This window comes from Neoarius graeffei, chromosome 14, assembly GCF_027579695.1.
Source record: "Neoarius graeffei isolate fNeoGra1 chromosome 14, fNeoGra1.pri, whole genome shotgun sequence".
Lineage (NCBI taxonomy): Eukaryota > Metazoa > Chordata > Actinopteri > Siluriformes > Ariidae > Neoarius > Neoarius graeffei.
The window spans coordinates 12,882,593-13,026,771 of record NC_083582.1 but is presented as its reverse complement, the minus strand read 5'-3'; the positions used below and the strand labels follow the sequence as shown (position 1 = coordinate 13,026,771).

Below are 144,179 nucleotides of genomic sequence, written 5' to 3'. Positions count from 1 at the left end.
ATGGTGAATGAGGTTGTCTTTTATGTTGGAGGTTTTGGTGTGATATTGAACATGAGGTTGTCCTTTCTATTGGAGGTTTTGGTGTGATGATGAATATGAGGTTGTCCTTTATGTTTGAGGTTTTGGTGTGTTGGTGAATGAGGTTATCCTTTATGTTCGAGGTTTTGGTGTGAAATTGAATGAGGTTGTACTTTGGTGTGAGATTGAATGAGGTTGTTAGAGTGTTGTTTTAAGAAGTTCAACAACGGGAAGTGCCAGGGTATGGATGGCATCTGCTGAGCAGTTAAAGTACTCCCAATTCATGTAGCTCCTTCACTATTTAGTGGTCCTCTTAGGCCTGGTATGGACATGTCTTAAGGTCCCAAGCGCAAGCTGAGAAAACAGCTACATGAAAACACTTTGCTATGTTCTCTTGTAGCCTTCTCCTGCTTTGTGAGCATCAATTTTGTGATTCAGAATGCAACGGAGTAGCTTAGAGGAGCCCATGGCTGCTGATTTTAGGGACAAGTTTGAGGAGTCAGAGAATTTATACAGCTTTGAAATCTGCATCATCTGACCTTTCCTAATGAAGAATTTGAACAAGCCACAGCTCAATAAGCTAATTAAGGTCTGGAACCTTGGTAAAAGTTACCAGAGAACTCAAATGTATTGGGGTACCCAAACATTCACATGGTGTTCCTTTTCTTTTTTCACTCTCCAATTGTACAAAACAATACACAAATCTTGCAGAAAATGCTGAAAAGGAATGTCATCTTTACCTTTCTGCCTTTTGGTGATCAGTTCATCTTCTGCTCACTTAACTATTCACAGTAACGGACATTTTAAGTAAGGGTGCCCAAACTTTTACATGCCACTGTATGTACAGCAAAATAAAAATGAGATATTTGATTTTAATCCTGCCGCGATTCTTTATAACTCCGTGTTGTCAGTTAAGTAAAGAAGCTGTGTGGATGGGATTAAACTTGCGGCAAGTGTGTGTCTTGCATTTGCACAGAATCAGCTATAATTGTGAGGACAAGCCCAGCTGTTCAGCAGTAATGGTCGAGCAGGCCACTTAAATGATCGACTTTATTTATACCTACCGTTCAAATAACATTAAGCATTAAGGCCTTGGCAAGGTGATCATCTCTACTTAAAATGGGGCAGGATACACCATGAAAAAATTGCCAGCAATAATGCTTACAGACCGACGCTAGCCACATGCTGACCGAAGGTTTGGTAGGGCCTAGCTAACGTTACAGATTTGGCGCTAGTAAGTTGTTAGCTTAAGTCGTGTAACTTAATTCCTTTATAAAGCTCTTAACACACTACGGTAACTTCAGTTAACACAAAAAGCATCTGATTAATTCTGGTTTTCGACAACAATAAGCAAAAAAGAAAGAAACATTATTCTTACCTTACTGACATTTAATGTTAAGTGTCGAAGGCGCTCAGCTCAGACCTGGTTCAGACTGGTTTGGACCAGACTTGTTGCTGCAAAATGTTCCCACAATGCACTTGGGGTGCATATACCTCATAGTGTTTGGTGTTAAATGGAAAAGAGTAAAGATAACAAGGTTTGTTTTGTTGAGATTGTGAACATAAGAAGATTGGCTTGCATTATTTAATTCTTTTTGAGGAAAAAAATGTTTGTTTCTAACAAACACAAACTGATTCAAAACTAGATACATTTGTGTAAACATACAAATTTGAATTTTTGTTTATCTCAAATTCAAATTATGTTAAATTTACTTCTCAGATTTATTTTTTTCAGTGAAAACAAGTACTTGTACTCTGATCACATGCAGTTTGAAGCAAGTTTTCTGATTACAGAGCAACTCTGGATGGCCTTTGTTCCTTCACGTTCAGCAGTAAAAGACCTTGGGTGATTAGTGACTCCAGTTTTTCATTTGAAACTCATGGAGAGGATTTTACGAGGATGGTCTTCTGTCATCTCAGAAATATTGCTATGATGAGAAATATAATGTCACTACATGACGCAGAAAAACTAGTTCATGCCTTTGTTACCTCTAGGTGGGATTATTGTAATCCATTACTGTCTGGATGTTCCAATAAGTGCATAAACAAACTCCAGTTTGTCCAGAATGCAGCAGCAAGATTTCTTACTAGAACCAGAAGGCATGACCACATCACCCCTGTCTTATCCACACTGCACTGGCTTCTGGTCAATTTTCACATTGATTGATTATAAAATATTACTATTGACCTTTAAAGCACCGAATGGTCTCATGCCACAGTACCTGAGCAAACTTCTGGTATTTTCTGACCCACCATGCCTACTTGGCTCAAAGGGTGCAGGCTATTTGCTGGTACCTCCAATAGGGAAGAACTGCGAGTTGGCCTAGTGGTTAGCGTGTCTGCCTCTCGATCGGGAGATTGTGAGTTCTACTTGCGGTTGGGTCATACCAAAGACCATCATAAAATTGGTACCTACTGCTGTCTGGCAAAGCATGCTGCAATACAGATGCGAGTGGTTAGTCAAACTCTCGTGGTTACTAGAGGACTAGCCCTCCACTGTAACCCTAGCTATGTAAAAGGAGAGAGGCAGAGGGCTACAGAAATGGAGACTGGCACCACCATATAGCGTGAGAAGAATTTGACTTCGACTTCCACTTGGGAAGATTGTATCAGGGGGCAGAGCCTTCTCTTACAGAGCCCCACAGTTATGGAACAGCCTTCCAAGTAGTGTTTGGGACTCGGACACAGTTTCAGTGTTTAAGTCTCAACTGAAAACATATTTGTTAGTTAAGCATTTTGTTAATAGCTTTTTATTAAGTAAAGGAGTAGCTCTGGAGGGTCCTCAGGCTTAGGGTGTTTTGGTAAACTGGGATATATGAATGCTGTCACCCCCCTCCCCCCACTCTCATGCATTCACTCAGGTTTGTTGATGGTGGAGTGGCTGCTGCTTTATGTCCCAGGGCTCCCTCATGTCTGTGTGACCTTCTGACTCTCCTTTTTACTTATGCTGTCATAGTTAGTCTTGCCGGAGTCCCTGCTGGCACTCTGCACACAATGTACGCTGTTCTTAACCATTAGGTGACAAGAGGCATACCTAACAACCAGTGGTTCTCTCTCTCATTACATGTCAATCCTGAGACACCAGTGATGTTGGCCTCACATGCTCTTTGGACCTGCCTGATCCATCCTGATGTCCTACTTCTGCCTGGAGTTCTCATCATGTTGCTCCTGTGGAGGATGGCCCCACATAGGTAGCCTAAAGATACACTTAGATGATTCTGGACACTAACAGTTTTGCTATGATGGTTTAGGACTACAATTGCCCTGATTAAATTTTAGGGCTACAGTTATCATAAACAGTCTTGCACTCAAGTCTCCATCAGTGAACAGTTGATAACTTCAACAAAGTAGACTTCATGTTCAAACTAATAATGAATTTCTCAGTTACACAATTGCATTTTTTTGACCATATTGGGCACAGTTATGGTAGCAAGTTATTTATAATTATGCTGTTATATCACCCAAATGAGGATGGTTCCTCTCAAGGTTTCATCCTCATGTCATCTGAGTTTTTCCCTTACCACTGTTGCCTCGGCCTTGCTCATTAGGGATAAATTTATTAGTTCATATGTTTAAAGTCTTTATTTTTCTGGAAAGCTGCTTTGCAACAATGTCTATTGTTAAAAGTGCTATACAGATAAATTGACTAGACTTTAGTCTTTCATTAAAGCATGAATTTTCATCTAGGTTTAATAAAGGGAATGTAGCACCTTGGGAACATGGGGCCCTTGGGGAAACTGTATCCTGGGAAGGTAGACTCCTAGGAACATAGAGCCCTTGAAAAACTGTGTTGAGAATATTTGATCCTGGGTATATAGGGTTCTTGGAAAACCATACCATGGGAATGTAAGACCCTGGGAACATTCACCCTCTGGGAGTATTTACTCCCAACCCAAGTAGCTATTATGCTATCTCCTGTATTTATCTAGATAATAAGGAAGACAATTTTAGTCTGTACAATGTACATATAGGAAGTACATTATACATGTTGAAGCACATACCATCAAATTTATCATTTCTGCTGCCTAGGTCAAGCGTGTGATTTATTTGGTGCACACTTCTGAGGGATTAGGGCAAATGAGCTAGGGTGGATTGGAACGTAGGAATAGTGAAACAAAATTAGAATGCAACAGGAGTCAAAACAGGGTGGAAATTATTCAGAGTTGGGCAGATGGTGCATGCTAAATTTAACAAGAATGTAAATTTGGTGAAAAATTTTGCATATGCGAGAAACAGCGATGATAACTGCTCAGGTCTTATATGGGGAGAGAAGTGTCTGCCTGTCATTATTACACACACAAGCACATCTTGCTATAAAATGAGCATCTGGTTTGTTTTGTACTACACTTTGGCTTGTCCCCATCATACACACCCACACACACACTTCCGTTAAATGTCTGAAATCGCTGTGCCGACTTCAAAGCGGGTTGCCAAGGTAACCAGGTAAGTGGTAGTTGATTAGGGCGCCAGTCTTTTGCCAGGTTAGTAATGTAAGAGAGATGGAATGAGAATGAAACCCAGCCATAGTGTAGATGCAAATGATGGCACTTCACAGAAGCATTGTGTTCAGTTTTCTTGATATAAAATATAAAGTTTGCAAGCAAATTGTAGGATGGGCAATGGTTTAAATGTGTGTTAATTTTTTCAATTCCTTTGAAATTGTCTCTGAAAACTGCAGTTTATACAGGGTGACAGAGCCTGGAAACAGAATTAGGATACAGTCAGCCTATGCACACCCTCCCTAATGAGTTTGAACCCTTCCTTCTTGGACATTTCTCCCCTACATTTTCACAGTCGTTAAAAATAACGATCACACACTTCACTCGCAAACCCCCCCCCCCCCAAATATTTGTTTACACCTCCTCCCCTGAAGGGGGCCACCACTAAGTGGGTTATGTCTCATTTTACATCACCCCACTAACCCTGTCTCCTTGCCAGCTATATCCATTGTGTATTTTGAGTTATTTTTAGTCCACCTAAAATATTAAGACTGGATAGATTTCAAAAAGCATCTCACAGCTGTGGAGTGTGCGCTTCGTGGCTTCATCCCAAACCACACACTGCTGTAAATAAATAGCATGCCCCCTTGGGTGACATTTACAATGATATTCTGTGACATGGCTATCATTTTAGTACAATAAAAGGGACTGAATCACAAATCTCATTACTGTGCTAAATAGCATATTAGCTCGACATTTTATGTTTAGTTCCACTTATTACATTTATTTCTACTGGGCTGCATCCCAATCATCATGCCTAGGCCACACTACAATCAGTTTCAAATGATTCACACTAGGGTTGATGCTCAAAACATGGAATCCCATCAAATTTATTTTCTTTCCAAACAATCTGAGGTTTGTCATGTTAGGTATGCATGAATTTTACTGCAGAAAATCAAAAAACAATGAATATTGACGTCATGGCTAATAAGATGCCTCGGTCAACTTGATTTGTTCACAGGGGCATCACTGGAGATTTATAGATAGGTGGTAAAGACATTACTAGCGGTGTGATCATGTGACCAGTCATATGATCCATATGTCTGTTTAAAGTCACCAAGCTGCTTATTCGTTTCACCTGTTCAGACACATTCATATAAATAACCCTGTACTTTCACTCAGTTATTGTGAACTTTCACTTCTGGTTTTTACTAGTGACATCACTGAGCTTTTTGATCTGTCTATCCGATATTCTGGTTTTGAGTCTTTGTTGTAACCTGTACTTCTCTGCCCAAGATCTCACCACATAAGATCACTCAATTGAGTATCTACTATTTATCTCACTGCTCATAGGCAAAATGTTACCTTGGCTCTGGAGGTGTGGCTAAATATACAGTATATCCAGTCATGTGATTGATTCGTCTGCCTGTTCTGCAACATTTTCAGTTACGCTGCTGAACATAAGGAAGCAGGAGAATGTCTCTTTACCCTAAAACAAGGGACCAGTCGTGCAACCAGCCCTCGCTATTGCTTTCTCCTGTTGGTTTTGACTTTGGTGATTTGTCTACATAAACTACTTTAAAGCACATACGCAGAGCCATGGCCTCACTTTCGTTTATAAATGCCTTGAGACCTCAAGAATGGCACAAGAATAGTTTTAAGCATTAACAATAAATCTAATATAGTAATTTTTATGATTAAAGTGATTTATATAGGTAGCGGTCTGAGTGAATGACCTTGACGTCCGTAGCGTCACAACAGGAAGTCTGTCGGTCTCATCACCATTTCCGAAGAATGTTCAAACTGCAAAGACTTGGACGCGTTTTGTGAGTAGTTCACAGGCACATTGGGTGCCTATGAAGTGGTCTCTCCTCTGCTCTACACATTTTACTGAAGACTCGTACGAGACTTCTGATCTGTTGAGGAGCGTTGGCTATAAGCCCGTATTGAAAGAGGGTGCAGTATCAACAATTAAAGAAAAATAAAACTACAAGAAAAGGCAAGTATTTTATTTTTAAAGGAAAGTGAGTTCAGTTGCACCAGTCATTCTGGAGTGAGCCAAGGGTTGTTGCTAAAACCTGGGACGGAACGGGACGTGATTTATCGCTCGGGCAGTGACCTCCCCGCAGTTGTTGCTAAAACTGATGACCTCCCATTCCGTCCTGGGTTTTAGTAATTGCCTGAGCCCAGCAGTAATGGCGAAATACACAGTATGAAGAAAAGTGAATGAGTGGAGCTGCCATCTCTCCCTTACGTGGAAGAAGTGAATGAACAGAGAACTGAACGAACACCTGAAAGTCAGATTGTTTCAAAAACAATCGGCCACAAGACCGGCCTTCAAGAAGCGAGAACACAGACGGGTAAGCTCCGACTCTCATTTGGATAAAAAAACAAAAACGCATTGTTTACCTGCATTTAGATGAATACATGTAACTTGTATTGTGTTTGTGTTACCAGTATAAGATTATTTAATTTTCTTCATAATTTGATCGTCTCTGTTCATCTGATTATTTAATTAGCCATTTACGTTTATCAGTGAAAAATGCATGCATGTACATGTATGTTGCATAAGTTATAACACCTATCCTGTTTTAATGAGAGTCAACCCACAATCAATGAAGTCAAATCAGTCTTAGTTGAGCAAGTTGGCAACGGCATTTCTTACTTTCACCATAAATTATCTATATGACTTTGGTCTATAGCTGTAAAAGGCCTTGGCCTTAAAACCAGTTCCTGCTGTGACATCACGCACTCAGGGCTGGCTGGCTCAGCGGGGCAGCTTGAATGCCAACTTTGCGGTCGATTTTAATTCTCAAAAAATATATTTTTTTATTCCCATTTATGCATACAAGAGTCAAGGATGGAGATACTATCCACTCAAATTTATTTAAAAATAAAGGCTCTGTGTATCTCCTTTAAGGACAGAGGATAGGGGGCTACCTACCTACAGACACACTGGATTGACCTTCACTGAACATGTACCGTATATGGTGTAGAGATTAGGGTTTGTGGACTCTGGAGAATCATACAGTGTCCAATATGTCCTCCAAAGCAAGAAGTTCTTGAAAGTGATGGGCACATGGTGGAACCACCACATCCATCATGTGGTGAAGTTTTCATGTCATGGATGGCAGTTGAAGAGGGCATCGTAACACATTATACCCCTCTAATGTGCCTGAAGACAAGAACATCTCATTCCTGGTCTCACCTAACCATCCTACTGGTCAAGGACTCCCATGGATCCAGATACAAAAGCCTCAAATCTCCTGTTCCAATAAAGGCATCCTTGTCAGGTCTTCATAATGTTTCCATTGGTGCATCACACTTCCCTGCATCACCATAGCATCAACTATAATGAAGAACCCAAGAAATTCACTCATTATGTTTTTAGCAATGTTTGGGCATGTCATATATCACTCTGATACACATTTTTTCTCTCCCATGGAGTTATAAATGCAGGTTTTCATGTCCCTGAGAAATGTCAAAGAACAAACTCTGATTTTTCTTGGGGGGGAAGCAAATGCACTCATTTAACCACCCTAACATTGCTGACAGTCAAATCAATTCACACTAACCTAGATCTTTATAAGCTAGCTAACTGGCTAAAATATACTAATGTTAGTTAGGATCAACAGCTCAGTTTGGGTAGAGTGACATAATTAAATGTGACCTATGTGACTGTCCTGTGAGACCGAAGACCTAAGCAGGGAGAATTTTATACAAACTGGATGTTGTTCTGCCTTTGAACATATAATTTTGGGCTGCATTCCAAATCACACGCAATCACACTAACCAGAATAACCGTCTAATAGTTGCTTAACATAAATATTCTTTGTTTATACTGTAATAAATACTCTATCATGCTGCCCTAGGCTAAATTTATTATGAGATTTAAATATATTGGAACCCAGTAGGTGATATTTACCATGACATTTTTTATATGCCTTGAACTACTCAAACTATAGTAGTATGGTTCGGGACAGAGCCATCATTGTGAGACACACCGGAGTGCATCTTTGATGGCAGCCAAAATATTTTTAATGAGCCTGCCAACAAGTTTTTTTTTTTTTTTAACTTAACGTGCGTGTGTTTGTCTCCTTTTACGTATGCAAGTTTAATTGAAACATCCAGCTCCCTCATCCATCACTATTTGCAACCTTTATTTATTTACCTGGAACATGTTAGCTACAGACTTTCACACATACAGGTTTGGCTTGCTATGTCAGATTTAATAGCCAGGATGACCCCTGATTTGACTTAACTAAAATGCAACGCTTGGATTTCTGTGCCCTACACTGAGGTGCTTCATTGACTGATGAGTGCTGCTGTATTTTGGTAATGAATAAAGCAAACCTATTTCACGATCCATACCACCAAACAAACCACTTCAATCTTTAATATATGCTGTACATAGCATCACTACATGTCATTTATAAATCATACATTAGTTACATTCTTATACACCCACCAGCCTGCTGTTTTCTGCAGTTCTCTAATCAGCCAATCCCTTGACAGCAGCACAATGCATAAAATCATGCAGATACAAATCAAGAACTTCAGTTAATGTTCAAACATCAGCATGGGAAAAATTGTGATCTCATAGTGTGACTTTCACTGTGGCATGGGTGTTGGTTTGAGCCAGATGGACTGGTTTGAGTATTTCAGAAACTGGTGATCTCCTGGGGTTTTCACACACAACAGTCTCTAGAGTTTACACAGAATGGTGTGAAAAAAAAACTGAGTGAGTGAGCGACAGTTATGTGGGTGGAAACAAACACTTTGTTGATGAGGGGTCAGAGGAAAATTGACATATTGGTTCAAGGTTTTTTTTTTTTGCCAGGAAGGCTATAGTAACTCATATAATCACTCTTTACAACCGTGGTGAGCAGAAAAGCATCTCAGCATGCAACAGCAGAACACCACATTGGGTTCCACTCCTGCAGCCAAGAACAAGAATCTTAGAATCAAGAACAAGTTCCTATTAAAGTGGCCAATGAGTGTATTTCTTCTTAACATTATCAGTGATCTGGAGTCGCTAGCTACAAGTCCTGATGCTACCTCCAATAACTGTAACTACATATTTTAGCAACTGAGGTATTTAGAAATGAATATAGCTTTTCCAGTAATGAGCAATTTTTTTCACCAACATTTTCATAAAAAACACTAAACCACATTTCAACTTTTCACATTTCTAGTTCAGCATTATTTTATAATTAAACCCATTGCAGTGTATCCATCTGGAAACAAGTTTGATGCTTCTAATTAGTGCAGAATGCACATACAGTAGGTGTGCCTCAGCTGGCTAGCCGTGTTCTCAAAATGGTAGTCTGGCTGTAGCTTAACTACTAAATCATAGGAAGTTTGTAGCTTCCCCAACAGTAGAGATGAGAACCAAAATTTAGTTACAGTTTAGAACTGAATCCAAAATGCCAAGTACTGGGTATGTGTGAAAAAAAAAAGGATTTCAGTTCTGCTTATCGGTACTGTGATAACTTATTATTGCAAACAAAATATCTGCAAGGACATAGGTAGCAATCAGCCAGGACCTGTCTATGTAACCGTCATGCATCAACACAACACCATGTCCATTTGTTTAGAAATGAGCTAGCATGCAAGGCTAACGTCACAACAGTGTGAAACATGGACCATGATAAATAAACAGTCAAAACATTTGACTTAAAAAAAAAATCATTTTGGAATTAAAATCAGAGAGGATTGAGGCAGAGTGAGAGCCACACACATAAGACCACTTCTGTATTCGGCTTTTGAAATGAGGAGGGTGGAATAAACCCCCTTTATGCAGACCAAAACGACCCAGTGCTCCATTCAAGTGAATGAGGAGTCAAACTTTTGATCAGACTCTTTGTCTTTTTTCAGCTGCTCCCATTAGGGGTCAACATAGTGGATCTGTTCTGCATACGTATTTGATTTAGCATAGGTTTTACACCAGATGTCCTTCCTGACGCAACCCTTCCCAATCTATCCAGGCTTGGGACCAGCACTAAGTTTGCACTGGCTTGTGCAACCCCAGTGGCTGGGTATTTTACCTAATTTGCATGTCTTTGAACATGCAGATTCATGGGGAAACTCCACACAGAAAGGCCCCCGTCGGCTGTGAGGTTCGAACCCGGAACCTTCTTGCTGTGAGGCAACAGTGATAACCACTGCTCTACCCTGCCACCCCCAAGCTTTTCACCAAACTTTGGCCATTATTTCTCTCTGTGATAGTTAGCGGGTATTTGGAGGAATTTACAGCATATTCCCAGGTACCTATGTGTTTCTGCAGGAAGCTGTTTCTATATGGCTTCTCAGTTTCGTCAGCAAAATTTTGTTTGTGAGGTAAGGCCATTTATGAGACTGGTAAACCCGTTTATGAGACTGGTACTGTTCCACTTTTGCTCCCATAGAGATGAATTGTGTTTTTCTATATTGGGATATTCTAAGGTATTTGTTGAAACAGAAAATTTACAATATTGGTCTGTGTGCATACGTGCCAACCCCTGAGAACAAAAAGCGGTAGATCAGATTGCGCAATGCAATCGGGTCCTTCTAGGAGGGTCTGGAAAATTTTGAAATTAAAAAAAAGGTGTAAAATGCCACATTCTCCTGCATTCTGAGTGCCATATTTGAAGAAAATTGGTAGAGAAATCGGACTGACATACTTCTCAAAATGCTGCTTCTCACCCCGCCTCAATGTTTTGATGCTGGATGATCCAACAACCAGGTCACTTTGAATTTGTTGTCATAGTGAATCTTTTTTCTTTGGCGTTTTCATTGTTTGTGATCACCAGAGCGTGTTTGGTTTTTACAAATACTGATGTGATTTGTTGTACGATAATATGTGACCTCATTGTCGATTGGCTAGAACCATAACGAGAACCAATGGAATGGCGCGATAAAGTGATACAATTTAGATTCAACATCCTTATGTTGTCGTTCCATTGGTTCCCAGCTTCAATTAATATTTTGGGGGAACCCCCCCCCCGCTATATTTGACACTATATACTTGTATCCCCTGTGCCAAATACTGTGCAGTATTCCCCTGTCAAAATTGGTAGGTGACCACATGAATCAGTAGAATTGGCGAAAGTATGTACATGTAACTATGCTTTTACATAACCGAGCTGTTACAGGCATTCAGCAGATGCTCTTACCCAGAATGATGTACCACACACTCAGAGCAGCCTGGGGAGCAGTTGGGGCTTAGGTGCCTTGCTCAAGAGCACGTTAGTCATTCTGCTGGTCCATGGAATCAAACCAACAACCTTTTGGTCCCAAAGCTGCTTCGCTAAGCATTAGACCAGGACTTCCCCCTATTGGTGCTACTGGACATTAGCATACGTTAGCCAGTCAGCTAGTTTATAAATGGCTACATTATTGATAACTGAGTTGATCATTGGCAGTGTTGGAGGTTCACTGGGTGAATTTGCTTTTTTTTCTGTCACTGCAGGAGACGTCTTCAGAACAGAGAAGTCTGCGCTTTGTAACATGACAGACAATCTGTGTTTATAACTTAAAGAAAGGGAGCGTGATCATGTCAGGGTCCTGTGGACCACAGGTTCTTACAGCATCTCAGAAAGCTCTGAAGATGCGAAACATCATTTGTCACGTGACCGTGAGCCCTTAGTGCAGGCGGGAATTCCAGAGAGCGCGCGAGCTCATTTTCACAGGATCACCGGTTGGGACAGGACGGACTTTTCACGGCGACACACACACACACACACACACGGTTTTGTCTGAATGGTGTGCGGTTAAATAATCTAAAATGTCCTGCCCGGAAGAGAAAACGAAGTGCTCGAGCCAACCCGGTAAGAGAACTCGCCTGATTTCACACTTGTGTCCTTCAGTCAGAGATTTAGTGTTCGGATTTCTGACTAAACTGAGGGCTGAATCTAAAACTGCGTTGTCCTCCCTACATTCACGCACTTCGTTGATTCAATATTCAGCGGAGTTCTACAGACTCCGTAGTGTACTTTATATCTAGCAGGGATTCATTTGGGACTGGCCCGCTGTCAGAAAGAAGTTGATTTGGCTAAACGTTGAATATGCAAATTTATTTTCCTCAAATGACAACGAGCTTTAATGAGGTAAAGTGAAGGTATAATAATAATAATAATAATAATAATAATAATAATCTAAAACTTATTATTATTATTACTAAATACGAAATTGTGTCGTTGTATTTTTCCTCATATTGATTAGCAACATGCTAACTAAACCGTAAAACTGGCAGAATTTTTTTTAAATTATTTTCTTATGAACAGAAACAGTACAGTACTATTATTACAAATATAATGTCTACTTCATTACTAATTAATCCTGATATAAATTATAACAACAATAATAATGTGAAGGTTTGGTGCAGAATTGACCTCGGTGTGTACATGAGGAAATAGGAATTTATCATCATCATCATCATTACACCCAGTTTATTCTGATAAATAAATAATTGCTCTGATTAAATTGTATGAGGATTTTTAAAATAATTTCTTAGGTTATTAAACAGTCGGCTGAGACATGTTTACTGTAATGAAGGTCTGTCCAACGCTCCCAAATTTTTATATACCTGCGCCTACATAATTTAACTTTATTTTTAAATCACAGGTTTATTTTAATGCACCTGTTCTAATAATTTATCATTTCTATAGAAACGGCTCATTCACAGGGACTTGCACAGCAAAGGGTCCACATAATCCAAGGATAATAATAAAAGCATTAAAAGTTATTTAAAGGTACAATAGTCTATTTTTTTTTTTAATAATTTACTTGTACAAATAAGACATGGAGAACACGATAAACTACAATGGGTTAAGCCGTGGCCTTAGCAAAAGATTATTGTTGCTGAGAAAACCTGGACTTCTGGTCCAGAATGCTTGTTCGTGTTTGGATGCACCTCCTGTTATTAACACTATACTGTAGATCCTGGGGGTGGAGCCTCATGAACATGGGCGAGAATCATTCAAATATAAAACCCACCTACCTCTTAGAGACCTAATCTTGGTGGTGGGGGTGGGGTAATATTAGCTAATACACATTTAACAAAGAAAAACTTACATCACTGATATTTTTGAAGTGAAGTTTTCTGTAAAAAAGATATTTATTAAACATTTATGGAAAGAGTCTCCAGTGTTCGCACTTTGTAACAGTCAATTTTCTGCCATGGGAATATGACAGGCTTTGTTTATTGTCTTAGTGTTATCAGGAGAGAAGGAAAAAGATGGCTGGTGAGAGAACAATTGTTTTATACCTGCTATAATGTAAGTGTAATGCAAGCAAGCCTAGTGGTTAGCGTTTTCGCCTGTCAACCGGGAGATTGCGAGTTCTACTTCTGGTCGGGTCATACCAAAGCCCGTTATCAAAATGGTATGTACTGCCATCTGGCCCCCCCACTGTAACCCCCAGCTATGTAATAGGCAAGAGGCCAAGGGCTATAGAAACGGAGATCGATGCCACCCAATGCGCCTTAAGAGCCTGGTTAGTACTGGGACCGGAGACTGCCTGGGAAGACCAGGTCCTGGCACAGGAAGGACTTTGATAACATAATATCAATGATGTAAGGTAACTTGTTTTGTGGATGCTCTACAGCATTAAATGTAACTCTAAATGGATAAAAAGTGTGACATTCTTGAATCAGTTAAAAATTGTGTTCCTTGGGGTGTTTTTGTTATAGGACAGTTATCCATTTTGGGGCAGTAACACTAAGGCCCAATCCCAATTCTAATTTCTACCCCTCCCCCTCCCCCTTCCCCTTGGCCCTTCCCCTTGAAACTGAGCTACAAGGGATAGGGCTTGAAATTCAACCCCTACGTATTGGGATAGCCCTTCAACGATCGCATACGTCATCGCGTACCTCCGTCAGCGTTTACGTTAGCAAAACGCGACCAAATGCATCATTGGCTGCGACCAGCCGCTACAGTCAGAGGCAGAACCAGAAATCTCTGCTGAAATGCCGTCTCCCACTTTTTCGATGCTTGCTGGGAGGTCACCTTTCCCTCCAGGCCAAGCTCCTTGATCAGCGTCCTGTATCATAAATATGAGGAGTGATGCAAACACTGTGAAGAGCAAGCTAATGTAGGGTGTGATTTGTTAACTAACACCACTGAATGGGATATCTTTGGCGCTTCGTGCACCACATCCAACAGAATGAGGTGTCAGAACACTCATGTAAACAATAAAAGCGAGAATAACAGAACAAAATGTACGCAGTCAAGCAACCGAAAACAATACTCACTCCCAAAGCTTTTTAGCAGCAGCTTTGGATTTCAGAAATCGCTGCTCATTCTCAGCTCGAAAGCGAATCAAGCGGCGTGTTTCCTCTGGATTCCCTAGTTCAAGTACACAGTGATGGGAAGCTGGTTAACGTAACGACACAACAGAAAAGCAGATCCTCTGTTGTTTGTAATTACTTGAGCTAACTGCTAAATAACAACTTTGTTCACAATTTTCATTGCATCAACCGATCACACAACGTTAATGTTATAGTACGTTAACGTTAATAGGCTAGTTAACACTATTGACGTAGTTATAGAACGGTTTTAACAACTTACGTAAATAATGGAGAAAATACTTACATTTATGACAATCTTTCGCCGCGGGAACCGCCATCTTTCTGAAATCCGCATGAAATCTCGCTGAAATCCGCATGGCATTGTGGGAAATCACTCAAACCCCTTCGTTCGGAGTCAGCTCCAGGAAAATCTCCGTTTGGAGGGGTACAGAAGCCCTACCCCTTCCCCTACCCCTCCGCATTAACTGGGATTGGGATACCCCTACCCCTTCACGTGAACGCGCAAAATGGAGGGGAAGGGCCAAGGGGTAGGTCCAAGGGGTGAAATGGGATTCGGCCTAACTCAGTTTTGCACTAGGCCACATCACACTGTCCCATCCTTGATTATTTTCCCATAATCGCATGCCATGTTGCGTTTTATTGCTGATATTTATCAAACTGAAGATTCACACTACAAAAAATGTAGTTTTATACTAGCACCACCTCTTTTAAGCTTCCTTTGAGTTCATTCCAATCTCCATAGATAGCTGTAGGTTAAAAAGCCATACAAGTGTACACTAGAAAAGAAACTGATGGACAAGATTTATATTAATACTGACTTTTCTTGGTCCATTTCCAAATATATGTTAAAGTGTCTCAGCTCTGTAGGGAACAGCACAAGTGAAGAAAGTGTGGAAACTACTGTATCTGACAAGCTCTGTCCCAAAGCTCATTATACCTTCATCCTGTTCTTCTTCCCTCCCTCAACAATTAACCCTTGTTTAGTTCTTTTGCCCTTTTACACACACGCGCGCGCGCGCGCGCACACACACACACACACACACACACACACACACACACACACACACACACACACACACACACAAACAGAGTCTAATTTGAAGTCCAGTTTTAGAAGAGAGGAAGTGACCAATGGCAAGGTGAGCTCACGTTATACTTTTTTAGAAAACACACACACACGGTCTACACACACAGCTGTATCTTGAACCAATTAAAACTTTATCTACACTAAAATTGCATTTATGGAACATCAAGACTGGAAACATCACATCTTGGTATCTGTTTGTTTACCTGTCTTATTACTCTATTTAACACTACCAAAATACTATATCTGTTTAGGTCACCCTCTAACCGTCTACATAACCATAATCATATTTTACTGTAAACCAGGGGTGTCCAAACTTTTTTCAAAGGGGATCAGATTAGAGCACATTAGACACTAACCCTAGATCAAACCCTTACCTTAACCTTGGTCACCAAATATTATTCATGAATTATGCAAAATACTTTCAGCTTTAATATGAGTATTTACATCCAAACTGAGTCAACACTGTAGGAATTCCAGCACATTGTATGTGTAGTCCCCCATTTAAAGAACCAAAAGTAATTGGACAAACTATCAGTCATAAATTAAACTGTCATTTTTAATACTTGATTTAAAATCTGCATTAGTTAAGGACTATTTCAAGAATTAACAAAAGGTTTTCCATGCTTAGTGGTTGGAAGCATTGCCATTTATAACCGTAATGTTATAAACACTGTAGTTGGGCTTTGGCTCCCTATCATACACACTAAAGGCAAGTTTATACTTCTGCATCAAATCTACGTCATCGGGTTCACAGTGACTGTGACTGGTCTGCTTGGGAGCATCACATTTCCTCCTATGCGTTTCCAGCTGCTTCTTCTTCTCTGCAAAAATCAGAAATCCATTATCACAATATCATGCTAATATAAATATAGAAAGTGTGAGGCTCTATATCAGCTGTAGTTAATTATAACTGGCAGTTTAATCTCACATCTTGATCCTGTGGATTTAAACACTGGCGTTATTTTTGTACCTTATTCCTGAGCGCGCATTGGGACTTTCACTTCTAGCAGTTCATACAGCTAAAGACAGATGAGTTAAAACACTTCAGAAATGCGTTCAGTGAGAATTCACTTGGTTTATAATTAATCACGTGAAGTTTCTTTTTCCTCCAGTAAATTTTTTTTCAAAATTTTGGCCATGTTATTTTCCGTATATTATTCCTACAGTGAAACAGAACTTGTATTCTGCTCTTCTTCTGTGTGTAAAAGCAGTAAATTCTGGTGTGTTTCATGCGACAGCACCTTCTGGAGGAGACACGCACCTTACATGCAAGTACAAGTGCTTCACTCTGCATGACCGTCAATGCCGTATCTATGACATAGGTTCTACATAGAAGTATAAATTGACCTTTAGGGAGAAGCTGCTGGCCAATTAACATCTGTCCATGGGCTGCATTTGGCCCTCAGGCTGGACTTTGTACCCCTAACCTAAACCATCTGCCTTTGTACTAAACCATGAAGCTACCTTTTTATTCAACTACACAACATTTTCTCCAACTGTCCATTCATCATTTTATTATTTTTCCAAACAAATGTTTAGCTAGCTATACATCTGTGAGTTCAACTATCTAACTATCCGTACAGTGGATAAAAAGTCTACACACCCCTGTTAAAATGGCAGGTTTTTTTGTGAAGTTAAAATATGAAACTAGAGCTGAAAAAGATAAGTCATGTTAGAACTTTTTCCATCTTCAACATGAAATTAGTGTATAAAAATTAAGTGAAAAATTATCTGAACCATTTAGGGAAAAATAAAAAAATTCAAAAATAATTATTATACTACTGGTTTTCAATGAATTTATTCTGATTAACCTCAAACAAAGACTAGCTGTTTCTGTAGGATTCTATTGATGTCTTCTTGGTTTCATCTGGCTGCTGAAGCTATGGTCTGCAAAGAGCTTACAAAGCCTGTATGATATCTCACTTGTCAAAAGATATCAACCAGGAGAGGGGTATAAAAGAATTTCCAAAACATCAGCTGTACCATGGAACACTGAAGGCCATCGTCAACAAGTGGAGAAAATGGAGTATCACAGTGACATCACCAAGAACAGGACGTTACTCCAAAATTTACAAAAGGACATGATAAAACCTTGCTATGGTAGCTGCTGAGAGACCTACAGCAACCTTGAAAGAACTGCAGGAATATCTGACAAGTACTGATTACCCTCTGCATGTGACTCCAATCTCTTGTATTCTTTATATGTGTGGGATATGAGGTAGGGTGGCTCGACAGAAGCACTTTCTCACAAAAAACTTCCAAGCCCAACTAAATGACCCCAAACCATGTGGCAAAATGTGTTATGATCTGATGAGAACAATTCCAAAAGTTATAGTAATTCCATCATTCCAAAAGATGAGTTTGGCACAAAACAGCACATCACCAAAAGCCCACCATACCCAAGTTGAAACATGGAAGTAGCAGCATTATGCTTCATGGCTGCTTTTCTTCAGCCAGAATTGGGGCTTTTATCAAGGTGGAAGGAATCATGAATAACTACAAATACCAGTCAATTTTAGTGCAAAACATACTAGTAAACTGAAGATGAGAAGGAATTTCACCTTTCAGCATGACAATGACCCAAAGCATATATCCAACTCAACAAAGGAATAGCTTAACCAAAAGAAGATCAATGTTTTTGAATAGCCTAGTCAGAGCCCAAACCTGAATCCAACTATAAAGCTGTGCACAGGAGCTGTCCTCACTATTTAACAGCTCTAGAATGTTTTTGGAACAAAGAGCGGAAGATTGTCAAGTCAAGATGTACCGCACTAAGTGGTATAATAAAATAAAAAAGTACTTCAACAGAATATTAGTTTAGGGGTGTGCACACTTATGGAACTAGGTTATTTTTTTGTTTGTCATTGTAAGTTTTTTTTTTCCTTTTTCCATAAAAATATTTCTGGTCATGTTTCACTTTGTATACTTTGCAAATTCACATGAACAGTGGCAAAAGTTCAAACATAATTTATCTTATTTACAAAAGCATGCCATTTGAACAGGAGTGTGTCAACTTTTTATGTCCACTGAATGTCTATCAACTGTCTCGCTGTTTTCTACCTCTTCCGTAACACTTCCTGTCAGTGGAGTCTTGGTGGAATTATTGCCCTTCCACCATGAATGAGTGAAGCACAATTGTTGTGGTTGTAATTCTGTGCTATGTATTGACTTAGTCACTGGCCATGGTGCTGAACCAGTGCTCTTGATTGGTGGTACCATTGAAAAAGAACATCCCAGTTCTGGGGTGTCATGGCACAATTTACTTCAGGAATACAGATATAATGGAGAAATGGCAGCTGTTTTGAAGGTGAAGAAGGGCAAGGAACCAATTGGTGACTCAGAGGATTGTTAAATATGTTGAAAGATTGTTGGACATGTTGAAAGGGAGCATAGTCTCTGATGAGCATGAAGGGCAATATGGTGAATATCTCAGTTCTATTTCTTCCCATGTTACAGCAAGTTCCTCCAACTCCACTGCCCTGGTTCCTCCAACTCCACTCAACACTGGTGAGAGTAATGGGGTGCTCTACACCACCATCTGTTGGGAAAGGACTACTACCAGCCCCTTCTCTGATACAAGCTCCTTCAGGGCCCCACATGATCTTTTCTGGTAGCACTTTTTTGCTATCTTATTTTGATTTATTGGTGGGTTGGGGAAATCACTTCATGGTCTCCAGCTTGTTCTCTTGAGGCCTTAGAAGATTGCCATTGATTCTTTAGCTCGGGGACCTATGCGTTGGTTGAGCCCTGCCTTGTTAAATGCCATTAGCTCCTTCTGTAGGTGCACAAAAGCTTTTGGTAAAATCCAACTCTGAGAAAATGATACTCTGAGATCAATATGGGTTCCTGCAATATGGCTCCATGTGCTGTTGCATCCTCTGTACTTAATCTAGTAGTAGGAGGTCAGTTGCTCCCAGACTTCTGTGGATACATCCAGCCATCTACAAGGCTTGTGACCAAAATAATACAAATTCACTCAGTTTGTATGGGTAAGTGTAAATATCTACCTTCCATCAACACCTGATGACTGAACAGGTGGTCATCCTACTTATGTTTTGCTGGATCAAGAAAGGTTCATAGCTACCCCCTGAGCCAACTGCCTTGGGTAAGTTGTTGTTGTTATCTACTGTTACATTGGTCACATGCTTGCATTGCCCACCATAGTTCTTGTGCTTTCTCCTGTTTTAGGTTGTCCTCCATGTGTGTTTTAATACAGACTGCCAACTCGAGTGACCTGCTGTTGTTGAACAAAGGTCTCTAACAGATGCATTCTGTTGGCATAAACACAGAACTACACAATCTCCGATTACTTACTTTTTTTAGCCACAGCTTCCTCTTTGGTCTTCATACGGTCTGCTTTCTCCACTAGTGTTATATACAGTAAGGCCCTAAATAACATTCCACAAGCACAAATTACATAAGGATGGTTAACCCCTCACTATTCTCCAATAAGCAATATTTTTGTGCCTCCAGGTTGAGCAGCATTTCCCACAGGTCTGAAATATACTTGTGGTAGTACGGTAGGTGGCAGAAAAGGCCAATATTACCTGCTCGCACAAAAATGGTCTACTGCATTTAATTTAATACACTTCGTATTTAATTCTGTGCTGAGCCAAATTGCAACGAAATTTCGTTCGATGTACACTTGTTGCATATTGAATGACAATAAAGGATGTCTAAGTCTAATGTGCTGCCCTTTCAGTCTGTTTCTCAGGTCAGTTTTGACTTGAAAAGCAGATGAAAAACAGACAATTGGCTTTAAATTACCTATACAGAAATTAGATACACAATATATTTAGTGCTGGAAGAAAGATAAACTTCAGTTACCTGGTTCATGGTTGAAAAATCTGTCTTGAAGTTTACACTGGAGACAGGGATGACCAGCCCTGCTGCAACTAGAAGGCAGAGGTTTGTATATATATTTCTGCCCATTCATCATTTTCACTGGCCAGCAGCTGCATGATCTGAGCTTGAGTCTTGTCCTTCAGATATTGGCCAAGACAGGGCAAAAGATCATACAGTGTAATTGAAACATTACATTAATGGCATTTAGTAGGCACTCTTATCCAGAACAATGTACCACATACCCAGAGCAGCCTGGGGAGCAGTTGGGGATTAGGTGCCTTGCTCAAATGCACTTCAGTCATTCCTGCTGGCCTAGGGAATCAAACCAGCAACCTTTTGGTTCCAAAACTGCTTCTCTAACCTTTAGGCCATGACATCCCCCAAGCATTTACAGATGTCAAAACAAGCAATTCTAACCACCAGGACAGATGAAACAGAAATCAATTTTGTTCATATTAATTCAGGTAATTTTCCAACCCTAAATGATTCGGATAGTACATGCTGCATGTAAGAGGTCCACTCATGCAGAACTGTGGCTTCCTGTCCTGGAATGAACTTCTTTGTATGCTTAAGGTGTTCAACATGGAAATATTGGTCATTTCATCTGAAGTAACTGCCTTTGGATGCAGGACGCTGAGGGCCCCTAACACTTCAGTGTGCTGGAACCTGTACTCAAGATTGCTCTCCAGGCTGAAGGTTTGAGGACCTGGAATGATATACATTTTTCAGTTCAAGGAAAATAGAATCTTACAATTTTAAAGAAGAAGGGATATATTTACATGTCTGATGCATTTGGCCCATGGTTCTTCCAGGGGTGCTCCTGGTTTCTGTGTTCCCTCCTGCTCCTCTCCTCCTCACTGCCAGTGCTGAATTCCAATTCTTTCTGGATCATCCAGGTCTTGCTGAAGGTGAGCAAGGCATGATTTGGAGAGTGAAGTCTCACCTGCTTCAAGAATGTTCCTCAGAGTAGCAAGTGTGGCTGGAATTGAAATGTGGAAGAAGGCAACCATATTATAAATCACATTAGGCAAATATCTGGGAGCATCATGCTTTATCAAGTGCATCCCTTTGAAATTGACCTGACGCAAGTGAGGACTGATTCTTTATACTATATTGATGAGGCTCTGAAAACATGTGGCACTTCTTGCAAAATACTAGAGCCCTAAATTCTATGAATAACCATTTTAAGTGGCCTTTCTTTACTGGAGGCTTGTGTTGCCTGCACACATGGCAAAACACTCCTGAAAAAAACCCCAACATATTAATTCTGACAAAAATAAGTTTTGTTACAAATACAGTGTCTTGCAAAAGTATTCATCCCTCTTGATGTTTGTCCTGTTTTGTCGCATTACAAGCTGGAATTAAAATGGATTTTTGGGGGGGTTAGCACCATTTGATTTACACAACATGCCTACAACTTTAAATATGCAAATTGTTGTTTTATTGTGACACAAACAATAATTAAGATGAAAAAACCCCAGAAATCTGGAGTGTGCATAGGTATTCACCCCCCAAAGTCAATACTTTGTCAAGCCAGCTTTTGCTGCAATTACAGCTGCCAACCTCTTGGGGTATGTCTCTATTAGCTTAGCACATCTAGTCACTGGAATTTTTGCTCATTCCTCAAGGCAAAACGGCTCCAACTCCTTCAAATTAGATGGGTTGTGTTGGGGTACAGCAAGCTTCAAGTTATGCCACAGATTCTCAATTGGATTGAGGTCAGGGCATTGACTCAGCCATTCCAAGACATTTAAATGTTTCCCTTTAAACCACTCCAGTGCAGTTTGGGCAGTATGTTTAGGGTCATTGTCCTGCTGGAACGTGAACCTTCATCCCAGTCTCAAATCTCTGGCTGACTCAAACAGGTTTTCCTCCAGAATTGCCCTGTATTTAGTGCCATGATCCATCTTTCCTTCAATTCTGACCAGTTTTCCTGTCCCTGCAGATGAAAAATATCCTTACAGCATGAGGCTGCCACCACCATGCTTCACTGTAGGAATGGTATTCTTAGGGTGATGGGAAGTGTTGGGTTTGCGCCACACATGCGTTTCCCATGATGGCCAATAAGTTCAATTTTAGTTTCATCTGACCAGAAAATCTTCTTCCATGTGTTTGGGGAGTCTGTCACATGCTGTTGGGCAAACTCCAAATGTGTTTTCTTTCTTTTTTTTCTTTAAGCAATGACTTTTTTCTGGCCACTCTTCCATAAAGCCCCGCTCTGTGGAGTGTACGGCTTAAATTGGTCCTATGGACGAATACTCCCATTTCCGCTGTGGATCTTTGCAGTTCCTTCAATGTTATCTTTGGTGTCTTTGTTGCATCTCTGATTAATGCCCTCCTTGCCTGATCAGTGAGTTTTGGTGGGCAGCCTTCTCTTGTCACGGTTGTGGTGGTGCCATATTCTTTCCATTTTGCTATAATAGATTTAATGGGGCTCCGTGGGATATTCAAAGTTTGGGATATTTTTAGAACCCAACTCTGATGTATACTTCTCCACAACTTTGTCTCTGACCTGTTTGGAGTGCTCCTTGGTTTTTATGTTGTTTACTTAGTAGTGTTGCAGAGTCCAGGTCGTTCCAGAACAGGTTGATTTATACAGACATCATGTGACAGATCATGCGACACCTTGATTACACACAGGTGGATCTTAGTCAACTAATTACGTGAGTTATGAAGTGAATTGGTTGGACCAGCTTTTATTTAGGGGTTTCATACGAAAGGGGTTGAATACCTATGCACACTCCAGATTTCTGTTTTTTCATCTTAATTATTGTTTGTGTCACAATAAAACAACAGTTTTCACCTTTAAAGTCGTATGCATGTTGTGTATATCAAATGATGCTAACCCTCCAAAAGTCCATTTTAATTCCAGCTTGTAATGTGACAAAACAGGACAAATACCAAGGGGAATGAATACTTTTGCAAGACACTGTAGATTGTCTACTACTTACTCGATAGTGGATGGCATCATTCTTTTGGACTGATTAAAAAAAACAAAATTTAAAAATGCTAAATTGAGTCACGTAATATACTTTGGTGGCGGGTATAACTGGGAGGCCAGTCCAAGTAAAGTCTATGTGTGGGGAAATGCTGTTGATCTTTAGCTACTATTGGGTGTCAGTTTATATCACAGCATTGTTGGATTCCTGAATCTGATTGTCAACGTGTGTTGATGAATTTTCTCTTACAGCTTGGACAGTAGTTCCAGCTGCAAGGTAAATCACAGGTCGATATTAAGGCACTTGTTCTGACATGTCATCATTTCTATAGTAACAGCTAATTCACAGGGACATGCCTTCACCGAGATGCTCCACCTAAATGGATAAAAAATGTATAATTACTGCTATGGTGACTTTTTCTGTAAGGAGATGTTTATTTAGCATTTATGGAAGTGTCAGTGCTTTGTAACAGTCATGGGTAAAGCTTATGACATCTTCAAGACAGAGAAGTTGTGATTTCTCAGTAACATAAGCAGTGCCTTTTTTATTTTTTTAACTTCAGTAGAGAAAATGGAGATGCTGGTGAGGGAATGACAGTTTATAGCTGCTATACCATCGGTGATAACAGGAACCTTCACAGAGGTTCCACAACAGTAAATGTAATTGCACATGGATAAAAAGTACAACAACTTGCTCTTTAATATAAAAAAATGTTGACAAATTGCAGTGGTTTAATAGGAGTAAAAACATGTGGGACGTACTGTTATAGGAATATACCCAAATTCAGTGAGGTACCCATAACTCTGCTTCATGTTGTTATGTCACACCCCATCACTACTTATTTTCCTATAACAGCATGCCTTGAGTGTTTTATTACTTACATACCCAACTGTTTAACTAGCAAGTGTATCAGTCTAGTCAACTGTCTAATTATCCATGTAGTGTATATGTTTATATATTAGTATTTCAGTCTAACCAACTGTCTAATACAGGGCTCTACAGTGCGCACATTTCACTCGCACTTGCGAGCGAATTTTTCGGCATGCGAACGACGAAAAAAAAAAACCACGCGCATTCGTGCGAGGGCTTCTTGCAGCCGACAATTTAGGAAAGCACTGAGCACAGACGCGACGAGTTTAACATTCTAAAATGTATCAAACGTTAAACTGCAAAGTATGTACATCCAGCGCTGGATAGCCTACCTAATATAGTGTAACGAGTAACGGCCTGTGTGTTCAGTGTTGTGTACGTGCGTGCGTGTGTGTGTGTGCTGCCTGCGCCTTGCTCCCTGTCTGTAGTTGCGTGCATTGCCTGTCTTGCACTGCGGTGGTTCCCACGGTAGCGGGGGGGGGGGGGGGGGGGGGGGGGGAGTGAAAAAGTTAAATTTTTTTTGCCGTTCTGCCATGTTAATGCGCTCAATGTGAAAGAATTTTGTGAATATCTCCTTCCGTTTTCATGTAAATCCCCGTTGTTTGGAGGGAGCACTCTAAGAAAATCCTTCACTTTCTGTGTGCCACTCTGTGTGCCTCTCTGTGTCTCTGCTCGCAGCGCGCGGGTGGGGGAGGGGCTGCTCGCTCTCATACACACACACACACACACACACACGAGGGAGGAGCTGCTCCCTCTCAGAGAGAAGCAGGCTTGTAGCATCATGGCAAGTCACACATTCACACAGTTCAGTGCAGCTCCTGCAATTGCGACTGCTACTCGCACTGCATCACTCTCACAATTTCCCCTTTTTACTAATTGATATGCTAATTTTCCCCACATGAGTGGCTAAGGGCCCCTTCCCCTTTTCTTGAAAAAAAACCCCTGATGAGTTTAGGTTTAACCCTTTGGTGACTGACCCCTTGAAAATGGTTCCTCCAGGAACCATGACGTTTCAGTTGTCAAGACAACGGAAAAACTAAAATACAAATACAAATACAAGAGCATTTTGTTTTGTGCACAAGAGCATTGTGATGTATCTTTCTGTTTTTGTATTTTAGTTTTTCTGTTGTCTTGACAACTGAAACGTCATCGTTCCTGGAGGAACCATTTTCAAGGGGTCAGTCACCAATTAACTTCCAGATCGGATGTCAGAACAAATGTAGTAAAGCAACCAGGATGTTTTTCTTGGGATCATCCCCTTGTTTGCATCTTTCCCTTTCCTGTTTGAAAGATGCATTTAACTATTAAGTGTATAGTGGTCAGAGTTTGGTTGGATACAGGGAAAGGTGTCAAATGTAAAAAAAAAACAAAACAGCATCGTGAAACAGCCGGGAAAGGGTTTATCCCTTGTAATTGTCAATATAACTAATGGGGTATTGGGTATAAATAATTTTCCCATAGATTGAAATCACTATATGGGTGTGCTTTTACTACCTTTAACATGAATAGGCAGTCAAAACAACAGTTGACCTACTTTCCGGACTTAGGATTTTTCAGAAAATATGCAAAAATAGTACCATATACAAATGCTTAGTTTATATTGAAGGAGTTGGATAATCAAAGTTTTTATTGGCTTAAAAGTTTGATAAAAGGTGCCTGTTGATAGGGTTAAAGGTTCATTCCAGTCATCATGTGCCCACGTGGCCAACTAATGGCCTGAAGTAGGGCGTACCAAATGGTAATTTTGTCCTGAAGCCATATTTGGGGCCCTCCTGTACCCCCACCAAACCATGGAGTGCCCTGAAACTCTCTAAGTACACAGTAGAGTTCCCAAATATGATGATAAATCAGTTGAAACCCCATCAACATAAAAACTTTCCAAGATATGGACCCCCAAAATGTCAAAACAATTATTGTGTCATTAAAAAATCCACTTTTAAGGGGTTAATACTCGTATCTATAAAGTTAGTAAACCTGTGCTATTTTTAGGTGCAGAATCTGATAGACAGGGCCAGAATACATAGATATAGCAATTTACAGGTCTATATCCCCCTTAGAACAAAAAATATGGGCCTCCAAAAATGCTTGCAAATTAAGTGCGCAATTCCCGGACCCCAAAAGTGGGCGTGGCACCCAAACTTTGAAGGGCCATAACTCAAAAAACGTTCGAGCTAGGAAGCTAAAATTTTGGATTCTTTCATTTGACATCATAAGGCACTAAGAAAATAAAAATAAGGCAAATTGAAGAGGTGTCACTGGGGAGGTTTTGGGCATTTGTGTGAATTGACATGGAATGACCCCTTTCCAAAACAAGGCAGATAGGTGACTGGAATGGTCGCTAACAATGCGTAATGATAAACAACAATGCACAATATTATTATCAATCTTATCTGTGAATGACACAGTTTTGTTAACATATGTTGCCGCCGTATACCTCTTCTTCCATTCAAAAGGCTGAAAACGGATATGAGTTCCCCTGCAAGTGACATAATGTGAAAAAGGCTAATTGTTCAAGGTGGTTATGGCCTGTGGGAAAAAACTGTTTTTGAGTCTGTTGGTCCTTGCTTTGATGCACCTGTAACGCCTGCCTGAGGGCAGCAAGTCAAAGAACTCAGAGCCAGGGTGGGAGCTGTCCTTGATGATGTTGTTAGCTCTGCTGAGCTCTGCTCTCTGTTTAGCTACTGTTTGTTCATTCATTCAGTTGTTCGTTATTCATTTGTTTGTTCATTCATTCATTCATTCATTCATTCTCAATTGAATTTTGCGTTTTATGTGTTGGTGTGTCTAAGGTTTGCACTGCAATAAACCTTTAAAATGAAAACCTACTTGTGCTTGTGCCCCCATTTTTTTTCCCTGTGCTCCTAAAATTTTTAACTTAGGAGCACGTGTGCTCCTGAAAAAAAAAATGTTAGTGTAGAGCCCTGGTCTAATATTTTTATGTCTACATAAATTTTGTTTTATACAGTTAATAATGATGACTATTTTTAGAAGGTTAATAACCAGTTTAGCTCACACTGATCTCACAGTGGGCCTTCTGTCCAGGCTTGGGGCCAGTGCTAAGCATGCACTGTCTTATACAAACCCAGTGGCTCTGGGCATTGTACCTAATCTGCATGTCTTTGAACTGTGGGGAAAACCGGAGGAAACCCACACAGACAGAACATGCAACTCCACACAGAAAGGCCCCTATCGGCCATGAGGTTCAAACCCAGAACCTTTTTGCTGTGAGGTGGCAGTACTAACCACTGCACCACCGTGCGACCCAAATATAGTTAAAAAAGTAAGCTAGCTTTAGCTTTTTAAAAATTGACAAAAAAATGTAGCATTCAGTCTTTCCATGTATTTCTTTGGTATGAGGCACCTTACAGCAGTTACTGTGACACACACACAGACACAGAGTTCAAAACAGTCAATTACACCTGTCACACACAGGATTATAGCTAATTACATGCAAATCCACTTCTGAGGAAGCTGATGATGAGAGAGAGAGAGATAAGTGGATAAATGTAGATGGGGAGTGTCACATGTCAGAAGGTTAAGATGTGTTACCATGGTTACAGATGGCTTTCAGTGTAGTACCGTCATGACATTTTGAAATTTCAATGTCATATTTAGCAAGGGAATAAAAATCTGGACATGAATATTAATATAAACAATTAAAAAATGTTTTACGATAGCAATAAGATTAATTATGTTACTCCCAGATTTCCAATGTGTAGATTTTATATACCTGTATTAATGATCTCATGATCTTCTGTCCCATTACACAATCTCATCTCATACACATTACACATTAAAAAAAAAACACCCAAAAACTTTGTTGTGGGTGGAAACCTAAAATTACAGCTTTATGTCTGACTGCTTATGTCCACTTGCACTGGAGACTCCTTCCATAAATGTTCCTATACTATGTTACTGATAAGATAGCCTTTTATTATTCCACAAGGGGAAATTTACATTTTTACAGCAGCAAAATATATAAAGAGAAAAAGATAAGGCAATGAAGGAGTAGTGCAAAAGAATCAGAATCACTTTTATTGCCAGGTATGTGGACACACATGAGGAATTTGACTCCGGTTTCACTTAGCTCTCATAGTACAAAACAGATAAAAAGCGTATACACAAAACAAACAAACAAACAGAAAGAAAAAAAATGGTGTAATAGGTGCATAGTGCAAAGTAATCCAAGTAAGTCAAGTATGGAATAGATAAATATAAAGTATACAGTGTGCGCAGAATTATGGTATGAGTGTGCAGATATTTTACAAGTGATATTACTGATATATGAATCTGGATTTTAGCTGTTCATCACAGAAAGGATTTTCCCTTTTGGTGCAATATGGCGCATAGTACAAAGATGAAATAGTAAATATAAATAAGTATAAATATAAATATGAGTAACAGTGAGCACAGAATGACAGTACGAGTGTGCAGATATATTGCAAGTGATATTACTGATATATGAATCTGGATTTTAGCTGTTCATCACAGAGACAGCCTGAGGTAAAAAACTATTCTTGTGTCTGGTTGTTTTTTGCGTACAGTGATCTATATTGCCTCCCTGAGGGGAGAAGATTAAACAGATTGTGACCAGGGTGTGATGGGTCCGCAGAGATGTTACCTGCCCATTTCCTGACTCTGGACAGGTATAGGTCTTGGATGGAGGGCAGGTTGACACCAATAATTTTCTCTGCAGACCTTATTGTCCGTTGCAGTCTGTTCTTCTCCTGTTTGGTGACCGATCCAAACCAAACAGTGATGGAAGAGCAAAGAACAGACTGAATGATGGCAGAGTAGAATTGTGTCAGCAGCTCCTTAGGCAGGTTGAGCTTCCTGAGCTGGCGCAGAAAGTGCAACCTCTGCTGAGCCTTTTTGATGATAGTGACTGTGTTGGTCTCCCACTTCAAGTCCCGAGAGATTGTGGAACCCAGAAACCTAAAGGTTTCAACAGCAGTCACATTGTTCTTGGTGATGGTGATGGGCAGCAGGGGGCTCCTCCTAAAGTCCACTGTCATCTCCACAGTTTTGAGTGTGTTCAGTTCCAGATTGTTCTGACCGCACCACCAGACCAGCCGTTCAACCTCCCGTCTGTATGCAGACTCGTCACCATCTCGGATGAGGCTGATGACCGTTGTATCGTCCGCAAATTTCAGGAGTTTAACAGACGGGTCTCTTGAGGTGCAGTCGTTGGTATAAAGGGAGAAGAGCAGTTGGGAGAGCACACACCCTTGGGGGGCGCCAGTGCTGATAGACCGAGTGCTGGATAAAATGCTCCCCATCCTCACCTGCTGCTTCCTGTCAGTCAGGAAGCTTGTAATCCACTGACAGGTGGAGGAGGGCACAGTGAGCTGGGTGAGCTTGGTGTGGAGGATGTCTGGAACAATGGTGTTGAATGCCGAACTGAAGTCCACGAACAGGATCCTGGCATATGTCCCTGCAGTGTCAAGGTTTTGCAGGATGTAGTGTAGACCCATATTTATTGCATCATCCACTGACCTGTTTGCCCAGTAGGCAAACTGCAGGGGGTCCAGCAGGGGGTCTGTGATGTCCTTCAGTTTTGAGCGTGTTCAGTTCCAGATTAGTACTAAGTATACAAAAGTACTAAGTATACAAAAAAGGATATATATATATATATATATATATATATATATATATATATATATATATATATATAACAAATATGCATAAATTAACATGTTTGCAGATATATAGTTAACATAAGTGTATTACAAAGGTGGTATTGCATGTGTAAGTATTGCACAGGTATTACCAGTATTACCCAGATAGTATTGCACAAGTAAGTCGGTATATTGCACAAGAGCCATTTTAACCATGCTTAGCTAGCAGTTTGTTGTAAAGTACTGATGCTGATAGTGCACACAGTATACGTTCAGAGGGGTTTCTATGGATGTAGAAGTGATCTGGACAGTATTGTTCATTATTGTGAGGAGTGTCTGGTACTGTGCTTGGTGAGATGCCGGTTGTACAGTCTCACAGCAGTTGGGAGGAAGGAGCTGCTGTATCTCTCCTTAACACACCGCAGATGGAGGAGCCGGTCATTGAAGGAGCTGCCCAGTGCCGCTACTGTCTCCTGCAGTGGATAGGAGGTGTTTGCCATTAAGGGTGACAACTTGGCCAACATCCTCCTCTCCCCCACTACATCCACTGAGTCCAGTGCACAGCCCAGGACAGATCCTGCCTTCCAAATCAGTTTGTTCAGTTTTTTCCTCTCTGCTGTTGTGATACTGCTTCCCCAACAGACAACTCCATAGAATATGGCTGATGCCACCACAGAGTCATAAAAAGAGTCCAGAAGTGGACCCTGTACTCCAAAGGCCCTGAGCCTCCTTAGCAGGTGGAGTCTGCTCTGGCCTTTCTTGTATAGGGTGTGTGTGTGATCAGTCCAGTCCAGTTTATTGTTCAGATGAACACCCAGGTACTTGTAGCTCCTAACGATCTCAATGTTCTTTCCCTGAATGTTCACTGGGCTAGGTAAAGAGAACCTCATCCTGAGGAAATCCACCACCAGTTCCTTGGTTTTACTTGTATTGATCTGGAGGGAGTTCCATTGGCACCAGTCCACAAAGTTCCTTGTCAGTTCTCTGTACTCGCCATCATTGCCATCTAGGATATAGCCCACAATAGCGGAGTCATCAGAGAACTTTTCTAGATGGCAGGTAGTTGTATCTAAAGTCCGCAGTGTAAAGTGTGAACAGAAATGGGGCCAGGGCTGTCCCTTGTGGAGCCCCCATGCTGCAAAGAATGGTGTCTGACACACAGTCCTTTAGTCTCACATACTGTGGTCTGTGATGGTCCACATCTCACATACGAGGCAAGATGATGGTCCACCCCAGCACTCTCCATCTTACTCTTCAGAAGAGTCGGCTGGATGGTGTTGAAGGCACTGGATATATCAAAGAACATGATTCTAACAGTGCTTCCAGCCTTTTCAAGATGAGAGAGAGAGATCTATGAAGCAGGTAGATGACTGCATCTTCCACCCCGATGCCTGGCTGGTAGGCAAACTGCAGGGGATCCATAGCTGGCCCCACCAGTGTGCGGAGATGTGCCAGAACAAGTCTTTCCAGAGCCTTCATCAGGTGAGAGGTCAGCGCCACTGGTCTATATCCATTTAACTCAGTGGGGTGTGCAGTTTTTGGTATCGGAACTACACACGATGTCTTCCAAAGGACCGGCACTCTTTCCTGTTCCAGGCTCAAGTTGAAAATGTCCCACACTATTCCATACAGCTGGTCAGCACAATGCCTCAGGAGCCCAGGGTTGATGCCATCAGGACCTGCAGCCTTTCTTGCCTTCATCTTACTCAGTACCCTCTTGACTTGTCCTCTGTCGAAAGACAAAGAAGAGCACAGCTGAGTGCTCGTTGTTATGCATGGAGGTGTGAAGCACTGGGCTGGAGGTATGATGGTTGAGGGGTGCTGAGAGGGTGAGAAGGAGGTCTGTGGGCTGGGTGACGATGACCGACAGACAGTAGCAGTAACAGTGGGCTGATCTGGGGGGAGGACCGGTGCCTGATCAAATCTTTTAAAGAAGTTGTTCAGGTCGTTTGCCCATTGCAACTCACCTCCAAGCTGCCTAATGGACTCCTTAAGCCCTGAGATAGTTTTAAGGCCCCTCCAGACTCCACACACGTTGCTCTGCTGCAGCTGGTCCTCCATCCTCTCCCTGTAGCGGTCTTTGCCTTCCCTGATCTTTCTTCTCAGCTCCTTCTGTACCCTCCTCAATTCCTCTCTGTTTCCTGATCTAAATACCCTTAATATAGTAACTATGTTACAATAGAAACCATGTTCAAATGAGTGTATTAACATAAACCTGTGAAATAAACAAATTGCTGCAGTACCACTTGGTCAGTGATGTCATCGGCATTGTACTCTTCTGGCAGCAACCACCGTAGGCAGGTGTCTCAGAGCTATTTGGCAAAGGAGAATGGGTGGCCTATCTCATTGTATACCAGCATGTGGAAGCACTGGTGATGTTGTTCTGGGATGCGGCTGACCTGCTGCAGAATAGCCCACTTCAGGTCCAAATACTCTAGCAGGTTGGCAGCTGTTGAGCTGCGAGCTGGGCTTCCCCTGGCTGGACTGGCAATAGTCAGACTGCCCACTGCAAGGTTGGCCATGAGCTTGCTTTGGCGACATTCTAAAACAGTTTCACAAAGACCTCTGGGTTGTCCTGTGGATCCATCCTTAGCAGCAGAATGTGGGGGTTTGGCCACAGAATCCATGGGAGTGGCTACTGGAGTACCCACTAGTGGAACCAGGCTCCGGATCACCTGTTGATCTTCTGCCTGGGCTTGGAGCAGAGCCCGGAAGCACTGCTCCTGCTCTGCACAGTGCAAAGAAGACTTGATGTTGGGTTTGATAGTTGCTGATGAGGGTCTGGAGGATCTCAGTGAATAGTGTGGACTCCAGGATGGTGTTTTCTCCTCATTTTCCTGGTTTCAGCTCCAGTTTAACAGTCTTGAAGGCTCTTGGAAAATGAGGAAATGGCAAACAGGCTTGAGAACGCAAGGTGTGTTTTATTTTCCTTCAGCTTCACTTCACACATGTGCGCGCGCGCGCACACACACACACACACACACACACACACACACACACACACCGTTAGATTGCTCAGTTCTTTCTCTGGTTATTGGCTTCTCTCTGAAAGAACACAAAAGACACATACATGAAATACCAGTAATCAGACACAGGTTAAACTCACCACATATTACTTCCTGTTTCTACCTGACCCCTTGCCCCCACAACCAACACTCAATCACGCCCCTGCTGCCACAGTGGGGTTTCTTGTAGGACTCTCTTAATGGTGGGTGTACGTACATTGGTACCTGATACCTCCAACTCCTTCACCAGTTCCTTTGTTGTTGTCTTGGAGTTCAGTTGAACCTTTCAGACCAAAGTTTGTGGTTTCAAGGATTTTTATATTTGCATACAGTTGCGTGTATTGATGCTTTGGATACCTTTAGTTGTTTGGAAATTCTCTTAAGGAGGAACTGGATTTGTGTGAGTGTGCAGTTTTTTTTCTGAGGTCTTGGCTGAGTTGCTTGGACTCCTGTGGTATCAAGGGCAAAAAGCCATTGGCACTAAAGGCACGCCCTTTTACAGCCACAGATGCAGTCCTAGTTAACTCCTAATTATGACAATTTGCAAATCAAAAGCTTAGAAGTAATTACATCAATGTCCGGAATCTTCAGACTGTTTAAAGAGACAGTCAACTTGGTGTTTGCCAGCCTTTGATCCACTGGAATTATGACATAGTGAATGAAATTTTAATCATCCATCCATCCATTATCTGTGACCACTTATCCTGTACAGGGTCGCGGGCAAGCTGGAGCCTATCCCAGCTGACTATGGGCGAGAGGCGGGGTACACCCTGGACAAGTCACCAGGTTATCGCAGGGCTGACACATAAACACAAACAATCATTCACGCTCACATTCACACCTACTATCAATTTAGAGCCACCAGTTAGTCTAACCTGCATGTCTTTTGGACTGTGGGGGAAACCAGAGCACCCGGAGGAAACCCACGCAGACATGGGGAGAACATGCAAACTCCACACCGAAAGGCCCTCGTCAACCACTGGGCTTGAACCCAGAACCTTCTTGCTGTGAGGCAACAGTACTAACCACTACACCACTGTGCCGCCCGAAATTGGAATAATTTTTTATTAAAAAATGGCCTTCGATGTAAAACATTGTAGATACCCTAATTGACTTGGCAGAAGAAAGTTCTGGTAACATAAAATATGTAGAGTTGTGAAAATATGTCTTTAGCCGAGTTGGATGTAAACCTTTGGCCTCAACTGTATGATTGTTTAGCTAACTACTATTTTCAGTGGTTATCCAACAATAGGCATCTCAGATGCTCGCTAGTCATGCTGTGAAAATTGTGCATGTAGACACTCATCTAAGTTTCCAAATCTATCATTGCTTAACTCTTGAATATTTTTATCATGAATACTATCATTAAAAAGTTTATAATCTCTGCTTTCCAAAGAAATTTATCTTGTTAAAATCTGTTCAGTACTTTGGGAGCAACGGCAAGTTGAAGTTGGTACAACAGAGTACACTCTCTGCTCGCGTGACGTTGGGAAACTGCTGGTGCTTTTTGAGTCACGGGAAAGTGGTCAGGCTCTCTTCTGATCGGTTTCTGACTGGATTATTCATGAATATCAATCAGATAACTTTTATAGGGATGTCCTCTCGCTCTCACTGTTTCTGATGAGGTATTCAACAAAATTTTCCATCTGCTAGTTTTGATGTTATGCTTCTCGGGAGACTTTGAAGTGAGTTTTCATAGCTTTACCTACTTATTTTTTCAAATCAAACTGATGCATGTAAATAAGTAAGTTTAGAATTTAATGTTGGTTGATTTGATGAAAAATATTGAGATCTTAGTGGTCAGAATGATATTTAAAAAAAAACGAAGTCAGAAACGCGAGTGTCAATTTCAGTAAATTGTTTATTGGATGTGGCTCACACAGTTTTTTGAGGTTAGCCTTCAAAGTTGTGAAAATTATCATTTATATTCTTTAATATAAACACTAGTAGGCCCTACTCTTGAGAAATACAAAGGCCTACAGAGCACAAAGAGGGTATTAGAAATAATCTTTGATTATTTTTTGAGTGTACTGATTTAACGGTTGTACCTAATTAGCATAATTAATACTAATTAAAAGCTAATTTGCATAATTTGTTTTTACTAATTTTTCAAACTTTGTATTCAGTATACAACCATCTTGTTGCCTGCCAATTTCCATGCAAATATATTGAAAATAGAAAAGTTATTAAGAAAAAAAAAATTTATCTCATTGGTTAATGAGGCCCATTTTGGACCATGTGATCCTCATACAGAATATTACGGCAGTTTTCTAAGAATTAAGCCATTTCTTCAATCTTTGATTTGTAATATCTTAAGAATGGATAAACATTTTAATTCTGTAAAAAGAATGTCGTTCTGCATTCAATTCTGAATTCAGTGAGAGCAGCTTCAAGCAATTTGGATTGACTTTGAATTTTCACCTGACATGCCTACCAATAGATCACAAAATCTGATCCTTGATTATGAGAATAATACCATAACATCACTGTTTGTAGAGAAGCACATAGAAGTGAATTGATGCACACTGACATAAATGATGAGTCATCACATCTACATCCAGCAATTACCATCATCTAATATATGGCTGTTATGTTTATTTCTGAGTACAGAAGAAGGAGAGATTAAACACAGGAGCAGACTGATGACAAATATGGTGAATTAAAAAAAGGCAAAGGAGAAAAGACTTAGGGAGTCATGGAGGGAAGTATTGGAATGAATTGAAAAAGAAGAAATGGCAGGATGTTTGGAAAAGGAGAAGAATAGATTAAAAACATACCCTAAAATGATACTGGTGTTGATGGTCTTGAAGAAAATCAATCTGCTTGTCTTGTAGTAGTATACCTTGGTACTGAAACTTTTGAGAAAGAAACTCATCAAGAGCAGTGTTTATCTGACTCCCACCATCACTGGAACACAAGTTAATCAAAACACCACACCACTGGGCTGAAAATGTTTCCAGTCCAACAGCAAGGAGTGAAAACCTCGGAGAAAAGATTTACATAAAATTTACACGAGCTACGCAGCATACATGTTTGAGTAAAGTGGGATTTAGACTGTGCCATTTCAGCACTCTTTTAAGAACAGTCTTAGAACTGCTCAGACTATACAAGAGCCAAGTAAATCCTCAGCTGAATACTAAAAGAGAGTGTGTGATAATGTGGGTTCTCCACCAGATTATATGATGAAGATCCTCTAACGATAGACCTGTGATGAAACAATATTACTACATTCTGTTTACATCAATTAGCTTGATCCGGAATTCAGCTCTTGCACAAAATGGGCTCTTTTTTTCAATGTGAACTTGAGATAATCAGGATATTTCTTTTTCTGTCCATTTCATCTATGTTTCATCATCACCATTACTGTATTTGTAGCTGTCCCATGAGTTTGCCATCCTCCTAGATTTCAGACAAGTGTTGTAGCAGTGCTCACACTGAGATTTTAGTGAAAAAATTCTCACGCTGTATGTAACGGCCAAAGTAGAGTTCATATAGATGTGAATTACAATTTATGTTACATGGTATATATAATTTCATTTGAGTGTGTAATTTCATATAAGTAGTTTATGTCATGATTAAGATGATGAATAATATGTGACAAGGTTAAAAGAATTAGAATCAGAATTCATATGTTAAGAATTAGAACTGTCTCACGCTTCTTAAGAATTCATATGTGAAGAATTAGAACAAGAATTAGAACTGTCTCACACTTCTCAAGAATTAGAATTAGAAGTCATTCAGCTATATAAGAACGGTCTCGCGCTTCTCAGGGTAGATCTCGAGAAGCCGTGGAAGCGAACAGTTTTTCTTACCTGACACTCTGACACTCTGACTCTCTGATATTGACTCACCGACTCTCTGTATCTTAGAACCTTTGTAATAGTTAAACGAGGATTAAAGTTCAACTTTCAAGACGTTTCAAGTGGATTTATTGCAAGGCACAGAGACACTGAGAGTGGAAACAGTTACTTTGGGACAGAGACTTCGTCAGCGTAAGCTATAGCACTTTTCTCAAGGTCTCACTACGAACGAGCCTCTACATTAGTAAGAAAAACTCGCTTGACATCGGATTACAAAACGCTGGAGAGGTTCGCTGAAACTGGAAAGAAGATTCATCGAGGGATTTACCGAGGGACTTCTGAACTTTCGCGATCGCGCGCTACACTCGTGGCTGGTGATTGACAAGTGGACGTGGCTGCAACGTGACTGTCGCAAGTGGAATCGGAACGAAAAACCGGACCGACGTTCAAAGCAACCATGACGGATGAAGAAGAAAAGACGGTAAGCCTTCCAAGGGAAAAACGTCAGCGTAAACCAACACAACGGTCATTGGAAAATAGTCTGCAGACAAGAATTGACTCCAGAAGAGCAAAGCTAAAGAAACTGACTGAGAAAAAAAATGAATTGCGTGAGTTAATGTATGATGATGCAAACGTGGAAAATATAACAAAGGAATTGTTAACCGAGTATGAAGAGCTGATAGAAGAATTCAGTAAGATAAATGCTGATGTCAAAGACCTGTACAGTCAACTTGGATACATAGAGAATATGAATACAGATCAAAGTGATTGGTTTCAGCCAAGATATGATAAGCAATGCAATTTTGTGCAAGAGGTTAGATCATGGATACAGGATGCAACGCATCGCATAGAAGAGTCTGAAAGAGTGAACAATGAGGTAAATCCTGAAGATAGCATTTCAGTTACATCCAGAAAGAGTAAAAAGACCAAGTCTGTCTCTTCTGCTTCTGTAGCATCATCGGTTCGCTCGGAGCGCTTAAAAGTTGAAATGGAGAAAGCTGCTTTGTTAACCAAGACAGCCACATTGAAACAGAAAAGGGCTTTGGAAGAGCAGGAGCTACGGCTCAAAGCTGAAAAGGAAAAACAGAAAAGGGCTTTGGAAGAGCAGGAGCTACGGCTCAAAGCTAAAAAAGAATAGTTGGAGTTACAAGCAGAGCTCGCTGCATCAGATGCAAGATTAGCAGTGTTAAGAAAATATGAAGGCTCAGATGTGTCAAGCGGCTCTAAAGGCAGTAGAGTGGATTCACTGACGGCTACACGGAGACAACATGTCAGCTGCAATAGGAACAGTGGGGCTAGTAATGTATCTCAGCATAGCCATAGTAGTGGAATAGCTGCCGATGCAACGCCTGTTGTGCGACAAGAGCCTGTTACTTCAAAGGGCAATTCTGCAAACACAGACAACCTGGCTTCTGTCATGCAACGCCAAAATGAGATAACTGAGAGTCTAATAAAGCAACAAAAGCTATCTACATTGCCATCGCCGAATATTCCAGTTTTTAAAGGAGATCCAATGGAATACCATCTATTCATGAGAGCTTTCGAGCATTGCATAGAAAACAAGACTGAAAACAGCAAAGACCGGCTTTATTATTTGGAACAGCACACATGTGGTCAGCCTAATGACTTAGTGCGCAGCTGTCTTCATATGGACCCTGAACGGGGCTACCCTCAAGCCAAGAAATTATTAAAGGAGCGCTTTGGTGACAAATATAAGATCTCGATGGCATACCTGGACAAGGCTTTAAATTGGCCTACTATCAAGTCGGACGACGCTAAGGCACTTGAAGCATATGCTCTGTTTCTGATCAACTGTAACAATGCAATGTCGGATCTAGAGTACTTGGATGAGATGGAGAATGCTGCGAACATGCGCACAGTCATCTCCAAGCTCCCATACAGGCTGAGGGAGAAATTCAGGAGTGTCGCCATTGACATTCAGAAGAAAGATCGGCGAACAAAGTTTCAAGACGTGGTGTCATTTGTAACCAAACAGGCTGAAATGGCAGCACACCCTGTGTTTGGTGAAATCTCAGGTCAAACAAAGCGCCAACCTGAAAAATCAGCTGGCAAGAAAACCATCATAACGCTAGCCACTGAAGCTAAAGAGCAGAAAGTAGTGAAAGATGTTGCTGGTGCCGAGAACAAGAAAGCTAAAGAGAAGAAACCAAACATGAACATGGCTTTCGTGAAACCGTGCATCTTCTGTCAGGGAGAGCATACCATGGAACAGTGCAAGAAACTTCAAAAAAAGCTGCACAAAGAAAAATTGGAATTCCTTAAAAGTAAAGAACTCTGCTTCAGCTGTCTTATAGGAGGACACATGAGCAGTGCCTGTGAAGAAAAGAAGAGCTGTGAGATGTGTTCAGCTAAACACCCTACACTGTTACACATAAAGCAGAAACCTAAAGACATAACAAAAGAAGACACTTCAAGGGAGGAACCAAAAAAGGAGTCTTTACAGGAAGAACAAACTGTGGTCAGTGGATTCGTGGATGCAGGGGAAACTTGCTCTCAGATGGGTGCCGGGGGTGCAGGAACTGTCCTCGCCATTGTTCCGGTGAGAGTGAAGGCAAAGAAAGGCAACAAGGTGCTGACCTGTTATGCGTTCCTGGATCCAGGGAGCAATGCCTCCTTTTGCACTAACAAGCTAGCCAACAACCTTAACCTGCAAGGAAAAAATGTGAACATCCTACTTACTACTATGGGAGACCAAAAGACCGTCTCGTGCAAGGTGTTGCCAGACCTAGAAGTCAGCAGTCTGGAGGGGGATGACTTTGTCGGGCTCACTGGTGTGTTTACACAAAGGGCCATACCTGCTAGTCAGGAGAATATCCCAACCCAAGAGGACGTGGATAGGTGGCCACACTTACGAGGTGTACGAATTCCATTGATCAAGGCAGATATCGATCTTCTTATTGGGACTGATGTCGCAAAGGCTTTAGAGCCAAAAGAGGTAATCTGCAGCATGAAAGATGGACCGTATGCAGTACGTACAGTCTTGGGATGGACAGTGAATGGGCCGCTGCGTGAGAACATCGGAAGCTGGTCAAAGAACGGATACCCACAGATCCAAATGAATCGGATATCGGTGGCTCGACTTGAAGAATTGTGGACCCAGCAATTCAAATATGATTTTCCCGAGAATGCTCAAGGAGAGCAGCTTGAGATGTCAAAGGAAGATCAACTGTTTATGGACAGAGTCACCACATCCACAAAACTGGTTGACGGTCACTACTCTATCGGATTGCCATTGAAGAACAAAGATGTGAAAATGCCTAACAATAGAGCAATGACAGAGCAACGAGCGCTCAACATGAAAAAGAAGCTTCAGAGAAACCAGACGTTCCGAGAGGAATACGTCAGCTTCATGAACCAGGTCATAACCAAGGGATACGCTGTCAAGGTCCCAGACGAAGAGCTTAACAGGAGTGATGGAAAGGTGTGGTTTATTCTACATCATGCTGTCTACCACCCCAAGAAGCATAAACTTCGAGTGGTATTCGACTGCGGTGCTTCATATCAGGGAACCACACTTAACGAGCAACTACTGCAAGGGCCTGACATGACAAGCAGTCTGGTTGGAGTCTTAACACGATTTCGTCAGGAGCCAATCGCAGTTATGGCAGATGTGGAGGCCATGTTCCACCAGGTCAAGGTCCCATCTGAAGACGCAGACCTTCTCAGGTTTTTATGGTGGCCTGACGGGGATATCTCAAAGGAGCTGCAGGAGTACAGAATGGAGGTACACTTGTTCGGCGCCACCTCTTCACCCAGCTGTGCGAACTATGCGCTGAGAAGATGTGCCGAGGACAACAGGAGTACTTTTGACGCAGCAGCTGTGGAGACAGTGTTGAACAATTTTTACGTCGATGATTGTCTAAAATCAGTTAACTCAGAACAGGAAGCGATCAAGCTACTCCACGACTTGACGGCCATTTGTCAAACAGGAGGCTTTAGACTGACAAAATGGACGACCAACAGTCGAAACGTGCTGTTAACCATTCCGCTTGAGGACCGAGCAACAGAAGTCAAAGATCTTGATCTCGACCAGGACTCACTCGCCATCAAGAGAGCCTTGGGAGTACAATGGTGCATCCGGTCAGATCATTTCAAGTTTCAGGTGAACATCGAGCAGAAGCCTTTTACCAGGAGAGGAATCCTGTCTACAATGAGCTCTGTCTATGATCCACTAGGAATGTTGTCACCAGTCATACTACCTCCTAGAAACATCTTGCAAGAATTGTGTAGACTAAGAACAGCCTGGGATGACACTGTGCCAGAACACCTCGCACAACAATGGACCAAGTGGACTGAAGAACTCCAACAGCTCACTGACTTTCGAGTAACACGATGCTTTAAGCCACCTGGATTTGGCAAAACTGTGCAAGCTCAACTGCATCATTTTTGTGACGCATGTGAAATAGGCTATGGTACTGTCACGTACTTAGTCCAGAAGAATAGCAGCAACCAAGTACACTGTTCATTCGTCTTGGGGAAGGCGAGGGTCGCCCCTCTGAAACCAACTACCATCCCGCGGTTGGAGCTGATGGCGGCTGCCTTAGCTGTGAAGGTGGATGTCATGCTGAAGAAAGAGCTTCAGTTGCCGCTATCAGATTCCAAGTTTTGGACAGACAGTACTGCCGTACTCAAGTACATAGCCAATGAGAACATCAGATTTAAAACATTTGTGGCAAACAGGATCGCCACAATTCTGCAAGCATCAAAGGTGCATCAATGGAGCTATGTCAACACTCAGTTGAATCCTGCCGATTATGCCTCGAGGGGTCAAAGGGTGAACGCCTTCATGAGGAATGACGTCTGGATTGCTGGTCCCAGCTTCCTCAGTAAACCAGAAAGGGAGTGGCCAGACGAACCCAATCACCTAGAAGAGCTCACGGCTGAGGACCCTGAGGTGAAGAAAGGCGTGCTGGTTAACGCTACCACAGTAGAAAGCACTGATGCAATGCAGCAGCTAATCCAATACTACTCTTCATGGGTACGTCTCAAGAAGGCTGTGGCGTGGTTCACGCAACTCAAGCGAACCCTGGTGAACCTGTCTAGGAAGAGAAAAGAGTTGAAAGGATTGTACAGGGACGAACAACAGCTGAACAAAGAGATGTTGAGCTACAAAAAGGGTCTCAAACATACATACTTGACTGTGGATGACCTGCAAAAAGCAGAGATCGCTATTATTAGCCATTGTCAAAACGATAACTTCCAAGAGGAAATATCTGCTCTTCGGAGAAAGGACTCCATTAAGAAGAGTAGTCGAATCTTCAGACTCAATCCGCAACTGGAAGAGGGAATCCTTCGCGTTGGAGGGAGGCTCAGTCGAGCATCCATGCCAGCAGAAGCCAAGCATCCAATGATCATCCCTAAGAACCATCACATGGCGGACTTGATTCTCCAGGATGCGCACGAGCGTTTAGGACACAGTGGACGTAATCATGTCTTGTCTCACACACACCAAAGGTACTGGATCATTGACGCTCCCTCATCAATCAGAAGAATGCTGTCTCGGTGTATTACCTGTCAAAAACAACATGGTGCATCAGGCACACAAATGATGGCAGACCTACCAAGAAACAGAGTTCTACCAAATTAACCACCCTTTACCAGAACTGGTGTGGATCTATTCGGGCCATTCAGCGTCAAGCGGGGAAGAGTGTCTGTAAAAAGATATGGGGTGATATTCACCTGCCTTGCATGTCGTGCGGTCCACATAGAAATGGCAACATCATTGGAAACCGACTCCTTTATTCAAGCTCTGCGGCGCTTCATTGCGAGAAGGGGTCAAGTGAAGGAAATGAGATCCGACAAAGGGACCAACTTCGTTGGAGCCGACCACGAGCTGAGAAAGGCAATAAAGGCATGGAATACTTCACAAATCGAGAACAGCTTGCTCCAACGTGACATCACTTGGTTATTCAATCCACCATCTGGATCCCACCACGGAGGGGTGTGGGAAAGAATCATCCGCTCCATCAGGAAGATCATGGATGCCACTTTGAGAGAACAAAGCTTGGACGAGGAAGGTCTTCAAACGTTCTTCTGTGAATGTGAAGCCATCTTGAATAGTAGGCCTATCACTACGCCTTCTAATGACATTAATGACTTGGAAGCCCTTACCCCACAGCACTTACTCTTGCTCAAGACTAACCCCAACCTACCACCGGGTGTCTTTGATAAGGATGATACTTACGCACGCAAGAGATGGAGGCAAGTCCAATACATGAGTGATCTGTTCTGGAAACGCTGGACCAAAGAATATCTGCCTCAACTCCAGAAAAGACAGAAATGGAACAGTCCAGCGCGCAACTTCATCCCGGGAGATATAGTCTTGATCGTCGATGAATCAGCCCCTAGAGGATCATGGCTAATGGGAAGAATCGTGAAGACTGTGGAGGACGAACATGGAGTCGTCCGCAAGGTTCGAGTCAAGACGAAGATGAATGAACTTGAGCGGCCGATCACCAAACTCTGCCTGCTTCAAGAAGCAGAATGAAAAGGACTGTTAAGTACATTCAATGTTGTAATTGTTTCTAGGATAGAAAGCATTTAGGGGCCGGGTATGTAACGGCCAAAGTAGAGTTCATATAGATGTGAATTACAATTTATGTTACATGGTATATATAATTTCATTTGAGTGTGTAATTTCATATAAGTAGTTTATGTCATGATTAAGATGATGAATAATATGTGACAAGGTTAAAAGAATTAGAATCAGAATTCATATGTTAAGAATTAGAACTGTCTCACGCTTCTTAAGAATTCATATGTGAAGAATTAGAACAAGAATTAGAACTGTCTCACACTTCTCAAGAATTAGAATTAGAAGTCATTCAGCTATATAAGAACGGTCTCGCGCTTCTCAGGGTAGATCTCGAGAAGCCGTGGAAGCGAACAGTTTTTCTTACCTGACACTCTGACTCTCTGATATTGACTCACCGACTCTCTGTATCTTAGAACCTTTGTAATAGTTAAACGAGGATTAAAGTTCAACTTTCAAGACGTTTCAAGTGGATTTATTGCAAGGCACAGAGACACTGAGAGTGGAAACAGTTACTTTGGGACAGAGACTTCGTCAGCGTAAGCTATAGCACTTTTCTCAAGGTCTCACTACAAACGAGCCTCTACACTATCAGAACATTGTTGTCAGATGTGTTTGGTCTCAATGGTAATAAATTGGCTGCCGGTCAGTATATCACTAAGACACCAGTGTCATCTCATGCCTGATGAATATTTTTTATGCATTTTGCTGCTTTTAGTTGCCTTTATTCTTGAGTTTCAGTTTCACACTTTGAGTTCTGATCGTGCAGTGGTTAAGAAGATTAATTAGAACATTACAAACTCTTATTTCAATCACCCACAACATGCAAATTAGTACTCAGTATCTGGTTTCTTAGTAAATCAGAGCCAGATTGTTGAAATAGCACCACGGACTCATTACTATACTATCTTTATTTAGAACATCACTCTCAAACACACAGGCTTGGGCTCTGTCCCAGTCTTGAACCACTTGTAGTGTATGCTATTTAGCAAGCAGTGTCAGTGCATAGCAGCTCAATCAGAGCTTTCCCAGTTTCAATGACTGGCTGTGTCCCAAACCAACAAGCCTCCATACGACCATGCTAAATAGTATGACTGAACAGTACATCATTAGTGACTGTAGATAGCAATCTATTTTGTTGTGCTTTGGGACACAGTCGTGGAGAAAGGAAACACTTTGGGGTGTAATTATAAACAGACTCAAACAGGCATATGGAAAAATACACACTATTTTTATGGAGTGATGCCCTGGAGTATTTCCATGAACGCTGTTCACAGAATTCTTACACATGCACAGGACCATAGTTTAGAATGAGTGATGAGGTGATTGTAGCAGATCCCTTGTCATTTGCAGTTTACAGCTGCTTAGATTTTCAAGGACACACACACACACACAGAGTTGTTAGTTTGCTGTTCTCAGTCAATCAAAGTTACTCGCTTTAGAGAACACAGTATACACACACACTGCTGCACACACAAATGATGTGATAAAGGCCAATGAAAATGGATTCAATATAAATAGTGAGTGTATGTTGTGGTGCTGCTTCCCATACATCTACAGGTGTGCTTCCACTGAGGTTCTGGAAAAAGCTCTGGAGCTTTCCTGAGCAACAACTACACAGTAGACACTGGGACACTAGTATCGGGAATTGCTAATAAAGCCCATCACTCATCGATGATGGCTGTCAAGTTGGATGGTTTAGATCAGTGTTTCTCAACCACTGGGCCGCGACCCATTTGTGGGCCACAAAATTTTTCAAGTTTGAAGCCAAATAATAAATAGTTCAGGATGATGTAGTGTCCCAAATCCGGTAGCTGGTTTGCCGTATACTTTTCAAGTGGAGTAAATACATTTGTGGGTAAATTAAGAAGAACAAGGCTTTATTTTGTCACATTTAACCTGTGTGCATGCGCGCGCGCGCGCACACACACACACACACACACACACACACACACACACACACACATAGAGCGAGAGCAGCAGGCTGAATAAATAAATACACTTGGTAAATTATATGGATCTGTGATGCCTGCTGGAAGAGAAAAGCAGAGAGGATTGAGAATCGAGCAGCTGTGGTTTGTTTACACCTTATACTAAAGCTTGTAGCATCCTAGCAACCTTCTCAAAAACATGTACAAAAAGTGCAGAAACTCCTATTTACCTGGGCAAAAATGATACAGGATTTATCTTGTAGTGTCCTGATCCCCAGATCTTTAACCCAACCACATATAAAAAGTTATACGCCTCCATGCTCTTCCAGGTTTTCATCTGTGTGTCCATGTAGAGCAATGTCTGTAGCACCAGGTAGTTTGAGATGGGAACTCAACGGATGAATAATTTTCCAACTCATAATGAATGAATTAATAACTTTATTTAAACATGATAAGTTGGTCAGCAGAGATGGTGGGGTTGTGCATGTACAGATACAAATAATTACAAATACAAAACAATAAAAATATACACAATCTTTAAAAAATCCCTTAACTCTGTTAATTACCTGTTAATTATCTTCATATTAAGTTAATTAATAGTATGTATAACTATTGTCTTTGTATTTAGTTACGGCTACAATAGGATCAAAATTTATTCTACTAATGTCAAATTTAGCTAGTAAATTTTTCTTTCATAGGAAAAATCCTTCTTTGTTAGCGTGTAAAGATCTATCCCTTTAAGTGGTTTCTGTATCCACTTCTTTTGAGTGTACTTCTTGGTTTTAATAACTTGCTTGTTTGATATACACAAACATGGTGATAAGTTCTTGTGTTAATGGGTCAGACTCCACTTTTGGATCATTAATCCCTTTTGACTGAGAATGCCCTGCGTGCCTGGTTTTATGCTGGCTTCTGACACATCCATACAGTTTTAAATACAATACCTACAATTCAAAACAGTTTGTTTCTATTGCATTTATTTAATTCCTGGACTCCCATCTGTAACAGGGAGTGATGTTGCCTCCCATTAACAGACATTTCAATAGGTTATTAGATTCTAATAGAATAAATGAGCCAAAATAATTGGGGATCTTTTTTAATGGGCCCCGACTCGTTACAAGTATGAATAGGTGGGCTTCAAAGCAGAAAACGTTGAGAACCTCTGTGTGGCAGCGGGGGCATGGCCAAGCAGCAGTCTGTGAATGGAGGGCAGGGTCGGGGAAGGTAAGTGGCTAAGTCATTCCACCTGCTGTCAATTGGTGTGTGTGTGTGTGTGTGTGTGTGTGTGTGTGTGTGTGTGTGTGTGTGTGTGTGTGTGTGTGTGTTTGTTACAGGGATGGAGCATAAAAGGAGAGAGAGAGAGCGTGTGTGTGTGTGTGTGTTTGTTACAGGGATGGAGCATAAAAGGAGAGAGAGAGAGCAGAAAAAAGGAGCTCTCTCCCTGACCACAACACGTGTGTGAGTGAGTGTGTGAGTAAGTGAAAGCAGGAAAGCTGAATAAAGTGCTTGGCTTTAAACTTCAACTCTCGCCTGCTGTGCTTCTGTGCTCCACCCACATCAGGAAGTGCTACAGTGGTGCTGAAACCTGGGAGCACAGAAGGGAACCACCCCATGGAGTCCCTGCCATTCGAAGAGCTCATCCTTGCCCTCGCTACCGCCCAGCAAAACCAACATCAAGCTCTGATCACCCTCCGAAAGGAGCAGGAACAACTCTTCGAAGCCTTGATGCTGGCCCAGCAGGAAGATCGCCAGGCATTCCGGCACCTGCTTGCGTCAGCAGGGGCGTCGACCACCACTGCCACCACCCTCACGAAGATGGGACCGCAGGACAATCCAGAAACGTTCCTCACTCTCTTCAAGCAAGCAGCCGAGGCGTGGGGGTGGCCACTGGAGCAGCGCGTGGCGCGCCTCCTCCTGCTCCTGACTGGTGAGGCGCAGCTCGCAGCACAGCAGCTCCCTGCTGACAGCCGGCTGGTCTACGCTGTCCTAAGGAAAGCCATCCTGCAGCAGCTTGGCCGCTCACTGGAGCAACATCACCAGCTCTTCCAGATGCCGGCATTGGAGGAGGTTGGCCGGCCTAAATTGGTCTTTATATTGGTCTCTTCTCTCTCTCTCTTTTCTCCCCCTGTCTCTCGTCCCCTTCTCCACCCCGTTCCCCTGCCACGGAAGCGGCTGCTGGCTCCTCCCCAGCCGGCCCGTCGCACCCGTGTCCTCCCCTCTCCCTCGTCTATGTTGTCTCCCCCTCAGGTGAGTGACACCCATAACACCAGTGCAGAGGGAAAGCGAGGGCTGGTTTGCCGGTGTGGCGGGGAATCGGAGCATCTCCAGGGTCAGAGCTCTGCAAGGGAGGTGGATGCTGTAATCCGGATCCCCGACGCGCCAGAAACCGCCCCCGATCGGGCCGGAGTGTATCGCATACCGGTGAGTATTCAAGGGGATACACATCACGCTTTGGTGGATTCCGGTTGTAATCAGACCTCAATTCACCAACGTCTGGTGCAAGGTGAGGCATTGGGGGGAGCACAAGCGGTGAAAGTGTTGTGTGTGCACGGGGATGTTCACCATTACCCTCTAGTGTCTGTCCATATTCTATTCCAGGGCCATAAGCATAGAGTAAAGGCAGCAGTTAGTCCTCATCTCACCCACTTGTTGATTTTGGGTACTGATTGGCCAGGGTTTAAAAAACTAATCGAATATTTAACACATAGTGGGTCCTGCACTAGTAGGTCATGGGAAGATCCTGGTGTGGCAATGGCTGGAGAAGCTGTCACAGAGCCGTCTACATCAACACCGCGTCAGAGCGGGGAGCAGCCCACTCCTCCTCCCACTCTCAGCGATTCCCTTGGGGATTTCCCATTAGAGCAGTCGCGAGACGAGACTGTGGCATGTGTTTGACCAAGTGAGAGTAATCAATGGTCAAACTCTTCAGCCAAGCACGGCACCGACCTTCCCGTATTTTGCTATTATTAAAGATAGATTATACCAAGTGACGCAGGACACTCAAACTAATGAACGAGTAACCCAGTTGTTAATCCCAAAGAGCCGTAGGGAACTCGTATTCCATGCAGCTCACTTTAATCCTATGGCTGGACACTTGGGGCAAGATAAAACACTAGCCCGAATAATGGCCCGGTTCTATTGGCCAGGGATTCGTGGGGATGTCCGTCGGTGGTGTGCACCATGCCATGAATGCCAATTAATAAATCCCACGGCCACTCCAAAAGCGCCTTTGCTCCCTCTTCCTCTAATCGAGACCCCATTTGAGCAAATTGGGATGGATCTCATTGGGCCATTAGATCAGTCAGCACGGGGATATCGCTTTATTTTAGTTCTAGTGGACTGTGGAACGTGATATCTGGAAGCAGTGCCTCTCTGCAATATCTCAGCACGCAGTATTGCGGAAGCGCTCTTCCGCTTTATCTCCCGGGTCGGGATTCCGAAAGAAATCCTGACAGACCAAGACATTACGTTTATGTCACACACACTGCACGAGCTGTATGGGTTACTGGGGATTAAGTCTATCCACACCAGTGCCTATCACCCACAAACGGATAGCTTAGTAGAGCGATTTAACCAAACACTCAAAAACATAATCTGTAAATTCATAAGTGAAGATGCACGTAATTGGGATAAGTGGCTCGAGCCCCTGTTATTCGCAGTACGAGAGGTCCCACAAGCCTCCATGGGGTTTTCTCCCTTTGAATTATTATATGGGTGTAAGCCGCATGGCATTCTGGACGTGCTACGGGAAAACTGGGGGGAGGGACTTTCACCGAGTAAAAATGAAATCCAGTACGTTCTTGACCTGCGCGCAAAACTCCACGCCCTCACGCACCTAACCCAGGAGAATTTGCGGCAGGCACAAGAACGTCAAAGCCGGCTGTATGACAGGGGCACACGCCTTAGAGAGTTCACGCCGGGAGACAAAGTGCTCATATTATTGCCCACGTAGAGTTCTAAATTAGTCGCCAAGTGGCAAGAGCCCTTTGAGGTCACACGGTGAGTCGGGGACGTCGACTATGAGGTGAAGTGAACGGATAGGGGCGGGGCACTGCAAATCTGCCACCTCAACCTTTTAAAACGCTGGAATGAGGGGGTCCCCGTAGCGTTGGCATCGGTAGTCCCAGAGAAGGCGGAGCTGGGGCCGGAGGTGAAAAAACATCTCAGACCACTCCGGTTCCTTGTGGAGACCACCTCTCACCGGCCCAACTCACAGACGTAGCCAAGTTGCAGAAGGAATTTTCCAATGTGTTCTCGCCTCTTCCTGGTCGTACCCACCTCATAGAACACCACATCGAAACGACCCCGGGGGTGGTAGTGCGTAGCCGCCCTTACCGATTGCCTGAACACAAGAAAAAGGTGGTTCGGGATGAACTCAAGGCCATGCTCAAAATGGGCATAATCGAGGAGTCCCACAGTGACTGAAGCAGTCCAGTGGTCCTGGTTCCCAAGACCGACGGGTCGGTCTGGTTCAGTGTGGACTATAGGAAGGTCAACACGGTGTCTAAATTTGACACATACCCAATGCCTCGCATTGATGAGTTGCTTGATTGGTTAGGTGCTGCTCGCTTTTATTCGACACTGGATCTAACAAAGGGATATTGGCAGATCCCCTTGACTCCTCTATCCTGAGAGAAAATGGCCTTTTCCACACCGTTTGGATTACACCAATTTGTCACACTCCCTTTTGGGTTGTTTGGGGTGCCCGCTACGTTCCAGCGGCTTATGGACAGGGTCCTCCGCCCTCACACTGCCTACGTGGCTGCCTATCTAGACGACATTATAATTTACAGTAATGATTGGCCGCAGCACCTGGAACACCTGAGGGCCGTTCTAAAGTCGCTGAGGCGAGCGGGCCTCACAGCTAACCCAAAAAAGTGTGCAATTGGGCGGGTGGAAGTACGGTATCTGGGGTTCCACTTGGGCCATGGGCAGGTGCGTCCCCAAATTAACAAGACCACAGCGATTGCAGCCTGCCCAAGGCCCAAGACCAAAATGGAGGTGAGACGGTTCTTGGGCTGGCTGGCTATTATCATAGGTTTCTACCTAATTATTCGGATGTCACCAGCCCGCTAACTGATATTACTAAAAAGGGGGCTCCAGATCCGGTCCAGTGGACAGAGCAGTGCCAACAGGCCTTCTCTGAGGTAAAAGCTGCACTGTGTGGGGGGCCACTTTTACACTCCCCTGACTTCTCTCTCCCCTTTATTTTGCAGACTGATGCATCGAACAGAGGGCTGGGGGCCGTTTTGTCCCAGAAGGTGGAGGGCGAGGAGCACTGCGTGCTGTACATCGGCCAGAAACTCTCGATGTGTGAAAGCAGGTACAGCACAATTGAGAAGGAGTGTCTCACCATCAAGTGGGCAGTCCTCGCCCTCCGATACTACCTGCTGGGGCGCCCTTTCACTCTCTGTTCGGACCACACGCCCCTCCAGTGGCTCCACCTCATGAAGGATGCCAATGAGTGGATCACCCGTTGGTATCTCACCCTCCAGCCATTTAAGTTCGAGGTGATCCACAGGCCGGGGGCGCAGATGGTGGTGGCGGACTTTCTGTCCCATCGGGGGGGGACTCAGCTTCAGGCCGGACGGCTCCCCGGCCTGAGTCAGGCAGTGGGGGTATGTGGCAGCTGAGGCGTGGCCAAGCAGCAGTCTGTGAATGGAGGGTGGGGTCGGGGAAGGTAAGTGGCTAAGTCATTCCACCTGCTGTCATTTAATGTGTATGTGTTTGTTACAGGGATGGAACATAAAAGGAGAGAGAGAGAGAGCAGAGAAAAGGAGCTCTCTCCCCGATCACAACGCGTGTGTGAGTGAGTGTGTGAGTAAGTGAAAGCAGGAAAGCTGAGTAAAGTGCTTGGCTTTAAACTTCAACTCTCGCCTGCTGTGTTTCTGTGCTCCACCCACATCAAGAAGTGCTACACCCTGGTTTAGATGTCAGAAAATGTTTTGCCTGCAGTTTGAAAACTGACAAGAATAAAAATATATTATGTAAAAGTATGTATTTCATTTTAGCTCCAATTTTACATTTGTGGTATTTGGAAGACACCATTATCTAGAGCAACTTGTATATTTTTTTTTTATCTTATTTATTCAGCTAAGCAGTTGAGGGCCCTTCTCCAGGGCCGAGCAGTGGCAGTTTGGCATGCTGGGATTTGATCTCACACCCCTCTGAACAGTTTTCCAACATCTTAACCAATGAGCTTGTCCACTGAACTTCCATTTTCCATACTTGCTAGGCAGATAAAGCCTTACATGAAGGAATGTTTTCACTTGCAAAACATAGTAAAGTTTAAGTTAAGTAAATAAAACAACATGTTTTTCAGGGCTACTTTATTACACAAGAATTAAGTTAGTCTGGGGTGGCACGGTGGTGTAGTGGTTAGCACTGTCACCTCCCAGCAAGAAGGTCCTGGGTTCAAGCCCAGCAGCCGGTGAGGGCCTTTCTGTGTGGAGTTTGCATGTTGTCTGCGTGGGTTTCCTCGGGGTGCTCCGTTGTCCCCCAGAGTCCAAAGACATGCAGGTTAGGTTAATTGGTGGCTCTAAATTGACCATCTGTGTGAATGTGAGTGTGAATGGTTTGCCCTGTGATGACCTGGCAACTTGTCCAGGGTGTACCCTGCCTCTCGCCCATAGTCAGCTGGGATAGGCTCCAGCTTGCCTGCGACCCTGTAGAACAGGATAAGTGGCTACAGATAATAGATGGATGGATAAGTTAGTTCGTTGCTGTTAAAAAAAGGACTAAATGCTAACGTTAGTGACTAGCAGCTGCAGATGACTTCTAAGCAGCTTCTGTAATGTCTCCTTGCTCTAATGACTCATTGTGTACACAAGACATGTTACGCCACATCCCCTTCTTTTCCCCGAGTAAAGTGACTAAAGCTCCTGAGCTGCTGAAAAGTGCCTAATGATAATTCAGTTGTCTGATAATATGGTGGATTAGGACACAAACAACTGTCCCTGGTGCTTCTAAAAAGTACAGCTTTTCTAGCTAAATAGTATTCATTACAGATGAAGTAATACTTTTCACAGTATTTAGTGCACTAGTATGTTGTATGTGTGTGTGGATACAATGAATATTATGTGATAGATGATACCATAGCTACCGTATATCCATGGCTGTGTCCAAAAATACCAAAATAATATGCACTGCTCAGGGTTCTAACTAGGCCTTTTCAGTGTATCGGGCCAGTATGCAGTGTTTCCTTACCGCTATGTCCACAATATTGCCAACACACGTGTAAAAGTTGCCACTACACCAATAAAAAGACTTGTCAAGCTTGAAAATGTGGTCTTTAATTTTCTCGTTATCCTCACGTGGCGGTGACGGCGTGCCACCATGTGAATGTTCTACATTCAGACATACTCCACTCCCTGTCCACGTAAGCGTCCAGTGCATAGCTGCCCGAGTAGTTCCGTGTGAAGATTGTCACTGATCATGCTCGTCTGGTTTACCTGCTTCCTTACGCTGTATTTGCGGTAAAGTGCCAGCCATGTTAAGAGGCACTTACCGGTACACGCCATGCACGTAATACGGGCCGGTTCCCCGGTAATTTTTTTATGATGCAACATGGTGCATTGAAAATGTCGGAGTAACAGTCAGTAGGGGAAGGTATGATAGATCTGGATAGTCATACAGTGGTGCTTGAAAGTTTGTGAACCCTTTAGAATTTTCTATATTTCTGCATAAATATGACCTAAAACATCATCAGATTTTCACACAAGTCCTAAAAGTAGATAAAGAGAACCCAGTTAAACAAATGAGACAAAAATATCATACTTGGTCATTTATTTATCAAGGAAAATGATCCAATATTACATATCTGTGAATGGCAAAAGTATGTGAACCTCTAGGATTAGCAGTTAATTTGAAAGTGAAATTAGAGTCAGGTGTTTTCAATCAGTGGGATGACAATCAGGTGTGAGTGGGCATCCTGTTTTATTTAAAGAACAGGGATCTATCAAAGTCTGATCTTCACAACACATGTTTGTGGAAGTGTATCATGGCATGAACAAAGGAGATTTCTGAGGACCTCAGAAAAAGCGTTGTTGATGCGCATCAGGCTGGAAAAGGTTACAAAACCATCACTAAAGAGTTTGGACTCCACCAATCCACAGTCAGATAGACTGTGTACAAATGGAGGAAATTTAAGACCATTGTTGCCCTCCCCAGGAGTGGTCGACCAACAAAGATCACTCCAAGAGCAAGGTGTGTAATAGTCAGCAAGGTCACAAAGGACCCCAGGGTAACTTCTGAGCAACTGAAAGCCTCTCTCACACTGGCTAATGTTAATGTTCATGAGTCCACCTTCAGGAGAACATTGAACAACAATGGTGTGCATGGCAGGGTTGCAAGGAGAAAGCCACTGCTCTCCAAAAAGAACATTGCTGCTTGTCTGCAGTTTGCTAAAGATCACGTGGACAAGCCAGAAGGCTGTTGGAAAAATGTTTTGTGGACAAATGAGACCAAAATAGAATTTTTGGTTTAAATGAGAAGCATTCTGTTTGGAGAAAGGAAAACACTGCATCTCAGCATAAGAACCTTATCCCATCTGTGAAACATGCTGGTGGTAGTATCATGGTTTGGGCCTATTTTGCTGCATCCGGGCCAGGACGGCTTGTCATCATTGATGGAACAATGAATTCTGAATTATACCAGCGAATTCTAAAGGAAAATGTCAGGACATCTGTCCATAAACTGAATCTCAAGAGAAGGTGGGTCATTTGAACAGTTGAAGCTGTTCTGTATGGAGGAATGGGCTAAAATTCCTCCAAGCCGGTGTGCAGGACTGGTCAACAGTTACCGGAAATGTTTAGTTGCAGCCATTGCTGCACAAGGGGGTCACACCAGATACTGAAAGCAAAGGTTCACATACTTTTGCCACTCACAGATATGTAATATTGGATCATTTTCCTCAATAAATAAATGACCAAGTATAATATTTTTGTCTCATTTGTTTAACTGGGTTCTCTTTATCTACTTTTAGGACTTGTGTGAAACTCTGATGTTTTAGGTCATATTTATGCAGAAATATAGAAAATTCTAAAGAAAATTCTAAAGAGTTCACAAACTTTCAAGCACCACTGTGCATGTGTATATACCGTGTGTGTGTGTGTGTGTGTGTGTGTGTGTGTATGTATATATATATGTATGTATATATATATATATATATATATATGGTATAAGGATGAACATCATATCATATATATACACATTTTATATATATATATATATATATATATATATATATATATATATATATATATATATATATATATATATGATGTTCATCCTTTGGTTTCGAAGATGACCATGATTCTTCATCGTTGGTGTGTGTGAAGGTGGCTTATGAGGCCAATCTTTGCACGGAATGTGCGATGACAGTGAGGGCATGTTAATGAGGTGAGGAGTGGAGGGTGAAAATGAAGTGGGGCTTCGTGTGCGGCTCTTTCTCTGATGGTGCTTGGCTTGCGCTCCTAGGATGCGCTGTTGCTCAAAGTGCTTGACCCCATTGGTGATGGCAGCATGCCAATAGCTTCGGTTGGCGGCCACACTTTCCCAGGTCTCTAGGCAGACTTTACAGCACTTATTTTCCTCAATAAATAAATGACCAAGTATAATATTTTTGTCTCATTTGTTTAACTGGGTTCTGTTTATCTACTTTTAGGACTTGTGTGAAAATCTGATAATGTTTTAGGTCATATTTATGCAGAAATATAGAAAATTCTAAAGGGTTCACAAACTTTCAAGCACCACTGTATATTGTATTGAATGGCTGAAGCTGAAAATAAAGCTGACACTTGGTGAACATCAACTGTTTGTTTTATTCTTATTCCATAAATATGTCACTAATAGTTGAATATTAATTATAATAAGTCTTCAATCAAAAACAATCACAGTGACTTTTGGCAAAAAATCTCATTATTACCAAAAAAGAGTGACTTTCAGGGAGGCCTGCAAGTGCCAGGAAATGCATTAGAATGCATATCCAAGCATGAAGAATCTGTGAGGTTTCTGTTATGACTGGTGCCACTACGCTGATATTTTGGTCTAGTTACAGTGTCTTGCAAAAGTATTCATCCCCCTTGGTGTTTGTCCTGTTATGTCACATTACAAACTGGAATTAAAATGGATGTTTGGGGGGTTAGCACCATTTGATTTACACAACATGCCTACCACTTTAAAGGTGAAAATTGTTGTTTTATTGTGACACAAACAATAAGATGAAAAAACAAATCTGGAGTGTACATAGGTATTCACCCCCTTTCATATGGAACCCCTAAATAAGAGCTGGTCCAACCAGTTCACTTCACAAGTCACATAATTATTTCATTAAGATCCACTTGTGTGCAATCAAAGTGTCGCATGATCTGTCACATGATGTCTGTATCAATCAACCTGTTCTGGAAGGACCCTGACTCTGCAACACTACTAAGAAAGCAACATGAGACCCAAGGAGCACTCCAAACAGGTCAGAGACAAATTTGTGAAGAAGTATAGATCAGGGTTGGATTATAAAAAATATGAGATCCCAAACTTTGACTATACCAAGGAGCAACATTAAATCCATTATAACAAAATGGAAATAATATGTCACCACTACAAACCTGATGCCACACTCACAACCCGCCGTAAGTGTTTTGGACATGCACAGGTCACAGGATTTGGTAGCTCACAGCCATGCCGCAGGGTCGCGGTGAACCCAGGAGAAAGTTTGGGGGAGGAGTACGGGCAAAGTACTTGTCAAGTACAGGTTGCATGCTTAACTTCTTCGAGGCATGGGAAAAATTGCTCCTTGAGCCCGTGGAAAGCATATGTCTGATGCACATGATCAGTGCGTGTTCAGTGAGTGTGGAGTGTGTGTGACTTGCATTTTACCAGTTTCCTGCGCTAGAAGTACAGGCTGCACTTGTGAAGTAGTATGTGTGATGCACGTGATTAGCACGTGACAATCACTCATGACTTGCATGTGACGCAAGCCAGTAGTGGGTATAAAAGCGTGTCTGCAACATTCTGCATCTGTTTTTTGACTGAAGAGCATTGGATATTTTATGGGAAAAATTTGAAAAATTTCAGTTTAAAGTTGAGAAAATGGGACCCAAGAAGAAGCGAGCAAAAGTGAAGTAACCCAGCCTGAAACAGCAGAGGGGGAGGAGGAGGAAGAATTTGATGGTGATGGTAGCAGCACCGGCAAGCCCTGGATGGACAGCAGTGGCGTGCACAGACATTTTGGGGGGCAAGTGCTCTGGGGGGAAAAAAGGGCACTTTTTTGTGCATATGGAACACCTTATTATAAAAGTCTGAGATTTAACCCTTCTCTTGTGTTCGGGTCGCCACTGACCCATTTTAGTTTTTAAAGGTGTAAAACAACCACTTAATGTTAATTTATTACATCAAGGCTTTTTGACTTTGCCAGGAATCTCTAGTTGAACAAAATAGAAAAATTAATTTTTGTTTTCCTAAATCTGAAAATGGTCTAGCAAAAAATGTAATACTTATGTGCAGTTGTTTCTGTATGCGACGGGCTACTTCAAGACAAAATAATTACAGCTTGGGCTTAGAGGGCAAACAATACATTTTCACTCGATTCATGTGTTACCTGGCTGGTGGGGCAGGGGATGAGCTGACTGACTGCCCTATGTGTTGTCTGCGCTACGACAAGGCTGTGGCTTCTAGGACGCTATGCTGCTGCAACCTCACATTGAATGCACTGCACACTTGTTCACGTGACAGAGCAAGAGAGACAGAGGTCTGGTGTGTGTGCGGAGGGGGCACACATCAGGACATTATTTTCACACACGCTTTTAATGCCGCGGCTTTTCTAAAAGATCATGTCGACATTGGCCTCAGTAAACTGTAAAAAAAAATAAAAAATTCAAAAGGGCACTTTTTTGGTCAGAGGGCAGAGGGGCAGGTGCTTGAGCACCACCTCGTGTCTATCTGTGCACGCCACTGATGGACAGGGAGAAGTATGCCTTCAAGCCGGCAGAAGGTACGTCACTTGTACAATGACCGTGCGTCACTCGTGCGTCTTAAGGCTCACTCACAACCTGCCGTACGTGCTACTACGGGCGGTCTATGGTAAAAAATTTGGTAAAACTGTGCTTGAGACTTGCGCAACATTTGCGTATGTTCAGTGCTGTAGAAGGTTACAGACTGGCTGTGGACACTTTTGGTCCTGCACATGCAAATTCTACGGGTCTTGCGAAAAAGCAAGAATGCATACACTATGTACGGGACCTGTACTCCTTTTGTATGCCTGAACCAAGTCAGCAGCGCGGCTAGTAGGGGCTTTTAGCGATGACAGTAAGACACACGAGTGACGCACGGTCATTGTACGAGTGACGTGCCTCAGAAGTATTTCACCAGTACTCCACACTTGCTATTTGTGCGGCCCCCAAGACAGAAGTACATGTCACTTTCTACCCCATGTGTGGCATGCGACCCGCATGCGAGACGAGGGGCAAGACTCTGGGTATATATATTGGGGGAGGAACCAAGAAACCGATCATGTATAGTGTAGCATTGTAGAAGAGAAGACCACCTCATTTGCTGCTTTTATTTGAGCATATGTTAATTTACCATGCAAATATCAAATAATAAAACATGAGTATAAGGGAATAATGCATTTTATTACATTGTAAAAAAAAATCCCAACTAAATAGCCCAACAGTTTGAGCACTGAAACACACTTTGACTCTGACTCCGAGAACTTTGTCCTGCTCCTACTCCTGCAGAGTGGTGGGAGGGGTGTTGGGATGTCTTTGTCCTCATCACTGAGCATGGCACAATGGCCTGACAGCGATGATGGGATTGCAGTGTCCTCACTTCTGGTCGTCGTTAGCTGAAACATACATGAAAATCAGCATATATAATATTAATTACATAAGCATAGATAGCGAATTGAATGTTTAAATCATGTGTATTATAGTGCAAGAGGTTTAATTATAATAATTAGTCATAATAATTAGTATTTACCCATGAAAATACCTCTGGCAGAATGCTGTGCCTTCTGCCAGCTTGAAGGCATACTTCTCCCTGTCTGTGCAGGGCTTGCCAGTGCTGTTACCATCATCATCAAATTCTTCCTCCTCCTCCCCCTCTGTTGTTTAAGGCTGGGTAACTTCACTTTTGCTCACTTCTTCTTGTGTCCCATTTTCTCAACTTTAAACTGAAATTTTTCAAATTTTTCCCACAAAATATCTAATGTTCTTCAGTCAAAAGACAGATGCAGAATGCTGCAGACACGCTTTTATACCCACTCCTGGCTTACGTCACATGCAAGTTATGAGTGATTGTCATGTGCTAATCACGTGCATCACACATGCTTCGCAAGTGCGGCCCATACTCCTAGCGCAGGAAACTGGTAAAATGCAAGTCACACGCACTTCACACTCACTGAACACGCACTGATCACGTGCGTCAGACATACGCTTTCCACAGGCTATTGGCACAATTTTTCCCATACCTCGAGGAAGTCAGGCGTGCAACCTGTACTTGACAAGTACTTTGCCTGTACTCCTCCCCCAAACTTTCTCCCGGGTTCATCGTGACCTTGCAGCATGGCTGCGAGCTACCAAACCCTGTGACCTGTGCATGTCCAAAACACTTACAGCAGGTTGTGAGTGTGGCTTTACTGTCATCACAAAACCCCTACTAGCCATGCTGCTGACTTGGTTCAAGCGTACAAAAAGAGTATGTGTCCTGTATGTAGTGTATGCATTCTTGATTTTTCACAAGACCCATAGAATTTGCATTTGCAGGACCAAAAGTCTCCACGGCCAGTCCGTGACCTTCTACGGTGCTGAACACACGCAAGTGTCGTGCAAGTCTCAAGCATGATTTTGCCAAATTTTTTACCGTAGATCGCCCATAGTAGCACATATGGCAGGTTGTGAGTGTGGTCTGACAAGAGAAGGCTACCCACCAAAACTCACAGACCAGGCAAGGAGGGCATTAATCAGAGATGCAACAAAGACACCAAAGATAAGACTGAAGGAGCTGCAAAAATCCACAGTGGAGATGGGAGTATCTTTCCATAGGACCACTTTAAGCCATACACTCCACAGAGCTGGGCTTTATGGAAGACTGGCCAGAAAAAAATTATTGCTTAAGAAAACACATTTGGAGTTTGCCCAACAGCATGTGGCAGATGCCCCAAACACGTAGAAGATTCTCTGGTCAAATGAGACTAAAATTAATCTTTTTGGCCATCATGGGAAATGCCATGTGTGGTGCAAACCCAACACCCTGAGAACACCATTCTTACAGTGAAGCATGGTGGTGGCAGCCTCATGCTGTAAGGATATTTTTCATCTGCAGGGACAGGAAAACTGGTCAGAATTGAAGGAAAGATGGATCATGGCACTAAATACAGGGCAATTCTGGAGGAAAACCTGTTTGAGTCAGCCAGAGGTTTGAGACTGGGACGATGGTTCATGTTCCAGCAAGACAATGACCCTCAACATACTGCTAAAGCTACACTGGAGTGATTTAAAGGGAAACATTTAAATGTCTTGGAATGGCTGAGTCAAAGCCCAGCCCTCAATCCAATTGAGAATCTGTGGCATAACTTGACGATTGCTGTACCCCAACGCAACCCATCTAACTTGAAGGAGTTGGAGCAGTTTTGTCTTGAGGAATGGGCAAAAATTCCAGTGGCTAAATGTGCTAAGCTAATAGAGCCATACCCCAAGAGGTTTGCAGCTGTAATTGCAGCAAAAGCTGGCTTGACAAAGTATTGACTTTGGGGGGTGAATACCTATGCACACTCCAGATTTCTGTCTTTTCATCTTAATTATTGTTTGTGTCACAATAAAACAACAATTTGCACCTTTTAAAGTTCTAGACATGTTGTGTAAATCAAATGGTGCTATCCCCCCCCCCCCCCCCCCCAAAAAAAAAATCCATTTTAATTCCAGCTTGTAATGCAACAAAACAGGACAAACACCAAGGGGGATGAATAATTTTGCAAGACACTGTAGAACCCTGCTGCTGTATGACATAACAGCAACATTAAAATCCTTGAATGAGATATGCAGAACCATGGCCTCACTTTTTGTTTATAAATGCCTTGAGACCTCAAGAATAGTATAGGAATAGTTTTAAGTGTTAACAATGAATCTAAAATAGTAATTTTTATGATTAAAATGATTTATATAGGTCGAGGTCTGAGTGAATGACCTTGACATCTGTGACATCACAGCAGGAAGGAGATCAGTCTCCTCGCCATTCTGCTATACTAAAACACAGAGTTAACTGCAACTTTGATCCTCCATTTTGAGCTACTTTACCGCCATGACACATAGATGTGTTGCTGGCAGGTGCAGCAACACGACATAAGGTGGATTTATCTTGTATTCATGGCCCAAGAATGTTCAAACCGCAAAGATTTGGACGCATTTTGCGAAAAATTCACAGATCAGGCACCTATCAAGTGGTCTCTCCTCTGCTCTGCACATTTTACTGAGGACTCGTACGAAACCTCTGATCTGTTGAGGAGCGTTGGCTATAAGCCCATATTGAAAGAGGGTACAGTACCAACAATTACTGAAAAAAGAAAAGAAAACTACAAGAAAAGGAAAGTAAGTTCAGTTGCACCAGTTATCCCAGAGTGTGAGCTGAGCAGTAATGGCAGCATACTCAGTATGGAGAAAATGGAGAATGAGTGGACCAGTCGTCAGATTTCTCCGCTGGATATGCTTTTTTTCCTGCTGGATATGCTTGCCTCAGCAGCAATATCTCGCCCTTACGTGGAAGAAGCGAATGAACGAAGAACTGAAAGTCAGATTGTTTCAAAACAGTAGGCCACAAGCTCGGCCTTCAAGAAGCAAGAACACAGACGGGTAAGCTGCGACTCTTATTTCATTCTCATAACAGCAAAAACAACAACACTCGTTGTTTACCTGCATTTAGATTAATACATGTAACTTGTATTACATATTTAAGTTACCGGTATAAAATTATTTAATTTGCTTCAGAATGTGATTGTCTCAGTTCATCTGATTATTTAATTAGCCTTTTACTTTTTATCAGTGAAAATGCATGCATGTACATGTATGTTGCATAAGTTATAATGCCTATCCTGTTTTAATGAGAGTCACATGAGACAGTTCAGTTCCATCCAATTCTCTAGATGGCTTTGTTCTCTGGCTTTATTTCATAATGTGGGGGCCTTGGTGGCCAACATGTTACTATCAGATTCACTTTCCGATGGTTTGAACTGATACAGTTCTACGTGTATAGCAGTAGCATGTACACACACTCAAATTTCAGAACTATCACAGTCAGATGTATTACTATCTGAGGAATCCAAAGAATCTCCAATAAATCTGAACGAAGAGGCTATTGCAACCACTCTCGCTTGCCGAGTCTGGCTTTGGTCTATAGCACCGGTTCCCGTTGTGGCGTCACCCACCCAGGGCTGGCTGGCTCAGCGGGGCAGCTCGAATGCTAACTTTGCGGTTGATTTGAACTCTCAAAAAAATATATATTTTTTATACCCAATTATGCAGCATACAAGAATCAAGGATGGAGATACTATCCACTCAGAAATGTATTTAAAAATAAAGGTTCTGCGTATCTCCTTTAAGCAGTATATCTATGGCTGTGTCACCAGATTGCATCTGACCCCACACCCACTACCTTAGTTCTTGACAGTGATAGTAGAAGGTTGAATCCTAAAATAGTGACCTTGCCCTTCAGGTTGTCCACTCCACAAGAAGTGAGAGTGAATGGTGGCTTAAAGTCTTTTAAGTGGAACTCTATCTGTATTGGCCATCTCAATCTGCTTGGCACACTTAATCCTGACAACGCAGATGAGAGTTAAACAGTAAATCTGAGCAGCCCGTGGTGGTATTTTAACAAGAGCTTGTGTGGTTTTACACACTGCCTGGAGCATCTCGTTGTCAACACACACATGCGTGTGCACGCGCGCACACATACACACACACACACACACACAGGTATTTTTAGGATGCAGTCATGTCCAAAAGTCTGAGAACACGACCAGGAAGTGCTTCTGCTTTATCAGTTGTTGAACAATATATCAGGTGTATCAACAGTAATGTGTGTTTGAATAAATTTCCATATCCATTCCTGGGAAAAACTGTTCCTCAAGGGTTCTTTAGATGGTTAATAGTTATCGATTTCTAATTTGTTAAAGTGCTAGATTTAACTTGTGTAATGGAGGATAAGTGTCAGTATTTGGTTCCTCATGATACTTTAGCCAAAAATGATCTAATGTGCACAGTGGACCACACTTAGAGCTTCAAAGAAAACATGTTTCCCAGAATGCACCTCTGATCTTAGTATGACATCATAGCACAAGTGGATGTGAAAATGAACAGCTGTGACTTTTATTCGTATACATCCATCTTTCATGTATGTGTGTGTGTGTGTGTGTGTGAGTGGGATATTCTGAACTCTACACCATAGTCGGCTGGAATACATCAGTCAACACATGTCACTCATACGCACGCACGCACACACACACATTGCAAGGGTTTATCAGTGACCTTTGTCAAACACACACAAAGGATCAGTGTGTTGCATTTGGGCAATGGTGACATCCCTCAGCCTTTCTGACCTACTTTATTTTTCACATGAAACCCTTCTCCACATCAAACGTAATATCTATTAATATTAATATTAACATTCATCTTTAGTAAGCACTTTATCTTGATCCGGGTCTATCCTGGGAACATGAATGCTGGACATGTGGTGGGAATATACACCATGCACTTCTACAAGATGGAGAGAGTGTTATCACAAAGAAAATCAAGTTCAGGATATAGACATTTTAAATTTAACCTGTAGATTTACATTTGAATGTTTTCATCACAATTAGAAGCAACACGTATGAGTACCAGCACGTAACTACTGTTAGCTTTGTGTAGAAGCGATGGGAATCACAATCATCATATGTTTATTCTTGAAGACTTTAATCCGAACCTCAATAACTCAAAAATAGGTCACCTTTAAATCATGTCAACTTAGACATCATATGTTCTGTTCAGGATTCAAAAGCTCTGTGGCCCTGAATAGACATGTATTATTGTACAGACAGGCAGTGGAGGAACTTCTATGGGGTTTTGAGATGGACCCCCATGTCCCCAAGCCCATGGAAATGTCAAATCTTGTGTGAACTTCCCCAAAACCTTTCATATCTAATGTGCAGCATGTAGTTTATTCTGAATCATTGCAATTTTAAGAACAAAGAGAAAGAAATATAAAATAAAAAGAAGGGAAAAGAGGAAGCAGAACTGTACCAAGTGGTGGAGATAATCTAATTATGACATAGACTATTTGACCAAATGTATGTGGACACACCTCCTGGGTATTTTAGCCATGCCCATTACTAATGGGTGCACAAAAGTCAAGCATATAGCAATGAAATCTCTGTATACAAACACTGGCTGTTCAAACGGGTTGTACTGTAGAGCTCAGTGACTTTAAACATGGCAGTTTTATAGGCTGCCACCTTTTCCACAATTCAGTTTGTGAAATTTCTGCCCCAGTCAGCTGTAAGTGACATTTTTGTGGAGTGTCTAAGGGCTCATCCATGAAGCAGTAGACCATGAAAACTCAGAGAGTGAGGCCACCAAGTGCTAAAGCATGTAGTGTGTAAAATTGCCTGTTCTCTGTTACACCATTCATTCTAGATTTCCAGAGTTCCTCTTGAAGCAACATGAGCACAAGAACTGTGCATTAGGAGCATCAGGAATTGGGTTTTCATGGCTTAGCAGCTGCATATAAGCCTAAGATTACTATGTGCAATGCCAAGCATGGGCTGGAGTGGTGTAAAGCATGGCCAATGGACCCTGGAGCAGTGGAGATGTGTTCTCTGGAGTGATGAATCACACATCACTATTGACAGACTGATGGTTGAATCTGGGTTTAAGGGATGTCAGGAGAATGGCACCTACCAGGATATATAGTGCCAACAGTAAGGTTTGGTGGAGGAGGGATAATGGCCTGGGGATGATTTTCAGGGTTACTTTTCCCTTAGTTCCAGTGAAGGGGAATGTTAATGCTACAGAACATGAAGACATTTTAGACAATTGTATGCTTCCAACTTTACGGTAACTGTGGAAAAATTCTGCACTTTGAGATTTGACCATTTTATGGACTTGGTGCTATTAAGAATTGCCTACCTTGCCTATCCTGTATCTATACCTTTGGCCCATCATTTGGCTGCTACTTATTATATGAACCCTCTTAGCCCCTTGTCGACTCAGCCCTTATACCACCTTCCAAGAAGGACAGAGTTTATATCCGCTTAGAAATTTTGCCTCCTCCAGAATGCTAGCATTTTGACTGTGTATGAATAAAGTACATTCAAACCTGAGCTGGGTGTATAAATCTGTGTTTAAGAACAGAGGAATAGCTTAAAAAAACCTACACACTAAGGGCTGTATTGAGCACTGAAGTCAGTATTCATACCTCTGACATAACTACAGACTTACATAATATCACATGAGAGTCTGATGTAAACACAATATGTCATACTTTTAATGACATTCTATATAATTTATGTTTTGGGGTACGTTCAAGAAACATGATGGAATATTATTCAAGCACAAATTTAAAGATATAAATTTGGAGTATATTGGAAGAGACACATCTTATTCCAAGGTATTTTTATGGATAAAGTTACAATTTAAATTAAAGTGAGTTGTAAATATGACAAATGAGTGCTTAGTCAGCTTATCCTTCAAATGGTGGGGATGTTTTCTGTACAGGACAGCACACTGAATTAACAAAATGTTAGCATTGTTTTACAACCCCGATTCCAAAAAAGTTGGGACAAAGTACAAAATGTAAATAAAAACGGAATGCAATGATGTGGACGTTTCAAAATTCCATATTTTATTCAGAATAGAACATAGATGACATATCAAATGTTTAAACTGAGAAAATGTATAATTTAAAGAGAAAAATTAGGTGATTTTAAATTTCATGACAACAACACATCTCAAAAAAGTTGGGGCAAGGCCATGTTTACCACTGTGAGACATCCCCGTTTCTCTTTACAACAGTCTGTAAACGTCTGGGGACTGAGGAGACAAGTTGCTCAAGTTTAGGGATAGGAATGTTAACCCATTCTTGTCTAATGTAGGATTCTAGTTGCTCAACTGTCTTAGGTCTTTTTTGTCGTATCTTCTGTTTTATGATGCACCAAATGTTTTCTATGGGTGAAAGATCTGGACTGCAGGCTGGCCAGTTCAGTACCCGGACCCTTCTTCTACACAGCCACGATGCTGCAATTGATGCAGTATGTGGTTTGGCATTGTCATGTTGGAAAATGCAAGGTCTTCCCTGAAAGAGACGTTGTCTGGATGGGAGCATATGTTGCTCTAGAACCTGGATATACCTTTCAGCATTGATGATGTCTTTCCAGATGTGTAAGCTGCCCATGCCACACGTACTAATGCAACCCCATACCATCAGAGATGCAGGCTTCTGAACTGAGCGCTGATAACAACTTGGGTCGTCCTTCTGCTCTTTAGTCCGAATGACACGGCGTCCCTGAGTTCCATAAAGAACTTCAAATTTTTATTCGTCTGACCACAGAACAGTTTTCCACTTTGACACAGTCCATTTTAAATGAGCCTTGGCCCAGAGAACATGTCTGCGCTTCTGGATCATGTTTAGATACGGCTTCTTCTTTGAACTATAGAGTTTTAGCTGGCAACGGCGGATGGCACGGTGAATTGTGTTCACAGATAATGTTCTCTGGAAATATTCCTGAGCCCATTTTGTGATTTCCAATACAGAAGCATGCCTGTATGTGATGCAGTGCCGTCTAAGGGCCCGAAGATCACGGGCACCCAGTATGGTTTTCCGGCCTTGACCCTTACGCACAGAGATTCTTCCAGATTCTCTGAATCTTTTGATGATATTATTCATTGTAGATGATGATATGTTCAAACTCTTTGCAATTTTACACTGTCGAACTCCTTTCTGATATTGCTCCACTATTTGCTGGCGCAGAATTAGGGGGATTGGTGATCCTCTTCCCATCTTTACTTCTGAGAGCCGCTGCCACTCCAAGATGCTCTTTTTATACCCAGTCATGTTAATGACCTATTGCCAATTGACCTAATGAGTTGCAATTTGGTCCTCCAGCTGTTCCTTTTTTGTACCTTTAACTTTTCCAGCCTCTTATTGCCCCTGTCCCAACTTTTTTGAGATGTGTTGCTGTCACATACATGTCAACCTTTGGTCTATCAAACCTGTATAACCAACCTCCAAAATCCGTATTTCCCTTATAAAATCCTTATAAGATGCAAATTAAAATAATTTACCTAAAATTTGAATTAGGGCTGCACGATTATGGAAAAAATGATAATCATGATTATCTTGATCAAAATTGTAATCACGATTATTAATCACGATTATTCTTGATGTTAGGGAAATCACTTAAATTTTATTTCACTATATTCAAACAAACAATATGAACAGCTTTCAGTGCAGAATGAAATTTAAAAGAGAAATTCTGATTTCCAAATGACAAATAAATTAAATTTATCCAAGAAATTACCAAAGGATGAAGGAACTGAAAACTCAATTGCAACAATTACATAGCATTATACTGAGGCCTACAAGTTTTTAGCTAGAAAGACCAGCCTATCAATATGCTCTGGCTTTAAACATGAGCGAAGGCAGGTCACAACATTGCCTCCAGTGCTAAATACCCTCTCAGATGGAGAACTTGTTGCTGGAATACATAAGTATTTCTTCGCAAGCTGGGAAATCCATGGGTACAGTTGCTGATGCCCTTTCCACCAGTCCAGTGGGTCCCCTTCACTGTCCAGGCTGGCACACTGAAGGTATGAATGAAGCTCAGAGGCCACAGCCTGCTGCTCCTGGAGAAGAGAGGATCTTGTTGAGTTTGCCCCAGTGTCTTTGAAGAAGCTCCCCAAAGTCTTCTTTTTCTTAGATGTACTTGGTGCATCCTCTGTGTTGTCTGTAGTCTCTCTACACGGATCAGTTCGGTCCATCTCCTTGAAAAGAGCATGATACATAAAATAAGAAAAATCTAATTCAGCTTAACTATTGCAGTTAGTTTTCAAATTCAATTTTAGTTTTCAAATTCAATTTAACATTCGTATTCAGATTACAGCATGTCAATAATCTTTTAGCAAATTTTAATGAGCCAAGTTAACATATGTAATGTATTGTAAATTCTGTATGTATATCCACAATTATTACTAACCATTCATGCAGATGCAACCATCTCAGATATGAGTCTGGCCTGGATTGGTGTCCTCATTTACATATCTCATCTTAAAGCATGGGTCGAGAGCAGATGCCATATCGAGCAGTTCTTGTGTTTCAGGATCCTGGTATTTTTCCTCCAAGTAGGTGAGGATTTTGGTTTTGATGGTGTTGGTCAGGTCTGGAGCATCATCACTTGCCTTGAGGATGGAGGAGCTGAACAGGTGGAGGACTGGCTTCACAAAGGAAATGCTAACATACTTCTCACTGGACAGTGCATCTGTGAATTCAGTCAGAGGTTGGAGGGCTTTGTTGATGGCTTCCAGGATGTCAGTGTCCTGCCACATTGTTATGAGGTGTCTTGCTTTTCGGTCAGACGCTAAGACTTGAGAAATGGCCCTATGCTGCTCCAGGACTCTTGAAATCATTGCCTGTCTTGATCCCCACCTTGTGGGGCATTCTGTCTTCAGCCCATGCTCTGGAAGCTTCAGCTCTTTTTGAGCCTGTGCTAGCTCCCTTTTGCGCCTCCAGCTGTAAGAGAAACTGCTGACGAGTTTCTTGCAGATCCCCACTGCACAGTCAATTCATGGATCTCTCATAGCATTCTCTGTAAAAGAACATGAAACTCATGTTGAATCAAACCACAACAAAAGTATATGCATATTCACGTGTTATTTTAAGATGTTGTATTCAAGTCCCTTATTTTTTTTTTAACTTGTCAATATTAATATCATTGCCCATTGTGCACTAGGAACATGTAGTGAGCTAAAATACAAGTTACTTCTGTTTTTTCACTGTTCTGTCTGTTTTTACTGCTACAAAAGAGGGCAACAAAAACATACATAAACACAAAAAAAGATGGAATACATATGCTTTTAAGGGGGATGAACACCTGTGTTTGCTTGTATGCTTCTTTTAAGGCACACTGAGAGAATGCATGTAAATGTTCAATAAGTTTCCCTCTGGTGCGGATGTTGTGTTCCTAAGTTCAGTGCGTCTGTAGATGGCGCTCCACAAATTACAAACTAGACCTGAGACATTACATTACATGGCTGATCTCTGCTGATACACTGTGAGATGAGGACAAATGAACTTGAAAAGAAGGTGTGCGTGTTTGCGTGTTTCTAGATAGTTAATTCTACCATTTAGTTACTTACACACTATATAACAGCATGCAGGTATTTGAAGATAACACAGCAATAATAATAATTTCGAGATAAAATTATATAGATATATTGAATATTAATATTTTCAGATTACATCTCAATTATGTATGCATTTTTTAACTACTCACCAATGGCCAGATGGAGCCTGTGGCCAAAACAATGAAGCCTTGTCCACTGATTCAGAGATGCTACCTTGACGATGTTGGCCCCACTGTCTGTTGTGATGCAGACAAGTCTCTCCTCTTGCAAACTCCAAGAAGCCAGTGCCTCTTCCAATCCCTGGGCTATGGCTTCTCCCGTGTGGTCTTGCGGGAAAAGTGACGTCTGCAAGCACCGGTTTTTAATTTGGAAATCCTCATCAATGTAATGCACTGTCAGGGACAAGTACGACTCCATGGTCCTGCTTGACCACAGGTCGGTCGTGGTAGCATAAAACGGGACCGCTGATAACTCTTTCTCAATTTTTCCCCGACATTGATTGTACAGCGCAGGTAATGCCACTTTCGAGAAATAATTTCTTGACGGCATCTTGTATCTTTTGTCCAGCATTTTCACCATTTTTTTGAAGGCGTCATTATTCACGGTGTTTATTGGGGCCATGGCTTTGGCTAAATAAAACGCGATTGCGTCTGTTATTTCCTGGTGTCTGTGTGATGTGGGTAAATATCGTGTTGCATGGTGTAGTGTTGCTTGGATGGTTGTCTGGGTTGGGGCTGCGGGACGGGGATTTTGTGCAGTGCCAACGACGCTGGCTTTGGCCTTCATGCACTCATTATATTTTTCTACATGGTGCTTTTTTAAGTGATTAAACAGATTTGTTGTGTTACCCTGTGGGGCAGACACAACTCTCTGACACTCTCTGCACATCGCCTGCTTTTGTTGGACATCACTCGCCCTGAATCCAAAATATGTCCAAATAACAGAACTTGAGCCCTTTCGAGGGACAAACTCCTCCTCACCTCCCCCTGCTTCTTCAGACACAGATTGACTCTGTTGTTCCGACATAGTTAGCTTTTCTCTCTCACCTCAATCTGTTACCTACTCTCACGCCATCACCCCTTGAAGAAGATACCGCTGCACTGAAGCTCTGCGCACTTGGCTTGCTTGCTTATTTAGGCAGAATAATGAAACCTTACATGCATCGGTTCGCCCCCTAATGGTTTGGCGGAGTACTGGTCAAAAAGTGCTTGATCAGGTATGCAGCAGAGCTCGCATTTTAAATGGAAATAAATCGCGATTTTCATTTAATTTAATCGTGGCAGCCAAAATCGCGATTTTCGATTAAATTCAATTAATTGTGCAGCCCTACCTCCAGGCTATGTGTGTGTGTGTGTGTGTGTGTGTGTGTGTGTGTGTGTGTGTATATATGTAGGTACAATAGGCTTATCAAATCAGTCTCATGTAAAAAGGGATCAGTCTCATAAATTCATTGATCATTAATTCAAGTGTCTAATAGTTTATAGCTAAGCTATTAAAATCACTGGAATAACTTGGTGGTGATGTTGCTATAGTTTATTGAGTATTATAGCTCTAATGTAACATGTTTACTCTAGATCTATAACATTCATATAACAACCAAATGGTTGAAGGCAATTAGAATACTTGGTTGGCAGAAGTTGGCATTCAGTGGATGTTGTAGCAATAAACAGGACACAGTTTATTCCAAAGATACCATTTATTGAAATAGCTGACATGAATTAGCAAACTAATACTGATCAGATATAGCAACAATAGCAGCCAAGGAATAATTCAATATAAATGGTGATACAATGTATACAAATAAGAATCAGTAGTGTATATGATAATTAAGGCACTAATGGTGATCAGAAGTAATAAGCTATATGCCAGTGTTACAATGTAGGGGCGAGTGGATGTTAAAATGTGATAGGGAAAGCACGTGTTTATGTATGTGTGGGTGTGTGTATGAGTAGGTGTGTGTGTGAGAGTGTGTGTATGGAATGCGAATGGAATGTGCGAACCCTGTGCCAGGCTGCGCCCAGAAGGGGGAGGGTCAACCCAGGAAGAGTGCGCAAAAGGAAGAAACAAAGGAATCTATAGTTTAAACTACACTGTAAAACCTGATAAGGTCACTGAGCTCAAAAATTTTATTGAAACCGATTACGTAAAAATTTTTGAGGTAAGTAACTAAATTTTTTAAGGTAAGATTTCTTAAAAATTACACTATAGTTACACTTAATTGTAATTTTAAAGAAATCTTACCTTAAAAAATTTAGTTACTTACCTCAAAAATTTTTACGTAATCAGTTTCAATAAAATTTTTGAGCTCAGTGACCTTATTGGGTTTTACAGTGTAGTCTTGGCTAGGCCTTAAACCCAAACTTTTACTTAACCCTTAGCTACTCCTGAAATCCCAATGTTGAAGAGTGGAGTACGACGGAGGGAGTTAGTATGAGAGAGAGAGAGAGAGAGAGTGAGAACGCATGCATGATCTAACTAAATACAGATAGTAAACAAAGTAAATCAAACAACACGTGGTCTAAGACCGCCTTTCATGTGAATCAAATGTGTACATTTAAACCATAAATGAATTCAAATAAACAACACTCTTCACATTAACTAGTCACAACTAAGACTAACAATTGCCCAGATGCCAGCCTTACTTGAGATTGCTCGTGTTAGCAATTGAAAGTGCGCAGTCTGTTATCCGAAGACAGCGCGGAGCGCAGGTCCAGGGAGAAAACAGTTCTGTTCCTTTACTTTACAGCTCGTCAGCTGAAGATCTTTGGTATTCCATTGGTTGTCCAATGATCTGGAAGGAATCTTGTTTATAGCTCGTCGACGTTGTGAAAGGGAAAAGGGATCTGGTCGCCTTTTCTCTTTAAAATACTGCGTGGGCTGCAGTAACTTACCGGTTCAGTAATTATTACAACTATGCAAAGGACAAATACATTGAACTTTGGCTAAAGGTCCGGTATCAATAGTTCGTTCTTTGTTCTCTGTCCTTCTGAAGCACCAATGCACAATGTCCCTCTTTCACGCGTGGAAACTCACCACCAGAGAGAAAGAATTTTGATTCCGCCGCGGGTTTAAAGCACAGTCGTGACGTCACTGTATTCGGTATCTGGTATCATCTCTGTATCCAATACCATTACAGGGAGTCAGAAGAATGGGCAGAGATAGAACATGGCCTTGAGTACAGGGATTGGTGTGTTCAATGCTGTACAGTGAAAGGGGGAAGATTACTATGGCTATAGCTATTCACAATTATTATCACCCTTTGTAAAGATTAGTTAAAAAAAGTGTGAAAAAATCCACATTTTGGTGAAGTTGCTTCATCTCACACTGAAAAAATGAGAAAAATCCAACCTTTAATGGAAATAAATGTATTCAGAGAAAAATAAATCTCTTATCAAGAAATAATTTTTTAAACAAAACCACGTCACTATTATCCCCCCCCCCCGAAATGATTGAACACAATGTACCTGAAACATGTTTTCCATTTAAATTGTATGTGTTTAAGTTGACTGAAGTGTGTAGGAACTTTAAAGCTGTAATCCATGACTTCCTGATTAACTAGGGAACAAATATGAGGGGACACGGAGGCCAAATTCCCTTAGTCATCCATCAACATGGGAAAGATAAAAGACCAACCAAATGAGATAGAAACCAAATGAGGGAGAAATGTGTTGACCTTCATAAGTCAGGGAATAGTTATCAGGAAAAAAAAAAGCTACTCGCCTGAAAATGTCCATTTCTACTGTTGGGCAATAATAAAAAAGTGGACACCAACTGGGACTGTTACAAACTTGCCTGGAAGAGGACCCAAGTTTATTTTGTCCCCATGTACAGTGAGGAGGAGAGTAAGAGAAACAAAAAATCCCCAAGGATCATTGTTGGTGAATTACAAGAAAAAGCAAAATTTTAGGGCTCCATTCCAACAAGTTATTTGGAAGGTTCCAGAAAAAAAGCCTTTTCTGTCAATTAACCACAAACCTAAGCACCTGAAGTTTGTGAAACTCTACGACAACTTTGACTGGAACTGCGTTCTCTCGTCTGATGGAACATAAATGCAGCTTTTTGGCAATGAACACTCAAGGTGGGTTTGGTGTAAAAAGAAGGATGGCTATAATGAAAAGAACCCGATCCCAACTGTAAAATACGGTGGAGGTTTTGTGATGTTTTGGGGCTGTTTTTCCTCCAAAGGTCCATTAAACCATGTTAGGGTCCATGGCATCATGGACTCCATGAAATACCAGGCCTTTTTAAATCAGAATCTGGCTGCCTCTGCCAGGAAACTAAAACTGGGTTGTCACTGGATCTTCCACCAGGACAATGATCCAAAGCATATGTCCAAATCAACACTAAAATGGTTCGCTGAGCACAGAATCAAGCTTCTGCCATGGCCATCTCAGTCCCCTGACCTGAACCCCAGTGAAAATCTGTGGGGTGAGCTGAAGAGGAGAAAGCACAAGAGAGGGCCAAGGACCCTGGATGATCTGGAGAGATTGTGTTCAGAGGAATGGTCTCAGATGCCTTGCTCTGTATCTCCAATCTTATAAAATATTATAGGAGAGACTCAGTGCTGCTTTACTGCCAAAGGGGGTTGGACAAAGTAGTATATGCGGGGGGCAATAATAGTGGCACATGTTTTTTGTTGGAAAAAATTATTTCTGGATGAAGGATTTGTATTTCTCTGAATAAATTCTTTTCATTTAAAGGTTGAATTTCCATCCATTTTCTTTTGCTTATCTGAAGTCAGGTCATGGTGGCAGCAGGCATCCCTCTCCCCAGTAACGCTTTCCAGTTCCTTCTGGGGGATCCCAAAATGCTCCCCGGCCAGCTGAGATATATAATTTCTCCAGTGTGTTCTGGGTCTACCCCAAAGTCTCCTCCCAGTTTGACGTGCCTGGAAAACCTCCAAAGGAAGGCACCCAGGAAACATCCTAATCAGGTGCCCGAACCACCTCAGCTGACTCCTTTCGACATGAAGGAGCAGCGGCTCTACTCCGAGATCCCTCTGGATGTCTGAGCTCCTCACCCTCTCTCTAAGGGAGAAGGTTGGAGTTTTCTTATTTTTTTCAGTGAGATGAAGTGACTTCACCAAAAGGTGGATTTTTTTCTAACCCTTTTTACTAATCTTTACTGGGGGTGAGGGGCAATAATCATGGCAGGCACTGTGTATATTGCACACATTAGTCCTATATATTATATAAATACAATGAGATACATAAACATATATCCTCATCTGCTCCATACTATGCTAATAATCATGTCTCACACACAGGTTGCCAGTTTGACTGGGTAAACAGAAGCCCATTTTTATTCGGAAAAACTAATTTTTTAAATTTTAACACATCACAAACCTTCAACAACAGCCTTAATTAGTCAAGTAACAATAACTGTTATCACACAAAGCTAATATCAGAGAATGTCCCAAAGCTAACAAATACACTCACTTCGAGGACTGAGTTGGCTCTGGATTTATAGCATTAATTAAGACAAACAACCAACAATGGAAACACAGCCAGGTGCAGGATGTCAATCAATCAATAAATCAATAAATAAATAAAATCAAGTAAATAACAGAAGCCAGAAAATCAAACACAAGATATAAATGCCTTCATAAACAACATAAAACCTCACAATGAGCTAATGAAGACTGTATAACCATTATAAACAAAGCATATAAACTATGAGTAAAAGAGGAAATTAACAGTAGACCCTGATGCAGCCTTGTATGTAGGTGACAGGGACCTCTGGTGGTGTGGGGTGGAATTATCAAGTGAAGCCCTTGGTTCAGGCACGGTGGTGTAGTGGTTAGTGCTGTCGCCTCACAGCAAGAAGGTCCTGGGTTCGATCCCCGTGGCCGGCGAGGGCCTTTCTGTGTGGAGTTTGCATGTTCTCCCCGTGTCTGCGTGGGTTTCCTCCGGGTGCTCCGGTTTCCCCCACAGTCCAAAGACATGCAGGTTAGGTTAACTGGTGACTCTAAATTGACCGTAGGTGTGAATGTGAGTGTGAATGGTTGTCTGTGTCTATATGTCAGCCCTGTGATGACCTGGCGACTTGTCCAGGGTGTACCCCGCCTTTCGCCCGTAGTCAGCTGGGATAGGCTCCAGCTTGCCTGCGACCCTGTAGAAGGATAAAGCGGTTAGAGATAATGAGATGAGATGAGATGAGCCCTTGGTTCAGAATTTATAAAAGCTGAAAGAATGAGAAACAAAGCAGGGAATTCCTTTAAACTATTATATAAGTTTCATAAAATTCACATTACAGTTATATTATGGATAAACCTTTGATCTTTAACCTTTGACCTTCTCAGGTATGGATCATCTATTGGGTGCGGAGTGTGAAGTGTCGGAGGTGAAACGGAAGGGAAAGCAGCAAACATTAATGCTGTGTGAAGTGTGTAATATTCGGCTGAACTCCAGCGCTCAGGCTCAGGTCCACTACAAGGGAAAAACTCACCAGCGCCGACTACGGCAAGCCAACAGCGCCAAAACCAGCGGAGGAGCCAGAAATAGCACGGGTAACAATATCTTCAATCCTGGATTTGTGTTCACAGTTTTTCAAATCTGCTTTATATTTCAGATCTATGACATCTGATAATCTATGAGACAAATTCCAAATATGAGAGTTTAATTTTCAATTCTACTTCAGTTGTAGTGTCACTTTAAGGTAGGCTATGTCTATTAAGAATAACTTAAAGGCAAATTTTACCCATTTGTCTTTGAGGCAAGTATTTCTCAAGAATTATTTTTTTTTAACCAAGAATTTTTTAAAAGCAAGTTTTACCGAGATATTTCAAGCCTTTTTACCCAGAAGTTTTTGTGGTAAATTTTGCACTAAATTCTTTGGAGCAAATTTTATCCTGATTACCAAAGCAAAGTTCTTTAAATGTTTCCTTAAAAAAATTCCATAACATGGTTCCTGAACCTACAGTGCTCAGCGTAAATGAGTACACCCCCTTTGAAAAGTAACATTTTAAACCAGGGGTGGTCCTGGGGGCGGTCCGACCGGGCAGCCGCCCGGGGCGGCATCGCGGGGGGGGGAGGGTGGCATGAGCACGGGCATGAAAAAAAAAAAAACGGTCCCAAAAAAAAAAAAGGTCCCCCAAAAAAAATCCCTGAAAAAAAAAACAAGACGGGCGGGGTGTGTGTGTGTGTGTGTGTGTGAACATTTTGGATGGGGAAGCCCAATACCAAAGTTGCGCAGTTGACGTCATCATAACAAGAGGCGTCAATACCTGAAGTTGGTCAGTTCTGGTAGCTCAATTGTAATTAAGGGTTTGCAGCAGTGTTACACACACACAAGTGTAACATGCAGCAAAAGCCATCATGCGTCACGTTTGCTGTGGGCACAAAACCCCGTATAATTTAAATAACAAACCAAATATGGTGCCGCAATGCATAGGACACAAACTCAAGACGCCTCTCAAATGTGCAGACCACATTACATTACATTGAGCAAACGCTTTTGTGTGTGCGTGTGCGCGCAAGAAAGAGGAGAGAACAGAAAAGCAGAACAATCCAAAGAACTTCAAAACGGCTGTACGTTTGATTATGTGTATGAACTGAATGAATTCCCAAGATTATTGTGGTCGTGGTGGTCAATTGGTCAAGATGAAATGGTTCAGTCTCACCTCTCGCGTTAGGTGATCACCACTACACACTGACGGTGAGTTTGTGTTGGGGGAAGGGGGAATCATTCAGGAGGAGGTTGAATGACAAATAAATGGAGTCATACTTGGAGATAGATCTAATGGATAGGAAAAGGTCAAAGCCATCAGGTGCCCAATTCCAGAAGAAAAGGAAAGAAGAGGAGGAGAAACGAGCAAAAGAAAAAGGTATGCTTTATGAATCAATTTCAGTGAGTGACATGAATTAATGCCCTAATTAGCCTTATATTATTGATGCTTGCTAAGTTGGACGACCTGGCCTGGCCTGCCCCCCAACACGAAATTAATTTCAGCATAACGATTAGGCTTTGCAACAAAACGTTTAAAGTTATTGCTGTCATTGCCTTGGGTTAACGTTGGGCTCTGTATTAGCCAACAGAATGTTAACAGCTTTACATGGTCGTTTAAACATTTCTCGTCGTGTGTTGCATGTCGCGGACACGGCCCGTTATAAATTTGCTGTTACCAGAATGGCAATGATCAAGTCGTAATGTATTACTTAAGACTCTGTGTAATGTCATAGTAGTGTAGTACTATGGTAGTAAAGTGTTTTTGATGACTAGTACAACGTTCCGCTGGCGGAATTGTGCATATTATGGGGCTACGACAAGTTAGGCACACACACACACAGGCGCACACACACACACACACACACACACACACACACACACTAATGCCTATATCCCAATGTTTATTTCAAATTAAGCAGTTGTGCTTTCTTAGGTGGTGTTTACATTAGACCGTATCAGCGGATCATCAGATTAACGTTTTTAAAACGATTCGCGTGCACACAGCAACGCCAATACACGATTCACGTTCACACAGCAACGCCAATACACGGATACGCTAATCACATGACTAATTAGACGGCACGTCACATGATCCCAGTGCATATCGGGCATGCGCAAGTCACTCACCACTTGCAAGTGGAAGGGTGGCAAGTGAACACCTTCTCCAGCAGATAAACACACCTGGCTGTGATGTTCATACTGAGTTTAAGCGCCTGAAGGAGGTAAATAAGTTGAAATGTGTAAATAAACCTCAGTGCGGCTCAGCGCTTCCTCCTGCGCTCCAAATCACTCCGCCCTGAACAGCGAGTGCCCTCTGGAGGGTGCGCACTCCGGCCCTGCGCAGCTCACAGAGCGCGCGAGTGAAGCGCATGAGCAGTGATTCGGGACTGAGCCGCTGTGTGTGTGATCCCAACGCCAGCGAATCAGGAAGGTGGATGTCACAGTGACGTTGTCCAATGACGACGTCAGCTAGAGCTCAGCACAGCGTTTCCGCGTTCCTCAATGTTTACACAGCACCGGATCAGATACAAACTGGGTTGAATACGTGGACCCTGGCGGATTCAAGTTGTTACGCCTGTGGAGTCGTTTCCGGGCATTTTAATGTGAACGGACAGTGCATCCGCGACGAAAACGAGACAGATACGGTCTAATGTAAACACCACCTTAAATAGCTGTGGATAGCTGTAATGCGAAGTCATTGAGTCTTTTTGTTTATTGTTTATCTTTTATTGTTTATCTTTGTATTTTTTATTGCACTAGTCATTAAAACTGGAAATTTGTTCTTGAAAATAGCTGTTGTGAGTTTGTGTATGGGGTCGTGTGTGTTCTGGACGAAGTTAGTGTTTTCTTAGGTGGTGGGTGGGAGGTGGTTGTCGGGTTGGGCCGGGAGGGGCGCCAGCAGGGGGTTTCGCCCGGGGAATAAATCACTCTAGGATCGCCACTGTTTTAAACAATATCTCAATGAACACAAACAATTTCCAAAATGTTGACAAGACAAAGTTTAATATAACATCTGTTTTACTTATAATGGGAAAAAGTAAGGTTAATAATATAACTTAGATTACACATTTTTCAGTTTTACTCAAATTAGGGTGGTGCAAAAATGAGTACATCCCACAACAAAAACTCCTACATCTAGTGCTTTGTATGGTCTCCATGATTTTTAATGACAGCGCCAAGTCTTCTAGGCATGGAATGAACAAGCTGGTGACATTTTGCAACATCAATCTTTTTCCATTCTTCAACAATGACCTCTTTTAGTGACTGGATGCTGGATGGAGAGTGATGCTCAACTTGTCTCTTCAGAATTCCCCATAGGTGTTCGATTGGGTTCAGATCAGGAGGCATACTTAGCCACTGAATCACTTTCACCCTGTTCTTCTTCAGAAATCCAACAGTGGCCTTAGATGTGTGTTTAGTCATGTTGGAAAAGTGCATGACGACCAAGGGCACAGAGTGATGGTAGCATTTTCTCTTTCAGTATAGAGCAATACATCTGTGAATTCATGATATCATCAATGAAATGCAGCTCTCTGACACCAGCAGCACTCATGCAGCCCCACATAAGGACACTGCCACCACCATGTTTCACTGTAGGCACCATGCATTTTTCTTTGTATTCCTCACCTTTGCGATGCCATACAGTTTTGAAGCCATTAGTTCCAAAAACATTTATCTTGGTCTCATTATTCCAGAGTATAGAGTCCCAGTAGTCTTCATCTTTGTCAGCATGGGCCCTGGCAAACTCTAGGCGGGCTTTTTTTTGTGCCTGGGCTTTAGGAGAGGCTTCTTTCATGGATGGCATCCATGCATGCCATTCCTCTGCAGTGTACGCTGTATTGTGTCACGGGAAATAGTCACCCCAGTTTGGCTTTCTACTTCTTTAGATAACTGCAGTGAACTTGCATGCCGATTTTCTTCAACCCTTCTCATCAGAAGAGACTCCTATCAAGGTGTTAACTTCCATGAATGACCTGGATGTCTCTGTGAGATGGTTGCAGTTCCATCTTTCTTAAATTTTTGTACCACTTTTGCTACAGTATTCTGACTGATAAGTAAAGCTTTGCTGATCTTGTAGCCTTCATCTTTGTGGTGTAAAGAAATTATTTTCTTTGGGGAATTCTGAAGAGACAAGTCGAGCATCACTCTCCATCAGCATCCAGTCACTAAAAGAGGTCATTGTTGAAGAATGGAAAAAGATTGATGTTGCAAAATGTCGCCAACTTGTTCATTCCATGCCTAGAAGACTTGGTGCTGTCACTAAAAATCATGGAGGTCATACAAAGTATTAGATGTAGGAGTTTTTGTTGTGGGGTGTACTCATTTTTGCACCACCCTAATTTGAGTAAAACTGAAAAATGTGTAATCTAAGTTATATTGTTAACCTTACTTTTTCCCGTTATAAGTAAAACAGATGTTATATTAAACTTTGTCTTGTCAACATTTTGGAAATTGTGTTCATTGAGATATTGTTTAAAATGTTACTTTTCAAAGGGGGTGTATACGCTGAGCACTGTATACCAGCTCCAGCCCCAGTTCCTTGTCAGCCTCTATTTGTAAAGTGTGTGTGTGTGTGTGTGTGTGTGTGTGTGTGTACAGTGTTGAGTGTGTAAAAGTTAAAATGAATTCCATGAACATTTAGCATTGGGAACAAACACCGTTAGCATGTCAAGAGCAGTGATTAGCATGTGACCTTTGCTCTGTCACTGGATCTCTATAAGTGCAGCACAAGATAAAAGTTACTAGAGTGTGTGTTGAGGATGAGTGGATGAAAGCCGTGTGTGTAGCTCATCAGATGCACTTTGCAATAAATGGAACCAAAGCTTAGGTTTCTGTTTGGTTTGGTTCTGCTCCCTTGTCTTGTGACTGGTTCATTTTTTCTTTTGATTGTGTTCACCAGTTCTTTGTTTCATTATTTTGTGTGTCTATAACTTGTCTTTCCCTTTTTCATCTACTTAAAGCCTCACTCACAACCCGCCGTAAGTGTTTTGAACATGCATGGGTCGCAGAGTTTAGTAGCTCGCAGTCGTGCCGCAGGGTCGCGGTGAACCCGGGGGAAAGTTTGGGGGATGAGTACGGGCAAAGTACTTGTCAAGTACAGGTTGCACACCTGACTTCCTTGAGGCATGGGAAAAATTGTGCCGTTAGCCCGTAGAAAGCGTATATCTGACGCACGTGATCAGTGTGTGTTCAGTGAGTGTGGAGTGTGTGAGACTTGCATTTTACTAGTTTCCTCTGCTACGAGTATGGGCCACACTTGTGAAGCATGTGTGACGCATGTGATTAGCACGTTACAATCACTCATAACGTGCGTGTGATGCAAGCCAGGAGTGGGTATAAAACCAGCGTGTCTGCAACATTCTGTATCTGTCTTTCGACTGAAGAACATTTGATATTTTGTGGGAAAAATTAAAAAATTTCAGTTTAAAGTTTAGAAAATGGGATCCAAGAAGAAGCGAGCAAAAGTGAAGTACCCCAACCTGAAACAGCAGAGGGGGAGGAGGAGGAAGAATTTGATGATGGTAGCAGCACCGGCGAGCCCTGCACGGACAGGGAGGAGTATGCCTTCAAGCTGGCAGAAGGCACAGCATCCCGCCAGATATATTTTCACAAGTAAATACACATGCTTTAAACATTCATTTCAGTATCTATATGCTTATGTAATTAATATTATATATGCTGATTTTCATGTATGTTTCAGCTAACAATGCCCAGAAGTGAGGACACTGCAATCCCATCATCGCTGTCAGGCCATTGTGCCATGCTCAGTGATGAGGACAAGGACATCCTGACACCCCGTCCCACCACTCAGCAGGGGCAAGAGCAGGACAGCAGCTCGGAGTCAAAGTGTGTTTCAGTGCTCAAACTGTTGGGCTATTTAGTTGGGATTTTTTACAATGTAATAAAATGCATTATTCCCTTATACTCATGTTTTATTATTTGACGTTTGCATGGTAAATTATCATATACTCAAATAAAAACAGCAAATTAGGTGGTCTTCTTCCCTTCTACAATGCTACATGCTACATGATCGGTTCCTTGGTTCCTCCCCCAATATATATACCCAGAGTCTTGCCCCTCATGTCGTGTGCAGGTTGCGTGCGCTGCGTACGGGTCGTATGCCACACATAGGGGTAGAAAGTGAGATGCACTTCTGTCTTGCAGGCTGCACAAATAGCAAGTGTGGAATACTTGTGTAGTATTTCTGAGGCATGTCACTCATACAATGACCGTGCGTCATTCATGCATCTTACTGTCATCGCAAACAGTTCCTACTGTCTGTGCTGCTGACTTGGTTCAGGCGTACAAAAGGAATACGGGTCCTGTACGTAGTGTATGCATTCTTGATTTGTCGCAAGACCCGTAGAGTTTGCATGTGCAGGACCAAAAGTCTCCACAGGCAGTCTGCGACCTTCTACGGCGCTGAACACACACAAGTGTCGCACAAGTCTCAAGCATGGTTTTGCCAAATTTTTTACCATAGACCGCCCATAGCAGCCCGTACAGCGGGTTGTGAGTGAAGCTTAAGCATTTTTCTTGTGTTACTAAGTTGCTCGTAATTTTCATGTTTCTGCAGTGTTTTGGTTTCCAGTTTAGGATTAAACCTACCCTTGTGTTACCTTCCCTTCTCCACTCCTGTTCTCAATCCATCCATTACAAATGTCCAATGAAGTGAAAGCATTAGACATGATTGGACTTTAGCAGTAACACTTTTTGGTGTTTCAAATCCTCCAATTCTTTTAAATGCTAATGCTGATGGGACAGACTGAAATTGGATGGATTATTTTTGTGCTAGTTTAAAAGAAACAGTTTGTGTTCATGGTGTAAGATGTGATCTTTTCTCATAATTCCACAGAACAGCAGTTATAATTATGTTCCTCTGAATGAGTCAGATTAGACTGCACACGAGGGAATGGAAGGAGAAAGAGAGAGAGGTTGAAAAGCTGCTCAAACCTCCTTGTACAGTGCCTTGCAAAAGTCCCCCCCAGCATTTTTTGGGTTTTGTTGCCTCACAATCTGGAATTAAAATGGATTGTTTGAGGGTTTGCATCATTTCATTTATAGAACATGTATACAACTTTGAAGATGTGAAATTGTTTTATTATTGTGAAGCAAACAACAAATAGGACAAAATAACAGAAAAATGTCAACGTGCATAACTTTTCACCCCCTTAATGTCAGTACTTTGTAGAGCCACCTTTTGCGGCAATTATAGCTGCAAGTCACTTTGTATAAGTCTCTATGAGCTTGTCACATCTAGCCACTGGGATTTTTGCCCATTCCTCAAAGCAAAACTGCTCCAGCTCCTTCAGGTTGGATGGGTTCTGCTGGTGAACAGCAATCTTCAAGTCTGACCACAGATTCTCAATTGGATTGAGGTCTGGGCTTTGACTAGGCCATTCCAGCACATTTAAATGTTTCCCTTTAAACCACTCCAATGTAGCTTTAGCAGCATGTTTAGGGTCATTGTCCTGCTGGAACGTGAACCTTTGTCCCAATCTCAAACCTCTTTTGCTGACTCAAACAGGTTTTCCTCCAGAATTGCCCTGTATTTAGTGCCATCCATCTTTCCTTCAGTCCTGACCAGCTTTCCTGTCTCTGCAGATGAAAAATATCCCCACAGCATGATGCTGCCATCACCATGCTTCACTGTAGGAATGGTGTTCTCAGGGTGTTGGGTTTGCACCACACATGGCATTTCCCATGATGGCCAAAAAGTTAAATTTTAGTCTCATTTGACCAGAAAATCTTCTACGTGTTTGGGGAGTCTGCAACATGCTGTTGGGCAAACTCCAAACGTGTTTTCTTAAGCAATTACTTTTTTTCTGGCCACTCTTCCATAAAGCCCAGCTCTGTGCAGTGTATGGCTTATTGTGGTCCTATGGACAGATACTCCAGTCTCTGCTGTGGAACTCTGCAGCTCCTTCAGGGTTACCTTTGGTTTCTTTGCTGCCTCTCTGATTAATGCCCTCCTTGCCTGGTCCGTGAGTTGTGGTGGGCGGCCCTCTCTTGGCAGGTTTGTTGTGGTACCATGTTCTTTCCAATTGATGATGATGGATTTGATGGTGCTCCGGGGGATCATGAAAGATTTGGATATTTTTTTATAACCCAACCCTGACTTGTACTTTTCAACAACTTTGTCCCTGACTTGTTTGGAGAGCTCCTTAGTCTTCATGGTGTTGTTTGGATAGTGGTGCCTCTTGCTTGGTGGTGTTACAGCCTCTGGGGCCTTTCAGAAAAGGTGTATATGTACTGACAGATCATGTGACACTTAGATTGCACACAGGTGGACTTTATTTCACTAATTATGTGACTTCTGAAGGTAATTGGTTGCACCAGAACTTTTTAGGGGCTTCATAACAAAGGGGGTAAATACATATGCACACGCCAATTTTCAGTTTTTTATTTTTTAATTAAATTTTTTTTTTCTCATTTCACTTCACCAACTTAGACTATTTTGTGCAGATCCATTACATAAAATTCAGATTAATAAGTAAATAAATAAATAAATAAATAAATAAATTATTTATTGTAATGTAACAAAATGGGTAAAAAGCCAAGGGGGGTGTAATGTCCAGACCAGGATCTGCTGGGCTCAACATCGTGATGACTGTCAGCCATCAGTGATGCACGATGGCATCATCCATCAGCCCAACCCTACAGTAAAGCAAAAATTAAAAAACAACAAAACAAACAGAAAAAAAAAACCTTTGTACTTGAGAGTTGAGAAAGGTTACTAATTTATAGTTGATATACAAGACTGGTTTGTGTCTCTTCAAAAATGTCAAAAATATATATTTTATTTCCATTGAAAGGATAGTGTCTTTATATATCATCATTAAATGTTTAAATGAACAAAACCTTTGCCATCATACACTGACTGTCAGCAGGTGCAGGCACTTACAGATGCAGTTGCAGGGGAGAGTGAGTGCGTCACAAACTAGCAGCCAAATCCAAAATGTGAAACAGGAAGTAGAGTCAGGTATAGGCAGAGGGTTGGTCAATCAGCAAACAGAATGTCAGAGGCAAACAACTAACTCAGAGTCCAAGTATAAATAAAAGCAGGGTCAATGTCATGGAAGTCAGTATGGGAAACAGAACAACTTGGTATGATCAAGTGCAGAGACACAGAATGATACTTTGCACTGAGGTTGAGTGGTTGTGGTCCTTAAATAGTGTGATTGCTGAAGTGTGATGAGGAACAGGTGTGGCGGTAATCAAAACTTGGGAGAGGGAGGGCACTGTGCTTAAGAATTGTAGTCTATGACGGCCATGTTTGAAGGCTGCCACAAACTAGCGCTATTCGCGAGAGAACCCCAATGTGCTCCTTTCTGGGGCGACCGTGCTTTATGGGTGCTGGCTTTTCGGTATATTGGGCGTGGAATTCCTGAGTCAGGAGTGGATCTAGGATGTCCCTGGTGGATACCCAACTGTGCTCCTCTGGACCATACCCCTCCCAGTCCACTAGATATTCCAGGTTGCCCTGTCTGCGACAGGAATGGGGGAGTTTGTGTACTTGGTATACCGGCTGTGCTTCCAATTCGAGAGGTAATGGTTGAATTACGATTGGTGTGTTCGTGGCGAGAGGTCCAGGAATAGCAGTCTTCAAACATGACACATGGAATGTGGGTGATGGATGTCAGTGTTGTGGGAGTTCTGGTCTGTATGAGACCACATTGATCTGTCGTAAGACTTTGAAAGGGCCAATGTACCTAGCACTGAGCTTCTTACAAGTGTTAGGATCATGTAGGTCCTTAGTGGACACCCAGACTCTGTCTCCAGGTGCATATACTGCAGTTTCCTCTCTATGCTTGTAGACATAGAGCGTGTATGTACGGGACACTTGCTGAAGTCGTTGGTGAACGCTCTTCCACACATGTTTGCTTCTCCAAAACTATGCATCTATGGCCAAGATATACATGGGTGAGTTGGCCCATAGGAACACTGGAGGTTGGTATCTTAGGATACATTGAAAAGGGATGAGTTGAGTGGCTGAATGCTTGAGTGAGTTCTGCGCATATTCTACCTGTGGGAGAAACTGTGACCAGTCTTGTTCTCCATCCAGAACACTCTCAGGAAGCACCCAATCTCCTGGTTGGCATGTTCTGCTTGTCCACTGGATTGAGGATGATGCCCAGAGGTTAGACTCACTGGCACTCCTAATTTGTCCATGAACTTGGCACATAATCTGGATAAAAATTGGGGTCCCTGATCACTCACGATGTCTTTGGAGATCCTGTAGCACCTGAAGACATGGCTAAAGATTAGTTTGGCATTTTTGAAAGCTGTGGGTAGGACAAGCAAGGGGATGAGCTTCAGAGCCTTGGAAAAATGATCAATGACCACCATAATAACTGTGTTGTCTTGTGATTTGGGTAAATTAGTGATAAAGTCAATTGCCAGATGGGACCCTGGTCTCTGAGGTGTGGGTAGTGGCATGAGCTTACCCGTTGGTGGGACCCAGGGCACCTTGGCCTGGGCACAGATGGAACAGGAAGAGATGAACTGGTTGATTTCCTCATGTTCTCCCACCAATATTTTGACCTTAAGAGCTGGTATGTATGTTGACTATTGGGATGTCCAGTGGCAGGGGGCAAGTGCACCCAAGTGATGAGGTGACATCGGTATTGTGGTGGGACAAATGTAAGACCAGGTGGACATGCTTCTGGGGGGTTGTGAGGTTGAACTTGCACTGGTTCCTTGGCGATCTCCTAGGAGAGAGTGTTCACAAAGCACTTGGGTGGTAGGATAGGTGTGGACTCCTGATCTAATGTAGTGGAGGCATGAATTCTGGACAGTGTTTCAGCCTTAGTATTTCTGGAGTCAGGATGGTATGCGATAGTAAACTGAAACCTTGTAAAGAAGAGAGCCAAACATGTCTAATAAGGTTTCAATCTTTTGGCTGTCTTGAGGTATTTGAGGTTCTTATGACTTGTGAATATGACAAACAGGTATGCGGCACTCTCAAGCCGCCACTCTTCCAGGACCAGTTTAATCGCAAGAAGTTCCCTATTCTCTATGTCATAGTTCTGTTCAGCAGGCATGACTTTCTTAGAGGAAAAACGCTACAGGGTGCAGCTTGGGCTTTTCCACAAAGCACTGGGATAGGACACCCCTGACTCCAGTCTGACAAACCTACTTCTACCATGAAGGGCTGGGTGGGGTCTGGGTGTTTGAGTTTTGGTGCAGTGGTGAAGGCAGACTTAAGTTGTAGAAATGCCTTTTCTGCCCCTTGGTTCCACTCCAGCTGCTTGGGCCCCTTTTTAAGTAGCATGGTGAGAGGAGCTGCAATTGTGCTGAATCCCTTAATGAATTGGCGATAAAAGTTTGCAAATCTGAGGAAATGTTGGAGTTCTTTGGTGGAGGGGGGAGGGGGTTGGCCAGGTGGTTACTGTGATAACCTTGTTCACATCCATACTAACTCTTCTGGCACTGATTACATATCCCAGGAATGAGATTTGTGAGACATGAAACTCACATTTCTCTGCTTTGACATCTAGCTGATTTTCTAGGAGCCTGGTGAGTACCAACCTGACGTGTTCCTGGTGGCTAGCTTTGTCCGGGGAGTAGATCAGAATGTCATCGATGTAGACTATGACATAGCGTCCCAGCATGTCGTTGATCAGGCATTGGAACACACTGGACATGCAAGAGAGCCCATATGGTATGACCAGGTATTCGAAGTGACCAGAGGTGGTGCTGAGTGCCATCTTCCACTCGTCACCCTATTGAACACACACCAGGTTGTAGGCACTTCTCAGGTCTAACTTGGTGAACATTCTGGTGGATTGTAGTTGCTCCAATGTGGAAGGTACTAGTGGTAGCAGATATGGGTACTTTATGGTGATCTGGTTCAGTCCACGATAGTTGAAACAGGGTCTAAGGCCTCTTCCTTTCTTCTCCATGAAAAAGAAGCCTGGAGATGTGGAAGGATAGATATCACCTTGCTGTAGGGCTTTTTGGACATACTCCTCCATGGCAGATTGCTAAGTGATAGACAGTGGGTAGATGCGGCAGCGTGGAAGGGTAGTGCCCAGGAGGTAGTCTGCTGGCTTTACATTTACTGAATACCTCCTTGAGTTCATGGTAGCAGAACGGAACATGTTCTATGCCTTTGGGTGAGGAACTCTCCACAGTGGTAGAAGTCAGGATGAGGTGAGGCAATTGCAGGCAGTTCTGATGGCAGGAGGCAGACCATCACAGAATCTCTCTTTGTTGCCAGAAGATGAGATGGTCATGAAGTTGGAGCCAGGGGAACCCCAGAACAATAGCCTGATTGGAAGTGTGGGTGGCATACAGAGAAATGTGTTCTTTGTGCAAGGCTCCAACCTGAATCTGCAGCAGTGTGGTATGCTTGGTGACCAACCCCTCCCCTATGGGTCTGCCGTCAATTGCTTTGAGACTTGCTGGTCATTGGAGTTTGTCTTTGGGTATCTCTAACCTTTGAATGACCTTGAGGTTGATGAAGTTACCCTCTGGCCCAGAGTCTAGTAGTACAGAAAGAACATGGGGAGATTCTGAGACATAGGGGACTGTGTAGATGGGAGGTGAACTGGAACAAGAGCCAATTGTGTATAGTAGGAGATTGTCCAACTTAGTAGATAGGTCGATCAGGGAGTCTAAGGTGTGCTGTTCATCATGACATGCCAGTTCTGTGAGGATGAGTGGGTCCAGACCTTAACGAAAAACTGCCTTCAGTGCTGGGTCATTCCATCCACCACCAGCAGCCAACGTACAGAATTCAAGGGTGTATCGGTCACTCTCCTCTCTCCTTGCTGGATAGTCAGCAATTTTTCTCCTACCTTGATCCCTGCAGGCTGATGGTCAAAAACTCTCTTAAAAGGTTCAATGAAGCGATCATATGATGTTGTGAGTTCACCTCCGGCCTCCCATACTGTGCAGGCCCATTGTAAAGGCCCGTTCCCACAATACCGATAACTTTAACTATAACTACAACTATAACGATAACTATAAATAAATTCATCCCCTGCAGTTTATGTGGTTGGTGGTCACGCCAGACCAATAACAATACCTACAGTCCAGGCCTGTGTTTATCAGTATTGGTGAGATTGCTTCTGGAGCAATTTTTCCAGGCCTGAACCCAATCTGATAAAACATCTGACCAATCAGGTAATTGGTTACATGTGACATTGTCTGACCATATGCTATTTTTCCCGGGCATCTATGTACATCTTTGTTGCATCATGAAGTCACAGAATACAAATACATGGAAAATAAAAAATATATAATACAAAGCACGGATCTTTTATTCATGGATATGTGATATTCCATGAAATATCAATAGTAAATTAATAAAGCAAACATAAAAATGCAGATAGGATATTTTAATTATGAACTTTGGCAGTCCAAACATTTAATTGTTTTGGGCTTCTTAATTTTCCATCTGTGATGCATCATCCATATGAAATTCGTAACCAATCTGTAATATACTGAAACGTCTGTGACCGATCCGGTGATGCATCCGTATTAAAATCCATAACTACTCTGTATTTTGTATCCTTTTTTATTATATTTCTGTAGTCTGTGATCAATGTGTATTTTGTCAACCACTGGAGTATGTGCACAGGTTGTTTTGAAGTCCAAGTTGTACAGTATGACCCGGAATAATGTGCTACTACTTGGAAAAAACTTCCATGACTATTCCTAAGTTGCATGCATTTATTTACCTGAGTGGCAGGACCAACCAATATTATAATCAGAATTATAATTGTGGTGTGACTGCTCCAGACTGGAACTAAATTCAGGCATAGTTATCATCATAGTTGTAGTTATAGGTATAGCTATAGTTATTGGTGTTGTGGAACCAGGCCCTAAGGCTTGGCGAGTAAGCAGATCTAGAAACTGGACTATTTTCTGCTGGTCAGAAGTCCCCGTTTGTGCTGTAAAATACAGTGAGCATTGCAGAAGGAAACCTTTACACTCAGATTCATCCCCAGAGAACTTGTGCGGTCAAGGAACAATCGTGGAGGAGTTTTCTGCGGGCACTGGATGTGTCAGGAGGGCCTGTGAAACAGTAGCCATGAGCTGAGAAATACAGATGTTCAAATTGCTCAACATCTATTCGTGGTGTTCTAACAATTGTCCTTGCGCAGAAAGAGCGATTTGCTGTCTCTTCTGCTGCGTCCATGGTGAGGCAGATAACTAACTCAGAATCTGAGTATAAACAAAAGCAGAATCAATGTCATGGAAGTCAGTACGGGAAACAGAATGGCTGTTCCATGCCTCTGTACCTGATCATACAGAGACATGGAACAATACTTTGTACTGAAGGCGAGTGGTTGTGGTCTTTAAATAGTGTGACTGCATAAGTGTGATGAGGAGCAGGTGTTGTAGTAATCAAAACTTGGGAGCGGTAGGGTGCTATGGTGCTTGGGAATTGTCATCCGTAGTGGCCATGTTTGAAGGCTGCCAGGAACTAGTGCTATTCGTGACACTGATCAAATTTGTTCATGTGCAAACCCATTTTTTAAGTTCCTAACATCTCTCTGTAATGAGTGCATTACATAAAAAATAAGTAAAATAACACCAATCATGTCCTGGTAAACACCACAAAATGGCCTGACTGATTATGCTCATTTTACTCTGACCCACTGTGACCTCACGAAGCATCACACAGTACATTAGAGTATTTGCACATCATTTCCATAATATGCAAATATTTCAAATGTTGCTTGTGGATGTTTTTTTTTGTACTTTAATTTCCTTACATGACTATATTGTTATTAAAATGTCCAAAAGTAGAAGCATAGATAAATTGCATTACTCTAGTGCGTACACACACACACACACACACACACAATGAATTTAGCAATAATAACATGGTATTCATTTAACACAGTGGTGTTTTAAGCCATCAAGGAAATGAAATGTTCCGTTCACTTTGGTTCATATCACTGAATGGCCTCAGTGTGTTAAAATAGACATTGATGGGTCTTTAAAAGCTTTAGTCGCTGCACATTATCCACACTCTATATTATAGCATATCAGAGCTGCTCTGGCTTGCATTCACATCAATCCCATTTAAGTAGTGGAAATGATCCAAACTAAAGCAGGCATCGGATATATCATTGGATCCACGAGCTGGCACGTTCGCAGCTTGATCTTATTTACTGTATATCCGGTTGTGCTGTATATTTTTATTTTACATGTGTAATTGTGTTTCCTCAGTAAATGTATTGTCTGACCTGTAGTGCTAGCTGTCCACATTCTTACAAGTACTAAAGCTAAAGAAGGAATCATACTGCTCTGTGCAATCAGGTAATGAATAAAGGAAAAATCCACCAGTGTGTTTCTCAATTCTTCTCCCTAATATGGTCACCTGCCAATTCCCACCCACCATCCACCTCTCCCTTATTATACCCTCCAGGAAGGATCAAGGCTAATGCCTGGTTTCTCAGAGATGTCACAGGACAGTGTAACACACCCAGAAAAAAGCGGTATCTGCTCTCTTCCACATACATGAGCTCACAAATGCCAACAATTGGTTAATGTTGCTGTAATTGACAGGGGAGAGAGAGAAAGTGTGTATGTCCCTCCCACCCAGAGAGCCAATTTTGCTCCATAGACTTTTGTGAAGAATAACTGTGTCATCTTCAGGATTTGAGCTCATGATCTCTCGATGATAGGGTGACCCATCCATTCCTCCATCCATCATTGCAATGGTAAAATTATATAATCCACTGAAGAAAATAGTTCCATTGCCTTTCAGCTATCATTCCATCTCTACATTCATACATTTCTTCTTTCTATCATCCATCTGTCTCCATCCACTCATCATTCCATCTCTTTCTTCCCATCCATGCATCTTTGCATCTGTAACAACTCTAACTTGTGAGAAACAGAAGAACTGGAAGCATGCTTCAGAACAGATGTGTTCTTTTTATTTTCACACTTTTCAGTGACTTGTAACAACATATAAATACACTACACACACACACCCACGGCAAGGTGTCACAGCTCTCTCTCTCATTCCTGGCTGTCTGAAAGACACACAGAGACACAAATTAATAGACAGCCAGTAATTAGACACAGGTGCACCTCATTACATATCACCTACTGGTTCAACCTGCCTCCTCACCATTCACAGCTGCCGCTCGACCACACCCCTGCTGCCACATACCCCCATCGCCTGACTCAGGCCGGGGAGCTGTCCAGCCTGCAGCTGACTCTCACCTCCAGCAGGAGAGGTAATCTGCCACTACCATCTGTGCCCCTGGCCTGTGGACCACCTCAAATTTAAAGGGCTAAAGGGCCAGCTACCAACAAGTGATCAGCGCGTTGGCATTTCATGTGATGGAGCCACTTGAGCGGGGCATGGTTAAAACAGAGGGTGAATGGGTGTCCTAGCAGGTAGTACTGGAGAGTGAGGACCACCCACTTGATGGCCAGACACTTTTTTTCTATCGTGCTGTACTTTGACTCTTGCATGGAGAGCTTGTGGCTGATGTACAGCACCATATGCTCCTCCCCCACTACCACCTGGGACAAAATGACCCCCAGCCCTCTGATGCATCGGTCTGTAAAACAAAAGGGAGAGAAAAAAAAAAGTCAGGAGAATGCAACACCAGGCCCCCCACACAAAACTGCCTTTATCTGAGCAAAAGCCCGTTTGCAGGGCTCCGTCCACTGGACTGGACCTGGTGCCCCCTTTTTAGTGAGGTCAGTCAGTGGGCTGGTGACATCTGAAAAGTTAAGCATGAACTGCCTATAAGATCCAGCCAGCCCCAGGAACTGCCTCACCCCCTTTCTGGTCTTAGGTCTTGGGCAGGCTGCAATTGCTGCAGTCGCAGTCACTGCAATCGCACCTGCCCATGACCCAAGTGGAAGCCCAGATACTGTACTTCTACCCATCCAATTGCACACTTTTTCGGGTTTGCTGTGAGCCCAGCACGGCTCAGTGGCCTCAGCACTGCCCTAAGATGCTGTAAATGCCACTCCCAATCTTTGCTATAAATGATATAATTAATCATCTAAGTAGGCCACTGCATATGCAGTGTGGGGACGGAGAATTCGGTCCATGAGATAGTGAAACATTGCTGGAGCCCCAAACAAGACACCTATCCCAGTTTTTAGCATCCCCATGAATGAATTTACTAATCATATTCTTAAGTGTTTGGTTAAATTGTTTGACTAGCCCATCCATTTGCAGATGATAAACACTTGTATGAATCGATTTAATCCCCAGTGATTCATATAATTCACGCATTGTGCATGACATAAAAGTAGTGCCTTGATTAGTCAGGATTTCTTTCAGAATCCCGACTCGGGAGATAACACGGAAGAGTGCCTCCGCAACACTGCATGCTGAAATATTGCAAAGAGGCACTGCTTCTGGATATTGTGTTGCATTATGACTAATACAAAGTGATACCTGTGTGCAGATTGATCTAATGGCCTGATGAGATCCATGCCAATTCTTTCGAAGGGGATCTCAATTAATGGTAATGGGCGCAATGGCGCTTTTGGCATGACCACTGGATTTACCAACTGGCATTCGTGACATGTTACACACCACCTGCAGACATTGGTATGAATCCCTAGCCAATAGAAATGGGCCATGAGATGATTTAGTGTTTTATCCTGCCCCAAATGCCCAGCCATAGAATTATGATGAGCAACATGGAATAAAAGTACGGCTCTTCGGGACCAACAACTGTAATCTTTTCTTTAGTTTGAGCGACCTGTGTCACTTGATATAGCCTATCCTTAATAATAAAAAAATATGGGAAGGAGAGCGCCATGTTAGGATGGAGGATTCAACTGCTGCAGGGGCGCCTGCTCCTGGAAACACTGTCAGGTGGTCCTCGGCCAGCTGGACTGCCTCCTCCAGTGACGCTGCTCAGTGACACCAGACCCATGTGGACATCTCGCTCGGCAGAACTGCTCCAGTGTCACTCACTCGATGATGGACTCGACATTGCACTCGCCTGTCAGCAGCCACTGTTGGCAGGCGTCCCAGAGCTGTTGCATGAACACAAATGGCAGCCCACTTCACTGTATGTCAGTGAGCGGAAGTGCTGGTGCTGCTTTTCTGGACCACAGCCGACACGCTATAGGATGGCTCGCTTCAGGTTGGGGTACTCTAGCATGCTGGTGGCTGGGAGCTGCCAAGCCGTAAGCTGGGCTTTCCCCAACAGGAGCATTAATAGGCGAGCCGCCCACTGTAAAATTGGCCATGGGCTCACCTCCGCGACATGATCAAACAACTTGAGGAAGGCTTTGGGGTCATCCTGTGGCCCCATCTTGACCAGCTGGATGGGCACGCTGACCACAGGATCGACTGCTGAAGCACCCGTTGACTGGATCCAGCTCCAGATCACCTGCTGGTCTTCTGCCTGGGCTTTCAGCAGAGCCCAGAAGCACTGCCCCTGATTGACTGACAGTGCGATGAGGGCATGCTGCTGGCACTGGAGGTCATTGGCAAGCGTTTGGAGGTGCTGTCTGAATGGTTCGGAATCCATGGCAGCATACGTTCCTCAGTCCCAGGTTTCGGCACCAGTGTAACAACTCTTGAACTTGTAGGAAACAGAGGAACTGGAAGCAGGTTTCAGAACAGGTGTGTTCTTTTTATTTTCACATTTTTCAGTGACTTGTAACGACATATACAACAACACTACACACACGCATGATGGGGTGTCACAGCTCTCTCTCTCGTTCCTGGCTGACTAAAAGACACAGGTTAATAGACAGCCAATAATTAGACACAGGTCCACCTCATCACATGTTACCTACTGGTTCAACCTGCATCCTTGCTGTTCACAGCCAACACTCAACTACACCCCTGCTGCCACAGCATCGTCCATCTGTCTCTTTTCATCATCCATCCATCTATTTCCATTCATCCATTAATCACTCTTTCTTGCCCTCCATCCATTCTTTTATATGTCTAACTCTTTCCATTCACTCATTCATCCATCTATGCATCCATCCGTCTATCTACTTTCTTACCATCCATCCAGTCATACATTCATCTACCCATGTCTGTTTCTTTCCCTTTTTTACTCCATCCGTCCACCCATTTATTACACCCATTGATGCTTTTGTATTTGGCTGCAAACCAGTTTTTTTTTTGTTGTTGTTGTTCTAACCTTTTTATACAAGACACAAATCATGATATGATGTTAATTGCTTGATTGTATCACACTGTTCATCACCAACTCACCTTTTTAAGTTTTTCCTTTAATTTGCTGCCTGCTATAGTGATGTGGATAAAGAGAAACAACTTCTCTCATGTCTAAATCACTCTGTTTCCTGTCTGTACAGGAAATCCAGTCCAGGGCAGTGCTTTGCTGACATCACTTCCTGTTCAGCCTCAGATGGACCCGAAGCACTGTCTGCCTCTGAAAGTAAACAACACGTCACCTCTCAGCCTCTTCTCCAACTTCAACATGGTGTGTGAAAACACTTTGTATCTTACAGAGAGAAGAAGTTGCACTGAATGCAGCTTTAGCACTACACTTATAAAGCTTTTTTCCTCCCTTTCTGTGTGTGTGTGTGTGTGTGTGTAAAGACGGATCCTGTTCAGAAAGCAGTTATCAGCCACACTTTCAGCATCGCACAATCACTAAAGAAGAAACAAATCATCACCTGCAATATCTGTCACCTCCGCTTCAACTCAACAGTGAGACAGATAGATGGATGGACACACACACACACAATCAGAGTCCTTAAATGAGCAGTGTCAAGTGGCAGCAGGTGCAGTTTGTCAGGCTTAAAGGAGACGTGAATAGGAGTTGAACAGGATTTCACTTTCACCCTCTGGTGGCTGTGTGGAGTGTGACAGCATAACAAAATCCAGTCCATTCCAACAAGTACTGAAATCTTCTCAAAGAAGATAAAAACAGAACAAGAACAGACAGAAGACACGTGAGTGTCAGTTTTAGTAGAGAGGCAGGAAACCGTTCAGCCAGAGAGAATAAAGCAAAACCTTGGTTGTAAAGAGCAGGGGATTGGTCTACCCCAGCAAGTGCATCTGATTCTTATGACTGAGGAAAACCCTGTTGAAGGCTGTGTGCTCTTTACTATTTTACCACCTGCCTACTGCTACCTGTATAAAAACAGGTATTTTGTATTGTACATTTGTACATTAAAGGGCATATTCTGGACCAATTTCGGGGTTTTTTTATATGAAAGTATGTCCCTTTACACACTCATCCAGAAGGGTAATCTTGCACAAGGCCATCTGTCTACAGCAGAAAAAAATAAAATAACAAAACGCGTCTGGAAAAATCCCAAGGGAGTCTGGAGCCAGAATCATGACGTTATCTGCAGAAGCGCGAGCAGGCTGTGCGAGCTTTGCACGGTTTAAGTGCACAGCCTGTGTAGACCAAGTGCTCCCATTTCTCTCTCATTGTCCGGTCTTTTGGAAACCGATGAGTACTAATCCCATCATGATTGGTGTTGCTACACCCTCCTACGATACATCTGTTAACCATTTTAATAGTTATGCGATAATGTTGAAGAAATTTGCATAAAACCACCAGGTCGTTTTCTCATAAACAAACCAGCGCTGATGTAGGATTCAGAGGGAGGCGTCCTGCAGATGATGTCATGAAAATCAATGTTTGCCGGGAAATCCAAATGGCAAGTTTTTTCAGAGGCGGACCAATTCGCCTCAAATGGCTTGATTTCAACTGAATTTTTCTGGTATTATGCAAGGTAAAAAAAATTGCAGAGAATGCAGAATGTTACAGATATTTGACCAAAGTTTAATATAAAATAGGAGAATTACCCATGAATTTACCCATGATATGCCCTTTAATGGAAATGTGATGAAAATGGACATCACACCAAGTTGTCTCCTCAAAATATTGGTAATAGAAAGAACAGTTTAGTCAGAGTGGTTATTTCTCTTGACTGTGGAACTTTAATGAAAGTTCTCTTTTGACCACAGCTCAAGGCCTTTTTTTTCCCCTCAAGTGGGCTGTACCACTTCCCAGGCATCATCATTGATGTATTCACTCTCTCCTCTGGTGATAAATGCAACCAATCAAGCTGCATGGCTTTGGCAGTAGATGGAGCAAAGTGGTGCATGTGGGCAGTAGGGTTTTAGGAGACAGTTGCTGGTTTCTCTCTTTTCAGTGCTTTATGCTGTTGATCAAGTTCTTTGGAAATCAACCCCCTCATGGAGTGAACCCAGTCTTGACTTGTATCCAGTATATTCCACTGACTTTCCATGTTGAGTAGACTGTACAAGTGGGGGAAGCCATGGCCTAATGGTTAGAGAAGCAGCTTTGGGACTATAAGGTTGCTGGTTCAATTCCCTGGACTAGCAGAAATGGCTGAAGTGTCCTTGAGCAAGGCACTGTTCCGCAGGCTGTTCTGGGTATGTTATACATTGCTCTGGATAAGAGTGTCTGTTAAATACCTGGAATATAATGTCCAAAATCTGGAATTCTGTTATGGTCCAACCTGTGGGCTTCTCTCTTCAGGTAACATCTCCACTCAGCATTACCGGCCGCACTCACTTCCTCTTATTTACTTTCAGTGACTGTCATTGACTGTTGCCGATCACCTGCTTTTCCTCTGTGTATTTTTATACTGCAGTTCTCCCAAGCTTCTGTGTCAGATCGTCTGCAACTCTCAGTGTGATAACCTGCTCTGTGTTCCTACTACTCTGACTCCTGAAGATATTCTGTTCCGTCTGACTCTGTCTGCTCTCCAGCCCGGGTAACCTTATCTGCCTTCTGTCCTGTTGACTCTGCCTCTTGTCTGCCTCTCCTGTACCTTCGCCTGATCTCCAGCTCGCCCAGCCCTGCTGCTCGCCTGCCTCTCCATCTGCCTGGTGTGAGCAGCCCTGCCTGGAGCCCTACTCTTCTGCCCTGGTAACCTGACCCTGCATTTCTGTCCCCTTTCTTGCTACCTGATTTGTGACTCTGTGTTCCAGCCTGCTCTCTATCTCCTGCTTGCTGGGAGACTGCCTGAAACCCAAGAGCTGTCAGCCTACAGCCACACCTCTCTGACTATGCCTGATCTTAGCTGCTAAGCAGGGCCAGGCCTGGTCAGTACTTGGATGGGAGACCTCAGACATCACCACCATGCTCCTACCAGCCATTCCTGCCTCTCAGTCCTCCTGCCACTGAACTTCACACACATTCTCCCAACTCCCTTTTCCTGTTATTAATAAACTGTGGTTCGAGTGCATTTGATCTCTCCTGTCTGGTCTTTGACAGAACGACCTGACATGGAGTCAGCGCCTGAACCCTCTGCCCTAGACCGGCTGCAGCACACCGAAGGAGATGTCAGTCGGATGTCTGCCGACATTGCAGCCCTGATCCAGCTTGGTCAGCAGCAACAGCTCCAACAACAACGACTGGACCAAGCACTCCAGCTGCTCACTGCCCTAGCACCCCCTGTTCCTCCGAGTCAACCACCGCTGCCCCTTGTTGCATCAGCCCCTGTCATACCCGCCGCTGACATGCCAGCTCCGGGAGGTGCTCCTGCTGCACTCGATGCCCTGGAACCCAAGGTCAGCAGTCCGGAGCATTTTGACGGTGACCCCTCCCAAGTCCGTGCTTTCCTGACCAGCTGCCGGTTGCTGTTCGACCTGCAGCCCAGAACCTTCGCATGGGAGGCGGCGAAGGTGGCCTTCGTCATCACTCGTCTGACTGGCCGCGCCCGCCTGTGGGGGACTGCTGAGTATGAACGCTGGACACCGGCGTGTGCCTCCTTCTCCCTGTTTGCAGCGGAGATGACTAAGGTCTTCGACCTGGGCTCGTCGTCAGTAGAGGCATCCGGAGGACTGATGAGTATTCGCCAAGGCAGACGCACAGTGGCTGACTACTCGATCGATTTCCGGACCTTGGCCCGGCACAGCAAGTGGAACATGCAGGCGCTGGTGGACGCCTTTCTGCACAGCCTGGCCGACTACATGAAGGACGAATTGGTCTCGTACAAACAACCATCGACACTCGATGAGGCCATTGCCCTGGCTGTCCGCATTGACCGCCAGGTCCAGACCCGTCGACGAGAGAGGGCCCGCCAGACTCAGCCAGTCACCAGCGCACAGAGTAACCCAGCCCCTTCTATGTCTCCTGCTGTTTCTCCGCCGAGCCTTCTGGACCAGTCAGAGCTCATGGAGATCGGCCGTGCTTCCCTCAGCCCGGCAGAGCACCAGCGTCGGATCACCTCCAATCTGTGCCTGTACTGTGGGGGTGACGGTCATCGTGCTGCCTCTTGCCCAGTAAAAGCCCGAGCTCACCGGACATAGGAGGGGCCCGGCTGAGCTCAATGACCATCCATTCCTCCACCAGCCAGAAACCTATGCTCCAAGTTTGTCTTCGTCTTTTGGATTCCACCCACACCCTGGCCGCCCTGGTTGACTCTGGCGCCGAGGCTAACATCATGGACACCGAGCTTGCGCGCCAGTTGGGTCTGCAAAGCCATCACTTATCCTCTCCCGTTCCAGCCAGGGCACTGGATGGCCATCTCCTTGGCACCGTCACCCGCCTCACTGCCCCTGTTCCGATGACTCTGTCAGGCAACCACCACGAAACCATCCAGTTTCACCTGCTCCGTTCCCCCGGCCAACCTCTCATCCTGGGCTATCCATGGCTCCGCCAGCACAGTCCTCACCTCGACTGGGCCACTGGAGCGATAAGAGAATGGGGCAAGGACTGCCACCGGCCTGCTTACGATCCACCACTCTACACCCCCGTACTCCACCTGCCAGCTCAGCCCCCGACCTCACTAATGTCCCAGTGTGTTATCACAGCCTTTGGGAGGTATTCAGCAAAGCCAAGGCCACTTCCTTGCCTCCTCACCGGCCCTACGACTGCGCCATTGATCTCCTCCCAGGCACTGCACCACCCAAGGGCCATCTCTACTCTCTGTCCGCCCCGGAAAGGAAGGCGATGGAGGACTACATCAGTGACTCTCTGGCTGCCGGCCTCATCCGTCCATCCTCCTCTCCCGCTGGCGCTGGGTTCTTCTTTGTGGGAAAGAAGGATGGATCCCTGCGCCCCTGCATCAATTACAGGGGTCTCAACAACATCACCGTCAAGAACCAATACCCTCTCCCACTGCTCACCTCCACCTTCGAGCTGCTCCAGGGAGCCACGGTCTTCACCAAACTCGATCTCCGGAATGCCTACCACCTGGTTCGGATAAGGGAGGGAGACGAGTGGAAGACCGCGTTCAACACCCCCACCGGTCATTATGAATACCGGGTGATGCCGTTTGGCCTTACTGACACGCCAGCGGTATTCCAGGCTCTGGTGAATGATGTCCTGCGAGATATGTTGAATAAGTTCGTGTTCGTTTTCCTCGACGACATCCTGATCTTCTCCCAAACCCTGTCCGAACACACTCAGCATGTCCAGCGAGTGCTCCATCGTCTCCTTGAAAACTCCCTCTTCGTCAAGGCGGAGAAGTGTGAGTTTCATGCCAAGTCTGTGGGGTTCCTGGGGTACATCGTGGCAGAGGGGAGCATCCAGATGGACCCTGCCAAAGTCTCAGCAGTGACTTCATGGCCAGTACCAGAGAGCAGGAAGAAGCTTCAGCAGTTCCTGGGCTTTGCAAATTTCTACAGGAAATTAATTCGTAATTACAGCACCATTGCATCACCCCTCACCGCCTTGACCAGCACCAAACAGCCCTTCGCCTGGACTCCGGCTGCCAACGAAGCCTTTGCCACCCTCAAGGCTCGGTTCACCACTGCTCCCGTCCTCCGGATGCCAGATGTGGAGCGGCAATTCATTGTAGAGGTGGACGCCTCAGATGTGGGAGTCGGGGCAGTGCTCTCACAGAGGTCAGCGGATGACAACAAACTCCATCCCTGTGCGTTCTTCTCCCACCGACTATCGCCGGCTGAACGCAATTACGACATAGGCAACCGGGAACTGCTGGAGGTCAAGCTCACCCTGGAGGAATGGCGTCACTGGCTGGAGGGGTGTGTAGTCCCATTCCTGGTCTGGACAGACCATAAGAATCTGGAATACATCCGCACCGCCAAACGACTCAACCCCAGACAGGCCCGCTGGGCTCTCTTTTTCACCAGATTCAATTTCACCCTTTCGTACCAGCCCAGATCTCGCAACACCAAGCCTGACGCACTCTCCCGCCAGTTCCAGAAGGATGATGCCCCCTCCAAGGATCCGGCTCCCATCTTACCTGACCCCTGTATCGTTGCTGCTCTGACCTGGAACATCGAAGAATGAGTGCGGGAAGCCCTCTGTGACCAACCCAGCCCCAGTGCATGCCCTGCTAGTCGCCTCTTTGTTCCTGAAGACCTGCGATCCCAGGTTATACAATGGGGACATGACTCCCGTCTAGCCTGCCACCCTGGTTCCACTCGCACCTAGCACCTGCTCGCCCAACGGTTCTGGTGGCCTACTATGAGCAGGGATGTGCGAGACTTCATCCGAGCCTTCCCTACCTGTAATCAAAATAAGTCCTCCAGCCGGCCTCCTGCCGGTTTGCTCCAGCCTCTGCCTGTGCCAATGCGACCCTGGTCCCACATTTCCCTGGATTTTATTACGGGTCTGCCCCCTTCTAACGGGATGATGGTCATACTCACCATCGTGGACCGCTTTAGCAAGATGGCACACTTTGTTCCCCTCCCAAAACTACCGTCGGCCAAAGAGACTGCCCAGATCTTCCTGCAGCATGTCTTCCGCATCCATGGGCTGCCCAAGGACATCGTTTTGGACCGGGGGCTGCAATTCGCCTCCTCTTTCTGGAAGGAGTTCTGTCACCTACTCGGGGCCACCGCCAGCCTCACCTCCAGATTCTGACCCCAGTCCAATGGCCAGTCAGAGCGGACTAACCAGGAGTTGGAGAAGGCACTTCGGTGCATGGCATCACGCAACCCTAGGGCCTGGTGCGAGCACCTGCTGTGGGTGGAATACTCTCACAACTCCCTCACCAGCTCAGCCACTGGGCTGTCCCCATTCCACTGCGTGTATGGCTACCAACCCCCCCTGTTCCCCAGCCAGGAGGGAGAGGTCACCTGCCCGGCTGCCCTCACCTATGCACGCCGATGCCGCCGCACCTGGTCTCAAGCCCGCGCTGCACTCCTCAAGTCAGTCACCAGCTACTCTACTGGAGCCAACCGGCAGAGGACGCCTGCGCCCACCTACCGGGTGGGCCAGAAGGTGTGGTTATCAGCCAAGGACCTGCCGCTCCAGGTGGAGTCTCGTAAGCTGGCACCTCGGTTCGTCGGACCATTCCCGATCCAGAGGATAATCAGCCAGTCTGCTGTCTGGCTCCAACTGCCCAAGTCAATGAGAGTGCACTCCACCTTCCACATCTCTAAGATTAAGCCAGTGCACGAAAGCCCGCTGGTCCCAGCTGCACCTTCTCCTCCTCCTCCTCTCTTCGATGGTGGCCTGGTCTACTCCGTCCAGCAACTGCTGAAGTCATGGCGCAGGGGCAGGGGCCTCCAATACCTGGTGGATTGGGAGGGCTATGGTCCTGAGGAGAGGATGTGGGTCCCTGCTGGGAGAATCGTAGACCGTACCCTCATCAGCACCTTTCATCGCCTGCATCCAGACCAGCCGGCCAACCGGAGGGGTCGACCAAAGGGTCCTTATCGGAATGACGATGCGCCAATCGCTACTGTCCCCGAGTCCGATTCTGAACCAGATCCTGAGGCCTTGGACACTGACTGGTCAGAGGAGTTCTGACCCTCCACCGGTATTCCCCCTCCTCCCACCCGTCTTTGTGGATCTGTGGCTAGGGACTTCTGGAGCCATCCCTTGAGGGGGGGTTCTGTCATGGTCCTACCTGTGGGCTTCTCTCTTCAGGTAACATCTCCACTCAGCATTACCGGCCATGCCCGCACTCACTTCCTCTTATTTACTTTCAGTGACTGTCATTGGCTGTTGCCGATCACCTGCTTTCCCCCTGTGTGTATTTATACTGCAGTTCTCCCAAGCTTCTGTGTCAGATCGTCTGCAACTCTCAGCGTGATAACCTGCTCTGTGTTCCTACTACTCTGACTCCTGAAGATATTCTGTTCTGTCTGACTCTGTCTGCTCTCCAGCCCTGGTAACCTTATCTGCCTTCTGTCCTGTCGACTCTGCCTCTTGCCTGCCTCTCCTGTACCTTCGCCTGATCTCCAGCTCACCCAGCCCTGCTGCTCGCCTGCCTCTCCATCTGCCTGGTATGAGCAGCCCTGCCTGGAGCCCTACTCTTCTGCCCTGGTAACCTGACCCGTGACTCTGTGTTCCAGCCTGCTCTCTATCTCCTGCCTGCTGAGGGACTGCTTGCTGGGAGACTGCCTGAAACCCAAGAGCTGTCAGCCTACAGCCACACCTCTCTGACTATGCCTGATCTTGTCTGAGCTCAGAAGCTAAGCAGGGTTAGGCCTGGTTAGTACTTGGATGGGAGACCTCAGATACTCCCACCAGCCATCCCTGCCACTGAACTTCACATACACACATTCTCCCAACTCCCTTTTCCCCTGTTATTAATAAACTGTGGTTCGAGTGCATTTGATCTCCTCTCCTGTCTGGTCTTTGACAGAATTCTATATTACTTTATTCTAGTTACCTGTTTATTCTATATAGTTTATTTGATATAGTTACTGAAAATGACCCTTCTTTTAGGGTCTTTTGCCTTTTACTTGATGTAAGTATGAATATTTGTTGTGGTTGAGTAGAAAACATCTCTAGATTTTTTTGACATGGCTCCTGCTGATCCCAAAAAGCAGTTGCCTACTTTCTGGAGGAGTAAGTTCATGTACACTACTTTGGAACACTGACTGTGAATTTGAGAGAGTTGAAGCTTTAAGATAAGAGAAAATTGGGTCCTTGATATTCTGAGACACCTACTATGAGGATTAACATCTATAGAGATCTTGCAGTCACGTGACCGGAAAGTACACAGCCGCCATCTTGTCGGTCAACAGCACAGCTGAATACTGCTGCACTCGTGTACAGAATGGATCAATTTCAACCGACGGACTACACGGCTCATTTTTCTAATGAACAGATAACTAGATATATGTCTAAAATAAACGATCTACAGATTAGTGACCCTTATGGCTTACCGGACGGAGTTTTCACGACCGTGTCAGTGGATATGGAACTGCCAGAGGTGGAATACCCGGACGTGTATAATTACCTCATCAATTTTCCCTTGCTGTTCAGTGGTGAAGCACTTGCGTGCTTATACATCTCTGGACAGTTATCTTTACAGAAATTCAGGATTTGTCAGCGACTCAGATGTGGCATCTTGTAAACAAGAAAATGATCCTCACTGGATGGGTAAGTCACTTAAGTATTGAGTATAGCACTGACCAGCCGATTATAGAATAGAATAAGGTAATTCCAGCTGTAATTCCAAATTGTCTGTCTTGTTTACCTGGCGTTGGAGAGGTAGAGGCTTAGCAGTGGAGGTTTGAGTGGCTGTTTTCTGAGCTTAGCCAACAGGCCGGCTCTGCAGCCTCACTTTTGCTTCCGCTCCCGGCGCCGCCTCCTTCGCTTTGCTTCCAATAACAATCCACGGAGACCCCGCTGGTCTCGCTATCTTGTCCGGAATTTTTTTTTTCTCATCCGGAATGTTGTGCATGCGATGGAAATCGCTACAAACCGTCATTTTCTGCTGGAAACCAATGTCCAGTAAGTCCATATGGTTGTAGTGGATATTGAAGTCTGGTACAGATGAACAACACGCAAAAATGCACACAAAAAACATAAAAAACGTGCACAGGTAGGGAGAGCTTGTAGCCGCAGCCGTTGTAGTAGAATTGTATATAGTAGGTTTTTCCAGAAGAAAAGGTAGAAGTAGAAGCAGAAGTAGAACCAGAAGTAGAAGTAGAAGGCGGAAATACGTTTGACCGACAAGATGGCATCTGTCACAATCTGGATCGGCTGTGACATCACATGCAAGTGCTCCATTGCTGTTCAGGGTGTATGGTGTTCTTGCACTTCCTGAATTACATTCACTAGCTAAGCAACACTGGAGAAGTACCAAATAATTTGTCCAGGGTGTACCCCACCTCTCGCCCATAGTCAGCTGGGATAGGCTCCAGCTTGCCTGTGACCCTGTAGAACAGGATAAGTGGCTACAGATAATGGATGGATGGATGGTTATTGCCCTGCAATCAATGTTGGATGGCCCACCTCCCTCAGCCCCACCCTTGAATGGGAGTCTGTGAAACCATGCTCATTTTCATGTGTGCTAATAGAGACTCTTCATTCACAGGAGTTTACCCCCCCACCATGAATTTTTTTCAAAATTATGCAGTATTGGGGGTTTAGGGTTAGAGCTCGAGGTTGAAGTTACACATTAAATTAAAGATTAATGTTGTGAAAGAATACCTCTACTGGAATTCAGTACAACTTTGAGTTCCACCTCTGCCTGTTTTATGTCTTCCTCTAGTGGATAAGCAAGGCATTACACTCTCCCTCTATTTCTTTTTCTTCTGTCTCTATAGCATTTTTTAAAATAAATTCCCAATCCAAATACTGTATCTTCTCTCACACACACACTTTGCTTTTTTGTTTAATATTTGTTGTTTGTCTAAAATAACTGATATTTTTCTTCTATGGTTGTTGTTAGAACCAAGCAGAAGCGCACTACAAAGGCCACAAGCATGCACGCAAACTCAAAGCCATAGACAAACTGAAGAACAAGCAAAGGATTATTGGAAAGTCTGTGTGGAAGGAGAGGGAGTGGAGGAAACCAATAGAGGTAGAGATGGAGGACAGCAAGGGGAAGGACATCAGTCTGTCAGAGAGGACAGGTGTGTGTGTGTGTAATATATATATATATATATATATATATATATATATATATATATATATATATATATATATATATAGTAAACACACTAATCATGTCTTTCTCTCCATTCCCTCCCTCTATAGCACCAATCTGTTCATCACAGGCATCAAACCCAGAGGATGAATGTGTTCAGGGGATCTCAGTCACGCTATCACCCATTTCACACACTTCAGGCTTAGTAAGGCTGTGTGAGAGCAAATGTATCCCAGATTCGCTTGCTCTGGTGCCACCAGATGAGTTGAAATGCTTGTGGGACTCTGACTCCATTGTAAAGGGATACAGGAACAGGAGGAAATGCAGCAAGAGTCTTCAGTGTCCTGTTTGTAAAGTGACTGTCAACTCTGGCTCGCAGCTTGAGGATCATTATAAAGGTACTGTAGTCTCTCCACTAAGCACTTAAATGAAGACTAAACCAAATTTAATTAAAAAAAATTGGCTTTGAAGTTTTAGAAAACTAGTTTTCAGTTAATAACTGGCAGACCAGTTTGGTTTAAAAAAAAAAAAAAAGACACCCACAACAGCAGCTTTCAATTTTAATAACAAAAACAAACCCTAGTTATTAATTTAAAAACTAGCTATCAAATTAAAGTGAGCTTTAAAGTTTTATAAACACTAGTTATCAATTAAAACTCACTATGACAATAACTAATGAGACCGTCAATGACAGCAGAGCTCACTCTGACTCAAATCTGGGTAGAAGTTATATGTACCCTAGGTACCCCTATCTTTATGCCAGAAAGAATCAAAACCTGTGAAGAACTGAGAGAGAAGTGATTTGTGGAAACTGCTCATTAGGGCTTAATTACTCCATATCTTCATTATTAATTGCAATTCTGCAAATTTGGATAGAAGCTATATGCACCCCAGGCAGACCTACCTTCCTGCCAAAAAGAATTTAAAAAAAAAATCGGTGAAGAGCTGAGAGAGATGATGAAGTGATTTTTGTGAAATATGGATGACGCCGGATGGACAACGGATGATGGACGGACAGTGGACAACACATGATGGCATAAGCTCATCACCTGTTGGCTGGATGAGCTAATAATACTGGCTATTAGTCAAAACTATCAAATTTGGCTTTCTGGTCTAATAAAAATTAATTATCAATGACAAACCTGTTATTTGTCAGATTGTAGGCACTTACGGATTGAAGATGCAGGGGAGAGCGGGTACGGTGCAAACTGCAGAAGCCAAATCGTGAGTCAGGAATTGTAGTCAGGGAATGGGCAGAGGTCGATCAATCAGCAAACAGAGCAGTGCAGGGCAGATTTGAAGATGAAGTAAACGTAAACAGTGGGCTTTAACAGAAAGTCAATCAGAAAACAAATGGCTTAGTAAAGTCAGATATAGGACACAGAACAATACTTCATGAGGTGTGTTTGTGACTGCTGAGCTTATATAGGGAAGGTGATTGTGGGATAATTAGAGACAAGTGATGTAGTTAAAACTCTGGTGATGGGGGGCACTGTGTATCATGGGAAATGTAGTCTGGAGTGGCCATGTTTGGAGGCTGCTCCGAACTCAGATCTTCAGTGCTGATACTGACAGAACCACACCTCCCCACCCAACGGGTGGGTGTGTCTGAGGCTAGAGGACCTTGGATAGCAAGTTTGAGGCATGAGACATAGAATGTTTGAGCCATCTTGCTGTGAGGGGGAAGCTTGAGCCTGTAAGATTGATTTTGCATAAACTATTGAATGGATCGATGAATCTGGCTTGTAATTTCTTGCAGGAGTTGGGAGCTCTGAGAGTCTTCATGGAAACCTATACTCTGTCACTTGGGACATACTCTGGAGTGGCACTGTGCTTGTCGGCATAGCGTTTGTACTTCATATTAACATCTTCCATTCTTTGATGTACAGTGGTGCTTGAAAGTTTGTGAACCCTTTAGAATTTTCTGTATTTCTGCATAAATATGACCTAAAACATCATCAAAGTTTCACACAAGTCCTAAAAGTAGATAAAGAGAGCCCCGTCAAACAAATGAGACAAAATTATAATACTTGGTCATTTATTTATTGAAGAAAATGATCCAATATTGCATATCTGTGAGTGGCAAAAAGTATGTGAACCTTTGCTTTCAGTATCTGGTGTGACCCCCTTGTGCAGCAATAACTGCAACTAAACATTTCTGGTAACTGTTGATCAGTCCTGCACACCGGCTTGGAGGAATTTTAGCCCATTCTTCCGTACAGAACAGCTTCAACTCTGGGATGTTGGTGGGTTTTCCACAGATGAACTGCTTGCTTCGGGTCCTTCCACAACATTTTGATTGGATTAAGGTCAGGACTTTGACTTGGCCATTCTAAAACATTCACTTTATTCTTCTTTAACCATTCTTTGGTAGAATGACGTTGGCGTCTTGCTGCATGACCCACCTTCTCTTGACTCAGTTCATGGACAGATGTCCTGGCATTTTCTTTTAGAATTCACTGGTATAATTCAGAATTCATTGTTCCGTCAATGATAGCAAGCTGTCCTGGACCTGATGTAGCAAAACAGGCCCAAACCATGATACTACCACCACCATGTTTCACAGATGGGATAAGGTTCTTATGCTGGAATGCAGTGTTTTCCTTTCTCTAAACATTTAAACCAAAAAGTTCTATTTTGGTCTCATCCATCCACAAAAATTTTCCAATAGCATTCTGGCTTGTCTACGTGATCTTTAGCAAACTGCAGATGAGCAGCAATGTTCTTTTTGGAGAGCAGTGGCTTTCTCCTTGCAACCCTGCCATGCACACCATTGTTGTTCAGTGTTCTCCTGAAGGTGGACTCATGAACATTAACATTAGCCAAAGTGAGAGAGGCCTTCAGTTGCTTAAAAGTTACCCTGGGGTCCTTTGTGACCTCACCAACTATTACTCGCCTTGCTCTTGAAGTGATCTTTGTTGGTCAACCACTCCTGGGGAGGGAAACAATGGTCTTGAATTTCCTCCATTTGTATACAATCTGATTGTGGATTGGTGGAGTCCAAACACTTTAGAGATGGTTTTGTAACCTTTTCCAGCCTGATGAGCTTCAACAATGCTTTTTCTGAGGTCCTCAGAAATTTCCTTTCTTCATGCCATGATACACTTCCACAAACATGTGTTGTGAAGATCAGACTTTGATACATCCCTGTTCTTTAAATAAAACAGGGTGCCCACTCACACCTGATTGTCATCCCATTGATTGAAAACATCTGACTCTAATTTCACCTTCAAATTAACTGCTAATCGTAGAGGTTCACATACTTTTGCCACTCACAGATATGTAATATTGGATCATTTTCCTCAATAAATAAATGACCAAGTATAATATTTTTGTCTCATTTGTTTAACTGGGTTCTCTTTATCTAATTTTAGTACTTGTGCGAAAATCTGATGATGTTTTAGGTCATATTTATGCAGAAATATAGAAAATTCTAAAGGGTTCACAAACTTTCAAGCACCACTGTATCTCCTCCCATATCTTCTGACTCCTCTGGAACCAGGAGTCTATGGCTGGAATCTGCGTAGGAATATCATTCCACAGAAAAAATGGGGGTTGGTATCCAAGTATGCACTGGAATGGGATTAGCTAAGTGGCTGAATGTCTGAGAGAATTTTGTGTGTACTTGTCCTATGGAAGGAATCGTGCCCAATCCTTCTGGTTCCGCATGCAGTATATGCAGAAGAAGCAGCCCACTTCTTGATTTTGCTCATTCTGCTTGGCTGTTGAACTGTGGGTGATATCCAGAGGTGAGACTAACTGACACTCCCAACCTGTCCATGAAACGTGACCATAACCGTGATATGACCTGGGGGCCTTGGTCATTGACAATGTCTTCAGGAATACCATAGTAGCAGAAAATGTGATTGAATAGTAGTTTGGCAATTTCAAATGCAGTGGGAAGACCCAGTAGTGGGATGAGTCTGAGTGTCTTAGAGAACCTATCAGTGATGACCAGGATGACAGTGTTACCTTGAGACTGGGGTAGGTTGGTGATGAAATCAAAGGCGATGTGTGACCAGGGCCGCTGGGGTACTGCGAGAAGACAGTTTGCTGGCAGGTGGAGCTCTGGGAACCTTGGCTTGGGCACAGACAGAGCATGAGGAGATGTAATGGTTGATGTCTGAGATCATGTTTTCCCACCAGTACTTGCATTGGAGGAGCGATGGCTGCTGGGATGTCCGGTGGCAGGAGAGGAATGTGCCCAGGTGATTAGTTTGCCTCTAAGTCTGGGTGGAATGTGCAAAAGTCCCGGAGGGCAGTTTTCCAGTGGGCTTGTGGGCTGTGCCTGTCTGATCTCTCTGTTGACGTCCCAGGTTATGGCTTGCAGAAAGCATTCGGGCAGTAGGATAGTGATAGGTTTAGACGGGTGAGGTCAGGATGTGTAGTTTCAGGAGAGAGCATCAGCCTTGGTTTTTCTGGAACCTGGGCGATAGGAAATGGTGAATTGAAATCGGAAGAAGAACAGGGCCCTTAAGGACTGATGGGGGTTCAAACACTTCGCTGTCTCTAAGTATTCTAAGTTCTTATGATCAGTCAGGATCATGAATGGGTGTGCTGTGCCTCCCAACCAGTGCCTCCACTCCTCAAAGGCCAGCTTGACAGCCAAGAGCTCTTGAGTACCAATGTCAGTTTCTCTTGGTGGGTGTGAGCTGCTTAGAGTAGAACATAATGGGGTGCAACTTAGGTTGTTCTCCAAGGTGCTGTGACAGAACTCCTCCTATTTCTGTTTCTGATGTGTCCACCTCCACTACAAATGATTTGGAGGGATCTGGGTACTGAAGTATGGGGACTGTAGTGAAAGGGGTTTTCAGCTGGTTGAAAGCCTGATTGGCTGCCAGACTCCAGTGGAGGCGACAAGGTCCATTTTTCAGGAGACCAGTGAGAGGGGCTGCAATGGTGCTGTATCCATGGCTGAAGCAACAGTAGAAGTTGGCAAATCCCAGAAAGTACTGCAACTCCTTGACTGAAGTGGGAGTGGGCCATGATGTCACGGCTGTGACCTTCGCTTGGTCCATGCTCACTCGCTCTGAGCTGATAATAGAGCCCAGGAATGAGATCTGGCTGACATGAAACTCACATTTTTCTGCCTTAACATACAGGTGATTCTGGAGCAGGCAAGAGAGCATTGACCTGATGTGCTCGTGGTGGATGTTCTCATTGGGGAGTAGATCAAGATATCCTCAATGTAGGCGATAACCAACCTCCCTAATGTGTCCCTGAGCACGTCATTGATGAGGCACTGGGAGCACAAGAAAGTCCATAAGGCATGACCAAATATTTGAAGTGGTCCGCAGTGGTGTTCAAAGCGGTTTTCCACTTGTCACCCTCATGAATTCTGACCAGGCTGTAGGCACTGTGAAAGTCTAGTTTTGAGAATATTTTAGCAGATCTGAGTTGTTCTAGGGCTGAGGGTACTAGTGGGAGTTGATATGGGTACTTTACTGTGATCTGGTTCAGGCCTTGATAGTCTATGCATGGCTGGAGACCCCCTCCTTTCTTTTTGATGAAGAAGAACCCAGCCGAGGCTGGAAATGTTGAATGTCTGATGTATTCCTGCTGCAGAGCTTCTTGTATGTACTCTTCCATAGCTGCTTGTTCCATCAGAGACAAAGGGTAAATGCGGTTTTGAGGGGGGAGTTGTACCTGGGAGGAGGTCGATGGCACAGTCATTGGAACGGTGAGGAGGCAGACCACAGGCTTTCCCCTTTGGTGAATACTTCCTTTAAGTCGAGGTAACAAGCTGGGACATTGTTGAGGGAGTCAAACTGAGGGCTCTCTACAGAAGTGGACAAGAGCATGAGTTGGGGAAGTTTCAAGCAGTTCTGAAAACAGGAAGTAGACCACTGAAGAATGTCCCATTGCTGCCAGGAAATCAGAGGATCATGGAGTTGGAGCCAAGGGTATCCCAATATTAGGTCATGATGTGAAGTTGGGGTGACAAGAAAGGTTATGCATTCAGTGTAAATGGCACCTACTTGAATCTCAAGGGGAGCTGTTTGTGTTGAGACCAATCCCTCACCTACGGATCCCCTGTCGATGGCCTTCAGCTTGATTGGTCTCAAAAGTGCATGGGTCATGAGTTGATATCTCTGCACAATCACACTGTTTATGAAGTTTTTGTCTGTCCCTGAGTCTATGAATGCAGAAAGCACATGGGTGGAGTCTGGTAGCTTTAATAACACTGGCACTTGAAAAGATTATGAGTTGCGAGATGGCTCTGGACTCACCAGGTTAGTTGGGCTAGTAGCCTTGCCTGGCTGATGGTCCCATGGGGGTCCAGTAGTACACTTTAAGATCAGATGAATGGCCTAACTGCAGTAAAAGCAAAGGCCCTCACATCATCTCTCCCACTCTGACCATTGCAGTTGTATATGTGAGACCTCCATAGGAGTTACGAGGTTTGTGTTGGAAGAGGGAGCAGGAGATAGTTGTAATGAGGGTTGCTTTCAGATGAGGTGATCTAGATGGATGGCCAGATCAATGAGAGAGTCCAGAGAGAGATGTTTGTCACAGCATGCCAGCTTGCTGAGCACCTCTGGACACAAACCTTGGCAAAACATGGCTTTCAAGGCTGGCTCGTTCCAGCCGCTGTCTGTAGCTAATGTGTGGAAATCCAGTGCATACTCCATGATGCTCCCTTCTCCCTGTTGGATCATTAGTAGACTCTCTCTGACCTCTATTCCCTCAGGTTGATGGTCAAAGACTCTCGTGAACAGCTCCAGAAAATGGTCATAAGAAGTAGTGTGTTCGCCCCCATGCATCCAAACCATGCTTGCCCACTGGAGAGCTTTACCGGTGAGAAGACTGATGAACTGGGAGATCTTGTGTTCGTCAGTTACTCTTGTGAGTGATGAAAAATAATATATAGATTTAGGCACTGCCTAAAAGCGGAGCTCCCATCTGTTTCTGGGTTGAAGAATTTTCTTATATCATAGCCAGCCTCTTTTGTTTAATTTCTTTACCGGCTAACACTGACCCCTAGGCGGCGTGTAGGACTGGCAATTACCAACACTGGCCCCTAGGCGGCGTGTAGGACTGGCAATTACCAACACTGGCCCCTAGGCGGCATGCATGACTGGCAATTACCAATACTGGCCCCTAGGTGGTGTGTATGACTGGTAATTACTAACACTGGTATGGTGGAAGGCACACAAGACCGAAACCATCAGAAAACAACTTGATGGGTTTCTTTATGTATCCACACTCTATTCCTATGGGGCTCCGCTCGGGTAGGCCGGAGCTCCACTATAATGGCCAGGGTTCCTGCTGGCGCTCGTCACACTTGTCACTGATGAACATAATCCATCAGTAACAAAGAGAAAATTACTAGCAGTCGTCATGGTGAGGAATGTGTGTCATGATAAATAAATAAATAAATCCCCAGTTTAGACTGCGCCATTCTTAGCGTGAAGTTCACGCAAAGAATGGCGCAGTCTAAACTGGGGATTTATTTATTTTTTTTTTGAGCGCACTTCTTCAAACACTGAAGATAATTTAAGGGCTGACACAGTTACAGGGGAGGCACATGAAATACACATCTGACAGGGGTCTGTTAAATAAAATATAAAATTAGGTCCTACCTAATTGCGGAGCTTCCATTCAAATGAAAACAAACATGCAACAGATGATGTACTTTGATGTGTTTCAATTTCAATTTTATCACGAGAAGATAAATTTCTCCAAACCCACATGTATATTATTCTTTTTATTACTATAAACTAAATTGTGCTTTAGGGATTTATAGCAAAATGTTTTGAAAACAAAAGATAGACGATTCATGAAAACACTGAGTGGATTCAGGCCAACTTGTCAGGTCCCGAAGGATTTTGCAGTGATTTCAAAATCTCATCTCATTATCTCTAGCTGCTTTATCCTGTTCTACAGGGTCACAGGCAAGCTGGAGCCTATCCCAGCTGACTACGGGCGAAAGGCGGGGTACACCCTGGACAAGTTGCCAGGTCATCACAGGGCCGACACATAGACACAGACAACCATTCACACTCACATTCACACCTACGGTCAATTTAGAGTCACCAGTTAACCTAACCTGCATGTCTTTGGACTGTGGGGGAAACCGGAGCACCCGGAGGAAACCCACGCGGACACGGGGAGAACATGCAAACTCCACACAGAAAGGCCCTCGTTGGCCACTGGGCTCGAACCTGGACCTTCTTGCTGTGAGGCGACAGCGCTAACCACTAAACCACCGTGCCGCCCCCGATTTCAAAATCAACATCACTATTTAGAATTAAATTCCTACAACTCATCATTTCTATTAATTCATTTTTTACACGTTTTCTTTCTCTTTCAGCTTGTGGCTTTTCTTGTGAAAGATTTATTCACCTTTCTCTCACTCTTTCACCACTTCTTTCCTTTTCTTCCTCTGTCAAAACTCTCTTTCTCTTCCCAGTTTTGACTTCATCTTTCTCTCCTTGGTTAACTTGTTCTGACATCTTTTTAAAGTTTGTATTAAAGTTTGTAAAAATGATTATTATTTTGTTGCGCTGTTTGAGTTGTTCTTGGTGGAAAAACCCGATAAATATGAAATTATCTGTAGACAAAAATAAGTTATTTAGGCGCGCTCACGCTTCTAGTTCTGGCCAAAATCAAACAGCCAATCAGAATCGCAAGGGGCGGGGACAGACGGATGCAGCTGGGATCCCTGTGTGTCCATGAAAAATCAAGTCAATAGGTTACCAGGTTTTCTTAAGTATGGAGCTCCGCGACAAAGAACATTGAAGAAGGAATCCCTTGCAGTTGGAAACTTCCCCAGAAAACGTTTCAGGCAGAGGAATGCTTCGAGGTGCACCTGCAGGTGATGAGGGGCGTGTTAGGACGGCCTGTGACATCCTGGTGTTGAGATCACTGATCATCTGCTGGTGCCTTCCTAACAGACAACCCTGTGTGTTGATTGCAGTCTGCTTTGCCTCCTCTGCTGCATCCATGGATGGCAAAGTATCCTGTCAGATTGCAGGCACTTACGGATGTGGATGCATGGGAGAGCGGGTACAGCGCAAACTGCAGATAAAGCCAAAGCCAAGAGCTCTCGAGTACCAATGTCAGTTTCTCTTGGTGGGTGTGAGCTTCTTAGAATAGAACATAATGGGGTGCAACTTGGGTCATTCTCCAAGGTGCTGTGACAGAACTCCTCCTATTTCTGTTTCTGATGTGTCTACCTCCACGACGAATGATTTGGAGGGATCTGGGTGCTGAAGTATGGGGTCTGTGGTGAAAGCGGTTTTCAGCTGGTTGAAAGCCTGATCGGGTGCCAGACTCCGGTGGAGACGACAAGGTTCATTTTTCAGGAGACCAGTGAGAGGGGCTGCAATGGTGCTGAACCCATGGATGAAGCGACGGTAGAAGTTGGCAAACCCCAGTGTAAAACTTCCTGATGTGGGTGGAGCACAGAAGCACGGAAGGCAAGAGTTGATATTTGGACGAATATCTTTTTATTCGGCTTTTCAGCTTGCTTGCTTCCTTTCATCCATCCATCACTCACTCACTCACTCATACACACACACACACACACACACACACGCATTGTGGTTGGGGAGAGAACCCTCTTTCTCTGCTGTCTTTCTTCTTTTATGCTCCATCCCTGTAACAAACAGAGACACACACACACACACACACACACACATTAACTGACAGCAGGTGGAATGACTTAGCCACTTACCTTCCCCGACCCCACCCTCCATTCACAGACTGCTGCTTGGCCATGCCCCCGCTGCCACATACCCCCACCACCCAACTCAGGCCGGGGAGCCGTCCGGCCTGAAGCTGACTCCTCCCCCCGATGGGACAGGAAGTCCGCCACCACCATCTGCGCCCCCGGCCTGTGGATCACCTCGAACTTAAATGGCTGGAGGGCGAGATACCAACAGGTGATCCGCGCATTGGCATCCTTCATGCGGTGGAGCCACTGGAGGGGTGCGTGGGCCGAACAGAGAGTGAAAGGGCGCCCCAGCAGATAGTATCGGAGGGCAAGGACCGCCCACTTAATGGCGAGACACTCCTTCTTGATTGTGCTGTACCTGCTTTCATGCATCAAGAGTTTCCGGCTGATGTACAGCAAGGGGTGTTCCTCGCCCTCCACCTCCTGGGACAAAATGGCCCCCAGTCCTCTGTCCAATGCATCAGTCTGCAAAATAAACAGGAGAGAGAAGTCAGTGGAGTGTAAAAGTGGCCCCCCACACAGTGCAGCTTTTACCTCAGAGAAGGCCTGTTGGCACTGCTCAATTCACTGGACTGGATCTGGAGCCCCCTTTTTAGTGAGATCGGTTAGCGGGCTGGTGACATCCAAATAATTAGGTAGAAACCTACGATAATAGCCAGCCAGCCCCAAGAACCGTCTCACCTCCTTTTTGGTCTTGGGCCTTGGGCAGGCTGCAATTGCTGCGGTCTTGTTAATTTGGGGATGCACCTGCCCATGGCCCAAGTGGAACCCCAGATATCGTACTTCCACCCGCCCAGTTGCACACTTTTTTGGGTTAGCTGTGAGGCCCGCTTGCCTCAGCGACTTTAGGACAGCCCTCAGGTGTTCCAAGTGCCGCAGCCAATCATTACTGTAGATTACGATGTCGTCTAGATAGGCGGCCGCGTAGACAGCATGAGGGTGGAGGACCCTGTCCATAAGCCGCTGGAATGTAGCGGGCGCCCCAAACAACCCAAAAGGGAGTGTGACAAATTGGTGTAATCCAAACAGTGTGGAAAAGGCCATTTTCTCTCGGGATAGAGGAGTCAAGGGGATTTGCCAATATCCCTTTGTTAGATCCAGTGTCAAATAAAAGCGAGCAGCGCCTAACCGATCAAGCAACTCATCAATACGAGGCATTGGGTATGCATCAAATTTAGACACCACATTGACCTTTCTATAGTCCACACAGAACCGGACCGACCCATTGGTCTTGGGAACCAGGACCACTGGGCTGCTCCAGTCTCTGTGGGACTCCTCGACTATGCCCATTTCGAGCATAGCCTTGAGTTTGTCCCGAACCACCTTTTTCTTGTGTTCGGGCAAGCGGTAAGGGCGGCTATGCACTACCACCCCCGGGGTCTTTTCGATGTGGTGTTCTATGAGGTGGGTATGACCAGGAAGGGGCGAGAATACATCGGAAAATTACTTCTGCAACTTGGCTACCTCCGTGAGTTGGGCTGCTGAGAGGTGGTCTCCACAAGGGACCGGAGTGGTCCGAGATGTTATCTTTTTTACCTCCGGCCCCAGCTCTGCCTTCTCTGGGACTACCGACGCCAATGCCATGGGGACCCCCTCATTCCAGCATTTTAAAAAGTTGAGGTGGTAGATTTGCAGTGCCCCGCACCTATCCTTTCACTTCACCTCATAGTCGACGTCCCTGACTCGCCATGTGACCTCAAAGGGCCCTTGCCACTTGGCGATTAATTTAGAACTCGACGTGGACAATAACACGAGCACTTTGTCTCCCAGCATGAACTCTCTAAGGCGCGTGCCCCTGTCATACAGCTGGCTTTGATGTTCTTGTGCCTGCTGTAAATTCTCCTGGGTTAGGTGCGTGAGGGTGTGGAGTTTTGCACGCAGGTCAAGAACATACAGGATTTCATTTTTACTCAGTGAAGGTCCCTCCTCCCAATTTTCCCATAGCACGTCCAGAATGTGGCGGCACGGTGGTGTAGTGGTTAGCGCTGTCGCCTCACAGCAAGAAGGTCCTGGGTTCGAGCCCCGGGGCCGGCGAGGGCCTTTCTGTGTGGAGTTTGCATGTTCTCCCCGTGTCCGTGTGGGTTTCCTCCGGGTGCTCTGGTTTCCCCCACAGTCCAAAGACATGCAGGTTAGGTTAACTGGTGACTCTAAATTGACCGTAGGTGTGAATGATTGTCTGTGTCTATGTGTCAGCCCTGTGATGACCTGGCGACTTGTCCAGGGTGTACCCTGCCTTTCGCCCATAGTCAGCTGGGATAGGCTCTAGCTTGCCTGCGACCCTGTAGAAGGATAAAGCGGCTAGAGATAATGAGATGAGATGAGACGTCCAGAATGCCACGCGGCTTATGCCCATATAATAATTTGAAGGGAGAAAACCCCGTGGAGGCTTGCGGGACCTCTCATACTGCAAACAACAGGGGCTCGAGCCACTTATCCCAATTACGTGCATCTTCACTTACGAATTTACGGATTATGTTTTTGAGTGTCTGGTTAAATCGCTCTACTAAGCCATCCGTTTTTGGGTGATAAACACTGGTGCAGATAGACTTAATCCCCAGTAACCCATACAGCTTGCGCAGCGTGCGTGACATAAACGAAGTGCCTTGGTCTGTCAGGATTTCTTTTGGAATCCCGACCTGGGAGATAAAGCGGAAGAGCGCTTCCGCGGTACTGCATGCTGAGATATTGCGGAGAGGCACTGCTTCCAGATATCGCATTGCATAGTCCACTAGAACTAAAATAAAGCAATATCCCCATGCTGACTGATCTAATGGCCTGACGAGATCCATCCCAATTCGCTCAAACAGGGTCTTGATTAGAGGAAGAGGGCGCAAAGGAGCTTTTGGAGTGGCCGCGGGATTTACTAATTGGCATTCACGGCATGCCGCACACCACCGATGGACATCGCCACGAATCCCTGGTCAATAGAACCGGGCCATTATTCGGGCTAGTGTTTTATCTTGCCCCAAGTGTCCAGCCATGGGACTAAAGTGAGCCGCATGGAACACGAGTTCCCTATGGCTCTTTGGGATTAACAACTGGGTTATTTGTTCCTTGGTTTGAGTGTCCTGTGTCACTCGGTACAGTTTATCTTTAATAATGGAAAAATAGGGGAAGGTTGGTGCTGCGCTTGGCTGAAGAGTTTGACCATTGATTACTCTCACTTGGTCAAACGCATGCCGCAGAGTCTCATCCTGTGGCTGCTCCCGAGAGAGGGAGGAGGAGCAGGCTGCTCCTCACTCTGTCGCGGTGTTGATGTAGACGGCTCTGCGACAGCTTCTCCAGTCAACGTCACATCGGGACCTTCTCGTGACCTACTAGTGCAGGACCCACTGCGTGTTAAATATTCCATTAGGTTTTTAAATCCCGGCCAATCAGTACCCAAAATCAATGAGTGGGTGAGACGGGGACTAACCGCCGCCTTTATTCTATGCATTTCGCCCCAGAATAGAATTTGGACAGACACTAGAGGGTAATGGTAAACATCCCCGTGCACACACACAACACTTTCACCACCTGTGCTCCCCCCAGTGCCTCACCTTGCACCAGGCATTGGTGAACTGAGGTCTGATTACAACCGGAATCCACCAAAGCGTGATATGTAGCCCCTTGAATACTCACCGGTATGCGATATGTTATGACCCGATCGGGGGCGGTTTCTGGCACGTCGGGGATCCGGATTACAGCACCCACCTCCCTTGCAGAGCTCTGACCTTGGAGATGCTCCGATTCGCTGCCGCACCAGCACACCGGCCCAGGCTTTCCCTCTGCACTAGTGTTATGGGTGTCACTCACCTGAGGGGGAGACAACACAAACACAGGAGAGGGAGAGGGGAGGACACAACAGGTGTGACGGGCCGGCTGGGGAGGGGCCAGCCGTCGCCTCTGTGGCAGGGGAACGGGGTGGGGCGAGAGACAGGGGGAGAAAAGAGAGAGAGAGAAGAGAAGCGAGGGGAGACGCCTCATCTGCCTGCCATTGGAGCCACCTTCAGATGGTCCTCTGCCAGCTCAATGGCTTGCTCCAGTGACGCTGGGTGATGACACTGGACCCATTCTGCCATTCCTTCCAGAAGTCGAAAGACAAACTGCTCCAGTGCCACCAGATCGATGATCCCGATGGCATCATGGTTTTCCACCCTCAGCCACCACCGGCAGGCGTCCTGGAGTTGCTGGCCGAATGCAAACGGCTGGCCGAATTCTTCCAATGCCAGCGTCCGGAAGCACTGGCGATGTTGCTCCGGTGAGCGGCCGAGCCGCTGCAGGATGGCTTTCGTTAGGTCAGCGTAGACCAGCCGGCTGTCAGCAGGAAGCTGCTGTGCTGTGAGCTGCACCTTGCCAGTCAGGAGCAGGAAAAGGCGTGCCACGCGCTGCTCCTGTGGCCACCCCCATGCCTCGGCTGCTTGCTCGAAAAGAGCGAGGAATGCTTCCAGATTGTCCTGCGGTCCCATCTTTGTGAGGGTGGTGGCAGTGGTGGTCGACACCCCTGCTGACACGAGCTGGTGCCGGAACGCCTGGCGATCTTCCTGCTGCGCCAGTATCAAGGCTTCAAAGCGTTGCTCCTGCTCCTTTCAGAGGGCAATCAGTTCTTGATGCTGGTTCTGCTGGGCGGTAGCGAGGGCAAGGATGAGCTCTTCGAATGGGGAGGACTCCATGGGGTGGTTCTCTTCTGTGCTCCCGGGTTTCGGCACCACTGTAAAACTTTCTGATGTGGGTGGAGCACAGAAGCACGGCAGGCGAGAGTTGATATTTGTACGAATATCTTTTTATTCGGCTTTTCAGCTTGCTTGCTTGCTTGCTTCCTTTCATCCATCCCTCCATCACTCACTCACTCACTCACTCACTCACTCACACACACACATGCATTGTGGTTGGGGAGAGAGCCCTCTTTCTCTGCTCTCTCTCTCCTTTTATGCTCCGTCCCTGTAACAAACAGAGACACACACACACACACACATTAATTGACAGCAGGTGGAAGGACTTAGGCACTTACCTTCCCCGACCCCGCCCTCCATTCACAGACTGCTGCTTGACCACGCCCCCACTGCCACACCCAGAAAGTGCTGCAACTCCTTGACTGAAGTGGGAGTGGGCCATGATGTCACGGCTGTGACCTTGGCTTGGTCCATGCTCACTCCCTCTGAGCAAAGCCAGAGCAGCGCAGGGCAGACGAGAAGACGAAGTAGGAAGTAAACATAAACAGTGGTCTTTAACAGAAAGTCAGTCAGAAACCAAATGGCTTGGTAAAGTCAGGTACGGGACACAGAACGATACTTCACCAGGTGTGTTTGTGAATGCTGAGCTGATATTGCAAAGGTGATTATGGGATAATTGGAGACAGGTAATGTAGTTAAAACTCTGGTGATGGGGGGGGCACTGTGTATCATGGGAAATGTAGTCCGGGGCAGCCATGTTTGGCGGCTGCTTCGAACTCAGGTGTTCAGTGTTGTTACTGACACTATTAAATTTGGTAAAGAGACTATTTTAAAGTTGTTATTAAACTATTAAACTAATTGTTAAACTTGTTATTGAATTAAGTCATACTAGCTTTAACATCTAAAACAAACTAGTTATCAATTAAAAACTACCATCAATATTTGGTGAAAATTAGCCACCAAAATTAATAAAATGAGGTAGTTAAAATGTTAATTTTGTAAAAACTCAATTTCAAGTAAATAAAATAATCAATTTAAAAAAGAAAGAAAACTATCAAATTTGATTTAAAAAACAAAACAAAATTGGCTTTCAGATTTTAAAATAAGTTTTCAATTAAAGACCAGCGATCAAATTAGTAAAAACTGTCTATAAATCAAACTTACTGATCACATTTAATAAAAGCTAACTTTTAAGTTTTAGAAATTTGAATCTTTAATTTAAAAAAAACCCACTTATAATCTGTGGAAATAGTTTAGAGTTTTATTGTACATCAGCTCATTTTCTATTGTTTTTAGACTAAAAATAATGTCCTGTTGTAAAAGGAATAAAAGTTTCCATGTGAATAAACAGGTGAAGTGCAATGTGAAGGATGTGACTGCTCTGACTGATGCTGTCCTGGTTGTAGGTTTGAAGCACAGATTGATGCTCAGGGGTCACTGTACACTGCCACGGAAACAGTGTAGAAAAGTGGATTCATCCCGTGCCACAGCCCACCCTAAACGGCCGTCCATCAGCTCCGCCTCCACCGACCAGTCACATCACTGCAATGTGTGTGATGTAGACGTCAACTCGGAAGCTCAGCTCCAACAAGTTTGTGTTTTAATGAACATCAAACAAAACTGAAGCACAATATGTATAAATAATGTCAGAACATTCACACAAGCCTTTTCTTTACATTTTCTTCAGAATTAAAATAAAAATTATCAAATTATAGTGAATGTGTAAAAATGTATCCAATAAAAACAAGCATATGAATCTTTGTCAAACCTAACTCTCAGATTTAGCAAAAATTCATTCAAATGCTAGATTTGAAAAAAAAAATAGCTTTCAAGTTTAATAAAAAAATGATAATCATTAAAATGTAGCAGTTAAAGCAGTTAAAAACTGATTATCGGTCAAAATGTGCAAGCAAATTTAGTAAAAACTAGTTTTAACAAAAGCCAATTATCAATTAAAAACTCACTTTCAATTTGAATAATAATGATCTATCAACTGAAAGTTAGGTATAAAACTTTAAAGACTAGGCAGTAATTAATTTTAGTTAAAAAGTAGCTGCAATGTAATATAACTAGCTTTCCAGTTTAATTAAAATTATCAATTAAATTCTAGCTATCAGGTTTAGTGAAAACTGACAATCAGTGGTAAATAGCTACTAATTTCATGAAAGCTTTTTTTTTAGTTTAATAACAAGGAGTAATTAATAGAAATTGAGTAAAAATTAGTTTAAGTGTCCCTGGGATGGACTCCGGATCTGTCATAACCCTGATCAGGGCAAAGATCTGAATGAAAATGAACGAATGAGTGAACAGAAGGAAATGTGCTTTTGGAATATGAGTGAAGAAATAAAATATTCAACAACATGGGTATGTACAGTACATGAGGAGACACAGTGCAAAATACAGTGGTGGCAGAATATACTCGCAGTGTGTCTGAAACAGCAGGTTGTCTGAACACACATTTATTCTGTATAAATTCTGGGGGGGGGGGGGGGGGGGGGCAGCAGTGAAGTTTGGTCTCACAAATCCAGCCATTTTTGACCAACATGTGAATTTCACACCAAAAATCAGTTTATGATCATTTAAAGCTTGAACATTTACAAAGCTGTAGAATTAACAATGACTTGTTCAGTTTCTATATTTTACACATTTTTTTTCAGCACCTGAGCAGCAGGAGACACCGAGACCGAACAGCTGGAACATCACATAAAACAAAGTGCATCAACAATTCTGCTCACTCTGTGTTTATGGTGAAACATACACACACATCCATGACTATTACGATACTGCAGTAATTACACAAACTGATTTGTATGATTAAATAGTAATACAGTAGAAGAACCAGGTTTAGTTATTTTTGTCATTTATATTTAAATGTAAAAGAACTGCATATCTGTTATTTATTAAAAGTTATACAGGAAATCTTTTTAAAGAATGTAAAGCAAATGAGGAACTTTATCATATACAACCCCAATTCCAAAAAAGTTAGGACGCTGTGTATACTGTAAATAAAAAAAGAATGCAATAATTTGCAAATCATGGAAACCCTATATTTCGTTGAAAATAGTACAAAGACAACATATGAGATGTTGAAGCAATTTTATTGTTTTTTGAAAAATATATGCTCATTTTGAATTTGTCAGCAACATGTTTCAGAGAAATTGGGACAGGGGCAACAAAAGACTGAAAAAGTTGTGTCATGCTAAAAAAACTAATTAGGTTAATTTACAACAGGTCAGTAACATGATTGGGTATAAAAAGAACATCCCAGAGAGGCAGAGTCTCTCCGAAGTAAAGATGGGGCAGGGTTTACCACTCTGTGAAAGACTGTGTGGGCAAACAGTGCAACAATTTAGGAATAACGTCTGTTAATGTAAAACTGTAAAGAATTTGGGGATCACACCATCTATGGTACATATCATTAAAAGATTCAGAGAATCTGGAGAAATCTCTGTACACAAGAGACAAGGCTGAAAACTGATACTGAATGCCTGTGATCTTCAGGGCCTCTGGTGACAGTGCATTAAAAGCAGACACATGTCTGTAGTGGAAATCACTGTATGGGCTCAGGAACACTTCAGAAAACCATCGTCTGTGAAAACAGTTAATTACTGCATCCACAAATGCAAGGTAAAACCAGATATAAACAATATCCAAAAACACTGCCACCTTCTCTGGGCCTGAGCTCTTTTACGATAGACTGAGGTGAAGTGGAAAATTGCCCCGAGGTCTGACGAATCAAAAGAAGAAATTCTTTTTAGAAATCATGGACACCACGTCCTCCAGGCTAAAGAGAAGAAAGACCATCCAGCTTGTTATCAGTGCACAGTTCAAAAGCCAGCATCTGTAATGGTATGAGGGAGCATTAGTGCATATGACATGGGTAGCTTGTACATGCCAAACCGCTTTCTGCACATTAAAACTGTATAAGAACTAGAGACCAGAGGTTTAAGCTGTGATACGTGGAACATGGAGTGGATGTATCGCATGGTGAGTGGTAGTGCCAGTCTGACAGAACATGGGTTGATTACCTTTTTGACGAGGAAGGGTCCTAGGTACCTAGGAGCCAGCTTGCAGGAGACGGTTCTGAGTGGCAGATGGCGTGTGGAGAGCATAACTCGTTGCCCCACCCGGTAAGTGGGCGCCTTAGAGCGGTGTTTGCCGGCCTGCCTCTTGGATACTAGGATGGAGCGAATGAGTTTTCTCCGGGCCAATGCCTACATCCTCCTGTAGCAGAGTATGAAGATTGTGGGTTGAGGGTACAGCGACCTCCTCCTCTTGGTTGGGGAAGAGTGGTGGTTGGTAACCTAGGGAGCACTGGAAGGGTGAGAGACCTGTGGCAGATGAAGGAAGAGTGTTATGAGCATATTCAACCCAAGGTAAGTACTTACTCCAAGAACCGGCATCCCTGGACGCCATGCACCTGAGTACCACCTCCAAATCTTGATTCGCCCGTTTTGCCTGGCCATTGGTTTGGGGATGGAAACCTGAGGAGAAACTACAGGAGGCCCCAATGAGTTTGCAGAAGGCCTTCCAGAACTGCACAGTGAACTGAGGACCCTGGTCAGAGACAACATCAGTGGGGAGTCCGTGTATGTGGAAAATATGGAGGATGAGTAATTCGTCAGTTTCTCTAGCAGTGAGAAGCTTGGGCAGAGGGATGAAATGGACTGTCTTGGAGAAACGGTCAATAACTGTGAGGATGTATGTGTTGTCATCTGAGTTGGGGACTCCTGTGACGAAGTCCAGGGCGATGTGAGACCAGGGTCAATGAGGAGTCAGAAGGGGTCTTAGCAAGCTGGCAGGGGGTTGATTGGCTGTCTTGTTCTGGGCACATGTGTCACAGGCTGCCACAAACTCCTGGACATCTTCCTTGATGGATGGCCAGCAGAAGCACTGTTAGACGAGTGCCAGGGTTCAAGCAGCTCCCAGGTCACAAGCCAACTTGGAGCCATGACCCCACTGCAGCACCTAGGTTCGCACAGAACAGGGAACAAACAGATGGTTAGGTGGTATGTTGCTTGAGTTACCTTCTCTGGGGTCCTGCTCCAGGGCCTTCTGTACTAACGTCTCCACCTCAAGTAGGGCGGTCCCCACTAGACAGCATGGAGGGAGGATGGTTTCGGGCGTACTAGACTCCTCCTGACAGGCAGAGAATATCCTGGACAGGGCGTCGGGTTTGACGTTCTTGGAGCCTGGGTGGTAGGAGAGTGTGAATCGGAAGCAGGAGAAGAGAGACCATTGGGCTTGTCGTGAATTGAGACATTTGGTGGACTTGAGGTATTCTAAATTCTTGTGGTCAGTCCAGACAAGGAAGGGGAGATCCGACCCCTCGAGCCAGTGCCTCCACTCCTCCAAGGCTAGCTTGACGGCCAACAGCTCTCTGTCGCTGATGTTGTAGTTTCGTTTGGCAGGGGACAGCCGGTGAGAGAAGAAGGAGCAGGGGTGGACCTTATCATCACTGGCCCTCTGGGAAAGGATGGCTCCAACCCCCAACTCAGAAGTGTCGACCTCCACAATGAACTGTTTGGCCGGATCGGGTATGGTGAGAATGGGTGCTGTGGTGAACCTGCGCTTGAGCATGGAGAAGGCTTTCTCTGCTTCCTCCCCCCACTTGAACAGGGTGTTAATCGAGGTCAGCACCGTGAGAGGTCCGGCCACCATGCTGAAGTCACGGATGAAGTGCCTGTAGAAATTGGCGAAACGCTGGAGCTCTCGTCACGAGGATGGGGTGGGCCAATTGGCAACTGCCTCGAGTTTGAGGGGGTCCATCTGGATCCTTGCTGGGGAGATGATGAATCCCAGAAACGAAACAGAGCTCTGGTGAAATTTGCTCTTTTCCGCCTTGATGAACAACTTGTTCTCTAGCAGGCACTGGAGGACCTGCCAGACGTGACCCTGATGTTCCTCCAGGGAGCAGGAGAAGATCAGGATGTCATCCAGGTACACGAAATGAAGATGTTTAGGAAGTCCCTTAAGACGTCGTTAACGAGTGCCTGGAAGACTGTGGGTGCGTTGGTCAGGCCGAAAGGGACTACAAGGTACGTAGTGACCAGTGGTGGTGTTAAAGGCTGTCTTCCACTCGTCCCCCTCCCTGATCCTGACAAGATGGTATGCATTGCGTAGATCTAGCTTGGTAAATACCTTGGCTCCCTGGAGTAGTTCAAAGGCCGTGGTCATGAGCGGTAGCGGGTAGCGGTTCTTGACCATGATGGTGTTGAGACCCCAATAGTCAATGCAGGGGTAGAGAAACTTGTCCTTCTTTTCCATGAAGAAGAATCCCGCCCCTGCTGGGGAAGAGGAAGGGCGGATGATCCCAGCTGCCAAAGATTCTGAGATGTACTTCTCCATGGCTTGCCTTTCAACGGGAGAGAGTAGAGTCATCCTTTGGGTGGTGCTGTCCTGGGTAGGAGGTCGATTCCACAGTCATAGGGTCTGTGAGGAGGGAGGGACACTGCTTGGGTCTTGCTGAAAACAAGTTTGAGATCCAGATATTCCAAAGGCATGTGAAAGAGGTCAGGGAACTCACTGGCTGAAGGCTGCAGTGGTTTGGCAGGAGGCAGAGCGGAGTTCAGACAGGAAGCTAGGCAGGGCTGGCTCCAGCCTAGGATGGTGTTGTCAGCCCAGTTAAGGTGGGGGTTGTGCTATGTTAACCATGGTAATCCTAGGACGATGGGTACGTGGGGGTTGTTCACGACATGAAGCTGGATGGTTTCTGAGTGGTTACCGGAAATCCTTAGGGTGAGTGGGGCAGTAAGGTGGGTGATGCTGGTCAAGCCAGTGCCATTGAGTGTCAGGACAGTGAGAGGGACGTCGAGAGCAAGTAGCGGGATTCCCAGACACTTGGCAGTGGTGGAGCAGATCAGGTTCCTGTCTGCCCTGAGTCGACAAGGGCCTGGAGGTGGTGAGGCTGGTTGTCACGGATAATGATGACAGGAAGTAACAGACGATTAGTGGGGGACTGGTTCCAAGTGTTGCCCACCAGGGCCCCTTGATTCACTGGTGGGCTCGTCCTTTTAGCGGGCAGGCTCGGCAGATGTGTCCCAGCTGACTGCAGTAGAATCAGGCCCCTGTGCTCCACCAGCGATGTCGTTCCTCCACTGATGCCGGAACCCGGTCTACCTGCATGGGTTCGACGGACGCGGCGGAAGGTGAAGAGGAGGTGAAGCTGGGGCGGTTCTTTTCTCTCCTCCGTTGCTGGATCCGAGCATCAATGTGGTTGGTGAAGTCCATGAGGCTGGAGAGATCTGATGGCAGTACCCGTGATACCAATTCATCCTTGATGGCGTTGGACAAGCCATGCAGGAACGTGTCGATCTGGCACTCTCATTCCAACCGCATGAAGCCGCCAATCTCCGGAACTTGATGGCATAATCCAAGGTAGACCGGGACCCCTGCCGCAGCTCCATGAGCTCTCTGGACGCCTCCCGGCTAGACAGAGAGCGGTCGAAAGTTCGCCTCATCTCCTTGGAGAAATCCTTGAAACTGGAACAAAAGGGTGCATTGGCATCCCAGACTGCTGTTCCCCACTCTCTGACCTTGCCAGTGAGAAGCGTTATTGTATATGCTACCCGGGAGCATTCTGTGGGGAAGGCCAGAGGTTGCAGCTCTAGGATCAACGAACATTGAGACAGAAACTATCTGCAAGTATCTGGTTCTCCCTTGTAGGGCTGAGGCGCTGGAAGTCTCGGTTCATGGAGAAAGGTGGTAGCAGGAGCTGAAGTAGGAGACGGCTGGGCAGGGGTAGGCACGGCTTGACAGCGCTGCATCTGCGTGATGAGAAGGGTGAGTAGTTGGACAGGGTGGTGAGGTTCTGGGTAATTTGTTGTAGGGCTTGTTGGTGGGTCCCGAGGAGAGTCCCTTGCTGCTGGATGGCCGTTCTCAGATGGGCGAGTTCCGCTGGATCCATGTTGGCCAGAACGTACTGTTAGGATTGATGGAGGTGTGGTGAAGTTAGGATCCAAGAGCAGAACACAGACAGTAATCCAATAAATAATATGATTTAATTCAGGGAAGAAAGGGCATGGCAAAAAGGTAAACAAACAGAACAAAAAACAAATGCCAAAAATAGTCCGGACAAAATGAGACAAACAACTTGACAAAAACATGAGACAGGCAAAGACAAAAATGCTAGTGCAAAAACGATGAATAAGAAAAGACCCTTAGTGTAAGAAACCATGAACCAAAAATAACCCTTAGTGCAAAAAACCATGAACCAGAAGAATGCTAGTGCAAAAACCATGAACAAGAAAAAGTCGCTAGAGAGAAAAACGTAAGTTACGAAGGTAACTATGGATCTGTGAGACTGAGGGATGACAGTCACTATGGTCTAAAAAAGGAATGGTCACCTTCGTTCTGCCTATCACTGAGACCATATGTCAACAAAGTCCATGTCCATGACCTCTGGAAGCAGAACGACTCGTGTTATAAATAGCAGAGATTGCTCCCGGTTCAGTCTCCTACCTTGAGCGCCTCAGGATGGTCCAAGCAACAAGGATAGTGATGATCATCCCTTGGTCTCACAGATCCATAGTTACCTTCGTAACTTACGATCTGTTTCAACCTCGCTCTGACTATCACTACGGTCTTAAAAAAGGGATGACACATACCAAAAGAGTCGCGAGGAACCCAGAATTAATCATTAGAACCTCGCTCAGTCACGGACATGAGGGCGGCGGTGCCGACTGGAGCTGGGCGAGTTACGTCCACCCTGTAAAATCTGGTAAAAGCGCATGGCGTAGCCCATGAAGCCGCTGTACAGATATCACCTGCTGCCACACCCCTAAGGGCAGCCCAAGACATAGCTACACTTCTGGTAGAGTGAGCCCTCATACCCGAAGGGACCGGTATCCCCTGAGCCCTGTAAGCGTGGGAAATAACCTCCATCAGCCAATGAGACAGCCTCTGTTTGGAAAGCAGCAGCCCGTGCTTCGCCACCCCATAACAGACAAAAAGTTGAGAGTGCATTCTTCTCAAGGACTGTGTACGGGCCAGATAAGCCCTCAAGGCCCTGACTGGGCACAAAGTGAGCAACTTGTCCTGCTCTGCCTGTGAGGCAGAGGAAGGCTGGAATTGGGACACCTCCAGGACCTGGTTGATGGACTGCTGATTAAGAACCTTTGGCAGAAAAGCTGGATTTGGCCAAAGCAACATGCCAGTGCCTCCTGCCTGCCACCTTAGACAGTCGTTGCTAATGGAGAGAGCACACAGCTCTCTGACCCGCTTTGCTGAACAGAGTGCCAAGAGAAAAGCAGTCTTAAGGGACAAAAATCGCAAATCTGCATCTGAAATAGGCTCATACGGACCTTCAGTGAGCGATGATAAGACTGTGGGCAGATCCCAGCTTGGTGCCCGCAAGGTGCGACCTGGACGCAACCAGCGGGCTCTCTTCAAGAACTGGCCAATCAAAGGATGCCTACCCAGGGGTCTGTTGTCTGCGCCCTGGTGAAAAGCTGAAATGGCCGAAGCATAGACCTTTATTGTACTGACTGCCTTGCCTTGATCCAAATGAGACTGAAAGAAGCGTAAAACATGTGGCACAGGGCAAACTGCTGGCTCAAGACCCATGCCGGCACACCATTCTGAAAAGATCCTCCATCTGAGTGCATAGCAAGCTCTATTAGATGGAGCCCTGGCGTTATCGAGTGTCTCTTGAACAGACTCGTCTAGCCGCTCAGTGATGGACTCTGCAGGGGCCAAACCCATAGATGTAGGGCACCTGGGTTCGGATACCAGATCCGCCCGTCCGCCTGTGACAGAAGATCCGCTCTGCATGGTAACTGCCATGGCTGACCCTGCAGCAGCCGGAGCAGGTCCGGGAACCAAGGCCTCGACGGCCACCATGGAGCAACCAGCAGGACTGAGTGTTGGCCCTCTCCGATCCTGAGCTATGAGAGGGAGTGGAGGAAAAGCATACAACAAGCTTGTTGGCCATTCTTGTGACAGAGCATCCAGGCCCAGACTGCCCCCCTGCCCCGTGAGGGAGTACCATTCCAGGCAGTGTGTTGTCTCTGCTAACGCAAAGAGATCCACTTGTGCAACACTGTACCGCATCCAGATCTGGCTGATGACGTCCGTGTTCAGTCTCCATTCTCCCGGGAGTGGCCCCGTCCTGGAGACAATGTCGGCTGCTCTGTTCTCCACACTCAGGATGTGCACTGCCTTCGGTGAAGAGAGTCATGGCCATGCCCATGTCAGCAACTCCTCTGCCACCTGGAGGCACTGCCGGGACCTCGTGCCCCCTTGGTGATTCACATGATACACCGCCGAGGTTACTGTCTGTTCTCACAAGAACATGTTGGTATTGCAACACTGGCAGGAATCTTCGAAGAGCGAGATGGATGGCCTTCAGTTTGAGGACGTTTATGTGCTCCAACATCCACGGGGGTTGCCACATGCCCCTCACCGACTGTCCTTCCCAGACAGCTCCCCAGCCTGTCAGGGACGCATCCGTTGAGATGGCCTGTCTCCTGTGGGGAAGGCCCCCCAGTGGGACACCTCGGAGCAGGAACTCCCAGTCCTTCCAAGGACGTAGAGCTTGGATGCAAGCCCAAGACACATGCAGCCTCACCTGCCTGTCGTCTTTCAGATGGAGATGGAAAGCATTGAACCAGCACTGCAGTGGGCATGCCCTCAGCAGGCCAAGAGGAATTACTGCTGCTGCCGCAGGCATCAAACCCAGCAACTTCTGGACTCTGTGAGCCATAACAAGACTGCCCAAGCAGAAATACTTCAGCATTTCGATCAAGCTGTCCACTCTCCGTGGAGTGAGAGATGCCGTCATGCCGACTGAGTCGAGGAAGATGCCAAGGAATTCCACCTGTTGGCAGGGTTGCAGGTTGCTCTTCTTGTGGTTGACAGTGAAGCCCAAGGATTGGATGTGGGCCAGAACTGTGTCTGTGTCGCGCACTACCTGCTCTCAGGAGGGGGCACAGATGAGTCAATCATCCAGGTAGGGTAGGATTTTCAGACCTCGAGCCTGGAGGGGGGACAGTGCGGCTGACACCACGCGAGTAAAAACCCTTGGGGCCAGGGAAAGGCCAAAAGGAAGGACCTGGAACTGGAACACCCTGCCCTGGAAGGCAAAGCGCAGGAAGGGCCTGTGTTCTGGGCAGATTGGGACATGGAAATACACGTCCTTTAGGCCCAGAGATGTGAATCACTCCCCCTGCCAGATGGACTGCATCACCACTCTTGTGTGGACCATCTTGAAAGGCAGCACCTTGAGATATCGGTTCAAGGGCCTGAGGTCGAGAACAGGCCGATGACCCCCGCCTTTTTTGGGAACAATAAAAGACTTGGAGTAGAACCCAGTGAGCTGTGCACTGGGCGGTACTTCTGAGATGGCCCCTTTTAGAAGTAACTCTTGAACCTCCTTGATGAGTACGGACATCAAAGCCGGGTCTTTTACGGATGTTACCCTGACCCCTGAAAACATAGGGGGTCGCCGTCGAAATTGCAATCGGTAGCCGCGAGCCACCGTAGCCATGACCCAAGGGTCTGGCGCAATCCCCTCCCAGGAGGTCCGTGACAGCTGGGAAGGACAATTGACGGGCGGCCCAAGACTCCTATGCAGGACCGCCGCCATGGCCTGCACCCCTGCCTGTGCCCCACTGCAGTCCTCTTCTTCCCCTGGGTCGGGGATTTGGGGCCATACTTCGGTCGGGTGCACGAAATCGCCAGTCCCATGGAGCCACCGGGTCGTTGCCCGACGGCGGAGGCTGGGTGGGCTGCCGCAGCCTATACCTACCCATAGGCGCCCGGCTGGCAGTTGAAGCCGACTTATGGCACACACGCTGGACAGCTTCCCTAGATGCTGCAGTGCGCTCAGCACGATCAAGCACCTCCTGGGATCCTGGGTGAAAGATGTGCCCAGGCGCCACAGGGAGGGTCAGCAGCTCCTGCTTGATGGCTTCCGGCAGGGAGGTTTGTGCCAGCCAAACCTGTCTATGGCACAGCACCGCAGAGGCCATAGCATCCCCCACATCTTGTGTCAGCTGGGAGTGGGAAGAAAGAGCTGCGTCCACCAGGGCCCTGGCGTCCTGATCGTCTGGGCTCAGTGTCTTCCGTAGAGCCGCCAGGGTGATAGCTAGAGTATTACCCATACGGGCCACTCATGCCGATGCATTAAAAGAGCGAGTGGCCGGGCGGTCCATCTTGGCGCACTTCTTACGAGGGCAACATGGATTGGGGGATATGCGGGCAAGGCCCAGGGACATCAATGCGGCCATTGATGGCTCAACTGGTGGCATGTCCCCCAGTCCAGTCTCAACCAGGTAACCAACTCTCCATCACCGTAGCTGAGGCAGGGCGCTTAGCAGGTCTGGGCACCTCTCTTTGGGCAGGCCTGTGGGGGGACTCCCGCTGCCAGTCACATGAATGCTTGCGTTTGTGCTAATGCCCATGCTTACTGGAGAGGGATGGCTGGTCGGGGGAGTGTCGCCTCTGTCTCCAGCTCTTTCGCACATGGCCACCCACCTGGCTGGCCCGGCACTGTCTTTCCCCCCTGGAGAGGTCGCAGGCCGCGCTGCAGGGGTTGTCCACATCCTCCAGCATGTGGGCAGCTCCAAGGCACATTGGACACTCCCTGTGCCCATCTCTGGAACTCTTTGAGGCCCTGAAAATCCTGCAGTAGTGGGAAGCCATCATAGCCATACAGAGGCCTAGGCGGTCTGAAGTCTGGAGTCCTCCTCGAGTAGTCCACCAAGGTATTATGGTGGCCCACACCAGCACGCGAACGCACTTAGTGGGCGCACACTAGCCCCACTGGCTGCGAACAGCGGTATAGGGTATGCCACAGGATCACAATGGTGGCCCGCACCAGCGCACAAATGCACTTAGCGGGCGCACAGTAGCCCCACCAGCTGCGAACAGGGGTATAGGGTGTGGCAGAGGAGAGCGTCGCAGAGGAGCACTGTTGCGGCCTGCAGCTGAATGCAACTGATGGAAACAGGAAAAACGCAGCACACAGTATTATGATGGCCCGCACCAGCGCACGAATGCACTTAGCGGGCGCACACTAGCCCCACCAGCTGCAGACAGGGGTATAGGGTGTGGCACGGGAACACTGCTGATGCCTGCACAACATGCAAACGCACCTAGCAGGCTACACCAGTGAACAACAACACAATAGCAAGAGTATATTACAAATCCAAACAATTCAATGCATTATGATAATTCAAACAAGTATAGTGCTAGGTGGCCTGTAACAGCAGTCTGACAGGCTCACACAATTTCCGGCTGCGACAACAGCAGTAAAAAAACACAGAACATAGGTATTACGGCGGCCCACACCAGCGTGCGAACGCACTTAGTGGGCTCGCACTAAGCCCACGGCTGCGAACAGTGGAATAGGCACACAGTCATAACAAACTCAGATTACCCGGAAATCTAGCGCATATAACGTCAAACAAAAAGGATACCTGAAAAAACAAGCTTACAGCCTACCGGCAAATTAAGCTAAGCACGTAGCTCAGAAATACACAAATCACAACAATCCTCTGGGACACAAGGCACCCGTACCACGCAGGTAACGAATTAGTGGAATGTGAAGCAAAGAAATCGGGATTTCTTACCTTACGAGTCTCTTACTTACAGTCTTGTACGAGGCGATCAAGGTGAGAGACTGAACCGGGAGCAATCTCTGCTATTTATAACACGAGTCATTCTGCTTCCGGAGATCATGGACATGACTTTGTTGACATATGGTCTCGGTGATAGGCAGAACGAAGGTGATCATTCCTTTTTTAGACTGTAGTGACGGTCAGAGCGAGGTCGAAACAGATCCACGAGAAGCAAGAGAGGCACAGAAACGGCTAGAGAAACAAACGAGACATTCTGGCAAAGTCAGAGTCTGAGAATGGCCTTTAAATAAGCAGCAGTAAAAACCAGGAAATGAGTTCAGAAGAGAAAGAATTCCTGTCCCGGATTGGCGCTGGCATGAGAAATCTGTAATCTCCAGAGTGGATGTCAGGGGCACAGCATGACAATATCGGGTTTCCATGATTTGCAAATAATCGGATTCTGTTTTTATTTACAGTTTATTCTGTTTTTGTCTTTGCCTGGTATAGTCTGTTTGGGCCTCGCTTGACCTTTTGCCTGTCTACTGTTTAAGATTTCTGCCTGCCGATTTGGGCTGTATGCCTGTCTTTTTATTCTTATAATAAACACACTCTTCTGCACTTACATCCATCTCCACTTCACCCCTTACTGACAGGAATATTCAAAGAAAAAGTATAAACAGAAAATTAAGGGCACATTTAAAGTGAAGGTCAGTTAGGGACATGATTGAAGGGACCAAAAATGGATTACTTTAATGGACATGTTTAAAGGGAAAGTAGGAGAATTTAAACAGAAATTTAAATCCAATATTACAGAGAAGTGAATATATTAGTTATATTGTTAGTATTTACTGTAAAAGGACTGCAGATTTATGTTATTATTATTGTGTGTGTTTCTATATTCAGACCAAGCTCACACTTCAGAAGGAACTCTCCAGAACATTGACCTCCAGCTTCCTAACATCAGCCCTCACCCCTGCCACCCTGTGCACCATGACAACTGGGCCTTTGCCTCTAAGCCATGTTCACTCACCGCCCACCATATTCCAGACCCCTCTATTTAGCCCCACCCTCTTTCGACCCACCCTCGGGCCCCTGAGGGCAGCTCATGGTCCAATCGTCTTCTCTCCTTACTGAAGAGATGGAAATTTTCAGATATTTCACAGGAAACTGCTCAGGCCATACACACTATCATGAGTGCAAGTTTTCCGGCATGTGCCAGAAGCTCCGTTTTTTTCGGTTCTGAAAAAGTCATTTTTCCAAATCGTGTAAATCTGTTGAGATTTCGGGGGGGGGCCCTCTCACTGTCTCACTCTCAGCGTATTACCGGGTTACCGTGGTACAGTCTCTGCACGAGACAAATCTTTTCATCTCGTCTTCGCCACAAACCTCATTCAATTTCTATGCCGCTCACCGACAAGCGGTCCTGACTAGCCCATTGTTTCACGGTGTTATACATGTGTGATATCATGTTTCACGCACATAGCACGTTGTTCGACCAAATCAACACAGCTATTCCCATGAGTCGCAGTTTCTTTTGGTGCAAGTTAGAACGGTGCTTTTGATTGGCTCACTGTTAACTGCCGTCCAATGAAACTTCAGCTTTTATAATAAGCCTTATTTCACTTCCCTCCCTTGCGACAGATCCACGTGCTTTGCCTCTGGTTGCTGATCAAAATATGTCAAAATGAAGTTTTTATCGGAAGTCTCCAATACAAAAGAATTAGAAAAGACATCTAGAAATAAATGGAGATGGGAATAGTTAAGCGAGTGTGACAAAAACGGTGACAAATGGGGAATATGGCTGAGAAAACCGGACGTCCCGGGAGTTGCGTATTGTGACTGCTGTTCAAAGACTATCAAGTACGGCTCCAGCGGGAAGAAAGGACTTAAAAGTCATGCCAATGAGACTAATCACTTTTCTGATTTTTGTGCTATGTAGTAATAAGTGAATTCAAAATATTTATTGGTGATTTAAATTGTCATCTTATATTGTGTGATGTGCAAATGCAATGTGCTTTCTTCTAGAATTGCAATTATTCATCACAAGTATCTGCTTTTATAAACATGTTTTTTTCTGACATTTGATTACCTTTCAATTATTAAATAAAAGTGGTAGGTCTTGAAATAAGTTTGTTAGCTTTTTTTATCATCTTTTCTAATGTGGTTCTTAGGTTGAAAACTCATTTGTAGTCAGTAATGGATTATAAAATATAGATATTTTTGTGTATGGAAAAAACTGAATCTTGTTATTTGCTAAAATCCAGGAGTTTCTGAGGACATCAAGACATGTGGCCCCTTATTTTAACTCAAGCTGTGTATATATTGTAAAAAAAGGTATCACAGCAAAAGCATATTAAAAATGGTTGTTTCAACATTTAAATTAGTAGTTGCTAGATGTTTTGAAATATCAAGCCTTGTACTTGAAATATTGTTATTTCAGATGAATTGATGAAAAGTATTAAACATTTGATGTGAATATGCAAATCATATAACTATTAATATTATAAATGTTTGCATGAGATTGTATGAGAGACAACCATTTTAACTTGTAATTTAAATTTTTTTCGAGCCCTAAGGGGGGCTCACCCCCCTTTGTATTCCCCCCTGCATGGCTATGCCATGCACGTCTGACTTTGTCAGACTTTTTAGGTTTTTGAAAATTTTATACTTGCACCCATGCACTATACTGCTGAATATCTCATCTCATTATCTCTAGGCGCTTTATCCTGTTCTACAGGGTCGCAGGCAAGCTGGAGCCTATCCCAGCTGACTACGGGCGAAAGGTGGGGTACACCCTGGACAAGTCGCCAGGCCATCACAGGGCTGACACATAGATACAGACAACCATTCATACTCACATTCTCACCTAGAGTCACCAGTTAACCTAACCTGCATGTCTTTGGACTGTGGGGGAAACCGGAGCACCCGGAGGAAACCCACGCGGACACGGGGAGAACATGCAAACTCTGCACAGAAAGGCCCTCGCCGGCCACGGGGCTCGAACCCAGACCTTCTTGCTGTGAGGCAACAGTGCTAACCACTACACCACCATGCCGCCCTACTGCTGAACATTTCATGAAAAATTCTGGAAAAACAATTAATTTCTGTTACTTTTAAGTTCAAGCACTCATGGGTTCTCTCTGTATTTCTACTCATGTCTAAACACAATCAATCAATCAATCAATCAATCAATCAATCAATCAATCAAATTACAATAGAACAATTAGCATATTTTTTGCAATCTAAAATATTACATTATATATATATATATATATATATATATATATATATATATATATATATATATATATATATATATATATATAAAGGATTTTTGTGGAATATTTATAGAAAAAATTATATTTAAACATGGAAAGTTCTGAAGGAAATTTAACAAATTACATTTTTTTTTAAATGGACATGATTTTTAAAAAATCAAATTACAGTCAAACCCTTTTTTATTGGAAAAGAACATAAACATTTTAAAGTTTAAAGTAAAAGAAATTTAAAAACGTTTCACAGAGAAGTGTGGAATTTTGAAAGTTTTAAATGAAAATTCAGAAGATTTATAAAAGTCATAACATTTAAGGAAAATTTAAGGGGGGAAAATAAGTGAAAAGTAAAATTAATATATTTTAACCATAGTTATTTATAGCTGGGTACAGAAAGAAGAAAGTTATAAGCAAAAATAAGAAATTTTAGACATAAAATTAAGAAAAGTTTCAAAGGAAAATTTGGTGAAGAAAGGTATGGAATTTTTTTATTACAGTGGAAATTAGTTTTCTTTCCTAATTTTAGCCATTAGCTAATAATAATAATAATAATAATAATAATAATAATAATAATTTAATAAACAATTCAAAAACTGTTTGGCATCTTACTCAAGTTGATATAATTAATACAGCTGTAACAAACACAGTTCTGAGTATTGAAAAGGGGCGGGGCCAAAACATCATGAATTTCAGTATTAACTGATTAACGGAGTTATAATCATGATATTGTACTGATCTGATTTTGTGATCGAGATTCAGGACATCTTCATTTCCTCTTCTTGGTCTGCTATAAAAGATCATGCGCAAGCTCCTGTCTCCAGCTGTCAGATGGATGTTTTGGGGTTTTTTTTGTTTGTTTTTTGAAGCTGCAGGTGCTTTATTGCTTTAAAGAATTCACAAAAATAATAAAATTTGATTCATAGCATTGTAATAAAAACATTTTAAAATATTTTACTTTTGAAGCTAAAGGGAGATGGCAGCCATTTTAAAAACATGATCAGGAAGCAAAGAGCAAAAACTGAAACACAAATGTGCAATTTGAGCCAAGAGCTTCTTTATATTCCAATGAAAAATGACCGTACACTTTCTCAAGCTAACGTGGGTCAGGACCCTCTCAACTTCTTCTCCAAGATATTACTTTCTACAGCCACTGATAATCAGTTACTGTCACTTATACACTGAGGGTGAAAAAAATCAGTCTTTAAATTAGCATTAAACTTGCATGTTAGCATAGCTTATGTGACATCTTTTGTTTGAAAAATTTATTTTCAGGGGCAATAAAGCATATTGATGGTATGACACTGTTGAGATGATTTATGCTACACCCGTAGATGGAATAACACCTGTTTTACAGATACAGACATCTGTACAGCTGTATATTTGTAAATTTCTTTTTTAAAAATCATGTCTTACATGTTGAGAAGTTGATTAGCATTGACAGTAACATTAGCATGAGTTTGAATGTAATTTTTTGTGATTTTATAAACAGAAAACATTATATTGTATATTGTATGAATAAAGCATTATAAATTATAATATTAAAGTGCACAGATGTTACATTTCCAGCCACCATTTATGGATTTAAGGGAACAACACAATGTAACTGGACCATTTTGTCATTATAAATAATTAATAATCTTAATAATAATGATGATCATTATGGCTGCAGGGTGAGAAGGCATGCAGCCTAAAGTGAATGTGTTCTCATGATGTTTTGGGAGTAAAACACTCTGTGCCATTCTGTTGTACTAAAATAATCAGCGACAGGATGGTGTGATGAAGCAGAGTTACAGTTTCCACCCCAGAGCTGATTATTTTCCTACAACAGCACATCCCCAAATGTTCCATGTCTTTTATGACACTGGATTCTGATTGGTCAGAAGGTATAGATTAATTTTCTGACAGTAGAGCAATGGAAAATCACTACAGTAATGAAGTAATGCAGTTTCCATAGTATCAGCTCATTTACAAGGGTTTGTACAGCAGACTGTCCATATAAATGAATTAAAATGAATTATTAATGTGATGAAGTTTAAGGATCTGTAAGGAGATTTTTTTTATATAATTTTATTTATTAGATTTTTCCAACTTTTACAACAACACAAATCATATATACATATATTTAGCAACATAGAGGGAAAATACATTTTAAAATTTAAACAGAAACAAAACAACATTAAAAAAGAGAAAAAGAAAAGAAAAAAATAAAATAGGGAGAGAGAGAGAGAAAAAAAGAGAGAAAACCCTCTTACAATACAATCAGAAAGTTGAAAAATACAGCCTATGCATCTTGTTCATCTTGCTGGCTTTTTAAGCAGTCTGTGAATTGTCCCCATACCTTATAGAAACTCTGTAGCTTCCCCTTTTTAGCATAAGTCAGTTTTTCCATGGCTAGAGTGTTGGAGAGGCTCTTGAACCAGACATCGACAGAAGGTGCCTCCATGGCTTTCCATGAGATGGCTATACAGTGTTTAGCTTGTAATGAGCACATATAGACCATCTTTTTATTTGCACTAGACAATCTTAAGTCTGCTGCGACAAGTCCAAGAATGAACAGCTTAGGACAGACAGGCAATCTGGTAGAGCTAATGTCAGAGACTCGTTCTAGAACCTTTTCCCAAAATTCCCTAATTTTAGGGCAGTTCCATAGGCAGTGATAAAGTGTGCCCTCCTCTAGACCACACTTAATGCAAAGGTCAGGGTTATTGTTGTTGAAGTGGTGCCAAAGGGAGGGAGTTATATATGTACGCATAATCCATTTATATTGTATAAGTCTAAATCTGGTATTGATAGTTTGAGTCTGTGCTGTATGACACACCATTTTCCATTCATCTTCAGAAATTTCTGTGTCCATGTCACTGGACCACTTCATTCTCTTGTCAGTTGAAGATTCATTGGAGTTTTCCACAATTAATCTATAAGTGATAGAAACCTGACCACGACTGTGTATGTGCTTTAGTATGACCTCTTCAAGGCTGGACAGTGGTGGTTTGTGTAACTGCTGTTTGTATTTTTTCAAAATGTAACTCCTAATTTGCAAATATTTGAAGAAGTGGTTCCTGGGTATATTGTAAGCATCATGTAATTCCTCAAAACTATACAGTACCTTATTGGCATTGTACATGTCCATAATTTTACTAATACCTTTCATTGCCCATGATTTGAACCCTGGGTCATTTCTGCCTGCAGGAAATCGGTGATTCCCCCAAATTGGGGTGAACCCTGATAGATCGGAGTCAATATTTAAATGTGTCTGCACTTTATGCCAGACTTTAATGGAGTTTTTAACAAAGGGGTTGTTTGTATTCTTTAATAGGTTTTTTAATGAATCAGAAAATAAATATAACTTTAATGGCAAGGGGGATGTGGTACTGTTTTCTATTTTGACCCAGGAATTTGTGGTTTCATCTGAGAACCAGTGCATAATTGCCTTAATCTGGGCTGCCCAGTAATACCATAGGAAGTTTGGCACTTGTAGGCCCCCTCTATCATATGGCAAATAAAGTAAGGACATCCTAAGTCTTGGGCGCCTGTTATTCCAAATAAAATTAGTTATTAATTCCTTCAGTTTAGAAAATAGGGTAGGTGGGGGACTAAGTGGGATAGATTGAAAAAGATACAAGAATTTTGGTAAGATATTCATTTTAACTATGTTTACATGACCAATTAGAGATATGGGGAGATCTGACCATCTCTTCAGAGCATTACTGGTACCGTAGAAGATAGAATTGGGTTATAATTTTCTGAGACTATGTCATGTATTTTTGGGGTGACCTGTATCCCCAAGTACTTAAAGCCCTTTGGTGCATTATGAAATTCATTCCCCACTGTTGGGTTATTTCTTTCTTTGTCATTTAGGAACATAATATTAGACTTGGTGTTGTTCACTTTATAGCCAGAAATTTTGCCAAAGGCTGCTATTACATGAAGAAGGGCAGGAAGAGATTGTGCCAGATTTTTTAAAAAGAGTATGATGTCGTCTGCAAAAAGGCTAATCCTGTGTTCACAGCTTCCTATTGTTACTCCCCTTATCAGAGGGTGTGATCTAATTGTTAGTGCCAGTGGTTCTATGGACAATACAAACAAAAGGGGCGACAGTGGACATCCTTGACGTGTTCCTCTGGTAAGTTCGACTGGTTTGGACGTCATAGAGTTTGTCAAGACTACTGCAGTAGGTCTACTGTAATAATAACTTCACCCATTTAATAATGTTTTGTCCTAAGCCAAATCTAGGGAGTATATCAAATAGATATGGCCATTCCAGCCTGTCAAAGGCCTTCTCGGCATCTAGGGAGAGTAAGGCCACATCGGGGCATCCATCTTCTATATTAATAATATTTAAAACTCTTCTAAGATTGTGAAAAGCCTGTCTTCCTATTACAAAGCCATTTTGATCCTCATGAACCAGGCTAGGTAGGAATTTCTCCAATCTCCATGCAGTGACTTCAGCAATTAGTTTGGTATCTGAATTTAGGAGGGATATGGGTTGGTAAGATTCACATTTAGTAGGTGGCTTGCCAGGTTTCAATATAGTAGTAATGAGGGCTGTAGGAAGGTGGTAGGGAGTTTGTTCTGAAGGCTTCTTCAAGCATACTGAATAAGTGAGGCATCAACATATCTTTAAAGGTCTTATATATTTCAATGGGGAGCCCGTCTGGTCCAGCAGCTTTCCCACTTTGCATAGACATGAGGGCACTATATAACTCCTCTAACTCTAATGCCGCTTTTCCACTACAAACGCGGCTGAGTCGGGCTGAGCCGTGCCGTGCTGAGTCGAGCTGAGTCGAGCTGAGCGGGGCTGTTGGAGTTGCATTTCGACTACAACCGCGCTGAACCGTGCTGGCTGGAAGTGGGTGGACACATTGGGTGGAGTTAGCGAAAGTGGGTGGACGTCACGTGATGTCGTTAAGCAGCGCAAACAGTGACATCAGTGACAGTGGCGGAACAAGTCAGAGCCGGGCCGGGGGCGGGGCAAATGACCGGGCCCTTTATTAAAGCTTATCATAACATCATTTTAGGCTACAAAATGTCCGCAACTGCGGTGTTTACCAATTTCAACACTACCGGGTGCAACTATGTTATTTAGTACATCAAGTCCTTCAAACGAACATGTAACTCAGAAACAAAAAACATTAGGATACTGTACATGGCTCATAATAAAACATCAATAGCCTATACTGCGCACATTATTTGAAGGGCATACGAATGAGCGCTCAGAGGTTGCAACGGTGACAGGAAGAGTCAGAAATAAAAGGAGGGCGGTGCAAACCTCACTGAATGCACTGTGTTTACCAATTTCAACACTACGGGGTGCAACTATGTTATTTTGTACATTAAGTCCTTCAAACGAACATGTAACTCAGAAACAAAAAAACATTAGGCGACATACTGTACATGGCTCATAATAAAACATCAATAGCCTACTGCGCGCATTATTTGAAGGGCATACGACGAGCCTTGCGCTCCGCGAACTCGTCCACGATGCTCTGTATGTCACTGATTCAGTGAGCTTTTAAGCGGTAGTCTCACGACCCGAATAGTAAACAAATTGTTTACTATTCGGGTCGTGAGACTACCGCTTAAAAGCTCACTGAATCAGTGACACTAACGACTCCATGTCCTCCATGTTTATTGTTTAAAACAATAAACATGGAGGACATGGAGTCGTTAGTGTTACAGGTCTTGGTGCTGTGGCTTGTTGTCACCGACAACGCCAACAGATACTGGCAAGAGCGTATAGATGAGGCGAGGCGCATAAGGCTTCAGAAATTCTCGTAATTCGTAATTATTCTTCTTCCGGGTTTACGGTGTTTACAGATCCCAGCGTGCTCGCGGGGCGTGTGTGGGCATGTGAGGACACTCCTCCTCACCAATCAGTGCACAGGGGAGTGTCTGCTCACGCCCCCAACCTCACTCGGCATGGCTTGGCTCGCTTCAGCCCCACTCCAAAACGGTGCGAGTTTTAGGGGCTAAGCAGGGCTGAAACGAGCTGAGTCGTGCTGGTTTTTGGTAGTCGAAACGCGAGCCGTGTCAGGCTGAAGTGAGCTGAAGCGAGCTGAAGTGAGCTGAAAAAGGGTAGTGGAAAAGGGCCATAATGGTCTCTCCAAAGCTTCCATGTCTTCTTGAGAAAGAGTAGGGAAGTCCAGGGCATCAAGGAAACCATTTAAAGACATTTTGTCAGCTGAGAAACCAGATTTGTAGAGTGTTTCATAGAATTTCTGAAATGTTTCATTTATTTCTTTGGGGTCTGAAGTAATTGTTCCATTTGATTTTTCTATCTCATGTATTGATCTCTCATTCTGTAGAGTTTTAATACGCCAGGCAAGTAATTTGCCTGCCTTTTCCCCCTGGTCATAGAATTGTTGTTTTAATTTATTTAGATTACTTAAGGCCTTATTTACTGATAGTTCATTATATTGGGCTCTGAGTGTGGTTAATCTATGCTCTACAGATGGTGTCTTATTAGTTACAATTTGGTCTTCCAATGTTTTGATTTCTTTTTCAATTTCTAACAGTTTCTTTTTAAATACTTTAGATTTAAAACTGGTATGGCTTATTATTTGCCCTCTGATGTAAGCCTTAAAGGCATCCCATCTGGTTAATGATGAGGTTTCATTCTTGTTGAGCTTGAAAAACACATCTATATTTGCATTAAGGAACTGTACAAACTCAGGATCTTGCAGCCATTTGTTATCAAATCTCCATCTAGGAGGTCCATTGTATTCTTTATAAACATTATACTCTAAAGATACTGTTGCATGATCAGAGATTATTATGCTATTGTAATAACAACTCTTGATTTTGAATAGTGAGGTGTTGGAAATGAGAAAATAATCAAGTCTGGAATAGATATTGTATGTAGTGGAGTGTCATGAGAATTCTTTCTTGTCTGGGTTGTGTTTCCTCCATATATCACACAGCCCCAGCTCTTCCATGAAGTGGTGAATTACCTTTCTTGTATGACTATGAGAAGAGTCTTGACCACCCTCTTGGTCCATATTGGGTTTCAAAACACAATTGAAATCTCCACCCATAATAACTTCCCCCCTTAAGGTTGAAATTGTTAGAAAAATGTTCTTGTAAAAATCAGGGTCATCCTTATTCAGCCCATAGACATTAACTAAATTAAGGTAATTTCCAAATAAACTACCCTGCAGAATTATATATCTGCCCCCAGGGTCCATGATAGTTGAGATTATCTGGATGGGAATAGATTTGTGAATTAAGATAGCTACTCCTCTAGCATTAGAGGAGAAGTTTGCAGCAAACACCTGTCCCTGCCACTTTCTACGTAGTCTGATGACTTCAGTGGAGACTAAGTGTGTTTCCTGTAGGAATATAATTCTAGAGCCCAAGTGTTTTAGTCTAGTCATAACCTGTTTTATTTTCACTAAACTGCCTAAGCCTCTTATGTTCCATGATGTTAATTTGCATATCTGGTTATCTGCCATTAGGGGGTGCTATGGGGTGCCTTACCAAAGAGCATGAGCTGTACTGCAGAGTTGGATAATATGAGGGGAGAAAGAGAAGAGGGAAATACAGAAAATAGTAAGAAATAAAATTACAATGAACTTTAAACAGTGAAAACCCACACAAGAACCACAAAAACATTTTGCCAAAACATGCAAAATGTAGAACAGGTAACATATCCACCTACTGACTGCCTGCTTTACAGTCTAAACTAAGTAAATCCACCTTCCAATAGCTCCTGGTTAGGAGCAAAAGTAAATAAATTACACTGAATTTACCACCTTTAGTCTCTGTGTATTCAGATAATATCAGTAATAATACCACCCCTTTACGTTATGACAAATGAACGTCTATATAACATGTCCCATTATGGTTAATCTTTAAATTGTTCTGAAAGCAAAGGTTACACAATGCAATCCTGACTCCGTTTAGTTGGCTACAGAGGTACAACTTAATAAGTGAAAGACAGAGCAAAATAACATTAGGCCTAGTTAGAGTAGCTGTTCTTTTTTCCAACTTGTAACTGTAGCCAATCCTTTATCATCTTTCGAATCAAATCAGCCTCGAGTATGGTCGAACTAAATAACCTGTATTTCTATTGCAAGTCTACATTTGCACAT

At 43.7% G+C, this 144,179-nt stretch overlaps 1 protein-coding gene across 1 annotated transcript; it reads left to right on the top strand.

Moving 5' to 3' along the window:
• The first annotated feature begins 75,059 nt into the window (after positions 1–75,059).
• Positions 75,060–133,951, top strand: LOC132897551 (zinc finger protein 385C-like). Its single transcript, XM_060938813.1, has 8 exons — positions 75,060–75,264; positions 94,488–94,615; positions 94,735–94,845; positions 104,730–104,913; positions 105,038–105,325; positions 120,665–120,849; positions 121,916–122,005; positions 133,721–133,951. Exons 1-8 carry the CDS (start codon positions 75,060–75,062, stop codon positions 133,949–133,951), a joined length of 1,422 nt encoding a protein of 473 aa, XP_060794796.1.
• Positions 133,952–144,179: the final 10,228 nt, after the last annotated feature.

Excerpts from the sequence above, each read along its gene's own strand:
- LOC132897551 (XM_060938813.1), top strand. The coding sequence starts at position 75,060 with ATGGATCATCTATTGGGTGCGGAGTGTGAAGTGTCGGAGGTGAAACGG. Across the intron at positions 104,914-105,037 it reads CAGTCTGTCAGAGAGGACAG|CACCAATCTGTTCATCACAG; the intron begins GTGTGTGTGTGT and ends CTCCCTCTATAG. Across the intron at positions 120,850-121,915 it reads CGGAAGCTCAGCTCCAACAA|CACCTGAGCAGCAGGAGACA; the intron begins GTTTGTGTTTTA and ends ATTTTTTTTCAG.